The sequence below is a fragment of the Apodemus sylvaticus genome, chromosome 2 (assembly GCF_947179515.1).
Source record: "Apodemus sylvaticus chromosome 2, mApoSyl1.1, whole genome shotgun sequence".
Taxonomy (NCBI): Eukaryota; Metazoa; Chordata; class Mammalia; order Rodentia; family Muridae; genus Apodemus; species Apodemus sylvaticus.
The window spans coordinates 121,202,069-121,343,074 of record NC_067473.1 but is presented as its reverse complement, the minus strand read 5'-3'; the positions used below and the strand labels follow the sequence as shown (position 1 = coordinate 121,343,074).

Genomic DNA, 141,006 nt, shown 5'->3' with positions numbered 1-141,006 from the left:
ACTCTGCGTCAAGGAAACATAAAGCAAGACACTCTATCTAACTAGCTCTTTTACAATTACTCTGCTGGAAAGAGGTTAAACTGGTGTCTCCACAACCCACCTCTGCTGTGTATATAGCTGCCACAAGTCTATATACACAGCCCTCTCAAGAAATGACTAGGTGTTCTGTTAGATTTCCAGTAAACATCTTTTTTCCCCACCATTTGAGACATATCAGATGCTCATCAAAAATAAAATTAAAAGCCAAAACCAACCCAACCAAAAAATTCCAACTGAACAACAACAAAACCCTTCATCATCAACAATGTCATCATGTACCATCTGTATAGAAGAATATGGCTTGTTACCTCAAAATGATTTCTTGTTTTCTTTCAAAACCAAGAGGGTGGAATTCAGGGCCTCAGGCATGTTAGGCAGCCCCTCTTGTGCCTTGAGCCACATCCCCAGTCCTCAAGTGTCAACTTAATTAAAATTTTTAAAAGACTACTTTATGAGGCTTAAAGTGGGCAAAACCAAAACAAAACAAAACAAAAAACAAAACAAAACAAAAAACCAAACCAACCAACCAACCAACCAAACAAACAAACAAAGAAACAAAGTGCTCTAGGCCTGGTGCTGGCGCCTGTAATCTCCACAAATGGGAGGGGCAGCTGAGGCAGGAAGATTGCTGTGAGCTCAAGGCCAGCCAGGGCTACTATCAAGATCTTGTCTCAAAAGAGAGAAAGAGGGGGGGAGGGGAGAGGCAGGAAGAGGAAGATGTGTGACACAAAACTCTACACAGTTCTACCTAAAGGGAAAAAACTGTAGGAAAAAATGAGAGGTTCAGCAGTACATGTAGCAGAGACTTTAACCAATGTTTACACAAAGCACAGGGGGGAAGCATGGGTTATCTTTCTAGCACCTATAGTCACACATTCTAGAGTTTTCTATAATGGCCATGTATTAGTTTTATAATCAAATTAGTTTTACTGTTTTTTAAAAATATTTACTTATTTAATATATGTGAGTACACTGTAGCTGCTTTGAGACACACCAGAAGAGGGCATTAGATCCCATTACAGATGGTTGTGAGCACCATGTGGTTACTGGGACTTGAACTCAGGACCTCTGGAAGAGCAGTCAGTGCTCTTAACCTCTGAGCCATCTCTCTAGGCCAGTTTTACTGTTTTTTTTTTTGTTTGTTTGTTTGTTTGTTTTTGGTTTTTTCGAGACAGGATTTCTCTGTGTAGCCCTGGCTGTCCCGGAACTCACTCTGTAGACCAGGTTGGCCTCAAACTCAGAAATCTGCCTGCCTCTGCCTCCCAGAGAGTGCTGGGATTAATGGCGTGTGCCACCACTGCCTGGCTAGTATGTTATTTTAAAATAGCCCTTTTTATGCGTGTAAAATTAAATATTGCCTGGCCTGGTACCATACACCCGAAATCCTGTAGTCAGAGGCTGGCAAAAGAAGATCAGTGAGAGGGCAGCCTGTCCTTCGTGAAATAATGCCTTAAACACACACACACACACACACACACACACACACACACTTTAAAAATTGTTCAAAATGTCAGAAAACACAAATATACAAAGGAAAGGAAATTTGGATGGCCACCTCATTGTTAAGTTTTCCTATTACCGAAGAAAAGCGGCACATTTGGGGGTGGGGTGGGGTGGAAGAAAGCTTTGGAGTCTTTTTAAAAATTATAGTCAAGGGGCTGGAGAGAGTCAAGGGCATGGCTCAGTGGTTAAGAGTACTGACTGCTCTTCCAGAGGTCCTGAGTTCAATTCCCAGCAACTACAGGATTGCTCACAACCATCCGTAATGGGCTCTTATACCCTCTTCTGGTGTGTCTGAAGACAGCTACAGTGTACTCATATAAACAAAAATAAATAGTAATATTTAAAAAAATTATAGTTAAAAGCATAGGTCAGGGTTGGAGAGATGGCTCAGTGGTAAAGCACTGACTGCTTTTGCAGAGAACCTGGGTTCAGTGTCCAGCACCCACATGGAGTCTCACGACCATCTGTAAGTCTCAAGACCATCTTTCAGGGGATGGGCCACCTACTGCAGCCCCTGAGGACATTGTGTACCTGATACATAGAGATATACATGAAATACGCATATTTAAAATAAAAATAAACCTTTACAATAAATACTAGTTGCCTATAGAAGTAGATTAACTTATTGGTAAACCTATTTTTTTGAGCACATATTTTATTTGGCATGTGGTAATTATGCATCGAGGATAAGATGTCAGCAGGTGTACACACGTGAGTGACATATGGCCTCAGACACCTACTCTTCCTTTGGGCTGGGGCCAAATTTAAAATCCTCATCATTTGCTATTTGAATTGTGCAATGAGCTACTGGAGGTTATGATTCCTCCAATTTAGAAAATTCAATTTTACTATCACATATAAAATTCTAACAAAAAGCCAGGCCTGAGGGGCGGGCTCGCCATCCGAGCTACTGCAGAGGCTGGGGCCTGGGCTAGGTGGTGAGTTCAGGATCACCTTGGTAATTTAGTGAGACTCCATCTAAAAATGAAAAATGAAAAGGGGCTGAGGCTGGAACTCAGGGGAGGGTCCCCTGCCTTACGTGCGTGGGCGCATGCCCAGTGTCAAGTGTCAAGTGCACAGCGTCAATGTGTGAATGCTCTAGCTCGGTGCATATGTTTCTCTAAACTTATCTTACTTAGGGATGGGGGTTTACTGCAGGTGGAGTCCAAGGCTACCCCACTGTATGTGTATGTACTGAGCTCCACCCTAGCTCCTTCCTGACCCTCCGCCCTCTTTCCTGACTTCCAGAGTCTTTGTCCCCCCTATCCTCACCCCTTTGCTTTAAGACTGTCTTTTGTAGCTCAGACTGGTCTTGGACTCTCATGGTAAGGCTGAGGACGACCTTGTGAGACCTTTAATTCCCGCTCCTCCAGCCTCTAGCACCTCAGTGCTGGGATTACAGGCATGAACCGTCATGCCCAGGTTCTACTGTGCTGGGATGGAACCCAAGGCTTTCTGCGTGGTAAGCAAGCAAGTGCTTGAAGACACATGACCAGCCTCTCTCCTGTTTCTTAAAGGGGAGTTTGATGGACAGCATAGGGAACCAAACGGTGTTTTCTTGTCTTTTTCTTTTTTAAAGAACTGTTATTTGAGACTTTATTCTCTTTATCATTCATTTACATGTTAAATCCTTCTTACGATCCAATTCATTTTTTAAAAAAAAGATTTATTTTATGTATGAGTACACCATTGCTCTCTTCAGACACACCAGGAGAGGGCATCAGATCCCTCCCATTACAGATGGTTGTGAGTCACCATGTGGTTGCTGGGAATTGAACTCAGGACCTTTGGAAGAGCAGTCAGTGTTCTTAGCCACTGAGCCATCTCTCCAGCCCCAAATGGTGTTTTCATTGTGACATTTGGGACCCGATTGCTCCCTAGGATCTCCAGTTCTGTGGGTCCGGCCCACAGGTCCAGTCCCAGTGGGTTCCCAGGCCACCTTGGGTCCATCACTTGATGAAAAGTGACAGTTGGCTGTCAGTTCCTAGGGAAAACATGTTGCCATGTTGTTCTGGGATCCTGTAATTGCTGGATGCAGGTTTCCAGGTGCTTATCTACCCTTGACTGACTTTGTGAGTCCCTGGGGAGGGGCCAGACCTCCTCTTACCAAGTGCATGAATTGTTTGCTTGGGAAAGATACTTAAACCCAGTCTTATCTGTGTCCAACATGCTTTTGAAATGGCAGAATTTGTTTACATTTCTAAAGTTAAATACAGCCACGGACCCTGCCTTTGACATCTGCTTAGAAAAATCCCTCTGCATCAAGGTCCTGTATGTGCCTGGTGGTCCCATTGTCACCCCACGAAGTACTGGCTTTCCTCACCCCCAGAGACCATGTGTTGAAGCCTGAAATTCCTGGGCAGCTGGAATTTTATCTGGCCCCCATCAAGGTCAGGACCTCACCTGCGCAGACTGGACAGGCCTGGTTTACCTGTCCTTCCATCTGATCTTATGACGTGTCTCTATGCGGCATCCTGTGACCACACAGCCGGAGCCCGAGGCAGAGAGGACACAGCATTCCAGGCCATCCTGAGACAAGGGCTATGTAATTTGCTACAGGCTGGGCAGTGAGTACTAGCCTTCCCTCAGGCTCTCAGTTTGTACTGTCCTACAGGATAGGTGTGTCACTCCCTAGCTCTCAGACAAGGAAGGTACTGGGAATCTAAAGAGCACAGAGGAGCATGAACATGTGCAGGGACACAGTCCAGATTGCAGAGAGAGACAAGATCCTTCTACTTCCAGGACAGATTTGTCACCCAGAACAGTGGCACCCAGTTGTAGCTGTCAGATCTAAGGAACTGATCTGTATTGGGCCTTGCAAGGTGATGGCTTAGACCATTGATGTTGAGAACCAGCACCAGAACCTCAGAGGTGAGGACAAACCAAAGGGGAGGGGTACTGAGCATTGACTAATGCTCAGTCTCTGGCTGTGGAGATTAGAATGATGGAGGAGGAGAGCGGGTTCTATAGAGCCACGTGTAAAACCCTGCCTCAGCCCGGAGAGAGGACGGCCTAGCAGACCAGCACAGCTCTCTCAAGCTCTCAAATATGCTCAGCCTTGCCTGTTAGGACAGGCATGGCTGTGATGAAGACAGACAGACAGGACAGGACAGAACGTGACTGATGTTTCCTAGAATGGACTTTGTATAGAGACCTACAGGGTTCAAGCTCCTACCCAGGCAGAGAGGGTCCAGCAAGAGGAGTCCTGGCTGGGAGCCTAGGGTGTGCAAAGGTTCCTAGGCAAGGCTGGCTCAAAGGACAAAGCCTGTGCCAGCGTGGGCGGAGCCTGAGGAGGACACCAGGGAGCAGCAGTGGCTCACTGTGGGCTCTAAAGGACCCTGCCAGTGCTCTAGCTGCCAGGATGGTGACACATGAGCTGGCTTCCAGAGCAGGAATGGTTCTATGAGCCTCAGAGTCACTCAGCGCAGCATGAGAGAGTACACAAGAAAAGACCACCTCCTCTGCCTGGACTGCCAAGGCTAGCACGGGGGCCATTCCCTAGAGATGATGGCCTGAAAAGTGTGCCCGTTAAAAAAAAATGTACTGTTATTATCAAGGGAGGAGGGTGCACATGCACACCACAGTGCACGTGTGGAGGTCAGAGAATTCCGTGGACTCAGCTCTCCTTCCAACTTTACGTGGTGGATTCCAGAAATCAAAGGCAGATTTACAGACTTGCATAGACTCATTCACCCGGACCCCAAGTATGTCCGTTTTAAGACCCAGTGATTGTAGCATGTCTTGCTTGTCCCCATTAACCAGGCTGTCCAGCATGGATATAGTCAGGCAATTTCTGGGTGGCAGTCCTGAGGGAGGACCTCACTAGCGCCTCCTGCTGGCATTCTGTTTGCTGCAGCAAACAAGCAGTAAATCTGCCCTCTGAAGATCAGACATCAGGCTTTTGATACATCTGGCAGACTTGGGAAGAGGAGAGACCAGGAGGTAGCAACAGGATCTCTGACCAGCTACAGCCTGGTCTACAGTACGGAACTCTGTCTCAAAACAACCAACTAACAGACCATCATCAACAACAAATGATCCGTGAATCTTGCTATGAGGGTCCCTGAAGCAGAAATAGGTTGAATGGCCGCAGACTCTTCTTCTGCCTGAGTAGTGTCAGAACACACTGTGGCCCTGAGTCAGCTCCCATTCCTTTTACATTCCTGGTGATCACAGTGGCACAGGCCAGGGCTGTTACCCCATTCTTTGAGGGGTATCTGCAGTCACCTGGCATGGCCCTTCACCTATTGCCCTCCTGACTGGGGCTCTCCTCCATGCCTCTGGCTGATTTAAGGCATTGTGCATTTTGCCACTGTGGAGAGATCAGCAATGTTTGAAGTCTTTATAAAGAGCTCTAAGGAAAGTGAAGTCTGTGGCCCACAGCCTCTGTGCTGAGGCATGTGTCTGTGGGCAGGGAAGGGTGGGGGTGTAGACCCCACCTCACCCCTACTGCCTGTCAAATGTGGTCCTGTTTAGGTCCAGCCTCAGTGTGGGCAGTTAAGTAGTACTCACCCCTACCCTAGAGAGGCTCCTAGAAGTCAGGGCATCTGAATTGCTGGATGATAGCATATGAGACTCCTGATTCAGCCATGCTACAGGCTGGAGGGGTGTCTGTTCCATTAGAGAATGTGGAAGGCAACCTTGTCTACCATTAAGTGGTGAGAGGCTGGGGAGGAGCCAGCAGGCAGAGTAAAGGTCTTGGGCAGTGAGTCTGGTGTGATTAAGCAGCAGCCAAGAGGCTGGTGTGGCTGGGAGCAGCCCAAGGACAGTCAGAGCAGATGCTGGACTTTGCAGGTCCAAGGGAGGATGTGACTCAAGTTGGAGGCTCCTGGGTGATGATGTGGTTTAATGTAGATCTTCTGAAGATCTCTTGAGCTGACTCACCGGGAGCAGAACACGGAGGAGGTGGGTAGAGCCAGGAGGCCAGTGGTGGGTGTGTCTATCAAGTGCTAAGGACATTGGAGGGAGGGAAACCTCAGGCTGGATCCTTACCAGATTCTTAGCAGGCTCTGCTCTGAGTGCTTGAGGAGTATCAGCTCGCATAGCCCAGTGAAGGACTGTTCTCAACTAGTGCAGAGATAGCACAGAGTTAACTCACAGGTAGAAGAAACAGAGTCAGGATTTGAACCCGGGTTGTTGGAAACCAGAGCCCAGGTTCTTTTCTTTTTTCTTTTTTTCTTTTTGGTTTTTTTTTTTTTTTTTCCTGAGACAGGGTTTCTCTGTGTAGCCCTGGCTGTCCTGGAACTCACTCTGTAGACCAGGCTGGCCTTGAACTCAGAAATCCACCTGCCTCTGCCTCCCAAGTGCTGGAATTAAAGGCATGTGCCGCCACCACCTCCCAGCTCACCCAGGTTCTTAAAAAGGAAGATCACAATGCCTCCCATATAAGAAACTATTTGTAAAGAAAATAGAATCCTGGCAATCCAAAAGGTGAGCTGGCAGGAGGTAAGTAGAGGTGATGACTTGACTCTACTGGTAGGCTGCCTCACGGCTCCTCCAGGGAAAAGTGGGTCCAGGGGAGGCCCTTCCCATGTCTAACTCATCTTCTGGGAATGCGAAAGAGGGAGGGTAGCTGTCCACACAGAACTGTCAAGTGGGACACTGGCTTGGGGGACCTGGAGGAACAAGGAGGGTAGCTCTGGAGATGGACCAGTCACAGACAGGCGAGAACAGTAGAGAGGACCCTGGAGAATGGACACAGAGTTATGGGTTCCTAAGGCACTGGGCATTCGGGATGCATGGCAATTTTAGAACATGTTGCCAGACACACTGACTCTGTTCAGACATCGGTTACATATGGAGAGTTCATGTTTGGCTTCTCTAGGCCTGTTTCTTCCCTCGTAGAGTAGAATAGAAACCCCCTGACCCACTGAGAAGGTATTCTGATCAAACTCATGGGACTGAGGCATGACAAGCTCTTAGCTAAGGTGAAAACCTGCCGTGGTGGATGATGTGGTGACAGGTTCAGCACTTGGACTATTGCAGCTGCCTCTGCAAGCAGCTCCTGCTCCCACAAGAACCCTTGTGCAGTAAAGTGAACTCCTGTGCCCCTATCAGGAACCAGCATATCCAGGGATGCAAGAGTCCAACAGCCACAGACTAGGGGGAGCCACTGCACAGACCCACGGATCACTCTCCATCTTATGCCTAGGTCTGAGATGCCCCTGCTGATAGGAAGCCCCTGCTCCTGCAGGACCCGTCTCACAGGCTCCCTGACCATTCATTGGAAACAACCCCGACTACCCCTCCCCCTCTAGACAGCAGCTTCTCCGCGGGCCCTGGTCTCCCTGGCCTGGCCTGCTGCCCACTAGCCTGCTGCACTGTCCCCTGGGCCTCCATCCGTGAGAAAGTTCCTCTGGGAGGATTTGGTATTTTTTGTTCTCAGCTGCAGCACTTGCTGTCGTGAGCTGAGTGCTCAAGCAACCTTTCCTGGTGGGGATCAAGGCTAAGCCAGCCTGCTTAGTCAGGGAGCCATGAGGGTTGTGGAAGAGCAGGGCCTGGGAGGCGAGCAGGGCCTGGGAGGCGAGCGAGCTGCAGCTCTGCCCTTGGGGACTAGGATGTCCCTCGTCCCCTCTGGGGGCCCCTCACTTAGTTGACAGTGGCTGCACAGTGACAAGTGCTTTGCTGAGGTCACCAAGCAGCCTCTGTTCTAGAGGCTGTAGTCTCTTATTTGATTCTGAACCCTGTCCATGAGGCCCCAGGATTGTGACTCCTGGGTGAGTTCCCCAAACATTTGCGAAGTCCTTGCTTTGTTCCTTGTTCAGGAGAAAAGTGTTTCTTTGCTGACAACCTCTGAGGTGGACCAGTTCCACATGGGCCTGGATCAGTTGTGCCGTAGCACAAGGATACTTCAGGCCAGTACTGTCATGTCTCCATCACCTTCATGCCACTGGCCACATCCTCCTTGTTTAGTTAAGCTTCCCAGAGGTGCAGACCCATCATGGTGCCCACCTTTCAGACAGGGAAGCTAAGAGCTGGCTAAGTGTCCAGCCAAGTGTTCAGATGTCAGGACACTTGGAAATGTGGGAGCTATTCATTCTTTGCTATATCTTATCAACTGGATGCTGGTAGAGTAGGCAAGTACTCTACCACTGGGCTACACTCCAAGCCTGATTTACAGAAGTAGTGAAATTGCATAAATATGTGCTGATCTCTTTAGGTGCAGGGAAGACTTGGCCACAGTTGCTTCCCCCTGGGTCTTCTTAGACAGTAGCTGGTTGTGGGTATTCTGAGTCCCTTGGGATGATCAAAGAAAGCAGGTCACTCAAGGATGAATTAAGGCCTTACTGGTAGCAGGGAGATCCAGCCTCTGTGAACTCAATGTTTGATCAGTTGTTCAAAATGTATATATTGATTGTTATATATGTTGGTTTTTGGATAAAATAAGTTCCTTATACCAAAGCCCCTGATCTAATCTATATGTTTCCTGAAGGAAAAATCACAGCCCTGCAACTTTAGTCCTTACTGTGCACTGTCTGCAGCACTCAATAATGCAAGACATTCCAGTTGTGCCAGATTGTCTTATGACCCCAGTTATGAAAAGGTTGTAAAGCTCCTTCAGAAAAGCAATTCCATAGATAATAGAAAACAATCACTGTTTTCTACAATGATTTCTTCTAGTCAAAGTACTTTCAGAAAATAACTATTTTATTCTAATGTTTATTCTAAATAGAATAATTCTACTAGATTTCCTGTTACAACTGGCATGAATAAGGGGGCATCCTAGTCATGTTAGCTGTTTAATAAACACCTTGGAGCTTAGCACCTGTGACAGTGGCAACATCTACTGTGCTTTCAAATTTTCTCCTTTGTTAGGGTTTGTGTGAAGAGGAATACTCTCCTTCTGCCACAGGGCATCATCAGGGGTGATATGAAGTCTAGAGGTTGGAATTATCTGAGAAATTGCTCATTCACATTTCTGGGAGTAGATACTGATTTCCAGTGAGCTGAGATCTTAGAAGGGATACCAGCTAGGTCACCCACACATGGGTCCTCTATACAACCAGACCTCACCACTTCCTGGAGGCCATCTTCCAAGTATCCAAGGAGAGTACTTGGAAGAATACTGTGGCAGATTTTATATATGATCCAGCCTTGACAATCAGGCTGAGTCCTATTGATCCAGGTAGCCCAAGACCCACCCAGGACCAAGGGACCAGAATCTCTGTGTTCTGATGGAGAACAGCAAGATCCCAGAGAAGTACATGGAGCTGGATGTATTGCTTTGGCTATTTTATTTTTTCACACTTATATGTGCAGACTGCAGTACGTGCAGGTAGAGGCCAAAGGACAATTTGTGGAGTTGGTTCTTTCCTTCCACTAAGTGGGTTCCACGGACTGAAATCAGGGTATTCAGCCATCTAACTGGGCCCCTGCATTTTTTAAAAAGAAACTATCAGTTGTTCCAGCAAGGTATAAAATGCTGTCAGCATCTTTGTGGGAAATGATCCCAACCCACAATTCTGTACCCAGCTAAACTATCCACCAGCTGATCCTGTTGATATGCAAGCTCTTGCAAGTTTCCCTCCAGTGAGTCTTTCAGAAATCTCTTAAAGAATGCTTCACCAAGAAAGGAGGAGGAAACACAAGAAAATTCTCACATGGATCTAGTACAGAAAGAGGAAGGCAGTCCTGAGATGACAACTGTGGGGGAAGTCAATAAGCCAAGCAGGTAAGCCCTAGGGAGGCAGATCTAGGAAAGGAAACTGCAAGGTCATACATATGACATGTGGGACTGCTTAACAGGCCAGAAACATACAGCAAGCACATCAGCAACCAAGTCATCTCAGCCTTAGATGATAGACTTTTAAATAGACGATTGTGTGGCAATGGGTTTTCTAGATAGAGAAGACAAAATTAAATTCCCGCCTTGATAGATGCAAAACTCCTTTCCAAATATAAGGACACATATGCAAAGGTTCTGAGCAATGAAGGTACTGGACATAAAACAAACACCATATGACACAGACTGCAGATAGCCAGGGACAGACAGAGGAGGACACTCACAATGGACATCAGTGACATGTCACAGAAGAAAGCTGAAAGCTAAACAGTATTTGGGAAGATACTGGTCTTCACTGTCCATGCAAGCAAGCGAATTAAAGCCACCGTGAAGCCATGGTGCTGGGGGTGGTACACACCAGCATCAGAGGCACAAGGAAGGCAGAGGCAGGAGGAGCAGGTTCTCAAGGCTATCCCCAGCTATGAAATGAATTGCAGGCCAGCCTGGGCTCAGGAGACCCTGTCTCAAACAAAACAAAACCAACTCATACCAAAGTATGATTCTACTTAAATATCTTGGTGGACCAATGAGTTTATTGGGCTTATTTATAGGAGCGTGGGTGAGGATATCCCACCATTGCCTACATGGACTCCACCCATTAGTTAACCTTCTGCCTCCACAGAGTGCCCTGAGTCCCAGATGCCATGTGCATCGGATCAAGTGTCACAGCCTCTCCACCATTGCTTTTTGTGGGGTATGTCAGCAGGCCTCTTGCCAGAGGACACAGCTGCTGTGAAGATGGTAACTGCTGTCATACTTGGAGGACTGCGTTCCACAGCAGCAAGGAACTGCCTCAAAGGGGCTTTAGCTCACCTGCTGGGGAGCATAGATGGTGCAGTGGCTTGGGAAAGACAGCTTGACAAGATCTAGTGACACAAACTTAAGTACAGACCCTGAGTGGCAAGGCCCCAGGGAGCATGTGCAAGCAGCGTCTCTCCATGCATGGAGACGTGTGCTGTTCGTGAAAGGAAACATGGCACAGAATACGTGTCCTCAGCGGTAAATGGCTGACAACCCATGCTGGATTCCCAGAGTGGGTGTCTTCCAGCAGCACTGAAGCCACCTGCTCCCACTGTGGCTGTGGTTTGCAGTGCCCAGCAAACAAAGCAGCCCCAGCAGGGCAAAGGATCCAGGGGTTAAGTTCAACCTTGGGTGAAACTGAACAAGGTAGTGTCCAGGAATACTCAGTACTTGGGCTCAGGTTCCCCAACACTCCAGTGCAGTAAGCCTCGTCGGTTATAGCAACAAAATGAAGGAAGTCGGAAGTCAGAGCGCTTTTCAAATGCTTTGATAGAAACATTAGATAGTAGGTTAAAGCAAAGGCTTGCTCTAGGACTCGGGCCCTGTCTGATGATGTTCTTAGCTTTTTGTTTGCTAATATATCCAAAAAGGCTTAAGGTATTAGCCACAGGATGTTAGGTTAGACAGGAAGTGACCTAAACACAGTCCAAGATAACATTCGGGCTTCGACAACATTCCAACCCTCCACGTCTATGCAATTTTAATCATCCAATCGACCTTGTAGAATCTTTGAAGTATGATGCCCACCTCCCAGTAGAAATCTGGTGCAGATGTAAGCCCGAATGGGATCTATAGCAAATTGGAGTTTGATGATGGCCAGGTGCTGCTGGGCAGGGTTGGTGCTGACTTTTGAGTTTAGAATTCCCTCCCTGAAAGTTTTGAACCAGGCGGGGTAGGAGAGGGTGTTTCAGGTGGGAGAGGGAAAATGAGAGGTTAGGTAGGTGTAGCCCTGAGGCTCTCAATCTCTCACCACATCTCTGCAGATTTCCAAAGTTCTCCAAAGAAGGTACAGTCTGAACATTGTGGCCTGGGAACTTTGCTGTGGGCTCCATCTGTACTCCTTCCCCCAGGAACACCAGGGCGAGCAGAGCAAGGTCAGTGCACGCTGTTTGCACGGTTTCCCCTGACGTGGGTCTCCAGTTCCCATCTCTGCAACTTGTTTACAGGTCTGCGTCACTGGGAACCTTTCACCTGGTGGGTACAAAAGGTTCTTTTTTTTTTTTTTTGTAAATCCCTTTGGGGCAGAAGGCAAGCACTGGGGCCCAGGGCTCTACTAGCTAGCACGGGCGACACCTGGTGGTAGGTATGGAGATCGCTCCACCTGTGGGTCTATTCTGAAGTCTCTTCTGCACAGCAGTATGCATGCCACACCTACCCACACATGATAAAGCCACCCACAGAGCTACCTGCCCAGTAAGACACACACACACACACACACACACACACACACACACACACACACACACACACATCCAGACATGATGGCATGAGACTTCAAGAGGCAGGAGGATTACAAGATTAAGTTTCAGACCAGACTGAGCTACACAGTAAAACTCTATCAGAAGATAACTGAATAAGTGAACAGGAAGTAACCCACAGTAGCTTTGGCGATCTTGGCAGAGTCCTTTACCCAGCGCCGTCCATGTCCTGGATCCCACACTAAGGCACACTGGGATCAGTGTTGCCTGGTGGCTGCTGTACTCAGGAAGACCACCACAGAGGCACTAGAAGGTGACCACTGCTTGGGGACAGACACACTAGGAGATTATCAGCCTAGACTTTGGGGTCAGGGGTAGCCATGCTAAGCAATGGACACCTTAGGTTAGGGCGGAGAAGGGAGGAGATGTTGGTGGCCTGGACCAAGCCTCATGCTGGGTAGACTCAGAGCCCAGGGTGTGGAGGGTGTGGAGGGTGTGGAAGGGCTGAGGGTGCACAGACCAAACTCCTAAGACCTCCTTAGTCACTGCATAGGGCTGGGCATCACGGGCCAATGGGTCATTGAGGAATTATGGGTACTTGTTTATTTTATGCCAGAAGAAAGCATTTCTAGAGCTTGATTACAAGAAAAAAAATAAAAATAGGAGGAAATACTGACTACGCTCCTAACATGCAGAAATACTGTTGTGGTGTATGCACATGGGTGTGTGTGTGTGATTCCTTCCCCGCACTTGCCCAAGGCAGAGCCTGTGTTGTGTTGGGTGAGCCATGAACAAGACCCTTGCCTGCCTCAGATCAGAGGTCTACTATGGCCCTCCTCACAGATCCTACTGTGTAGCAGACATGGTGCAGCTGTTCAAATCTCCTACCTCCTTTTCACCATGAACTAGAATGCCCATGCCCTCACCAGTATCACCAAGGTCAGGTACCCCAGGGCTTAGCCTTGCCTTCCCATACCATTTCTTGTCTGGGAAAATTGGGCATGATGTTGTTGGTTTTTTTTTAAGCTTAGGTGACATGCTGGGAAGTGGTCTGGTGTGGTTCCTAGTTTGGAGACTTCTTATCAGAGTCATTGCTAGCAGAGACAATTCTTGAGTCGAAATGTTAATGCTCCCTTCATGATCTGTCTTGCTAAAATCATGACAGCCTGTGATGTAGAGGGCCAATCAGGCAGTGGCTCTGTCTTCCACAGGCATGGTACCTGCCACCAACCTCCTACCTTTCCTCCCCATTGGGTGCCCCAAGTCTTCTCCACACAGAGCAGGATGGTGCACCCATCTTGCCCATCCAGCATTCTCTTCCTTTTTGCTCACCAGCCTGAGGGCCTGAGTGAGTCTCATCTTTCCTCCTCAGTCCACAGGTTTTCTGAAAACTGTCTTGCCTCTCTCTGTTCAAGGCTAGCACCATGCAATGGTCTTAACTCTACCTTATTGTACCTCCAGCTTTGATGCTCTGCCTCTGAAGTAGGCACTGGTTTGGCTTAGAGAACCCAGTCTGGCCCAGAACTCAGGGAAGAAATTGTCCCAGGGCCACTTTGTCAGCAACACCCACAAGACAGCAAAATGGGGCCCTGGCCAAGATGGCTGAGGGAGCAGTTGCCATGCATTGCCTCCCTGGTACATCCCACCTCAGGACTCCCCAAGCCTACCCTCTGAGGACTCCCCAGTGTCTCTCGCTGATGCTTCAGCAACTGCAGACATGGCTTGCTTTTTCACATTCTAACACCTCATTGTCACTTGAGGTCCATTCCCTGTGTCACAGAGTATAAATCACCACCATCTAATTCCAGAATATTTTCATCATTCTATATAAAAGGTCCCATCTCCATTAGCAAATAGAATACAGTAAATACCATTCTCCCATCTTCGGGCATCATGGAGGGGTCTGCCTCAGGGTGAACCCAGGCTCCACCCTCACACGGCTGATCTCTAAAGCCAGTGAGCCCACTACACTTTCCTCTGCACACACTTCCATCAGTTCCCCTTATGGTGGTGAAGTCCAGCTCAGGGATCACGCCTTCCCAGCCCACCCCACCTGTCCTTCCAAGCAAGTACTAAGCACCCCTTCTCCTCCCCAGCTGCCTCACCTTCTAAGTCACTAGTGTTTCTTGCTTAACAGTGGCCGTTGCTTTCTGTCATCTTCCCCACCCTTGTCTTGCCCTCTCCTCTCCTCTATCCTCTTCCTGAAGCTGAAGGTGTCATTGCATCTGATAGTGGCCCTGTCAACCTATGCTCTATGGAGAGTAGGAAAAACCCACGTTCTGGTTGCTTCTGGACCACATCCACTGTGACTTTGCAGGCACCTGCCTCTCCATCACCGCTGGCCCCAACACCATGGTCCTTGTCTTAGGGTTCCATTGCTGTGAAGAGACACTATGACCAAGGCAACTCATAAAAGAAAACATTGGGGCTGGCTTACAGTTTCAGAGTTTAGCCCAACATCATCATGACAGGAAGTATTACGGCATCCAGGCAGACATGATGCTAGAGAAAGAGTCAAGAATTCTATATCTGAATCTACAGGCAGCAGGAAGAGAGGATCACATTGGGCCTAGAGTAAGCATCTGAAACCTCGAAGCCCACCCTCAGTGACACCCTCCCTCCAACAAGGCCACATCTACTCCAACAAGGACACACCTCCTAATAGTGCCACTCCCTATGAGCCTATGGGGGGGCATTTTCATTCAAACCACCACACTGCCCAACATCTCTGGGCATGTGAGCTCCCTAGACTTGGGCAATGCTATTCCCTGCTCCTCAGTCTCCTCAGCTACTCCACCTATCTGTTTAGAGCCCATTTATCTCTAAACTGGTCATAATGGTGCTACCCCAGGCTTCCCTCTCCTGGATGCTCAAAGCTAGCAGAATCTCACACTAGGTTCTGTGATCCAACAAGCACAGCTGCTCTGTTGCTTGGGATGTAGACGGCAAAACTCAGCCTGTTTGTTTCCCAGAGTCCAATGGAATGATCTGTCTGAACTGGCAAGAGAAACTCCATTACACCACTTGCCCGAGATGGAAAACAAGTTGTGTATGCACCACAGGGCCACCACAGCACTGGAGTTGGGGCATGTGCTGGAGGTGAGGTGGGGTGGGGTGGGGTGTCTTTAGGTCTTTCAGGCCCTGCACAGCTTTCCTCTGAAGTTCAGAGGTCTTCAGCAGAGAGTACCTGGCCCAGACAACAGCCATCCTTCCATGTGGAGTCCCCGCTTGCCACAAAGCACAGCCAGCCCTGCTCCAGAACATACAACCTCTGAGCAGAAAGAACTTCCACATGAGCATTCTGGGACTTGGCACCTTCGGAAGGTGGCGCTCCAATCCTGAAGTTGGGAAGTCTTGAGATTGTTCCATTCTGTTCCACATTAAGCTTCCAGACATCTAGGCTGAGAACAGCCTGGAGGTTCTAGAGTCCCCTGGGTCCCTGGGTTCAGGGCTTCAGGGCTGAGCCATAGAGGTAGGGCAGAGGAGAGAGGCTGACAATGAACAGGCTCATCTCCAACTGGAAGTCCTAAGGTTTTTCTTTCCCTAGCTATAGAACCTGCCTCTTTGAGGCTCAGGGAAGAGGCACAGGGCCCTGGCTAATAGTCTGGGCTGTGGTCTCACTCTACCCCTTAGCAGCTGTGTAGCCTTGGGCAAAAGATTTCATGTCTTCCTAGCTTCCCGATGAAATAACTACAGCTAAGCTGAGATGCCCTGCAGGTCAGTCTGTGAAACAAGCTTACACAGGGACCTCATTAGCAGATACAGCCCTCAGACTATGGCATTATGTATTGGCAGATAAACTTTACGTGAGTTCCTGTTAGCCGTCTCTTTGCTAACCACACACCCTTTATTATCGTCCCATTTTAGAGATGAGAAAATTGAGCCCAAACTTACCCCAGGTTGCAGAGCCCTGGTGAATGGAGACCATACTATCCTCCTCTGGTCTGAGTTATCTTGCTTCCATGCAATGGGCACTGGGATCCTGACCATGTTGATGATGCCCATTGGAGGTGTCTGCCATCTTGGTAGATCTGTGATACTTTTCCCAGATGGAAGTATCCTGTGTTCTCCTTCCCCAAGCCCAACTTCCCACCCTGGAAGCCAGAGATTTTGGAAGAAGGGAGAAGGTTCTGGCATTCAGATGACACCGCCAGAGGCACCTGCAGGTCAGCGGTGGCCCTGACAGTATCTGCTTGTGGCTAGCTTGGGGCTGTCTCCAGATTCCAGCATCCTATGCCTTGCTTCCTGGCCCTGCAGGGATGGTATGTGTGTGTATGTGTTTGTGTATGTGCGTTTGTGTGTTTGTGTGTATATATGTTTGTCTGTGTGAGTGTGTGCATGTGTTAGGATGTGGGAATCCCCACAGTACAGTTCCTCTTGTCTGCCCTGTTTTCAGACCCATACACCTTTCAAGGAAGAAAAGAGGAAAATCCCCCTTTAGGAATATTGATAGTGTTCCCCAAAACATTTTATTATGAAAAATTTTAAACATTAGATATACTCACTGGAAATGAGTTGGGAAGAACTTTGTAGGAGCGCCCAGGTCACCACACGGATGGCTTTTGCAGGGACAGCTACAGCGGCCTTATCACACACCTTAGACCATCTAATTTTTAAAATAAGCTTTTATCAGTAGATGATGTTCGACTAAGATTAAAGTCTTAGCAGTCAAGGGCACTTGTCACCAAGCCTGCTGACTTGAGTTTGACCCCAGAAAGCCACGTGGTGGAGAGAGCATTCACTCCTATAAGCTGTCCTCTGACCTGTACAGATGAGCCTCTCCCACCCAGTGAGTAAAAATTTGTTCAAATTTCCATACCATGCCACATCTTCTGGATGATCTTCTCTCTCTCCTGAGTATCCAGGAGCCACGGATCATCTTTACCAAGCACACCTTCATGCTTCTGGGATCGATCTCCAGGATGAGACACACATCATTTTGAATACTGCTTAAGCTCCACAAGGGAGTGAGGGTGTGTCTGGGTAACTGCCTTCACGGGTGTGGATACAAAACCAGCTTTGCTTCACAGGAAGTAACTGGCTAAACACTGAGCGGCTGTGGCTCAGGCACACGGACTCGGGCTCTCTGCTGTGGGACTCAGATGCCATTGGGGGACATTCTCGGCCTTTGTGTTGGTAGAAGTTAGAGGTCTGAACATTCCAAAAAGGATTATGTAACAGTCACAAGAATGTTCTGTCAATCACAGAGGCAATCAGTAAGTGGCTGTTTTGAAGGCTAGTATTTAGCCTTCGGATAATTTGTCTCTAGATCTGCAGCGTTCCATCTAAGTTTTCATGGATCGCTCTGGCTTGTGGAATGTTGGACACAGGCGTGCCTTTCTTCTAGGAACTTAGGCTGACATTGGTTCCTCATGCTGGGGGGCGGTGGCTCCTCACACTGAGGGGCGGTGCTTCAGAACCAAATCTAGCAATCAGGAGATCAGGACGGGGAGGAAGCACTGAATGGATTGTACTGAGCATATGGAACAGTAACCCGCTTACAGGACACCCTGGGAAGGTTCATGGGGGCACCCAGGACAAGTGTGCTAATGCCAGGAATGGTAGCAACCTCATTTGTTCTTTTGGTGGCTTATTTTTCTAAATTCCTAAAAGCCTCATGGTGTGAAAGACAAACCGTTCCTGAAATATTTGCTTGACTGGAAAAATAAATAAGCACCTCAAACCTGGTACAGGTTTTACTGTTTTTCTTTCTTTCTTTCTTTCTTTCTTTCTTTCTTTCTTTCTTTCTTTCTTTCTTTCTTTCTTTCTTTCTTTCTTTCTTTCTTTCTTCTTTCTGTTGTTTTTTTGTTTGTTTTGTAGTTTGCCCTGCTATTTTGACAGCATGTTAGGAAGCTGAGATATTGGGAATTTTAGACCACAGTGTAAGGGCTCTCCTCCAACAGCAGGCAGGGAGCCACTTGTTTGCAAAGAGTAGTTGACACTAGCTGCACTAAAACACAAACAGCCAAACAAACCAAACCACATATGCAGGGCCCACATGCTCTGCCTGGCTCCTCCATGCCCATTGCCGGACTGCCCTGAGGGATACTGTCCCCTTCCCTAACCTATCCATTTCCAGGATCCCTCTGCACTCCTACTCCTGGCCTTCTTGCCTTGGATCTTTCTCTCCACCCACGGGGCGGCGCCAGCGACCTTGAGTAGCGGCCCGGAGCTAAGAGAGACTGTCTTTGGCACATTCCTAGCCTGTAGACTGTTTTGGTGTCGTCCTTCCCTGCCCCAGGACTCCTAAATATTCTCTGAGGAGCCAGGCTGTTGGCTGTGCTCTAGTCGCAACAAAATCCTTACGGATAGGCAGGGATAAGAAAAGCTCGTTCGTGCTGAACGACCATACCCTGTCCCCCAGCTGCAACAACCGGGATAGCTCCGCTCCTCGTCGTTGTCCCTTCCCTGAGTCCATGTCTTCTGCTCTTTAACTGCCACAGTCCTGCACAGGACTCTGTGGCCGCCCGCCAGACTGCCCTGCGTGCCCGGGCCTGCCTCCGGGGCTTTATGACATCACAGCTCCTGTGAGAATAGTTGCCTTGGCGTCCCAAACGCAGTTCAGGACCAGAAGGCTCAAGAATTGGGAGAATTGCGGACTGAGGCTTCGGAGCGAGCTGAGTGCACGCGGCTGGTGGGTGCGCGGAGCTGGGCAGGGGTGTAGGGGTGTAGGCTCCAGCGGGGTGACCACGGGGCTCGGCCCGAGATCAAACACTCTATCTGGGCCCCTTCTTGCAAGGCTTTATGTCCTTCCTCGTTCTTTTCCACTTTATTTATGACAGGCCCAACTTAAGCACCCATCATGCCCTTGCTGCTGCATTCTTGCCCCGGGGCGTGGTGTATTAAGAGAAGCTGGGGTGTTAGGAGGCAGGATTCCCTGGTAGTGTCTTGCCTGCCGATAGGGATGGCTCAGACTGCAAGCAACCTTGGGCTCCACCCTCAGCCCTGCTTCATCGAGGTTTGGAAGACTGGTTGAGCGTCTGCAAATAGGAAAACTCACTTCATTTTGAAGGGAGCCTAGCCTAGCGTCAGGAGCTCTAATAGGTGGAATAGAGGGCTGTTTTCCTGCAGTTTGCATTCATAGGAGACATGTACAGTAGAAGTCTTTTAAGAGGGAACCACTCGACCTCATAAAGAAGAAAATGAAGGGTCATTACATGCATTGGTGAAAGAAGGTCTCTCAGAGTGACATCTGAGTTCACATTTAAAGGGAGAAGCCAGCCCTCTCCAACCTCACCTAGGTCAAAGGCTCCACAGAGGCCCCAGGTCGACCAAAGCTGGTGTGTTCCAACAACAGCAAGATCCAGCCAGCCTTGCCCAGGGAGGGAGTGGTGGATCCCACCAAGCCTGGATATGGAGTATATGCAGTGTTAATCCGTGGAGTAGAAATGCAGGCTACTGCCCGCCACGTGGGGTCAAAGAGGGCTGTGGGTGTGGGGGACCACCCTCTCAAGGACTGTGTCACTCCCCAGGCGAGAATCTCCTTCAGCTGAGGCCAAGCTTTGCACACCTGTTGATCCCCAGCCATGACGTTCAAGGCACAGTCCTCTAAGCTCTCCTTGAAAATGTTTGGAGACAGTAAGTACTGAGCTGGGTGGGGGCTCCTAGAGGCCAAAGGGGACCCTGGGACAGTTAGGTGTGACCTCACTCAAAGGTTGAAGCAGTTCTAAACCAACACCATGCATGCCTTTCTCGTGGCTATTGTGATGTAGAACCCGGCCTCGGGCTGCATGGCTTAGCCGGTAGAAGCCTGTTGCATAGCTTTGACTGCCCTGAGAGAACGGAGCGTGGGGCTGGTGCCTTCTGAGGGTTGTGGAGAGTCTGACCCAGGCGCCTCTGCCCTCTGGTGGGCACTTGGCATCCTGACTGCCCTTGGCTTTAAGGGCACCACCCACTTCTGCCTTAGCTCTTCCATGGAGTTCCTCCTGTGTGTGTCTGTGCCCCAGTGTCCTTGTTAGCACCGGGAAACTGGGTGTATGCTAGAATGTTCTCAGCACTACCGTATACATCTGCAACGGCCTTTATTTACAAAGAAGGCTGCATTCTGAGGTGCTGTGGGGATACCGACTTCAGTGCATGCACCTGAAAGAACACATTGTAGCCACTGGTAGGGAGAGATGCCACGTAAGAGCAAGCTTCTCTTTTCTGCTGTGGCTGCTAGGTCGAGCCTGGAGGAGGATGGATGGCGGGTCCCAGGCCAAGTGGCATGGATGCTTACCAGTGCTCACACTGGGCGGCACCTAGGGCGCTGTGAGCTGGGCACTGTTATTGTCCCTGCAGTGTCTGCTCCCTTCAGCTTTTAAATCAGAACCATCTCTTTTCTTTTTTCTTTTTTCTTCTGCCAAAAAAAAAATATATGTGTTTTTCGGGCAAGTCTTCCATAGTCCACACCTATTGGAAATCCTACCCCCAACATCTCCCTGGACACTACAGTGATGCTTAGAGCCATCTCCAAGCAAGCTCTGTTCACATTCAAGCAGAAACATGTGTCTACAACTTGTTTCCCCCCACCCCATACAATAAAAATGCCCTTCTGTACCCTACCTTTCCCATAAGTCCACACACTGAGTACTCCTGTGAATGGTGGTACACCCCTGTCACGCCAGCACTGGGCAATGCAGCAAGAGGATTGTGAGCTTGAGGCTAGCCTGAGCTACATAATGAGACCCTGTTGAGAATTGTGAGTTTGAGGCCAGCTTGGGCTACATAATGAAACCCTGTTGCAAAAAGCTATATTTTAAACAAAACTGGAGACATTTCATGCTTTTGAGCAGATCTGAAAATCCCACAGCAGGAATGGAATGCGCTTTTCCCCAGCTGCCAACAATGGAGACTTTGTGTGATTTCAGAACTGAACTATTACACAGATGTGCTCCCTCAAGGATACTGAGAGCTTCCACTCTCACTCATTCACTCTTTTCTCTCTCCTTTCAAAACAAGGCTGCAAATAGATGATGTCACCTCTCACCACAGAACAGTAGTACGTGGTTTGAAGCAACTTGGGGAGGAATAGTTTTGTTTTGGTCATGGTTCCACACAACAGTTTACGAAGGGAAGGATTTGGAGGCAGGAGCTGATGCAGAGGCCATGGAGAAGTTATTGGCTAACTCTCCATAGGCCCGCTTTCTTATAGAGGCAGTGCCACAGTAGGCTGGGCCTCCCCTCACTGACCAATAATTTAAAAAAAAAATGCCTTACAGCTGGATCTTAGGAGACATTTTCTTAGTTGAGGCCCCTTCTCTCTGATCACTCTAGCTTGGGGTAAGTTGATACAAAACTAGCCAGTACGCTAGCCCACAGTGTAAGTCCAGTTAGAGATCTGGTGGCCCCTGCCAAGATGTGTGCCGTGCTGGTGGTCACTGTGGTTCACAGGCATCAGAGCTGTGCTAGGAAAGTGAGTCCTCAGGGAGGAGGCTGGCAGGTCAGGTACAGCTCGGATCCTCCAAGTCCTGTGTGCAAAGTACGTGGCACCTTCAGGGAAGAAGTTTGACCCTCAGGGTCAAGGAAGGGACAATAGCAATGGCTCATGTTGTTTCACTCCTCTGACTCAAAGGGGATTTCTCGCGATGGTATTTGGTTTTTTTTCTGTTGTTGTTAGTCTATGGCTTTAAACATTGTCAGCCCATATGACATAACTTTAGTGTTTGTGTGTAATATACGTGAATATATGACTATCTGTATGTATATATATATATGAAATAAGTATGATTCTTTATACATTTTCACACATCCTTAGTATTATTTTACTTCCCCCCCACTTCTCATTCTGTACTGACTGATATAAATTGTGTGTGTATGCATGTGTGTGTGCTTGTGTGTGTGTGTGTGTGTATGTGTGTGTATGTGTGCATGTGTGCTTGTGTGTGTGTGTGTGTGTGTGAATGTGTGTGTGTGTTTGTGCACGTGTGAATGTCAGAGAACAACTTGAAGCATCCTCTCTCTCCTTCCACCGTGTGGGTTCTGAGGAGCAAACTCAGGTCATCAGGCTTCCTGCAAGCATCTGACCCAGCTATCTCTCTAGCCCTTGCCTCAGTTTCCCTGTGGGGCACCTCCCTCCTTTGAGCCCTTCAGGAGTCTGGTCACCCATTCACTTTTTTGAGCAATTCCTCTCTAAACATCCCATTTTAAGCTCTAGATTCTAGTCAGATGCATATGGCTTCCAGGATATCGCTTGGTGGAGAGGATGGTCAGTTCCAGGCAGCCCCTGGAGGCCAAGGTGACCTCATCTTGTAGAAACCCAGGGCAGGTTGATTTCAGATAGAACAGAGAGGGCCGCTGACCCTTGCTTTGTAACCCTCCCTGGGGCAGCTAGATATTGAGGTGACAGAAACCTTTGATAGGGTAAAGGACAAAGTGTAAAGAACCCTGTTCACTGGTGAGCAAGGGACCTAAATTACTTACCGACAGCCACTAAGTCTGTCACAAAAGAGAACTTAAAGTCAGAGCCCCAGGTAAGACGACACTTCACATGCATTAGGCCACTATCAAAAAAATAACAAACACAGAAGATGGTGTTGCCAAGACAGACAAGGACGGGAAGCAGAGACTCTTTACCCACCAGGAGCAGTGAAGAAATAGCCACGAAGGAAGCCGTCTGGAAGCTCTTCAAAAGAAATCAGAACAGAACTACCATCTCAAAGCATCTCCAGTCCTAGACTCATCCAAGGAGGATGAGTGAAAGAAAGGGTGTGGGGCGGAGACAAAGACAGGGAGGCGGGGCTCTGTGTTACCCCACCGCCAGCCATGCTGCTGCAATGTTGGGAAAGCTGTCTGCACAAATCCCTGCTGTGAGTCTGTAGCAGACATGTTCAAGTGACATACCAAACCTGGGCACCGAGGGCCACAGCGGAGCCAGGAGTTTCTGTTCTCTGGGTACTGCAGCGTACCTGATGACCCCACCCCACTCAACAGAAGAGGAACTGCATGTCAAGGATTTGGCCGTTATCTATCTAATAGTATCTCGTTACTAAAATTCCTCCCCAGGGAGAGACATAACCGATGTCTCCTCCCTCCACCCCCTCGAATCCGAAGGTCTCCAGCTGAGGTATGATTCCACCAAAGCTCACCTGAAACCGAAGAGTTAGTGGAGCTTCCTTATAGAGCAGTGGTTCTCAACCTGTCTGGACCCCTGTGAAAGGGTCATTTGACCCACACAGGAGTTGCCAAAGACCATTGGGAAATACAGGTATTTACATTATGATTCATAACAGCAAAGTTCCAGTTATGAAGTAGCAATAAAAATGATTTTATTTTATAGTTCCGTGAGGAACTATATTTAAGGGCTGCAGCATTTAGCAAGGTTGAGAACCACTGTTATAGAACATGGGTGAGGGGTTATACTTACAGAAATGTGGGCCAGAGTAGAAAATCTTTACCCAGCAGGGATGATGGCTCCCTTATAGATACATCGATGGAGACCCCTCTCCCATGACCTGAGACTACAAGTCATTTGGGTCAAATTGTATAAAGCTGTTTGGGGTGTGTGTGTGTGACTGGATACTCTGGTGACCCTTCCCCTCCCCTTTAAATATGATCCAACAGGTCCCTCCAGCTATGACAATTTTTTTTTGCAGGCAGGCCCAGCAGAACTCTCGAAACTGGTAGTTTGGCTCAGAGGATAGTCATGTACAACATGTCTAGAAAGAAGCCTCTAGAGCAGGCCCAAGTTGCACTGCACTGGTGGGCTGGGGGTGAGTCGCGTGAACCCAGAGCTAAGCCGCAGCATCTCCATGAGGATCCGGCCCCTCCCGGAGGCCATTCTGTGAACCTCTCCGTGTTCTCTGCATGGAAACCTGTCTCTGGTCCCATTAGTTTCTTGGCCATGCTGGGGAGAGAGCACCTCAGGAAACGCAGTTACACTTTCAGTAGTGACAGGCCAAGCAAGGTTCCCCCACGGATTGACTTAGGAGCCCCCTGCTCATTTGCTCGAGTTTCACTACAGGAGCAGAAGACACAGGCAGGCACGCAGCCTAGGCAGCATGACTGCATGCACTGCAGCTGCCACCCCCAGCCTTAACTGTTTGGCGGCTCCTAGGAGCTCTTCTTGTTGCCTAGCTGCGGTTTCTCTTGGTGTGTCCCAGCCTTTCCCTTGTCTTTTCGGGTCTCGGTCCACTCTGCCCAGCACCCTCACTCTGCCCAGCACCCTTCCCCGGCTCCCTCTCTCCGGCTCCCTCTCTCCGCTGCAGCCTTCTGTCACACAAGCAAGCCCAGAACAGGGCGCCTCTTTGTACCTGAATCCAGAAAGGGGGTAGGGAGAGGCGTTTCCACTGTCCTTTGGGTTGGTTTGGCCGTCCCTCATTTACATGAAGGACGGCGGTGGTTGAGCCAATCACAGCTTCCTTTTGGCCACCAGTGGGCGCTCCAGCGACCGACCGCTCAGGAGGCTGAGCAGACAGAACTACTGGCAGGGGAGCTGCAGTGATGGAGGAGGGCAAGGGACCTAGGCCAATAGTGCTGAGCCTGGTGATCCAGAGGACTCATTGCAAAGTTGAGAAATGGTGAAAGACTGAAAAAACCCTCAGCGTCCCACAAGGGGCTTTTTTTTTTTTTTTTTTTTTTTTTTTTTTTTTTTTTTTTTTTTTGGCTAGGTGTGTGAAAGAGCCATGTATTTCAGACTTTAAATTGCGGTAAAAGACACAAAATAAAGATTTTTAACCAGTTAAATGCAAGTGCAGCTGCACACGCGACCTTGACATCCTTTTGTCCAAAACGAAGCCTTTTCCCCAGTTCCAAGTACCAACATGAAATGCCCTTTTGTGGAAGATGACACGCTTACTGAGTCAGGTGGAAATAACTCTGGTCTTGGATCCCAGTGACCTGGAATGACCCATCTTGCTGGCTAGTTTTATGTCAACTTGACACAAGCTAGTGTCATATGAAAGGAGAGTCTCTCAACTGAGAACATGCTTCCATAAGATCCGGCTGTAGGGCATTTTCTTAATTAGTGATCGTTTGGGAAAGGGCTCAGCCCTTGTGGATGATGTCATCCCTGGGGTGGTGATTCTGGGTTCTATGAGGAAGCAGGCTGAGCAAACCATGGGGAGCAAGCCAGAAAGTGGCACCCCTTCATGGCCTCTGCACCAACTTCTGAATCTAGGGTCCTGCCTTGTTTGAGTTCCTGTCCTGACTTCCTTCAGTGATGGACTATGATGTGGAAGGCAAATAATCTCTTTCTCCCCCACCCCCAAGTAGCTTTTGGTCAAACCTAACCCTAAGACACTCCTCCTTCATGAAAGCAGTTACATGAGAATTTTCATTTACTCGAGGTAGGGTCTTAGGTGTCTTGTTACTCTCTTTGTAGACCTGTCTGACCCTGAACTCCATGAATTTGCCTGCCTCTCCCCTCTTCTCCTTCCAAAGTACTGGGGTCAAAGGCTATGCCACTACACCCATCTTACATGACCTTTCTATATAAAGTGGATCAGAAATCAGCACAAGGAAAACCACAAGGTTGTGCGTGTGGGGTGGGGGTGCAGTTGTGGGCGGATGAGGAAGTCCACTGTGGGTTTCAGCTGCCTTACAGGATCCTTCACCTATGCTGGTGGATGCTAGAATGCTGCTTAGAAACAGCTTCCATGCAGGGGCTATTCCTCTCAAGGACTGACAGACCCCTGAGCAGTGCTGACCCCTGCCTGACCTGATCTCATTCCATCCATCATGGAGGCTGGCTGCCTCGTGTGACATCAGGTGAAGAGTCAGCTATGTGTGTGGCAGCATGGAGTCAAAAGAATTTTAGTGGAAAAAGATGTGTGCATGCATAGAATTTTGTTTTAAAAAATACTTATTTCTACTACTTATGTTTGAATGTTTGTCACGTGTGCAGGTGTCTGGGGAGGCCGGAAGGAAAGGATTTTCCTTATGGGTGGTGAAGAACAGCACTTACTCTTAACTCTCAAGTTATCTCTATGGCCCTTACAAATATTTGTATTACATTTTTGAGGCTTTATGAGAATGTATTTTGATCATATCTACCCCCAACTTCTGCCCCTTAATTCCTCCTCCCCTCAAATTTATGTACTTTTCAAAAGTTTTAAAAAGATTTCTGTGTATGGGTGATTGGCCTGCATGTGTGTACCTGTGTGCCTGGTGCCCTCAGAGGCCAGACGAGGGTGTCAGATCCCTTGGTTGTTAGGCACCGTGTGGGTGCTGAGAAGGGACCCTGGCTTCTCTGCAAGCATGGCTGTGCTAACTGCTAAGTCAACTCACCAGAATGTACCACAACCAAGTTCTCAGCACAAAGGAGATGGATTTGTCCCTCTGGCAAAGAGTAAAGGGCAGGGACAGAGACAGGAGACAGAGGATGAGGGAGAAGGGAAAAGAAATGGGAGTGGAGGGTGGGGGTGGGGGTGGATATTTGCCTCAGAGGGACAAAGGACTGTCTCTGAAGACAAGGAAGACAAGCACAGACCAAGAGCAAATGGCAGTTTATACAGAGAAAGGGGAAGCCTCACATCTGGCTGAGGTGACCGATTTTGATTGGAAAGGTTTGGTCAGGATAGCATTTTGGTGGCTGGACTTTGGTGGTCAGACTTAGGAGGAAACGGCCAGTAAGGGACTAGGCCTTGGAAACTAGCTTCAGACCAGCAATCTAATGGCTTAGCAGGAGAGAGCATGGGGAGGGCATGGGGAGGGCATGGGGAGGGCATGGCCTGGAAGAGCCATGTTGGCCATGCTGGGGCTTATTAGAGCCCTCATCTGCCCCTCATGTCTTCTAAACTAGAGATGAAGGAGATGTAGTAGATAAACTAGAGATACCACACTCAGAGGCTGAGCCAAGAGGGTGATGAGCCTGAAGCCGGCCCACACAGAGACTCCCTCTCAAGGGGTGGAGAACCTCTGTTGGCTAGGGGAAAGGATGAGGATGCTTCTCACACCACAAAAGTTGAGAACTCTTACTACCTGTGTCTTTGACTATGTATACCTTTCTTTTTCAATTCAGAATCAAGGTTTGGAGTATAATTTTGACTTGATTTTGGTTCTGGTCTATTTGATGATGTGTTTAGTTTTTAATATCTTGAAATTTTTATAATGGGATAATTGAATGTTACTCCCAGGAAAGTTTTACACAGACTCTAGAAAACAGGATAATTTAGCAAGAGTGAGCTCTGGAGATGGAGAATGCCTGACTCCAGGACTGCCCCACCCTTTGCCTCCTGTGAGACTGTAGTTTCACTTGTCCTGCAGGTCACCAGGCTTCAGGCTGAGCCTTCTTGCTGGTCAGACAGTCCTGCTGGGCCTCCTCCAGGGATCTGCTCAGCTTCGCCCTTCTACTCAGGCCTGACTTTCCCTATCTGAGGGCACTGGGTACCCCATTCATCCCTGAGTTAGCCTAAGGCTCAGTTCTGCTCTTTCTGGTTCCCCTGCTGGGGTACAGAATGCCAGAGTCCTGGTGGGCTTGGGAGGGGCTGCAGGGCTCTTCCCTGTGGGTGTCAGGTGACAAGGTTAGCAAAGCAGCTGGACTGCAAGTGCCTCAAGTCACCTGAAGGAAGATATGAACCCACCCTAGGGACCAACCTCCTGGCCCTTCACTGTACAGTTCTTGGTTACAGGGCCAGAACCCCTTTTTAGACAGAAGGGGCTGGTGTTTCCCAAGGAATGAACTTCTGACATTTCCATTTGGCCATGGGAGAAGTTGGGGACACTTGACCTGCCTCTAAAATATCTCCATGTTCCTTACGTCAGCATCCTCACCTCACATGCAGACCTGAAGGCTCATCGAGGTGGCTAAACCGGCCGTGAGTCTGCACCCCGCACCAGCCTTGCTGTGTGCTCACAGCTCTCGGGCCAGACTCCCATTGCCGTGGCTTTCTCCTGTCTCTCACCAGGAGGCAGCCAGGAGTTCATAAACAACAGCTCCTCTTCCTTCATTGAAGACAAGAAGAAAGAGTCAAAGAAAAACAAAGGTAGTTTCCTGAGCAGGGTAGGTGGAGGTGAAGTTTGGCCCCTCTCTTAGGGTGCTTCAGGCTGGCCTCCAGGGTGCAGGGTGGAGGGGAGTGTTTCTCTTCCTGTTGGACAGAACTCAACAGCAATGCAAGGAGGGTTGGTAGTGGGGATAATGTGTAGTGGGAAATGAGTCAGGACTGACCTCCAAAACACTAAGGCATCTAGGTGACCAGATCCTCTGTCTTAAATACAAGATTGTCTTGTGACTGATATGTTCCATATGTTTGACTCAAGGCAGGAAGAAAGAAACCAAAAAGTTCCAAAAAAGTTAAAAAATGTCAGCCCTAGTTTTCTGTTGCTGTGATAAAATACCTCATAAAAATCCACTTAAGGGGAGAAAGGGCTTAGTTTAGCTCACAGCTCCAGGTCACAGTAAGGAGGCAGGAACTTAAGACAGACAGCCAAGAGCAGAGAGAAATACATGCATGCAGGCCTGGGCTTCAGCTTACCTCCACTCTTACACAGTCCAGGTCCCAAGCCTAAGGAGTGGGGCTGCCCATAGTGGGCTGATGTCTTCCCAAATCAACCAATAAAACCAAGACACCCCCCACCAACAGGCCCAAAGGCCAACATGATCTAGACAATCCAGATGTGTCCACCACACTGCCCACTCAGTACCTCAGCCTCACAAGGAAAGGGCCATCCCAGAAGCTTCATCCTCATCCAACAGTTCTGGCTCATGGTTAATTTACTGAAACTCCATGTGGCCCTAGGTGCAGACACAAGGCTTTTAAAGCAGACCCATGGCCACTCTTTCTCTCCTGGGCTCTCAAGCAGCCTTTACCACACCAGGACTCCCCTTGCTTCCCAGAGCTGTCCTGGAATTTCATGGTTGTTCCTAAGATTTCTGAGTTGCTGGATGGGGACCCTGGGGGACCCTCTGACTTCCTGGTCTCCCAGAGCTCACAAAGACCACCTCGAGTAAACACACTAGAATCTGGGTCAATGTAAAGGAGAACGGTATGACCTGGGGTTCACAGAGCAGACCAGCATGAACCCTGACTTGGGGCTCCCTGGATGGTTTTCTTCCCGCCCCTCTCCCCACTCCCCACCCTGGGTCTTCCAGGAGTTGGTCTGGCCTGTGTCCCACTTGTTCTACCCATAGAAAACCTGCTCAGTTCCATCATTTGTGGGCAGCAGGCTCTGGCTTTCCTTCTCTGTGAAACGAGCCTTGCTGGGATTTTCACACCAGGACAGATGCTGGGAAGGAGCCCAGCTCCCCTAGATTAGACCACAGAGGAACATTTATGGGGCTTCAGGACTCAAGAGAAGACTTCAGGTGTGGCTGGATGGGAACATATTTACCAGTGTTGTGTACTGTGTGCTGGGTAGAAAAGGCCCAGGAGCCCTTGAGACACAGGCTGTTTTCTCCATCTCCAGGGAATGTGACTATTTCCGACCGCTCAAGTAACCCCTTCCACATATCAGGGGATGTGGACTTCTTCTTGCTCAGAGAGCAGGAGCGGAATCAAGCTATTGCAGTAAGTATCTGGACCTGGGCAGTTCCTCCTCTCTGAGTAGTTTCCCTCCTCCCTGTTCCTATCTCAGGTAAATGTCCCCCTCCCTAACTTTCTCTCACTCCAGAACAATCATTGGCCCACTTCCCCCCTCAAATCTATCGCTTCACAAATCTATCGCTTCCACTCTCCCCTGTGAGAACCACCATTCCCTCTCAGCATTCTTCTTGTCCTTCAAGGCCTGACTCAGATCCCTCAAGTCCTCTCCTCTGGACCTCTCCCCTGCTTTGAATCCCACAGGACAGAGACACGGAATGCCCCTACCCCTGTCTCACCTGTACCCCAGCTTGCTGCTTCTTGTTTTATCCGCATGATTAGGAGTCATGGCATCCCTGGATTCCACGGCCCGAGCTCAGAACAGCAGAACAAGCCCAGACAATGCAGTCCCTCTTCTCCCGACTGACTCGGGCTCAGCATCTGCTGCTCTCAGGGTGGTGGGGTCCCATACTAGAATCACATGGAGTGAAAGGTGTCCTTCAGCCTCTGTGTTTGAAATTGGCACAGACCTGTGAACTATGCCCAGCTCCAGAAGGAGAGGCTGAGCTTGAGTTTGGAGCTCTGGAAGAAGGTTCTCAGATGTCGTGACACACCGAGAAGAATGGAAAACCCACAGGCAGGCCTCTCTCTGGCCTTCACCTTGGGCCTTCTTCTTTTTGGGGTGCAGACTTGGGTATTTCTTCTATTTCCAAGCCCAGGAGTACCTTGGGGGTAGTGCCTTCTACAAAATGTCCATGGGTAATTCATGCTGCCCTTTTACCCTTGAAGAATTTCCATTTTCCTCCTTACAGATGCCCAACCTACTTCCCCACCCAGAGAGTCCCCATGCATACCCTCCTCACCCAGTGGGTCTCCAGTCTAGACCCTTCTCACCTTGTACTCAGCAGACCCTCAGCTCCACTCTACCCCGTGTAGTGGGTCAATGTTCTCCACACCTAAGGGTGCCATTTTACCATCATGCAGAGGGGTCAGCTGGGGACTTCAGGCTGGATTCAGCATTTGCGGAGGTTCTTCAGGGCTATTAGGTTGTGGCAGCTGGTGGGTCCCAGCAGAGAACAGTCTGCTGCTGAGATCCTTTCTGAATAAGGAGATTCAGTGCAAAGCTCACAATGCTAGGCAGCATTTGGGCTTGAGTCCTGTTACAGTCAGAGAGTGTCCCCCTGCCCTGCCATCTTTGGATGAATCAAGATGATACCCAGTACAGAGGTTCAGGGCAGTGGAGACAAAAGCCACCAATGAGCTTCCAGCCAGGTGACTTTGGAAATAGGTTTAAGTTCCCCAAACCTTCTGTCAGTTTTAGCAAATCAAATGCTCAGTGTCAGTTACAGGGGACTCTGGGTGAGTGGATAGATTGTCTCTTAGGCACCCTGATACCTTTTGTTATCCGGAAGCACACTGAACTAGCATTTGTGTTTGGTATGGCTGCCCTTCCTGAGACCCATCCTCAGTGGGCATTGCTCCATTAACTCCAGAGGCTGTACATTAAGAGCTTACAGGCTCTCTAAGAACACCAGCAGAGTGTTCAGCAAGGTGTGTGTGTGTGTGTGTGTGTGTGTGTGTGTGTGTGCCCCTGTGTATGGGCCTTTCAGCCTCTGGCACTCTTCTAGTGTCACTGGAGATAAGCCTCCAATAGGAGTCCCGGTCCCACTGACTGCCCATCACCTCCGTAGGAGCGTGAACAAAAGAAGATTTTGAGGGTACACCAGAAGATGACCTATGCATCCAAGGTATCAGCCAAGCACACTAGCCTGCGCCGGGAGCTACAGCTAGAAGATGAAATGGAGCAGCAGCAGCTGAACGCTGAGGCCCAGGAGATGCACGGCTTCCGAGACAACAATGAGTGGAAGCTGGCCATGACCCGAGGTACAGCACCCCTACCTTGCGCAAGAGCAGGGTTGAGGGATGGTTAAGGAAAGCCCCCCCTTCCCTGTGTCTGACACTGCAAACCTTGAAGAGCTCTGTCCTGATGGGTCACAGTTCCAGGGCATGCTGATCACATGGGGACTCCATGGTGCAAAAGGGTAGAGACTGGTTCAACTCGCAGAGGCTTGGGTTCCATCCATGCACTCAACAATTGGCTGGTCACAGTCAATGGACAGCTCAACTCCAGAGGGGAGACTGTATCTGGAACTTGCCTTCCAGTTCTTGGTCACATTACAGCATTTGATAGGTCATGGGTAGCACTGGACTCCTCTAACTAACTGCACCAATCTTAGGAATTGTGCGGTCTATGTTAAGACGTTGAGCCAAGTATCTGTGAGCTGCTAGTTTGTTGCTCAACAGGAACTCCTGAGTTCCGAACTTGCATTCATGGTACATGGCGGGACCACAAAGGCACTGTGATCATAAAACAGAACCCCTAACCTCTACCTTGACATCAAGAGCAGAGTTTCATGGGGCTTGTGGGGGGCTATTGCTCTCCATTCCTCGGGCTGAGAGAGGCAAGCGGGGGTGGCAGAAAGGGAAGCAGGGACAAACAGAAGGCCGTCAAATCCCTCACTGTCCTGACCTTGACTTGAGGGGCAAAATCACCCTAGAGGCTGTGACAGGGTCTCTGGACTACAGAACAGAACTCTTGCTTCAAGCCACTAGGCCCCTCTCCCAGAAAGAGGAGCCCAGGGATTGGGCAGACACCAGTTTTGGATCCTCTAAAGTCAGGATCACGTACAGCTTCCTCATGCAATATGCAGAGGACACGGCCTTGCCCCAAGTGGTCTCTGTACGGTGGAGGCTGTCTCACTTGCCTGAAATAATAACCATGGAATTAGCTACTGCTCAACCTAAAGTACCCCACAGAGAGCACATAGCGCCCCATTTACTTCCTGTGCCTCAAGGGCCTGGCCAGTGTTACTAAGTCTAGCTGGGTGAGGGCTGCCGAGAGCCTTATTCCAAGTTGAGAAGATGATACAGTGAGAGAGAAACAAGTTCAACAGGCACCAGCCATGGAGAGCCTGGCAGTCACCTCTCGGCACTCCTGGGGACACCATCATGGAGCCACCTTGCTGTCAGAACCCACAGTGATGCTTCAAGTCGTGCTTATGCTCCCGTTTTCTAAGTCATCCATAGGTTTGTTTGTAATAGGTTCAGTATACACCTATGCAAACAGTTGTTTGTCGTGGCAGGGAATTCTGTCACTATACCTTTAGGGCAAATGTGATCCTTTTCCATATATGTCTGATCTGTTGATTGAAACCAAGGCTATAGCCCTGTAGATATGGAGTGTTGGCTATGTGCTGGGGGAGCCTTTTCTCCATTTTTTACAGTCCTTCTACCAACACTGTGACACCCTGGGTGGGCAGCAGTACACCAGCCTCCTCTGTGGACCATCTTGGGTGCCGAATTCCAGCTTGAGATCCAGCCTCTCTCCTCTCCTTCTGGGTCTTGTTGCAGAGAGGAAGAAAGAGCCTGAGACACTGAATGACTACATGGAGAAGAAGAGAAGCATGTTTCTCCTCCAGGTGGGACCGGCTACATCCAGGCGAGGGCCCATAGCTTGGTTCTGGCCCAGCCAGGTGCCCTCATGCCTGCTCTGCTGGCCCACAGTATGCCCTGGCAATGAAGCAAAACGAAATCCAGCGGCTGGAAATGCTGGCGACCCGGGAGGAGAACAGGCTGGAGAGGGCTGAGAAGTTCCTGGAGAAGGACGCGTCCTTGTTTGACGAGTTCCTCAGGGAGAATGACCGCAACTCAGTGCAGGCCATGAGACTGTGAGCCTACAGACCCTGAGGCCTTGCATATGCAAACCCATTGCCCAGGCCAGGTCCAGTCCAGTCTTAGCTGGACCTGAAACCCTGAACCCTAGCCAGGCCCTGATCTCAACCTATGGTTATGACCTCTGGATATCCCCCACCCCACTAGTTCCCCACTTGGCCTGTGCCCAAAGCTAAGGCTTTGGCTTCTTCCATTTCTGATTGGTTTTTAATGATCCATGAGTGGTCTCCTGGTTCCCCCTCCTTCAGGGCGGAGAAAGAGACCAAGATCAAGACGGAGAAGATTGTTGAGATCCGAGAACTCACAGCCCAGATCACGAGCATCAAAAGGTAGACTACAGGGGGTACCTTTCCCTGTTACTTCATTGGAACCAAGGGCCATTTAGGATCACAAAGGCCTCTCAGGGACTCAACCCTGTGGGAGGCTGTGGCCTGTCTTATGGGTGGTGCTGAGACTGACACTTAGTGACTGTCCTGAGGCCACACCTCAGGACACAGGAGCACTGTGGCTCAGGTTGAGAGCAGCAGGAGAGACCCCATGGATGAGGACCCTTCAGGCCACAGAAGGGTCAGAACTCTAGAAGTTCCGCTGTTTTAGTCCCTGTAGGGCAGACTCCCTTCCCAGCCCAGCTAGGACTTGGTGGTAGACACCACCTAACTTCCTGCATCCCTCCTTGGGCCTAGCGAGATCTCCAAATTTGAAGACACTTTGAAACATTACAAGGTCTACAAGGAGTTCCTGTACAAGTTGTCACCCAAGGAGTGGCTGGATGAGCAGCAGGAGAAGCGCTTGGCTCTCAGAAGGGCCAAGGAGTCTGCAGAGCTCAAGAGCAGCAGCATATCCACATTAGGGGACAAAGGTGGGACCAAGAGAAGGGTGTCCCCCTAAGGTTGGGCCCTGATACTGGTACAGAGCCTGTATGTCTGGGGCCCCATCCATCGTTTCACGGCTGGCTGCACACATGCAAGTGCCCACTTTGAACCCGGAGCTCAGCTCGAGACTTTCCATAGAGACACGGGCTTTCCAGTTAAACCAAGGGCTCTCCTCTCAAGCATTTCCTTCCCTATCTTCCTTCTGGGCTGAGAAGCCCGAGTTGCCAAAATAATCCAAAATCGCCCATGAAGGCTGTGACAGGGTTTCTGGACAACAGGACATAATTTCTGCTTTAAGCACACAGACTCTTCTCTCAGAAGGAGGATCCCAGGGACCAGCTGGAAAACCTGGGTCCTCTAAAATCAAGATCCAGCAGTAGTCATATGGGTTCTCTTTTGCTTCCAATAGGGTCTGGCATTAAGAGCAAGACAGCCTTCCTGTGGAAAGGTATGACTGCCCCAGCCCAGAGGGGACTCATACCTTACCCTAGGGGCATGCATAAACCGTCTGCTTCCCCTGTCAGAGGTTCATGGCTTGAAGAAGGTCACAAAGATTGGACGGGGTGGAAAGACTTCAACATCCAGCACTCAGAGCCTCCCGCAGGTCGGTCAGCTCACCCAGGCTAGCCTGCACAGCGAGCTGGAATCCAGACTGTGAGTGGCCTTGATGGATTGAGGGAAGCAAAGGCCATTGAAGGAGACAGCCAGGCTGGCAGGGACACAGGGGAGGATGAGGAGAGGGGAGCCAGCTGAGGTCACTCTGCAGAGCTGCCTCAGGTGCCTGGTTCTGGCCCTGGAGTGACTGGGGTGGTCAGTAGCCCCAGTGTGACAGCATAATAAAGGGGGATGGTTGGGACCAGAGGGGTTGTTCCCCCCTCACCCCCTTGCAAGGCATGTGCTGAAGGCAGTTTTCTGTCTGTAGGTTATTCTGGGAGGGCCCACAAGGCTCCAGATGTCAGAGGTTTAGAATATTGGGTAAAACTACAGAGTCACTATAGGCACAAGTGGTATCTGTGTGTTTTAGTGACATTTTCTTGATGACAAATCCCTGTCTCTTGGGCCTGGGTGGCCTGGTTAGTCAGCTCCCTACCAGTCTTCTGTTAGCTATTGCCACGCCCTGGTGGTGTCCTGACATCCCCCTTTTCATACTGCCTTTTAAGAGGAATTTTTTTTCAAGACCTGGGTTTCTCTGTATAGCCCTGGATGTCCTGGAACTCACTCTGTAGACCAGGCTGGCCTCAAACTCAGAAATCTGCCTGCCTCTGCCTCCCAGAGTGCTGGGGTTACAGGCATGCGCCACCACCACCTGGCTAAGAGGAATTTTAATAATGTCATGTTACCTATCTTTCCACATATGGCAGGTGCATCTCATACTCTTCCTAAGGAATCTCTGCCAGCCCTGAAGTAGTCTGCTTTTGTGCTGCGAGCTTTCAGTGTATTGGTGTGGATGAAGGCATCTGGGCATGAGAAATGGTCCTCCTTGTGCCAGTCCTAATGTCTGTTATTCCTTCCCATGTCCCATCCTCTGCCTCTCCCTGCTTTAAGGCCCCAGGAACCTCCTCCTTAGTTCTGCACACTGCACCCCCTTTCCTGATGCCTGTGCACAGTGCACCTTCAGCTGCTCAACTCCCCAGTTTATGCTTTTTGGGGGGCTATGGGAAACCTCAGTTTGTAAACTTGCTTGTAAAAACCCTTTCTTGAACATGGAGGTCTTGTCATGGAGACAGAGTAGCCACCATCAGTGACATGGATGTGTGTTGATTGGCTGGGGGTCTGGTATAGAGACTCCAAGAGGTTCGAGTACAATGCCAGCAACCTACCAGGGTTACTTTAGCTCTGAACTCTGTGTTGGGAGAGCTGAGGATATAGGTCCTGATCACATTGGCCTGGCTTTGAATCCTTGTCCCTCTCTCTATCATCAGGTATAGTGCTTCTACCTTTAACCTTTCAACTGATAAATTTATAGTACTCAGCATATATAGTCTGTAAACTAGGCACACAGACCAAACACCCATTAATCAGGAATTACAAGGGAATTTAAAGAACCTCTTTGGTCCACAAACACTGTTACCACTAAAAGAAAAGTCAAATTTGTGTATGAGATAGGTATGCTTGCTTATATTACATAAATAATTAAATCTTGGCTGGATAGTTGATATTGCTCGGGGCAGAGCATTTCATTGTTTTTAGTTGATTACTTTTTGACTTTAGAATCACCAATACGGAGAACACCATTGACATTAATATACAATATGCCAGAGGCATGCTAGGGACAACCTAAAGATGTGATCGGATGCATGCTGAGGAATGAGGCTGAGGTGCGGTATGGTGTAACAGCATGTGCTTTGCACATGCTGTGTGTGTTCAGAACTGAGTCTGCTGTGAATTCACGAACAGCTCAGATCCTTTCACTTGTAATTAAATTCTGGTCACTGAATGTTAGAAGAACTTCCACTGTTGCCCAGTTTTTCCTATTTTTCACATTTAGCTACATACATACAGTTTAGGAAGCTGGACTCTAGGGAGCCACAACTGAGAAGGCCATATCCCCTTAGAGGGCGGATTCAAGGCAGAGGGACTCAGCAGACTCCTGGAGTACCTTGAGCAGGTGGCTCCAAATTCCTCCTGTCACAAGGTCCTGGAAGGAGCAGTGGTGAGGCATAGGCAACTTTCTGGTCCCACAGTTCTCTGCACAAGTACATATCCATTTCTACCTCTTGGGCATCTGGCAGAGCCCAGCTGGAGTGGGTGGGTGGGAACCACTGGGAAGGGCTGGGAAGCATGTGGAGGTGGGCTGAGGCCACACAGCCTTTCTGTGACCCTATGAGCTGTCTCAGGACAGGCCCTGCCTTGTATGGTGCTGCTTGGAATACGCTGAGAAGAGACAGGTATGCTCAATGGCTGTAGATTGGGCAGGTCTCCAGGTCCAATCCAGATGGCTTCAGGGGGGTCACTCAGAAAATGAATGGTAAGTAGGAAGGTAGCTGGGAAGTGAGGGTAGGTACAAAAGTTCTGCACCTAGAGGGGAATGGATGACAGATCAGTGCAGAGTAACCTAGTGGATCAAGGGAAGCCAATCTCTTAACTGGAGACTGCTTACTGAATTTTGAATGTCCCTTGGCTGTGGGACCCTGATGGGGCCTGGTGCTACATCTGGGCAATATGGGATAAGGGAGGGGCGCAGGGGACATGCTCCATCCATGTCTTTGGTCCTTTGACCCCCTTACCACTTGTGGCCTAGACTGGTCCAGAAGCTCTGATCCCGTTATCTGTCCTTAGGTCAAGCGCCACGTTTCCATCACAAGACGACACTGACAGCGATGGGGAGGTCTGTGGCTGGGCTCTCTCCCCACTTGACCCCCGCCCCATCAAGCACCCTGCACTGCCCCACTAAGCCCTGTCCTGTACAGCACCCTCTGCCTACCCCTTATAGGAGCTGGCACTATACTTCACTGAGCCCCAGCAGCTCTTAGACGTCTTCACAAAGCTAGAGGAACAGAACCTGTCGCTGATTCAGAACACGCAGGAGATGGAGGAGACCTTGGATGAACTGAACGTCACTCTGAAAAACACACAGATCCGCATGTAGGTCCTGCTGCCCTCTTGCCACTCCTGCCCCATTACACTACCAGCTGTCTTCCTTGTTTAGGGTCTGGGTGGATGCAGGGCCTTGGAGCCATCTGCACTCAGAAGGCAGCAGCAAGGACCTCCTATCCAGCCCTTCTGCCACTATTCAGGCCCTGGGAGACCAGCTCTGCCATCTGGAAGGCCACTACATCCCAGGGCCCTGAGGCAGGCATGGCTTGGAAGGGCTAGAAGCCGGTCTTCAAGACACTTCAGCCATGGGGAAGTATTAGAGGTCCTCACATAACACCACTAGTTCCCAGGCTGTGAGAGAGGGAAGACCTGCCTTGCTGGGGACATGGAACATTTGGGTGGGTACCAAGCAGCTGAGGTGCAGGTGAGGAGGAGGGTACAAGGCCACCTGACAGGCTGGACCGACAGGAATGGGTGAGGTCTGGAGAGGATAGGTCTGTCCAAGTCCCTCTAGCACGGCAAGGGACCAGGGATCTGGAAAGATCCCGGGGAAGCCCAAGGCCCTAAGTGTGGCTAGCTAGGCAGCAGAGGATGGCTGGACATGGGCCCACTCCTAACTTGAACCCACTGGATACTCACAGACCCTTAATCCCTGCTGTAGGGTGGGCTATAAGACATACCGGTCTCTTTTGCTGGTCCATTCCAGAGTCCAAAGGAGCTGAATAGGAAAGGTTGAGCTGGGGTATTAGGGTTGGGGCTATTAAGGGCCCATCTACCAAGTCCCTAAACTCTGAGCAACTTTTCTCGGATGGCCCAAGGCTGGCCCATGAGAGCTTATGCTGAATGGCAGCAGACAGCAGACAGACCTACACACTGACTGACAGAAAATGTACATGCTAGGAGGAGGACAAGGTGAGTGATGTGAGGGACAGGTGACAGCTGTTGAGAGGAAGCAGCGTGTGGCCCAGCACTCTGTTGGGGAACAGGAAGGAGCCTGCCACCCAGAGCCCTGGGAAAGAAGCTCAGGCAACAGAAGCAGCCAGGACATAGGTCCTGACCCCGCTGAGACTTCAATGTCCAGCTCGGGAGTCACACTCTTCATAACTCATCATACTGGTCCAGCATGGCTGCCTCCAGAAGGAAGTGGAACTTCCAGTTGCTAGGCAGAACTGTGTTCTGGAAACCTGGCAAGGGCTGGAGCACCAGATGTTCTGTAGAAAGGCTAGGAGCCTCTCAGAGTCTCAGAGGATCTGGTCTCCCCCAACAGAGCCAGCCATGTTCCCAGCAGCACACAGGTGACAGGCAGAGCAATCTCTGGAACACTCATCACCTTTTTTCAAAAAAAAAAAAAAAAACACACAAAACAACAACAAAACAAAATAAAAAACCAGAAAACAGCTTGTGAGAAAGAGAAAGCAACAGATCATAATTTAGCGAAAGAGCCTTAGATCCAGCTGGGATATCAGATACATTCTACAGAAAATTTAAGGGTTTAAGAGGATGGTTCAGTGAGTAAAGTGCTTGCCTTGCATGGAGGAGACCCTGTGTTTGATTCCCAGCTGGGAACAGTGGTATGCGTTTCTAACTATGGTTTTAGAAAAGAAGCCATGGGGATCCCTGGGGCTTGCTGCCTTGCAAGTCTAACTCACTCATAAGCACCAGGCAGTGAGAGACCCTGTCTCAAAATACACGCAAGCAGCATACACTCACACATTTAAGGGAGAAATGACAACACTCCTCAGCCATCTCCAAAGGACAGAAGAGGAAGGGCCATTCCTTGCCTCACAGTGAGGCCAGCATGTGGCCCTAATGCCAAATCAGACAGAGACAGCCCAGGAGAGGAGTTTGGGACAGGGAGTCTCATCACTGTGGCATAAAGACCTCAAGTGGAATCCCAAGTGTGTAAAGACCACGGGTCACAAATTAGGAGTAGAAGGAAATTTTAATTTGGTAAACATCACAAGATCCTACAAGCTAATACTGTTAGTTAAGGGCAAGGACTAACTAGTGGCTTTTCTAGTGACATCTGGAGCAAACGGTAGGTAGCTCCTCTTTCTTGACTGCCCTGAAGTTCCATGCAGGTGGGCAGAGCCTCAACTTTTTTAGACCTGTGACCTTAGGACAGGACAGGGCTCTTCTCCTAATGGGTCATGCCTAGTAGGAACCCTGGGTGCTGAGGGGACTGTCCAATCCTGCAGGGACAAGGAGGTCAACCTCCTGAAGCAGTGGATTACCACCATGATGTTATCCATCTCCAAGGAGGAAGAGTCAGCCGCAGAACTGGAGCTCAAAGCCCGAGTCTTCCACTTTGGGGAGTATCAGGGTGACCAGCAGGTAAGGACAGGGTTGCCTTAGGACAGAGGCCAGGCCCACTTCCTAGGCTCTGGGTACTTGGTGTGGCATGTGCCCAGGGCTGTCTGTTTACCCATTCCCTCAGCTGCCTGCACTGCCTCCCAGACTCGCAGCAATAGGGACCAGGTTCTGGTCAGGGGCTTAGCAAACGTACACATAGAAATCTCATTTGCTCAGCCAGGCTTTGGTTCTTTCCAGTATTGCGCAGTGCCGTGTGTGACAGTCACCAGGCCAGGGGCCTGGCTTCTGCCTAGCCAAGAGCCATTGGGCACTGGCTGTGGCTAGACCTGACTTTCTGCCTGCTGCTGTTCATTAGTAGTTACACAACACCTACACAGTAGTTGTTACCTGCTTTATATATATATATATATATATATATATATATATATATATATATATATATATATATATATATATATATATATATTCTTTGTTTACATTTCGAATGCTTTCCCCTTTCCCAGTTTCCCCCTCCCCATCTGTCTCATAAGCCCTCTTCCCTCCCCCATTTCCTAATCACCCCCCCCTCCCATTTCTCTGTCCTGGTACTCCCCTACAATGCTGAGTTGATCCAGCATTGTTACCTGCTTTCTGAATGTCAGAACAGGCTCAGAGACGGATGAATTTATCTACCCAGAGCTTCACAGAATGTGGTCCTGTGGGGGGAGCTAGGGCCAGTGCATGGCTCCCTGGAACATAAGATTGTGCCTCAATGGGTTTGCTAAGGAAGCTGGGGGAGGGCCTGGGACATGAGAGAAGTCAGAAGCCTAACCATACCCGCCTAAGGAAAGCAGGCACCCATGCTCCACCCACTCTCTACTGCCGACCGTCCCCAGGACAAGATGTTGGAGAGCCTGAACCACAAGGTGCTGGATGTGTACCGGAAGTGTGTGGGCATGCAGCAGGAGGCTAACCTGGGCACAGTGCAGATGCTGACTGTGGTGGAGCACCAGCTGGATGAGCTGCTGGAGAATCTGGAGCGAGTGCCTCAGGTCAAGATCGAGCAGGCTGAGAAGGTCAAGGAGAGGGAGCGGCGCATGAGGTCAGCCACTGTACCCCACCTTCTGTGACTGCAGGCTTGGCTGTGTGCAGGGTGATCTAGTCAGAGTCCACCATTAGGACTCTCCTGTCCAGAGACTGGCTCAGGACTCTGATTGATGAGGCTGAGAGCATTATCTGTTGGTCCCACAGGGCAGAAGCCATGGGCTCTCTGCCTAGTCATCCACTTACATGTGGGGTCCTGGGTCACAACCATCTGCCAAGTCTGTCTCTCCTAAGGTTGAAGTGACCTCTTCTGGGGCCCCGGCACCTACTCTAAGGCTAATGTCCTAGTTGGGTGCGAGGGTGTAGGTCTGTGGGCATAATAATTAAAGACATAGATGTGGATCCAGGAACACATTCTTTCTTGGGCCTGTGGTCTGAACCTTAGAGCACCCCCATGGCCACATAGCATCTACAAGCCCTGCCTGCCTTCTTCCTAAGCCTTGGTCACTTGCCCAGGACTGACAGGAATGGCAGCGGGGACATTTTCACATGTGAGAGGGAATAGGCTAACTTGGAACCTGAGTGGGAAAAGCAGAGATCCCTCCCTCCCAGGCCCTGGTCCTCCTAAGCCCACCTCTTGTTCCCAGGCTCCGTGAAGAGAAGGCTAAGATGCAGAAGCAGTTGCAGGAAGAACGTCTGCAGCGGGCTCGAGCCAGGGCCCAGGCTAAAATAAAGAAGAAGGTGAGGGGCGGTGTCAGGGCCACTCTAGGGTATACCTCCTCAGCCCTCCGGCCTGAGCTCCAAGGCCTCTCTGCACGCAAATCACTCTGCTGTGACTTGCAGTGCCAAACTGGAGTGGAGAAGTCTCCAAAGCCAGGCACTTCTAGTGTCCCTGTCATCGGGGCTGTTCTCCTCACTAGGATCAACCTCCCAGATGTGCTGCATCCTTGCCAGGTGCAAATGCTCATCTCACAGAACTCACACCAACATCCAGTGTCTCTCGGTCCTGTTGCTCTCTCTGTCCACCCCCCAGATAGACCTGGGGCCAAGCAAACTGCTTGTAGCTAGGCCTGTGTCTTCTGGGCCTCAAGCCCTCACCCTCTGGGCCTCAAGGCTGTGGTAGCCTTGTGCCTTCTAGATGTGACAGTACAAAGTCTAGTCTGGAAGCAGACATGGAGTCAATCAAGTGCAGCCTCTTGAGAAGCAGGAGCTGGCTGGCATCTATGAAACACAGCTGCCCATGCCATTGCTTGGGAAAGATGATCACTGTTAATATTAAGATAGTACTATACACCCCAGTGCTTAGTTCATAAAGGAAGCTGAAACATTTCCCTTCAGAAGATGTAGCTCATTAGGAGAAAGACTTCCAGGCCATGATCAGGACTCAGATGACAGGATAAGCATTAGACAGAAATAGTACAATATATGGAGGTCTAAATGTAACAGGGCTCTTTTAGTAGAGGGGGAGGCTTTTTTTTCCTGGAGAGGAGCTTGAGAGAAGGGGTTGGGGGGTAGTGGGGATGAGGGAGAACACAAGCTGCCGAGAAGGATGGCAGGGCAGAGAAGCCTCTTCAGAGAGCAATTTTCAGAGAACATTCCCAAACAAATCCAAGAACAAAGGTAATAACCAACCAAGTTCTGGGGCAGGGTGTAAGGGACTGCCATTACATGATTTAGTCCAACACAGTGTATGTGCCAAAGGCATGGAAGAACTCGGACTGGTTAGGACCATCAGTCCAGCTGTATTGGACACAGCACAGACAGCTTAACTCTGTCCAAGAGAGAGCTGAAAGGTATGGGATTGGGCTTTTAAAGAGTGATCACTGACTTTTAGGCCGACCAGTCACACTGCAGGGTCTCCTGGGGAAGCCCTGAGCTAGGAATGCTTTAGCCCTTGCCCCTCAAAAGTTGTGCTCCCTGGAAGCTTGCACGGTAACTGCTGGGCCAGCCTACACTCTAGGTCCCTTTAGGCTGGTTTGCATGGATAGATGTGCTGGCCTCGTCCTGCGCCGTATGGCCAGGGCCAGGGACATTGGGAGCATGGCATGCACATGGCTAGTACAGGCATCCCATGCTTATTTCTCCTGCAGAGAGGCCGGAAATTGGTAAGCCGATCCCATCCACCAGTCATCAAAGTAAAGGAGGTGCGTGAACAGACGCTGATAGACAAGGGCGAGGAGGAGATGCTCTTCTTCTTCACTTAGCAGCAGAGCTGGCTGAGGCTCAGAAGAAGTCAGCAGTAAGTCAGACAGGGACTGTAAGCCTGAGGGGTCCCCAACTCCACCTCATACTTTCCTGTCAGTCTCCTTACTCACAGGAAATAAAACCATGTCTCTTGGGAGTCTGAATGGCCTGCTGAGGGGTGCCTCTTGGAACTCCTTTTGTCATTTCATCCAAAGCATGTGCTGGAGGGATAGAACATTATGCTGGTTCTCATCACAACCAGCTGCTTGGAGAGAAGTCTAAAACCTGTCCCTGAGGAGAGCAGGATGGTGCTGGCCCTTGGAGACAAATGAACCAGTAGCCAGCTGGGAAGAAGTGGGAAGAATCTCAACACCATGCATAGTACCTTGACTGAAACCAGAGCAAAAGCTGAGGCACATACATACAAACACTTTTATTCATTTGCACTAAGGACTGGGCCTATGGCAGCAGGACACTCCAGTGCTCAGAGCATGGCAGCCCATCCTGTCACTTGTAGACATGCGCTGGAGGCTGTGGGAGAAATAAACTTCTCTGTGGGGTGGGCTCTGGAGGCAGGTGACAGTGGTACCAGGCTGCCTATTGAGTGTGTATGGGGGCACTGATTACAGGTAGGCAAGTTCAACACCTAAACTTTGGCCTGTGATGCAGGAGAGCCATGTAGAAAAGAGTCTTCTCAAGGAGGATTTGTAATTCCTTTGTAGGGAGCAGCACCCAGGTAGACGGTACCACAAAGCCATCCAGAGAAGACTCATGTCCAATTTCAGGGCTTTCCCCAAATCCAAGAAACAAAGCAATTCAACTGTTTGGGACAGAACCAAAACAGTATCTGAATAAGCATACTCCAAAAGCCCAAGAAAAATGCATTTCTGAATGACCCTGTATCCAGTCCTGCCTAACAAATGTGTGCAAGGCAACCAACCATCTCCTCAGGGAAGACTGACTCACTCTGTAAAAACACACAAGGCCACATAATACACTTATCTCCAACCTCAACCATAAACAAGCCTATTGTTCCAGACTACACATAGCATACAACATTCAGAAGCTCACTGTAAAGACTGCTGACAAGTTACTATTTACCATGAATCCCAGAAACAGAATTTAGAAAGATGACTTTAAAAGCCTGAATTCTTCATTCCCAAACTATGAGCAGACTATCAGTCTAGGAAGAGGTTCTATTAGCAGGCCACTGGCAGGTGACAGGCCAGCCAATCACCTTTCAGACTAGCTGCCTTGTCAGAGCTCAGCCTAACTTTGGCTTCACCATGATATACAGTGTAGTGAAACCAACACACTTACCAAAACCATCCCCACAGGTGAGAAGCTGTCTGTCATACAAGCTCTCAGAAAAGAACCAAATTTCTAGCTGTGTCAACAAAATCCTAACACACTACAACTCAGTATAGAGATGTACCCAAGTAGGGAGCCATGCTCTACCCACTTACTGCAAGGATCTTTTAATGTAAATGGTGCCACCCACCTCAGGCTCAAGGGGACCTGGGAAGAGCTGGAATGCACACACACACACACAGACACACAGCATGGGCAGGGTGCCATTCTCACAGAGGGCAACCTGTGGAGGCAGTTTCAAAGAGTTTTAAACTGGCTCTTGCTGGAACAGAATCAAAATACTTTCAATATGTGTACCCAAAGTCTCAAAGAACCAGGCTAGAATGCTGAGGAAGTCAAATGGGCTTCTCAGCCCACCCCACAGCCAGCTGAGGTCTTGAAGCACAGCCTGGAATGCAGTCCTCATTTGCTCAGAGTGCTGTCACTGAAGGTCCCGCAGGTTGATAGTACTTCCTGGTACCTGTGCAGTCTCCAGCCCAGCCAAACCTCCAGGTGCTGGAAGTACCTCCTGTAAAACCAAGGGAAAAAGTAAGGGGTAGGGCAAGAAGAGATGAGGAAGGCACAGCAGAGATATGGCCACACCTTATGTTCCTTCAAAGAACAATGTAACAGATATGGTGACACAAGCTTTTGATCCCAGTACAAGCAAGGCGGAGACAGGCAGATCTCTGTGAATTCCAGGTCAGCCAGTGTAGGCTACAAAGTGGGACCCCCTTCTTAAAGAAAGGAAGGAAGGAATGAAGGAAGGAAGAGAAAGGAGGAAAGGAAAGAAAGAAGTAAAGAAATGAAAAGAACTAAAAACAATATTTTTCCAGATATTTTTCTCCATGCCTAATGATGGCTCCATACATATTGAAGCGCCCATATACTTTTCTGTAAAAACAGTTCATCCTTTCTTGTGCCAGCACGCAGTGGGCAGCTGCCCAGGGAGATGGCCACGGCTGCACACCCATCATTGTCCTGCTGGAATCCAGTGTTCCTGCTTTGGCATTGTAGATTCCATGCTGGCTGCCATGAGCAGGCCTCAGGTCATTAGTACTTTGTATCTTCCCTTCCCTCACTGCCTCTTGCTCTCTTCCCACCACCCTGTATCTTTTTCTCCCCTTTTCGTTCGTTTTCTTAGAGACAGGTCCTTGCTATGTGGCCAAAGTGGCCTCAAATTCACAGTTCTTCAGCTTTGGTCTGGGTTACTGGGTGCTACTATGCCTATGACATCTGGCTCAAATTCCCTTTAGAAAGTCTTCTGAGCGCTTAAAACAGTGGAACAGACAGTTTTGAGGTTGGTTGGCAGTCTGAAAGATGACTTTCATTCCCACCTAGATCTGCACTGGTGACTCCCTACTCTCAGTTTACCTACTCACCCTCATAACTACTGACCGTCTCTAGGTTGAGCTCATTTGTCGAGAATTTAGAACCAGAGAGTGCAGTAGTCTCAGGCACACTAGGTTTCATCTGTTCCACAAGTAGATATTGCAGTGTCAAGCAAACCTTATTTGAAGCTGTGACCCTGACTACCATTCTAAAAAATTGCAAAGTGGCTAGTGTGACCATCAACTTCTAGGCTTCTAGGGCAGGTCTGTGACAGCTGCTAACCCATGCCACAGCTTCCTGACATGGGAAACCTATTGAGTTCTACTGAGAAGAGCAAGACTGTATGCATCCAGACCTGGAGGACGTAGACAGGCAGATCCACGGTGAAGTAGGGGTGGAAGGCAGAGCGCTGTGGGCTGAGGGCCAGTGGTAAGCCTCCTTCACCTGAGGGGTCATCCTGGGAAGGCAACATAAAGAATTATTACACACTGGTAACCAGAAAGCAGGAGCAATGGCCCTTCCATCTCACTCACTTTGATCCTAGTCCAAGGTTCAGTTTAGTCTGGAATCTTCTGTTCCCTGGATCCCCTATATTATTTCAATATTCAACAATTAATTGTACCTAGCTCCTTTCCTCCTACAATGTCCTAAAATTCCACATGGATGCCTGAGTACCTTCTCAAGCTCATGGTTGGGGGAAGAGCTCTCTGTTCCTGGCTTACCCATGGGCCAAGCAGAGATCCGAAAGCAGACAGCATCTGAAGATGAGGCTACCAGGCCCCCAATAAGCCAGTCGGGAAAGACTGGTTTTGCCTTCACAAGTGTGTACTCAGTGACAGCTGCCTATTACCCCCAAACTGAGCAGCACCCTTTGCTCTGGCACCCCATCCTTCTACTGCCTTAAGGACCTTCTGAGTACTACTGTTTCCATCTCATACAACAGAATTGAAGCGGGGGTGGGGTGGGGGGGAATAAGGCCACTTGCCCAAGACAACACTAGTTGTCAAGGGACAGGTAAAAGTCATATCCACATGCATGCTCCTTCCAGTGGCTCTTTCTGCCTGTGATGGCATCTTTCCTATTGTCTCTTCACAGTATAGCCTTAGTCCTGGAGTAAGCTCTGCAAGCTGCCCTGCACACTCTGCTCTGCTCCTTTGGGACAGGCCCCCAACTCCTTTCACTGATTCTATCTCTAGGGAATCCTCTCTCTTCCACAGTTCCATGCTCTTCTACCACTGGGTCAAACTAGGAGGGAGGAACATGATTTTCAGCCTTTCTATACCCTCCAAACTCTCACCTGCATCTTTTTTTCCTCTAGAACCCGTTTATGGCCTGCTTCCCAGGTTTGCTACCTGTCCCCCAGCATCTGAGCCCTGCAAGCCCTTCCCCGCCTTCTACTCCCAGTCCCACCTTTTTCTTCATGGTTCTCTCCCAGACGGATCTTGCCTGTTTCTAAGCTCTCTGAAGAAACAGGAACAGCTCTACCCTTAGTCTCTGACATCTAGGTTTGCACTGGCCTGCTGAAGTTTCATCTATACCTTCAAGTGGTCTACAATATATAGGTGTGACCAGGTCAGAATATGCCCAGATTCCTCAGCTTCCAAACCTCTTCCTTTGCACATTCCACCTCCTGAGAGGGAACCCTGGGAGTGCAGGCATGTTTGGGGCTGTTAAGTGACTTGGCGGTGAGTGCCCACAGATGGGCTGTCAGATGCAGGTCTGCTGAGTCTCCAAAGAGGTGGCTAAGCCTTCTTCAGTGACCAGTGAGAAAGGAAGCAGAAAAATCAAAGAGGCCCCGCCATATCCACATGACAGCCTGCACTAGGTGGTGTGCAGAGTGCTGCCCAGAAGCACGCCGGCCTCAACAGTCTAAGGAGAGCTTATAGGAGGCTCTATGGAGAGGTGAGCAGTGTGAACACAGCAGTGAGGCTTCCACATGGCCATCTTGGGCATCTCAGAGGCCTCTGACCTGCACAAAGAAGGTCCCAGGCAAGCCTTAGCAGGACAGAGGCACATGCTACCATGTACACCTCCAAGGGAGGTGGGGAAGATGGACCAGGCTGAGGGGACTAGACACAGGGTAACAGTGCCACAAACCTGATACGTCAGTCCTAACAAAGGCAAGGGCTTGCACAGATGCAGTGAGACAGGCTGGGAAGAAGAGAGAGGCTGGGGTTATTAAGAAGGCTGGGGCAGGACACAGGACTTGGGGCAGAGACCACCCCTCCACCATCCTGACCCTGCAGACCTCAGCATCCACATGGTTGGTTCCTACCTGCAGAACAGGGATCTGGACACACTGCAGCCCAGCTGCAGGGGCTGGCATTGGTAGACCTCCACTGGGAACCATGGAACTTCCACAAAAACAACTGTGCCGGCCTGAGTGGCCATGAAGAGGGTTGACCATGCCACCTTTTATTTTTCTGTGAGCAGAGTCAGAGGCTCCTTAAACAAAGCAGATAAAAACAGCACATCTCACACAAGGTTCTCTGGGTTCAGCCCTGACTGGTGACTGGAGGAAGAACCTCCATGGTTCCCATCATCCCATATAGCTGTGCAGACTTGAAAATTGTTCCAAAGACATTTTCATGAGGCAAGAAAGAAGAAAAACAAACCAACCCAAGACTTTAGCGGAAAACTTACAAAACCCATTGTAAGTCCTTGTGCCTGATAGAACCTGACTGACTCAAGGTGCTCTTCTGAGGGTGAAGGCCTGTCTCCTCCCTAAACTCCCACAGCTCCTGGGAGGAGGGAGACCACAGTAGCTGGCTTTGCCACACAGACCAATCTTCTAGTTGCAGCAAGTTTGATGATCTGTCCTCTGCAAGGCCCATGGCTGCAATGGACCTGCTGACCTCACACCTGAAGGTCACCAGCACCTTGTGAGGGTGCTGGTAGACCTCCACTGGGAACCATGTGGAGGTGGCACCTTGTGAGGGTGGCATCCAAGTGTGCTGTGCTCATGTTTGACACCCTGGGGCCACAGGCACAGGGCTTCCCTCTGCTTCTCCCTACCAATAGTCGGCTTTCTCTCAGGGCAGGTGGGGACTGAGGAACTCTTTTATTTATTTATTTTTTAGTAGTTATTTACCTCTCCTCCCTCTTCTCCTCCTAGTCATTCCTTCTTACCTCATCCCCTCACCCCTTCTCAGAAAAGGGGAGGCCTCTCAAGGACATCAACCAGCCTAGGCATATCAAGTTTCAGCAAAACTAGGCTCATCTTCTATTGAGGCTAGACAAGGCAGCCCATATAGGGGAAAGGGATCCAAGGCAGGCAATGTGGTCAGAGACAGCCCCTGCTCTGGCTTTGGGAGTCCCACATGAAGACCTAGCTGCACAGCGGTTACCTATGTGCTCTCTGGTTGGCAGGAGGAACTCTTAAAGTGCAAATATTAACCAGGCTGATGGACAAGGCAAGGAGGGCCCATGTTAGGAACAGAGACTGAGCTCTTCTCATTGCAGGGAGAGGGATTTACTACAATTTCAGCTCACCTGCTGGGGTCTCTGTTCAAAGTCCTTCATGGTCTGTACACAATTTTCCTGCCTAATTTCTCTGTTCTCAGGAGAGCAGGGTTGGGGCTGTGCTACTGCAAGACTGTGCTCAGGGCCAGCATAGCAAGAAGCTACCTGCTGCTTTTTGAACACTATCCCACCAGCTCTAGGACTATACATGTGGGACCTCTTACGTCTTTAAGTTTCTTATTAACCAAGCACCTGCTGCTTTTTGAACACTATCCCACCAGCTCTAGGACTATACATGTGGGACCTCTTACGTCTTTAAGTTTCTTATTAACCAAGCATGCTTCCTTGACTTAAATATGCTTCCTATGCTTAAATATAAACATAGCTGAAATTTTGTGTTTTGAAGTTTTCAGTCTACAAGCTAAAATGAGTCACCATTGCAATAACTAGTCATGCAAACCAAATCACAAGATGGCAGATTTTTAGTCAGATGCAAGGGAGCTCCCCGAAGAATGGCAACTTCTTATATAGAGGGTCTTATTATTGGTCTTGAACTTGTGATTCTCTGCCTCAGCTTCCTGAGTACTGGAAGGATTACAGGAATGCCTGGCACAAGCAATGATAGTCCTATTAAAAAGTCAAGTTGTACAGAAAATACATTTCAAAAAGACTGGGAATGACTTTTTATTCCTTTTTTTTTTCTCCTGCCTGTAGTTAATGATCACTTATGGAGAGGATAAACACGGTCAGCAAAGATCTCTGTTAATTAAATTTTTAGAAATAAAATGCCCATGAGTCTTAAATATACTTTCATCACACCCTTAGTTGCTGATAGAACTCACTCAGTGTGGAGGAAATAATAGCAGGAAGGCCCAGCAGCAAGGGTAGGCACCAAGTCAGAACAGTTAGGGGTGCTTATTCTGATAAACGGCTGCCTTTAGCTTTTGTAATTATAACAAACACTAACACACATCAAAAATATAACTTTGCAGAATAAGAGGGTTAAGATAGCTTTTTAGTTTCAAGAGCAGACATGACTGAAATGGTGTCTAGTATATATTGTTAACTTTGGCTTTAATTTTCTAGCTACTGTGCAAGCTGCAAGATTAAGAGAGTAAGGAAGCTACATGTTTCTAGTGTAGCCAAGCCCAGTCATGCTGGCCACTGCCCTGTTAAGCAGGTGCTCAGGCCTATCCTTTGCCTACCTGAATGGCTTTGCTTTTTATCCCTCCCAGTGAAGTTAAAGCTCACAGCTGGATTTTTAACTTTTAAAAAAAGTTGTGGAATTTGAGATTTTTAAAGGAAATGAGCAAAATATGACAATATGTCTTGAGTATTTCCTGCCAAAAATCTGGCAGGTCTTACCCTACCTGGACTTGTCACTAGCAAGCTTGGGATGATGCACTTGTTACTATCATTATCATATTTTTTCCCCTACTATCTTCTTCCTGTTTAACAAAACAACAAAAAAACAAACTAATAAACAAACCAATCCAAGAGCTGCCTACTAACTCCTCATGGTGTCACTAGTTCTAACAGGCCTTGGTGGACTTTATGCTATGGGCTTTCCAAATGTGAGTACATCAAGGATAAGCAATCACCACGCCCTTTTCCACCAGCCTCTGCAAACCTCCCACCAGAGTCAAATGCATCCATGATACAGGGTCGATATCTAGATTTTGAGAGGACTGTTCTTGGCAGTTCTCCAAGAAAAATAGTGAAGGCCACTATTATTTAGGGATACCTCTTGGGTTCTCAGTTGATTGACACCTGTAAGACTGAATGTTACCAACTGCTCGTTTGTAGAGATACCATGGTTTTCCAGTCTTTGACATGGCCAATTATGCTGACAAAATGCCTAACTAACCAGGAGCCACTTGAAGCTCTAGGTGAGCCTTACCCATTCCCCACATTCCACTTCACCTGAGGGAGGACAGACATAGTACATGACCCATAGGCTCAGGGAATCCTGGGGTCTTGAGTTCCAGTCCTGGTGTTGACCCCTATTAGCTATTACTGCTCCAAGTTCTAAGGTCCTTATCCAGAAAAGGAGATCTATACGTTGGGAGTTTTAAGAGAGGACTAGGATTGGGTAATTTACACAGGGGCTCAGAACCACACCAAGTACATAAAAGCCCATACCTCTTTTGGGCTTTAATATGAAAAGAGTTTTATTTGTGCACCAAATATAGCTACTTGAAATGGCTAGTGATCTGTGTATATTATTCATTTAGCAAGTATTTCCTGCATCTTCACCATGTGATACAGTGATACTTCCCATAGAGCTCCCCATGGCTGGCTTGCAAACCTAGCATTAAAATGAAGGAAAGGCCATCTAGTGACTGGCCCAACTTGGGATCCATCCCATATGTAGGCACTAAACCCTGACATTAATACTGAGGTCATGCTGCACTTGCAGACAGGAGCCTAGCATGGCTGTCCTCTGAGAGGCTCTACCAGCAGCTAAAACAGATGCAGATACTTACACCCAACCTTTGGACTGAGATTGGGGACCCCTATGGAAGAGTTAGGGGAAGGATTTAAGGAGTTGAAGGGGATGGCAACCCCATAGGAAGAACAACAGTATTAACTAACTCAACTAACCTGGACCCCTTAGAGCTCCCAGAGACTAAGCCACCAACCAGAGAGCATACATGGGCTGGCCCATGAACCCCAGCACATATGTACCAGAGGACTGCCTTGTCTGGCCTCAGTGGGAGAGGATGTGCCTAATTCTGAAGAGACTTGATGCCTCATGGAAGGTGGATACTAGAAATGGGGGTGGGTGAGTTCCAGGACAGCCAGGGCTACACAGAGAAACCCTGTCTCAAAAAATACCAAAAATCAAAAACCAGAGAGAGAGAGAGAGAGAGAGGAGAGGAGAGAGAGAGAGAGATGGGGGGGAGGGGGAGGGAGGAGATAGTAGAAGGCAAGCCTGGGCTATATAATGGGATCTTTTGTCAATGCACACCCCACCCCTGCTGCCCCAGCAGTGGTGATGAGAAAACAAGGCAGGCAAAGACTTGAAGAGGTTGACTGCAGCTGAGGTTGGCATTGCAGGTAGCCACTTGAACAAATGGCACTAGTCACTGTGAAGCAAACACCCAGAGTGACCTCAGCAGTGAGGGACTATCCCTACCAAAGAGAAAGGACAAGTGAAAATGTTGTCACCAGGGTCTAGAAGAGGGACAGTACAGAGACAAACAGACAAGGGAGACAGCTCTGCCATACAGCAGCAGCCTGCTTAGTTCCCCACCGGAGCCTCAGGATCAGGTTCCAGGTGCTCCTGGGGGCCCTGGGTAGTAGTCTCTAAGGACATAAAGGCCAAAGGTCATGATTACAAAGCCAGGCATGAGCACAAGAGAGCACTCTGTCCTGGAGGTCACTGGCTGTTACACCACGCTCCCAGAGCCTTGTTTTGCTTCAGCAAAATGTAAAATGACTAGGAAACAGACATGAACAGAATATAAATTTACACCTCTTCCAGCACCTTTCAGTCTGTGCTCAATCGTTTTATAAGAAGTCCCTGGAGACACATAGGAGACCTGGTCTCCTCATACAGAAGGGGGCTAGGAGGTGAGATATCAGATGGTATATCCTAATCACATCTGCCTTTGGATCTAGGAAGAGTTGGCAAGGGTCACCCTTTTAGCCCTATTAATCATCTCCCTGATAATGTGGGTGGCAAAGTTAATGGTGTTTTTATGTTAAGGTTGGGAACCAGCAATCAAGGGCTGCTTCCATCCTCAATTACCAAGAGCAAGGAGAGGAGACAAGATCAAAGCAGTCTTAGAGGACAGTCAAGCTGGAGGCACAGACTGTCCCAGCAGGGAAGTAACCCTGTAAATGAGAAAGGCATGAACAAGAATAGAAATGAAAATGAGGAGACTGAAGGGGAGTCCTGAGGTTGGGAATATGGGCTCACCTCCAGGACTGTGGCAGAGTTCAGTGCTACTGTCTTTCCTACCTCACTATGCCACCTGCCAAAACCAGAGCTGTGCTCAGGAGACTGAAAAAGCTTACCCAAGTCCATCATAGTCTGGTGACAAGATGTGCTCCCCATACCTCTATTCCTTGGGCCTCTTGCCATTCCTCAACACATGTGTAATGTGGAGAACAGCCCTGCCTAGCCTGCCAAGGTAACTGTGGGGACCAAATGAGTCCTTGTGTTACAGCAGGTAGTACAGTAAGTGCTGGCTGTTGTTACAGCTTTTGAAACCCCTAAACCACTTGTGATCAACAAAGGGCAGCATTCAGTTGTAAGAAGTACACAGGTCACCTGTCACATGCAAGGATGGCCTAGGCCCTAGCTGTATGTCCTATGCTCTGGTTTGTGATTCTGTCCATGATACACCAGCACTCTTTCCCTGCTGGGCTTTTGTGGTAGACATGACAGGCCGGAGCATCTACAGTGTAGTCTCTAGGCATTTCCTTTGCTTTCTTGAGCATTTTCACCTAGTGTTTCTTTCTGTCCTTAAGCCTTCTTAAACTTTCAAGTTTTTGAAATAGTGTCCCCACTCTGTGGGCAGTGTTGAGCCTGTAATGCTATTTCCTCATACCCAGTTCTGGGGACTTCTTTTTCAAGACAGGCCCCAAATCCCTCCCACTGTTTCACCACTACTGACCCCAGCCATTCTGACTCAGCAGGATGGGCAGAGATCCCAGCCATTCTTGCTTCCTCCATGCATGCCACCTGCCAGTTATCTTCAAAAGAGTAGGTAGAATGGCCTTTCAAGATATCACGCCCCTGTTTTCCCCTCAGCGAAGACCAGAGGTTTGACCATGGCTTATAAGGCCTGAATAGCTGGGTCACCTTGGTGCTTCAGCCTTCCCTCTGCCTCATTACACTCCCTTTGGACAAACCAACAACACTGCAGTCTCAGGATCTCCCTAGATTGTCTGCCACTTGTTTTCACCCCAGTGGCATCTTTTCATCTCCAAGTCTTATCTTTCCTGATGTTTTCTGCACAGGGCACATGGAGTATAAGCTGATTGTGAATATGGCTGTATATGAACCAGGGTTGTGGCTCAAAGACAAGTACAGCTGTGTGCACAGGCAGCCTCCTCTTAAGAAAAGAAAGATCTCTTCCAGGTTCTATCTTTATTAATTTTATTACTTGGTTTTCCCAGTCTTTGCTTATCGGACACTTCCATTCCACTCAAAAGACTGGGTATCTGCTGTTCACCTTTCCTTGGCATACGGGAGGGAAGAGGCTATACCACCAGGGAGCAACCCAACTCTGCCTCTCAGCGAAGTTCTATTGTCTTCACCATGTAGAAGTTGTCTTCTCCTGCCTGCTTGTGAAATTCCCTCCTGTGGGTTACTGTAACTGCAACCACCGTTCCTCATGGTCCACTGCTGCCCTGTAGAGAACCTCAGATAGCAGACATCTCTTTTCAAATTGGATACTCAATCTCCTAAGGTTCACTAAATTTTTAGCGGAATCTCTTGGGTTTTCCAACCAACAGTGAAGTCATCTATAAATTATCACATCTCCTCCAAAGAATCTACCTTAGTTCTAGTTTTGGTTATTTCCAAGGCAAGACCCTCCAGAAGGACATGAACACCTATGGCAAGAACAGGAATATGAGAGACTGGAAATGTCCTGGACACATCTGTAGAGTGCCCTTGGAGCACAGCAGTAAGTGGGAATTCACCAGGTGGCTGAGGACAACTTTGAAGCCCTGATCCCACTTCTTGAGTAGTGCAAATGATAGGTACATGATACCACACTCAACAGAAATCATGAAATTTCTATTTCACCAGTGATGCCTATTGATTTTTAAAGAAATCCAACTTAAGATCTATTGAGGGTTGGAGAGAAGGCTCAGTGGCTAAGAGTGCTCGTTATAAAGCACTCGGTTATGAATTTGTCATCTCCAAAGCCAAAATCAACAAGCTGGGCATAGCTGAGCATGCCTGTAACCCTAGAAATGGCAGGAGGGAAAGGCACAGAAGCAGAATTGCTGGTGCTACCTAGAAGACAGAGGGCTAGCTCCAGGGTCAGTGATAGGCCTTGTCTCAAGTGAATAAGGGAGTGTTAATGGGACAGCTGATGTTCCTTCCTCTGGCCTTTGCACACAAACCCTGTTGAGAAAACAACTGTGCTCTTCACTGGCCTCTGATTATGACTGATTCACTAACAGATCTCTATCATTAGGTAGTTTTCAAGCCCCACTTGGTCTGAATATAGTAAATACAAGATGCTGAGGATGCTGCTTAGAACACTATCTAATATGTTTTAGGAAGTTTCAATGGCTACTCTTTGTGGTGATAGCACTTACTGTCCATATCCCAGGTAGAGTAGGGCATACAGCCATTGTATAGTAGATACTTATACTTTTTCCACATTACAGTGTTTACATTTGTCTTTCAGGATGATGTACTGTTGCAAGTATTCTAATATATCACAGTGTGTGTGTGTGATATATGCTTATTTCTGTTCTCCTGCCTGTGCAACTTTCTTTTGCTGTTTTTCCTTGGTTCAAGTGCCTTGGCAGAAATGGAAACCAATGGCCTGGAGAGCTGTGTGCATTAAAAATATGCTTTGTTCTGGAAAGACTCAGTGAAGCAGTATAGGGCAAAACCAGAACAGGGAAGTGGGAAGGGTTGGGTGGGAAAACAGGGAGGGAAAGGGGCTGATGGGACTTTTGGGGAGTGGGGGGTCTAGAAAAAGGGAAATCATTTGAAATGTAAATAAAAAATATATCGAATAAAAAAAAAGGAAAAAAAATAAATTAGGAAAAAAAATATGTTTTGTTCTGCACAAGCCAAAAGTTCCAACCTGAGCAGGTAGTTTCTCAGGATTGGTTGTTATGTGCTTATTTTCCACATTGTTCTTCCTTTTCTTAAGAGGAGGCTGCCTGTGCACACAGCCGTACCTGTCTTTGAGCCACAACTCTGGTTCATACACAGCAGTAGTCACAATCAGCTTATACTCCAAGTGCCCTGTGGTCATTGTCTCATTTAATCCCCACAGGAGACCCAGGCAAATGCTGCTTCTGTTCCCAAGCTCCAACTAGAACCTCTTCGGCTATCATTCTCTGTTGTAATTAGGCTTCCTCCCCCTCCTTTCCTTCTGCTACCCAATTGCTCAATGAGCTTCATTTTGGTTTTCAAGAGAATTTTACTTCATAATTTATACAAATGGTTTGAAAATAAAAGCCTGCCAAAACTTTTTCCCTATGAAGATGTTCGCTGTAATTTTTCTCATTCCTCATTTCTTGTATAATTTCTACACACACTGGATATGGACTAGAATTAAGTAAATTAATTTCACTAAATCCATGAATAAACATTCTTCACAGCTTCATTGTTTCTGTTGTCTGCAAACAAGCTAAGTGAGTTGCTTTCAATACTGCTAGGCGTTTATTCATCCTTTCCCCTAGGTTTCTATTAGTTTTCACTTTGTGCTGGTTGGGATGCCAAGTTTTCAGAATAAATGTTCTTCAGCTCTTCTGTGGGCCACACATGGACTCCAACCTAAGAGGGACTAGCTTTGCTGTCTCCCCTCTTCTCCTTGCATTTTGCCCTCTCCACACAAACATCACTCCTGCTTTGGGGGACTGTTTCTGAGTCACTCTTCACCTTCCCAGGTCTTCCCGTACATTTCCCTCAGGGTGCGCTCTGCTTAGATCTATTTAGTCTTTGTCTCCTGGCAATGCATTTAAGAACTGTTTATACTTTTACAGTGACACAGATGGCCTCAGGTTTTGGTCACATGCATCTTGCTATTGTTCCTTCTAATGTTGGCTTTCATTTTCCTGTCCTTAAAGCCACTGCTTACTGGTAAAGAACCTACTTGGTATGTGTAAGGACCGGAGTTCAATCTCTAGCAATGACCTTCCTTCTCCAGTGATAGTCTCACATTAAGAAAAAGTTCTAGGGCTGGAGAGATGGCTCAGTGGTTAAGAGCACTGACTGCTCTTCTGAAGGTCCTGAGTTCAAATCCCAGCAACCACATGGTGGCTCACAACCATCTGTAATGAGAACTGACACCCTCTTCTGAAGTTTCTGACGACAGCTACAGTGTACTTACATGTAATAAATAAATATTTTTAAAAAAAGAAAGATTCTAATATTCGCGATTCTGTTAGGAGCAGCTCACTGCTGGAACTGAAGATGCCAGCAGAACTTTTGTGTATCTACTCTCACCAGGAGCACACTGGGGGCAGCCTTGGATTTCAGACCACACATCTAAGAATGTACACACAGTGCCCACATTTATAGTGCTGTCTTTCTGTTTGATAAAGCTTAGATTTTGCAAAGGTGTAGTTACACTGGGACCCCTGTGCTCAGACTTACTGTTTCACCGGTAAGAATCAATATAAAAATATGGAGTGTAAATACTGTGTACATACCTTCCAAAAGACATAACATTTTGTATAGAAAATACAGTTCAGATTGATTAAAATGATATTTACAAATATTTCCCAGCACTGGCCAATGAGAACCTAGTACACACATCTCGCCAGCATAGCCTTGGACCCACATCCTGGTTGTAAATGCCAGTCTCCAGTAAAGGAGCCAGGTTCTCTGTAGAAGCAGCTGACTGAAGGCCAGAACAAGTACAGGACAAGCTGAGCCTAGTCAGGCCAGAAAATAAAGAAAAGACTTAAAAGACAGTGCAGGATAGGGCATGTTTTAAGGGCACAAAAAACAACTTGTAGGAACTCCAATGGCTGTGGTGAGAACAGACTCAGAGCAACACTCAATGCTAGTCAAACTATGACCCAGTACTGAGAACATCTAAGGCCAGGCCTCTGAGTATGCTGAGAGTAATGGAGTACACCTGAGGGAAGAGCATGTACTGTGTGTAGAACCCTAACTTAAAAACACCTGCAGAACACCAGTCAACTATCAGAGTCAAAACTCACTGTCTAGGGTTAAATCTGTGGAAAACATAATGAGCGACAGGGTATCTGTGGTAAACAATTAGCCTCACTGAACTCCTTAGATAACCTAGGGACCCTAAAATGTCCTGCTTGTCAGCATGTTCTTGCTTTGTGGATGACTGGATAGCTCTGTAGTTAAAAGCACTAGCTGCTCCTGCAGAGAACCGAAGTTTGAGTCCCAGTACCCACAAAGTAGCTCATAATCACCTGCAACTCCAGTTCTAGGGGGTCTGATGCCTTCTTTTAGCCTGAGGATAGCAGGTACAGGCATGGCACATGAGGATACATACGAGCCAAGAACCAATATATAAAAACATAATGAAAAACAAGCAAACAAACAAACACACAAACAAGACTGTTCTTGTTTCTCTGGGTACCTTAAACTTCTTCAGAGAGCCAATGCTAACAACGTGCTGTACAGTGTAGTCCTGGGTCACACACTGTCAGCCCTATCTCTGGAGGTGCTGGGTCTCACATAATTGAGTCCCAATAATTACTGCAGATAATGTTTCAGTTGAGCTCTCTTGGTCACCAATGCTGGAAAAAGTCTACACTGTCCTCACCACGCAGGTCCCTCTTGGAGCCCACTCTTGGTCTGACCTCATCCTTTAACTGCACAGCACTGACCGAGTACAAGAGCTTTCAATGGGCTGTGAGAATGACTGAAGCTATACTTGAGGGCACACAATTGTAAAATATCTACAACATCAAGTTAAATATAACTACAAAGAAAAATAGAATGTTTATAGAAGGTAGAAAGCTGGCCAATAGCACCTTTGCTAACAACCCATGTCAATAACACCTATACTCCGCACAATGCACAAGGAGGGCACGTTACCTCCAGCTCGAACAGACCCGAGCCTCATTCTAACCAAAAGGAAGCTTCAAGAAATACACATGGAGAGAGTCTGCAGAGAGGAACTGTATTCTTCAAAAGCATCATGATAGGCAAGGGAAGGCTGAGGCCCTGATTTGGTTGGATGAACTGATAACAGAGCCCAGACAGGAGCTTGGTTGAGTCCAGGTAGGGTCCTGGCGAACACCTGCTAAAAATAAACTTCCCATTACTGTGTCAGCAGCTGTTAGTAACAGGCTCACCGAGGCTATGAGTAGGCTATTCCAAGGAATGGCTAGGACACATGTCACAGCTGTGGACACAGGGGCAGCAATATTCATAGCACACAGCTGCCCAAGGTAGAGAGTCTGTAAGTCTAAAGGTGCAGTACATGTTAGGAGAAACCCGGTTGGTTCCAAGGGCTATTTAAAGGCAGGGACTCTACATGGAACCTCTCCTGGCTGGTCATAGGGTTTCAAGAGTGCTTTTCAAGAAAGACAGGTGAGTGCAGAAGGTAATCCTTCACCCTAGCAGGGACATTTTCTTTCTTACCCATGAAATCTATATACCTTGCAGAAGTCATGATTATATTTCCCTTCAAAGTCTCTAAAACATTTAAGCACCCTGACTTTCTCCTATTGATTGTACCTCAGGGTGAAGGACTGAGAAGCCATTCTTTAGAGAGGTGTCCTGGTTAATAGGAGAAAGGTAGAACTATTATCACCTTCTTTGAAGACTGTAGGCATCTAATGGCTCTGTGCTAGTCATCAATGGCTGCTAGGGATACCAGCCCCCCCACCCCACCCCATCAAGAACCCAGCACTACCTCAAAGAGTTTGACTAACTCTCCTCTCCCCAAAAGAATCAATCAGATCAAGCCTTAAGATGTAATAGCTAATTCAGGGGAGCACATAACAATGAAGGAAGTGCTCAACTTCCTTCAGGAGGCAAACTGTAAAAGATACCTGAGCACATGGGACAGGCTAAACCAACCTGTTTTACCAAACATGGGAAAGAGTGGGGGGGGGGGGGAGGGAGAGATAGGGGGGAAGGGAGAGATAGAGAGAGGGAGGGACAGAGAAAGGAGGAAGAGGAGGAGGAGGGTGGGAAGGGAGAGATGGGGGGAAGGGAGAGGAAGAGAGAGGGAGGGACAGAGAAAGTAGGAGGAAGAGGAGGAGGAGGGTGGGAAGGGAGCGCATGTTATGGCTCTAAACCAGAAGGGCAGCTGCCAAGAGCAGCCTCTGACTCCCCTGTGGACTCTGATAGCAGCCAACAGGAGTCAGCAGCATATATGGGGTTCTAGACAACTGAAAACCTTAACATTTACCAACACCAATGTGAAGGAAAAACTGTCAGTTTTAAAAAAGTTGAAATATGTGCCTACCTTTTAAAATGTTTTTAATTTTTAAAATGTCATACTGCAAATAATACTGCGTAAGTACCTCTGTAAGTACAGGGTGGTGAGTACAATAAACACTGTACCCAACGTCTGAAGCATTCCTTTTCCTCTGACACCACAATTGTAACTGGGCTCAATAGAGACAGCTAGCCAGCTTTCTTCATGAATTTGGCTTGCATGTAGTACAATTTTTCTACAGACATCTACATCTCCTTTTATTGTCCTTGCAAGTTTTACACTTGGATACTTAAACCACAGAACTCTCCTAAGTTACAAGTGACACTGACAGGCATACATGGAAACTTCTGCTTGAAGAAAACTGTTATTTTAAATATGGAGCAATGACATTAAGAACGGAAAGATATAAAACTGCACCAAAGTAAGTTTAAGTAAATATAAAGATGAATGACTCCTGAGAACAGCGAAGAGCTTTGATGACATTAGACAGGACTCACCAGTCTCCTCTCAGCACCCGCACCTTCAATCTCATGTGCAGAAGGAGCAGCAGGTGAGGCCATAGGCTTAATTGGCCCATGTGGTACTGTCTTGATTTGTTTTTTCATTCAAGTGACCTGCTGCTTGTATAGGTTCAGGCTGATTCAACCAAAGACTGCTGTACATAGGCTGCCCTCACACAGCTCTCCTAGATATGTATTAGCTAACATAATGGCCATACCAGGCCAGGGCTTCCCCACAAGGACAGGCCTAACTAGGCATCCAGCCACCCTTCTGCTTTCCTGACACCTGGCCCTCTCGGCTCATTTACTCAGTAGCCTTCCAGAACTGACCCTGTTTGAACCCTTGATTTTCCGAGGGCCTCTCAGACCTGTTGAGCATGTTCAGACATGCTGGTGATCTGGCTGCTACCTGTTTTCTAAGTTCATGTTAAGCTAAGGAATTGATAAAAGGGCATTTTGAACACAGAAGACAAAGAACACAGAAACAACTGTTCCGTGTGCTTCCTCTGCCTGTGACTGTGACACAGAGACCTGCGCCCCTTGCCCACCAGCACTGCAGCACTCGCCTCACCTTCATGGCTCCCAGTTCCTTTCTGCTTTTTTTTCTTGACTAGTTGAATGGCTCGGTAATCAGTTCTTGCTGAGCCCCCACTTTCCTGGGACCAAAGAAAAGTGTGTCAGTTGCTTGATCTAAACAGCAGAGGAAGGGTAGCAAGGGGACTAATAAGCCTGGCTGGGAACGTATCAGAGCTCCAAGATTCAGTCACCAGCAAAGGCGTGTGGGAAACCACATGCTCAATTGTTAGCCAAGGAAAACACGCACAACTTCACCATCTGGACAAGTGAAGTTCATTCCTCCAAGGTCTACACGCTCTAAGATATTTTAGAGACAGACTGCTAAGAGCTGTACACCACCCTGTTCCCTAAAACACCATGTCTTCTTGATGCCAGGGTTATGTCTCAGCGGCCCTGGGTAGTGTTGGCAGCAAGTGCCACACTGTCATCTGCCAATACAGAAAGCACTACTGAATTCAGTAGTACTTATGGAGGTGCCAGAGAAGCAGTATTCAAACAGGAAATTTAAAAAAAATGTGTGAACACTTAGTAAGAAAAGCTTCATTCTTAAAACTACATGGAGTAAAGGAACACAGTCCTCTACAGCTCACAGCATATTGAAACCCATTCACAACACCATTCCCACTCAGAGAAGCAGGGGAGCCCAATGCCACATAGCTATCAAGAGAACAAACAAGGGGCAAGCCTCAGTTCTGCTGGCTCTTCCACGTCCACCCAGGTTCTGCTGGTTCTTCCACTCCATCTTTCCTGAGACACAGGGAGGCACAGAGTGCCAGGGACAGGCTTCCCACATGCTGACCTGTGGTTACCTCCAGTGCCTATCTAGTCACCTGTTGCTCTTAGCAACTGCTGTGGCAGCCTAAGCAAATGCTGGCAAGTGTAGCTCTGCCACCTCCAGCCAGACACCAGCAATGAGAGACTGACTGTGTAGCTCTCACACTGAGATAAATACAAGTTGGCCCCAGTAGGTTGGTTGCTAGGTACCCTCACACTTGATCCCAATTCACAACAGTATTTTAGGCTATAGTAAGGTAAGATGTATGAATCTTAATGTGAAAAATGTCAAAATAAATTTCAACCAGCATTCTAAAGAAACCTATATGATCATTTCCATCGTAGACTGAGGAAAGTCAGACTCTCTCTAAGAATTTTTAAATTACTTTAGATTATATTAAAGGTAAAATTGATATAAATATAGAATACAATAACTGTCCAGCCTCAAAATTAGAGTATTGTCATAATCCTTCAAGAACGAAGGCTCAGAAATCACTGTTATTCTAATAAAAATATCCTGATGCAGCTTTCAAGTTCCCACTGAACTGTTAAGATGATTGATGTCAACATTGCTCTTCTAGGACTCATCACTATGTGAAAAGCACAAAGATAAATACTTCAATATTAAGAAATGCCTCAAGTTTTCTCACGAAAACTGTATAAAATCACAGAACTCAAAAGAATCTTAGAATGCATATAGCCAAAACCCCTTATTTTAGAAATAAGTGAGGATCTAGGGCTCAGATAGTTTAAGTGATTTGCTTAAAGCTGTAAGAATGTCAATTCCAGACTCAAGGTCAAAGTCAGGCTCCATCTGTCCTTCTGCACACCAGAAAGAACCGTCTGCATAGACTGGATTCATCCCAAACATGATCCAAAGTGCATTAGGGAAGTGAGCTAGTGGTGGTGATGGAATAGAGTGCTTCATACCAAGTAGAGACTGCCTGTGCCAGCACTGAGCTCTGAGTCCTTCTGAGCCCCTGGCCTCTCTGCAGAGCTGGACAGCACAGACTGGGATGGCCCATGGCTTTCTGTCTGCCCCTGGACCACATCTGGGACAGGAGACAAGTCTTGTTCCACCTTTATTGGAACCAGCAGATCTGGAACACTGCCAGTTTCTTGGATGCTGTCTGAAGAAGTTGGTGTGGTCCCAGGTGCTGTCAAGTTACTGCTGGGGGTCAAAGCTGGAGAGTCTTGACTCAAGTTCCTCACAGGCAGAGCCACCAGGCAGCCTACTGCTCCTGTGCTCATGGCCTGTGAATCATCTGCACTGAAGCTGCCTGGTTGGAGAACTGTGGCAGATGTCCCAAGAACAAGAGGACTGTCCAAACTTGGAGGCATATCACTGTGGGCCACTAGAACGAGGGGGTCCATTGGCCCTAAGGAGTTATTATTAGTAGGGAGATTTCCTCCCAGAGAAGAGCTCACAGAAGTGACATCAATGGTGAGGATCCCAGAGTTCAGTGCTTCATCCGACCCAGCTGTTGAACTGCTGCTATTAGCAGGTGTGTCAGAGAAAAGTGCTGCTAAATCTATGTTGGTGAGCTCACTTTGGCCTGGGCTACTCAGTTCACTGCTGGGTGTGAGAGAGCTTGGAGCTTCCAGCTGAGGTACAAGATCTGTAAAAGCAATGGATATTTCAGTTACTACGTTGCCAGACAGAAAGAAATCTTTCTCCTTGAAATGGTAGCAGCTGCCCCTAGAAGCAACACTGACTACTCTTTCACTAGGCCTTGTCATCAGGGTAAAAACAGACCTATTGCTGGCACACAGTGAACAGCAGACACCAAAGGAAGAGCTGACTCAACAATAGGAACGGCAGCTATTATTTCATGTCCTCAGGCTGTCTCTGTGGTCCAAAGCCTGCCCTTCCTCCCATGCTGCAGTAGCCAACCAAGAACCAAGATTTCAATCTATCCATAGCACAAAGCTTCCAGAAGTCAGCTCTAAGACTAACTCTGACTCTGGGGTATTTTTATAATGATCTTCAGTCATCTCAGGTCTTGTTAAACTCTGTGCCCAGCTCCACATCTACTGCCATCCACAAACTGGATTAATTTGAGTCATCTGTAGTCAGTAAAAGGAGTAAAACTGGCTATTTGGACTGGGTTGAAAGCTCCAGGTTTATGCAGATGCACGAAGCTCAGATATCAGGTCCTCCTACATTCCTTACTGAAGCAGAGGGAAGGAGCACTCTGTTCTGTTTCTCCCACACCAACTACATGCTACCCACAAATGCATACTTTATAAGCGTGAAGGCCAGATCAGTCTGAATAAGGTTTTTTTGTTGTTTTGTTTTGTTGATCTGAGACAGGGTTTCTCTGTGTAGCCCTGGCTGTCCTAGAACTCACTCTGTAGACTACGCTGGCCTCACAGAGATCTGCCTGCCTCTGCCTCCCAAGGGCTGGGATTAAAGGTATATGCTACCACCACTAGGCTGCATACTGCATTTCTAACTCAAGCTTAGAAAAGACATCTAGTCTAGACATAAGAACAAAAACCAAAAACAGACTTTAGTAGTCACATTCACAAAGTATCTTCAACAGTATCCCAGCATTAATACAACATTCTGAGATGGGAGTGATTCTTTCTAGAATCCTGCTTCACAGGAAACCTGTCACTTTCTTAAAATTAAAAATAAGCAAATAAACACACATCTTGATTCTGTTCTTTGTGGAGAGTGGTTTTGGTGGAACAAAGATATCAACTTACTAAAAATTCTTCCCCCTAATATTTTATTAATTCCACAACTGCCAACTAGAGAATTGGTATGAATGGATACACAAGAGAAAAATCACTGACTGAACAAAAGCATGTAGTGCGAATGGTTAGGATTGTGGCTTTGGGAGGTAAACAGAACCCAATAAAGGCTCTGGCTTGAGTGCTTCCTTTTAGTCTCGACCGTGGCAAGTTTTCCTGTAGCATGGTGAGGTGAACTGAAACACTGGCCAGCAGTCATCAGGCAGCCCTGAGTGCCTGGTCCTTTACTGACCAAGATGGGCAGAATGAATGATACATGGATCAGCCAATTATGCCATAAACATAGCCTGCTAAAAGGGACTCTCATCCATCCAGAGTTTAAAGCAAACTCCTGCGAAGTAACCTGAATTAGCCAGCTTAGGGAAAGAGAGATGCAGCTTGAGAGGGAATGACAGCTCAGAGCTGGAGAGGGAGAGAGTGGTTGAGTGCCATCCCCCAACACGAATTTTAGGAGACCCACTCTGTTGTCCTTAAGGAATCTATAGACTAGCAGGAGGGCAACTGCTTTTACAATGCAGAGTGGCAACTGCTGCGGCATGAGGTTACAGTGCCTGAGAACCAAAGGACAGATTAGCAACCACCTCTCCCAAGAGAAGAAATCAGATGAAGAACACAAACCTTCTAGCTGCTCAGAGCCCTGCATCAGACACTTTAACCAAGACTGACTCATAATATCACTTTCCTTATTTTCAAAGCTCAAAGAAATAAGACTCGATAATCTGTCCCTGCTCAGGATCCCAATTGGGAAAAAGCTAAGTGGTATTCCCTACTTCACAGGCAGTGAGGGGGAACTGGCTAGAAACAAGCATGGCCATCACCAAGTTACCTTACCAGGAGCACAGGTAACCAGAGAGACAGCCACCATTGCCACTCCTATAGTCTTGATGTCCTGCCCATATCTGTAGATAAGATGTAGAAGGGCAGGCTTCTAAGTGCTCTACCACAGATGCTGAAAGTCAGGTCAGCATCCTCCCTTCCACACATCCTTGACCACTATCATGGTGCTTCTCTCATACCCAGCCCACTCCTGAGACACAGTTCTACCCCGAGCTTGGAAAGTTTCCTGTCCATCTGTAGGACACAGTCCTCTGTGTAGGATCCATTGTCTCCTAAGACCAGGAGGAAAAGACAAGCTTCAGTGCTCAGGAAGGATGGACATAGCAAATGGCAAGACAGACTCAGAGGATGAGCAAACAGGGCCAAGGGCCCAGCTATAGACAGACTTAGAGCACATGTGAAGGGGAAGCCTGTAACATGACAACATGATGGCACATTTGAAGGGAAGAACTTCACAGGCAAGGGAAAAACAGTATCAAAGAGGCTGTGGTAAGATGAGAGCAGCAGGAGAGGAGAGGAGAGCACAAAGGTCTCACGGCTGTGTGGAAACACAGGGATCCAACTTCATGGTTTGCATGTTGACTGAGAGGTGAGAGGGAGGGACAATCCCACTTCTCTCATGCTCAGGCACATACTTCTTTGCAACCCCCAGGGCCACAATCACAGACCTTGGCGCCGGCTGTGCTGCCGCACCATGTGCGCCTTCATGCTATGCTTGGAGGTGAAGAGTCGGTTGCAGCTGGACACTGGGCAGCGGCTTTTCGGGGTACCCACGTCCTGCAGATGTTTCTTAGAATGAATGTACAGACTGCTGCGAGCTGAGAACCTGGCACAGCACCCTGGAACACAGAGGGGATCCAGAGTTATACCTGAGAATGATCAAGGATACTTCCTAACTACATCAACATGACACTGGACTGGTAAGACAATTCAGAAGGAAGGTATTTGTCACCCAAGTCTGGTGACCTGAGCTTGATTTCCGAAACTCACATAATGGTGGAAGAAATGGACCAACTCCAAAGTTGTCTGCTGGCTTTCACATATGCGCTGTGACCCACTGTGCCACATGCAACTCCCTCCACAACAGTAATTAAGAATCATGTACTGACTAGTTCTATGTTACTTTTATACAAGCTAGAGTAATCTGAGAGGGAGAACCTCATAAGAAAATACCTCCATAAGATCAGGCAAGCCTTTAGTGCATTTTCTTAATTAATGATTTTTGTGGGAAGGCCCAGCCCATTGTAGGTGGTGTCACTTTTGGTGGTGGTCCTGGGGGGTATAAGAAAGCAGGTTGAGCAAGCTGTGAGAAAGAAGCCAGTAAGCAGCAGCACCCTTCCATGGACTCTTTCTTATCACCTCCTTTCTCCAGGTTCCCTCCTGATTTGAGTTCCTGCCTTGATTTCCTTCTATAGACCTTTTATTCTAAATCCTTTTATTCTCAAGGTGCTTTGGTTATGATTTTTCAACATAGCAATAGTAACCCTAAGACAGAAATTAAGTCAATGTGAAGCTATAACCCAATCCACTCAGGATGACAAAGGGCTCAGAACCTTCAAGAATGAAGGTATGGGTCACTTCTTAAGGAAAAAAAAAGACATAAAAACAAAAACCCAAGACCTGCTGAGGTGCTTACTGAGGGTGAGGAAATACAGAGTGGGTAGTAAAGGAAGTTAGTCATAAACACCAAGGCCATGTGACCAGTTGCAAAACTGAGGATGATACTGGCATGTTCTTCTGTCACATTTTTTGTTAAGAATGTGCTTGTACATCGTTTTCTTTCCGAGGTTTATCATGTTATGTAACAACAATTGAGATATCAGTGGTTAGAATATGTAAGTTATGAGATACTAAAAGGCTGTCTCTCATGGAACACTGCCATATATTCTAAGATATATAATGCATTTGCAGTTATAGGAGGATAGTTATATCATGTTAGGAGTAACTATGAGCTGGTTATTGTTTTTATTTGGAAATAAAACATGACATGAGATATGATTGTGTGTCAAGTTGACAAGATTAGCCAGGCTAGCTAATCTTGGTTGTCAATTGCACTACATCTGGAATTAACTAACACCTGTAAGAGACTTTTCTTGATTGGATCATTTGAGGCCAGAAGATCCACCCTAAATTTGGGCCACACTTTCTGGTAGCAGCCTATATAAAAGGACATGAAAGATTAAAGCTTTTGGGTTTTGCCTGCTTGCCCTCATTCTCACTGGTAAGTTTATCTATCCTGCTGCCAAGATATTCCTTCACTAGATTTAGAGCCTACTTCTTCAAAATTCCAATGTACGCTGAGACCTCCAGCCTTTTGGATTCTTTTATTTTTCCTTTGAGAGACAGCCACTGTTGGACTATCTGGACCACAGCCTGTAAGCCACTTTAATAAAACCCCCTTTTAATATATATAGATTCATTTTAACTGTTCTGTTCCTCTAGAGAACCGTAATACAGATCATGACACTATGTTCCCAAGCACTGGTACTAACAAGTGACATATACCAAATACTCTGGCACAAGGGATAAAGGAAAAATTATAAAGGACTACGTAGACTATGAATTAGTCTGAGACACGTGACATAATCAAGCTCACTGTTCCCCACTGCTCAGAGTTAAGTGGAAACAACTTAAACAACCCACTGCTCAGAGTTAAGTGGAAACAACTTAAAAACCCCGAGTCAAAGTTTAGTTAAAAAATGTGTATGAATCACCTCTATTAAGCTATTAAAAAAAAATAAAACAAAGGAATCCTACAGTTCTAGGGTTGGAGCCATCTTAATACAGGACCAAATACTGTGTGCATCGCAGGCACTAAGCAACTGGCTTTAGGTCACGGGTACAAGAGGAGTCAGAGCCAGCATTCCCCAGCTTATATATTCAATTCATTCACACATCAGATCTGGATTCAAGTGCTGGAGGCAACCCATGTTTACAATTGCCTTCCCTTCATCCATGACAGCCTGTCATGTTGGTGCTCTATCCTCTAGAGACCCAGGCAGGGGAGGTAGAATTCTTGAGTTCAGAGGCTTGTGAGCTGGATGAGCACATAGGTAGTAAGTTAGAAAAAGAACAATGCTGAAACGATGAATGCTGTATAAACAGCTTCTGAGAAGACTGAGTGACAGATGCCAGAGCAAGGTGCAGTGGGTGACATGCCCAGGTGAGTGGTGGGGCCAGGCCTTGAAGCAGATGGGTGTTAGGGCTCAGGGAACTGCCCAGCTAAGGCTGTCTGCATTGTAACCCTTGTTTGTCCCATGACCACAGATAAGCTTCTGACACTGCAGAACAGCTTTTCCTTGTCTGTAAAATGAGATGCATGGGGGCAAGATAAGGAACAGCCTTAGAGCTTGTCTAGGAACACATCAAGATCCATGTGAGAATGAAATGAAGTCCCACACTGCACAGAGACAGCCAGGGCCCTTCCTCACATGGACCCACATTCCCTACGGCTCCCAGCACTGGCACTGCCTACCACCCTGAGATGTCCCTGACACCACTCTCAACACAGAGCCTAGTTTCATTTAGTCCAATATGTAGGAGTTCTGGAGTCTCTGCGTCAGGCTCCACTGCATCAAGCAGAGGCCTTGACCAAGTCCTATCACACTCTCTCTGCTGAGGCTCAAAGCTCCTTGAGAATTTCAACACTCCATCATTAACAGTGAATTGCCCTTTCTCCTTTCCCCAATCACTCCCAGAAGAACTATCAAAAAGAGCAGCACCTGCCTCCTGCTTACTAGCTCTGCCTGAGTTGCCCTACCAAAACTTGCCCACCAACAGCAAATGATACTAGTGGGCCTCAGCTTTCATAGTTGGCCCTCCATAGACATCCTGCTGGCTCAGGATCCTGCCTTACCAAGGCAGCCTTTCCCCTGTTATACCACCATCTGTGGCTCTCCACCATGGCTCACTAAGGCTTAAAAGCAGAAAAAAAAACTCCACCTGACAGTAATCACTACAACTATTATAACTGATAAATACTAATGCTTTTATAAGCTTTAAAAGTTTCAATTAGCTGAATCCCTGCAAGAACCCTATAGGTTTAGTTTACTTTATGGATGAAGAAAAGAGGCACAGTTTTGTTTATCCCAGGACTCCTGAGCCATGCAAGAGGCAGACTCAGGACATGAATCCAGAATTCACATTTTGAATTGCTTGAGAATTCCATCCCCTTGCAGGGCTTAAATGAGGACCTGCATGCTACTTGATTTTACCTATAGTCCAGCTTGCTCTTTAAGCTAGCAGCAGTCACACATCTGCTTTCTGAGTACCTTTGTTCAAACTGAACATTTTATCATTTTTAAAAAAGATTTATTTTATTTATATGAATACACTGTAGCTGTTTCCAGACACTAGAAGAGGGCATCAGATCTTGCCCAACCATGTGGTTGCTGGGAATTGAACTCAGGACCTTTGGAAGGGCAGACAGTGCTCTTAATGGCTGAGCCATCTCTCCAGCCCCACATTTTATCATTCTATGTACCATATGACCAAACTCTTCTCTTCTCCAACCCCAACATCAGCTAAGACACTGATCTCAACTACTACCCCTCACTCCCTATCCAGGTCCAAATAATCCCAGCAAGCTTCGATTCTATTTTTGCTGTTGATGTTTCTTTCTGCTGTCAGCCCCTAGCCCAGGAGCAACTGTCTTATCAGGGTGATTGCAGTGAGTCTCCAAAGACCAGGCTGGGCCTTGGCTCCAGCATGAGCTACTATTACCCTGTGGATTCTCCCTCTGGTCTTTCTGCTTCCAGCAGCCCTCCTTTAATGTCTGGCTAGCTTTTCCTCCTTAAACTGATCAGGACATTCACACTCCACCTCCCAAGAGCAGTATGGACGAACCCCAACAGGTCGAGCAGCCAGAATGTTCTTATTTACCTGTCATATTCACTCACAACTGGCATGGTGACAGGAGGGAAAGCTTGATCACACTATCTGCATTATGTTCAGTCCGTTGTAAAAACTGCTGTTGGTCTTTATCATCCTTCTCCAGCTAAGATAACTAAAGTCTACAGATTTAGGGTTCAACAGACTCATGCTGGACTGTTCCTTCCTTTAACTAAAGCAGGGGTGGTATAGATGGACCATACAAATACATTAAAATTTAACATTTCCAAGAAAAAAGCCTGTGCTGGCTACTTTTATGTCAACTTGACACAAGCTAAATTTGTTTTTTTGAAAGAGAGAACTTCAACTGAGAAAAATGTCTACAAACATTGGTTTATGGGCATGTCTATGAGGCATTTTCTTGATGATTGATGTGGCAGGGCCACATTCACTGTGGGTAGTACCACATGCAGGCCTGTGGTCCCGGGTGCTCTAAGAAAGAGGGCTGAGTAAGCCATGGAAGCAAGCCAGTGAGCAACACTCACCTATGGCCTCTGCATGAGCTCCTGCCTCTAGGTCCCTTCCTTGAGTTCCTGCCCTGACTTTCTTTGATGATGGTCTGTAACATAGAAGTGTAAGCTGAGATGCTCTCCAAGTTGCTTCTGGTCAAGGTGTTTTCTCAGCAATAGAAACCCTAACTAAGACAAAGTCTCATGCATATACCCTTATGAAAAAAATCAGACAGGCTTTATTTCTGCCCAGGTGCAACAAGACTAGCTATTTGTCAGTGAGGCCAAGCTACACACCAGACCACACAGTCCAGTACACTCTTCTCATAATCACCCATTTAAACAGGTAGTGGACCACAGCCTCAGACTGAGTACTTCTTCTAGCACACTCCCCTAAGGCAGTGTGCACCTACTCTCAACCAACAGAATAAATACAGTGCTTCTGCAACTCAAACTTACAGCTTAACAGCAGGGTTGGTGTGGCACTTTGTCTACAGCTAAAGCAACGTTTTAAATGCTACCTTCCACAGGGCATTCGAATGGCTTTGTTCCCAGGTGGGTGATACTGTGGCCCTTCAGATGCTCTGCTCTAGTGAATGACTTGCCACAGCCTTCAACAGGGCAAGTGAACCTCCGGTCATCATCATGTTTCCTGAAACAAAAAAACAAGACAAAACAAAACAAAAATTAAGGGAGCAATTATTACTCACAGACTCATGGGCATGAGACTTTAGACCTGAAACAGTATGCTCCCTCCATTCAGAATGACTAATGCATTTCAGAATGTTCACACAGGGTTTGTTTAGCTGCCCCATAATCAGAAATTCTTTGATAGGTAGGTAGTCTCAGAACCAGAAATGGAATAATTAGTGCTACAACAATCTAGGAAGAGCTGAGCCCTAAATGAAGTAATGTGAACTATTTAGAAATCTCTATGGCCAATGTTCTTTCCGAGCCACAGATGATCAGAAGATATACACACAGCTTGGCAGCAGTGGGAAAGATTCCTCTTAAGTAAACTTGCAAACACTGTCTTTTTCTAAGTAATGCTTTCACTCTCAGCACCTCAGACCCCAGTCATGAAAACATACACAGGCCACCCACCCTCTCTGAATCTGTATAATACCAATGTCGGAGCTGTGACCAAGATGGAATGAGAAAACATATTGAAATGTCAAGTGTACACAGACCCCTAGTTGTCAGTATTACTGCTGAAAGTTTGCAAGATCATGAAGAAGAGTATTAATTGTATTGACAGGATGTTAAGTAAACCAAATCAAATGCACACAGGAAACAGCTGTTGTTCAGTGAAGAGACTCAGTGTTTTTCTTACAGTTGTCTGATTTTCTAAAACACTGACACTGACCTTCATTTTAAACTGCCTGAGATCTGTAAGTAATTCACTAAAAGTGGTCTGAGACACGTCGTTCATGTGCTTTCAGAACCTAAATGCCAAAATGTATGGTTGGTTTACCTTTTGTGTCTTAGAAGTTTGGACATACTGGTGAAGGTCCAGCCACAACTGTCTGAGTCACAAACAAATGGTCTTTCACCTTGTAAAAGAAAAACATGACACAACATAGCCATGAGCATGAGAGCCACCACAAAGCGTATGTCTACATGGAGGTGCACTGCAGCTCATACCTGTGTGACTTCGCAGGTGAATTTTCAGTCGGCAGGCTTTGTCATATTGTTTATTGCATCCAGGAAAGGAGCAGGAAAACAGCTCTTGTTCCCTGAAGTGGGCTCGATTATGGGAAAACAGGGCACTCACTGTGATGAACGTCTTCTCACAGCCTGGGTGAAGAAAGCACAAGCTCAACTCTCAGGACAAAAGTCACATAGTGCAGCTCACACTACTGTCGTCCTGTGGCACTTCACCATGAACAGACAAGGAAAGGCATGACTTAAAACCACATCTGCAAAGCTCTGTCCACCAATGCTTAGCTTTCTAGAAGGTACAGAAGGTCCTGTTGCACATGTGATGCAACACACAGGCCACCTGTGGCAGTGTAATGTAGAGATTAAGAGGTTGTCTTTCAACATAGCATTTGCTGGCCAGAACATAGCAGTTCTGCAGACAACTCTGCAAAAACTAGGTTTGTCTTTTACAAACTCAGTTGGCAGTGCTGTCTGGAACCCAAGAAATGAGCAGGACAAACTAAACACTAACCATCAAGATTTAGTGGGGCACAGCTCTGTAGGGCTGCAACCATCCTGCTAACTCAGATTTTCTGTCCCACTAGAGTGATACTGTTTTTTCCACACTTTGCAATCCCCTCCGGCCTCTGCAACTGACACCCCACATCTTACCATCTGGGTTCTCTTTCTCTTTTACCCATTTATTCAGGTTGCCAGCTTCATCTGTTCTCACAGTCCCACCCTACCTCACCCTTCAGCCCAAGCAACCTACACCTCAGCAATTCCTACATCAACACTTCTTTGACAAACTATTTCGTGCTCAAATATGGTTGAAAGTAAGAAGCTGAGAGATGTTTAGGAGCTGTATCTTTGTTACAGCTCTTTCTCAGATTCTCTAAAATGAAGTCACTAGGACTGTGAAGTGCTATACAGCCTGCAGAAAAGTAACAGCCCAGGGAATTTCTGCCTCATCCAAAGGTCCTCTTCCTTAGCCTCAAGCTGTCTGATTTGCTACTTAGGGTATATGTGATTAGGTTAATCTGAACATTAGCACTCTCTGCCTTATCAACAGTCTTCATCACCACCTATCAATAAGCAAGCTCTTTCACCCTGACTCTCTGATCTTTTCCTGAAGCCCTATACCATTCCCACTGCCACTTCCTAGCTCATGCTGCCAAAAGAACCTCTCTTTGTCTGGACACTTAATGGTGTTCCCCTGCTCCCTTGTCCAGCTCCTATGGAAGCCCAAGTGATCTGCCAGCACAAGACCCTCAGGAGCACCTCATGCTTTTAAGTGAGTAGATCCCTGTCCTTCCCAGTATGACAGAGAATGGTGTTATGTTTACCAGGGTGAGACCAGCAATCATCATTCTCATATTAGGAAATGACTGCATGTTTTCAATCAGCAGCCTGATGATTTCTACATAAGACTCTATCAGATATTTTATGTGCATGTTAGAATAGAATACTAGAATCTGTTGCTTGTAGAAGTTAAATCTGGTTCTTCCTCCCAGCCCCATACAACACATAAGATATTCTTTCTACAGTTGCTAAACTCTACATATAATAATAATCTTTATATGAGAATAATCTACAATGCACATTACTAGAGCAGAGTGTATATACATGTTAATGTGCAATCTAGGTGGTAGCTAACAGTAAAAAGAACGGACATGATTCCAGAAACTGATAAGTCTGTCAAAAATAAACATAAATGACACAAAAACATCTGTGTCACACACCTGCAGAGGTTCACCCAGGTGAAGGAGCATCATTCTATTCATAATATTGGGAAGAATAGGGGTCTGATTCATTGTATGAGACGGCCTTAGGAGCTCTGTGTCTGCTAATCAATGGGGTTTCCAGAGAGGCTGGAGAGGGACCAGAGAAGCACCAATGTGTGGTCATTCCCTCAGTATTTTAAGGTGGCATATTTCGATTTCTGTGTCTTGGATCTCTGACTCCTCTGGTATTGTTGAACGAGTAGAATGAGAAAAATATAGTCCTGACCCAACTTTGAGAAGCGGTCACTTTGAATGGAAGCATATTAACAAAGGTTTGTAGCCTCCCCATGGACAGCTGTGACTACACATGCCACTTCGCTGTAGGAACCCAGAGCTTCATATCTAACTACCTGAAAGGAACCTCAACACAAACACTGGAGTGTTTTTTTTTTTTTTTTTTTTTTTTTTTTTTTTTTTTTTTTTTTTTTTTGCCTGCTTCTCATTTAGATCAGGGCATAACGCTCCCGCCCCGCCCAGCCCAGCCCCGCCAACCCTGCCCAAACAGCTGGGCCTGACACCGTCGGGTTCCGCCCGTCCCCGCAGGTCCACAGCTCCAGCTTACCGGGGAAATCACACTTGTAGGGCCGCTCGGGCTCGAAGTGGCTGCGCTGGTGGGAGTTGAGCTTGGCGTGCGTGGGGAAGCGCTCGGCGCACACCTCGCACTTGAACAAGCTCTCCTGCTCGTGGCCCTTCATGTGCGCCTTGAGGTTGTAGACTGTGGTGAACTTCTTGCCGCAGCCGCCCACCGGGCAGCTAAAGGGACGCAGCTTGTCATGCGACTGCAGGTGCCGTTTGAGCTTGTAGGAGGTGGTGAAGGCCCAGCCGCAGCCATCCAGCGGGCACTTGAAGGGCCGCCGGCCCTGGAGGCTGCCGTGCGTCAGCAGGTGCACCTTCAACTGGTGCTTCTTGGCGAAGCTCAGCGCGCACTGCGGCTCCGGACAGCGGTAGGCCGGAGAGCCAGCGCTGGCGGCCACCGGCCCGCGGCGGGACGCAGCAGCGCTCGAGGGTTCCAGGCCCGGGGTGGTCGCGGGATGCAGGCCCGGGGCGGCTGGCGCGGGCGCGGCGGCCAGCGTGAAGACGCCGCGGTCGAAGCGCACCAGGAGGTCCTGGTTGTGGATGGTGACGGTGCCTGCCAGAGCTGCGCCGGGGGAGGCGGCCGGGACCTGTTCCGTGGGGCTCGCGCCCGAGTCGGGCTCGGCCTCCTCCTGTCCATGGGTGTCGGCCGCGCGCGGCACTTCCAGCAGTACCACGAAGGAGTCGCCGCCGTCCTCCGGGGGCGGCGGGCTGGGCCCCGGGGCCTCCTCTTGACGCGGTCCGGGCCCGCCATCTTCCGGGCCCCTCAGCAGCAGCAGGCGGCGGCGTCCGGGACCAGCACCGAGGGACGTCCCCGCACCGCGGCGAAGTCGGCTTGGGCCACCGCCATGTTGATCTCCGCGCGTGGCCGGGGCGGCGAGCACCGCCGGGAGGTCCATCTTAGGCCCAGCTGAGGCGTCCGAACCGCAGCCACGGGAGAAGAGCGGCCCAGCCCTGCCAGGCATGCGCGCGACACCTAGGGCCCGCCCCCCGGGAGTCTCTGTCAAAGCAAAGCGTAGAGTACAGCCCCGAGTAGCATCTCGAGCTGCGCGTGCGCAAGCGCTGTGGGCGTGGGCGTGGCGCGCGAGGGCTGTCGGGACTGTAGTCACGAGGGAGCCGGGGGTGGGGCAGGGGCGGAGCCTCCAACTTGTCTGTGCTTTGGTTTGAGTCCCAACTTGGAAAAAGAGGGTCTTCAGGTTTTGGCTCCTACTTTTGCATCTGGATGCACAAAGGAATGAAAGCTGATTGCATTTCCTAAAAGTTCATGTGCCCCCTGTGTTTTGAAAAAAAGAGCTAATTCAATCTGTGATTGCCAGGTGTAAGGAAACAAGTCAAGTTTACCCGTGGCCACATGATCCAGAACTGGCACTCAGGCTTTGAACCTCTCCACTTTGCTTGTCATCTTCTTTCTGACCTCGCCAAAGAGCGCGTCTATCTGCTGCTACGGGACCACAGATCTGATTTGCCCCATAGCAGGTCCTGTTGGGATTCCTACCTAAACCACTAAAGGCATTCCAAGTATCCTTGATACAAGTCAGCCTTAGTTACTAGTTCCCTGAACCCCAGAACCCCATTTGTCTCATGCGAATTTATCTGTAATCACACAACTCCTGTCATTACAATCAAATTCAAACATTTCACTCATAGATTCTCAAATAACCAAGGGACCTGTCTTCAGCCTCCCTCTACCCAACTGTTGCCCCGCCCCTATCCCATTCCCGTCCTCCCCCCCCCCCCCCAGCCTGTTCTCTGTAGGGCAAGCTTTAGTCTTCTGAAACTGCAAATACTATTAAAACCTCCTACACTGGTTTACTCCCAATTCCCACCAATTTGTCCCTTAAAATGTAAGGGTATCTCTCTCTCCCTGCATCTACCCTAAGGGTGATGGAAATATGTCTACACAAAAACTACATGCATGCTTATAGTAATCTGTTACAACAACTCCCCAGGGGAAACAATGCAAGTTTCAGATGAATATATGTTCATATACTGGAATGTTTTTGAGCCATAACAGAGTTTTGCAAGATATGTCATAAACAAACCTATGAAAAATATTTGAGCCACAAAATAGAATGTGTTACAATGCCATGTATATGAAATGTCCAGAAGAGCTAAGTTATACAGACAGTAGATTAGTGGGAGATGGGGAATTAGTTCTAGCCTCTAATAGGGGTGGGTTATCTGAGAAGCAAAAGTTTTTGGCATTAAAATTGTTGATTGAATAGCATATCTGATATACAAAACCACTGACAACAAACGACAGCAATGACTCCACTGTATGCTTGTATTAGAAATACATTTAAAAGTTAATACAGAAATAGGAAGAGCACATTTGTTTGTGAAAGAAACTTACCTGTCTATGTATGTGCTTGCGCACTCTGTGATGGTTTGGAAATGCTCAGCCCAGGGAGTGACACTATTAGAAAGTGTGGACCCATTGGAGTAGGTGTGGCCCTGTTGGAGTAGGTGTGCCACTGTGGGTGTGGGCTATAAGACCCTCACCATAGCTGCCTGGAAGTCAGTCTTCCACTAGCAGCCTTCAGATGAAGATTTAGAACTCTCAGCTCCTCCTGCACCATGCCTGCCTGGATGCTGCCATGTTCCTGCCTGGATGATAACGGACTGAACCTCCGACCCTGTGAGCCAGCCCCAATCAAATGTTGTCCTTATAAGAGTTGCCTTGGTCATGGTGTCTGTTTACAGCAGTAAAACCCTAACCAAGACAGAAGTTTGTCAGGGACTGGGGTATTGCTGTGATAGGCCTGACCATGCTTTTGTTGGAAAGAATGTGGAATTTGGGACTTAGTATTTGTAAAGCCATGGAATGTTTTAAGTGGCGCTTAATGAACTATCCTAGCAGGAATATGGAAGCCTTTGTTGCTGTGAGTGATTTCAACTGTGCAGACCTGGCCCAAGAGGTTTCAAGGGAGAACCACCTTGGTATGTGGACTGTTTTTGTAGTATTTTGGTGAAGAATGTGTTTGCTTTTTGCCCTTGTATAAAGAGTCTGCCTAAGGCTAAGGTGAAGAGACACAAATTAATTGCATCAACAAGGTCTCAGAAATGCCCATTATAGACTTTGTTCTCTGGTTAAGTCTCATGAAGAGTGTTTTGAATAAGCATAGCGAGCTTAGAAAGGAAAAATATAAAAAATATGGTTTGAGTTAAAGGGGTACCAGGAAGTGAAATGAAAGTGAAATTTTTTTTTCTAGAAGGATCCTTGATGCCGCCTCCATGGTGAGGTGGAGAAAGGGGCTTTGAGTACACCGTAGGTTCCTGTTGGCACTATTGAGTTTGCAGTTAGGTGTGTGTGTGCGCGCACACACGCTTGCACAAACACGAGCTCACACAAGCGTGCATGGGCTCCTTCCACCTTGTAGGTTGGGGGTTTAACTCAGGTTATTGGGCATGGTAGCAGGTGCCTTTAATCACTGATTCATCTAAATGACTCTAGTGAGTGTTTTAGACCACAAACAAGTATTTTAGAAAGTAAATTCTAGATTTAGAAACTATTTTCCTACTATAGAAAATGTTTTGATAGTTCCTTAAAAACTTAAAAATAGAATTATGTGATCCCTATAGTTAGTGTTCTAGATGCAAACCATGACCTGGAAGCATGACTCTCCTTGGGGAGACACATGCACATCTGGCTCACAGCAGGATTCACAGGAACCTGCAAGCCCTTCAGTGGCCAAAGGGCTAAGCAAACGTGGTCCATCATGTGGAACTCGTGGAAGAGCATCCTGCTATGTGCTGCCACGTGGAAGAACTCAAGGACATGACAGTGAGTGAGTAAGCCAGTCACGGAAGGATAAGCACTGTGTGACTCTACATCTGTGAGGTCTCTGGAGCACACAATGCAATAGGGTGAGAGTAGGCTGATGAATACCAGAGGCTGAGGAGGGGGCAGTGTCAGCTTGGGGGGATGAAAAGCTGGCTCCTAGACCTGGGTGGTGGGAACTGCTGCATAGCACCATGGGGTGCTTCAGGTCACTGAGCTGCATCCTGGAACTTAGTGTGAAGTGGAAATTTAAGGGTTCTTTGGAAAGTCAGTTGTGTTGGATGGTGTTTTGCTGGGAAAAGCTTATGAAGGAGTGTTTTCCTGAAGTGGACATAGACGAAAAGACTAAGGCAGACTCGAATAGGAACATTTGACTAACACAGACACAGGTGAAAATAGGCTCTGCTAAAATAAGCATGTGAAAGGACACATGATAAAGGATTCTTTGCTAATGACACACATGTATTGGTCCACCTTACAATGAATGAATGAGCGGCATTTGTCAGGACTCCATAGAGAGAAACGCACCAAAAAACTTCTGGTGGTGTGCTGCAGTTTCTTGCAGCTTCTGTAGACTGAGTGACTGGCAGAGTAATATCAGCTGAGACAGACCCACGTGCTAAGACAAGACCCATGGACGACACATGATGTTTAGAGGGTATAAATAGGACTTGATGGACAGCGACTGAGGCTCAGCTAGGCTTGTCTACAGAGCTAGCTGTACAATACCTGTTGGAGTCTTCACTGATATTCGATTCTCTGAGAGAGGCACAGCCGAGAACTTTTCCTGGCGCCCCTCTGGGTTCCTCCTACTGACTTGTGCAGAGGCTGAGGCCTGGCTGACTCTGCTAGGTCATGCCAGGGCTGCAGATTCACGTTTGCTACCCTGACTCTACTGAACTGGACTGCTGGTGTATCCCAGTGGATTGAGCTGCCGCTGCTGACCTGGGAACTGAACTGCCAATATCCAGACAACACAGATTCGAGTTGCTCCAAAGAACTTTTTAAACAGGTGCACTTCCCCCACATCCTTTCTTTCCCCTACCTCTGGTGGGTGGTGGGCTAAAGGGGAGGTGAAAGCATTTAAGAGCCATCATTAAAAACATCCATTTAAAAAAATTAAAGTTACAGTTGTGTGTTTTACTCCAATGTAAGAAAAAGGGGAAACGTGTTCAAAAGCAGTGGATAGCATGTAGACATTATTCTCTTCTGTGTTCTCTGCCTTTGCAAGCGTGTTTTAGTAATTTTTAGGACACCTGTCCTTGGGTGGATTCAAGCTCTCGGGTTTCCCGGGAGTCATCTTGCCTGCTGTGCACTGCACACTCTCCTCTGGTTTGCAGAGGCCTCCTCACCAAGGTACCCGCTGCCTTCTGTTGGACCCCACTCTCTTTTAGGAGCACTTTTTCTTCTATTCCTTCCAAGTTGGGATGCTCAGGTCCTGGCTCCAGCAAGCATCAGGAAAGCCACCATGGTTTTCAGGCAGAGATATGACACCCTGCTGTGGCACTTTGCAAGGATCTCCACAGGAGTAAATTAGGCCAAGAATGGAGGCAGGGAACCTACATAGAGGCCAATGAGAAACCTGAGCAAGATTGACCTCATGGGCAATAGAGGAAGCCAATCAGATCGGGGCCCATTCAACATCACCCAGGGTAGACTGAGCCCTGCCTATCCACACTGCTGTGTTGGGGGTCATTTCAGTATCACCCCACAAGAGGGTAGCTTGTTTTCAAATGCTACTACGTGTACTTATCTGTTCAACTAAATTTTATTTCTCTCTCTCTTTCTCCCTCTTCCTCTCCCCCCCCCTCTCTGTGTATACTCAATATGTGTTCTACCACTGAGCCTCCACCAGCCTCTATAACAATTGCATTTTTATAAATCAACATGCTCCTGGCTTTTAGGGGGAAAATGGAATAGGTCTAGCCTAAACCTATATGTAATTTTAATCTCATTATATTTCAGTTACACTTACATGAAATAGAACTAAATTTACTTTAAATGAATTAAAATGTCAAAATTTACAATTCAATTTCTTGGTCACACAAGCCACATCTGAATACTGGACATGGCATGTGAGATATTCATCCTATTGGAGGACAAGAGATCCAGGTACTGTGGCTCTGCTGTGCAGTATTTGGAAACTGAGGCTCAGAAGCCCTGGTCCCTCACTGAAGGCTGTCTGATTCCTTTTTGATTTAGGAAAATCTTTATTTTATTCAAGAAACACAGACCAAAATACCAGAAAGCCGGTTTGATCTCTGCTATGGTTCCTGAAGGGCTAAAGGTTTATTCTAAACATGCGCTGGGAGGTGATGGACCCTTTAGAGGCAGAGCTAGGGGAAAGCCTTTAGGTTATTAGAACATGCCCTTGAGGGATTGTAGGACTTGGGTCTAAGTCTCTCTTCTTTCTTCCTGACCACAGAATAAGTAGTGTTCTCTGCCATGTGCTCCCTGCCATTGCTGTTTGGCCCCAAAGCAAAATGACTTCCTTCCTGGGTGGGGACATCCAGAACTGTCAGCCAAAAGGAAAAAAATATCCTTTTTCTCTTTGTAAGTTAACTGCCTTGTAGCCCTGCCTCAGCTTAGGGGGCAACACAGCAGGAGAGCTGGCCTGGTGACTGAAAAGAGGGCACAGGGCACAGTAGTGGGAGGGGGTCTAAAAGCTGGGTATTGGGGGTGGAGGCGCTATAAAGTAGTGGCAACTTCCAGCAGCAGGTTGAGGAAGCACAGCTACCCAACTTTCTCACCAGGGCTCCTGCTTCAGAGGCAAGGCTGGTGTAGGTCTGGCGGATTGCAGGCTGTGGGAAAGGTCTAAGAAGCCAGCTTCTGGCTAAGGCAACTCCTGCAGCATTCCAGATCCACCCAGGGACTTCTGGAAGTGGTTGGCTCTGTTTCTCATGTTCACACTGCTGGCCTGGAAAGCGTCTTTTCTCCACATTTCAGCAGCACCTGGCCACTCCTGCCAGACCAGTGTGCGCCATGCGCTTGCCTCTACTTGAGTGTTTATTTCTTGTCTATCTTTCCCATACTCCTCAGCACCAAGGACTTGCTGTGAGCACTTGGTGTACCCATGCCCAGTTCTCTGAGGAACCGGAAGTGATGGCATAGACAATGGATGGGTGGGTAACAGTGCGGGGACAGTAGTAGACAGGAGACTGAACAGCACATTTAGAAGGTCACAGAGGATCTTATGAGGCTAGTGCCAGCTTGGCCAGCATTCAAGGTTCCTTCCTATCCAAGCTGGAGTCTACTCTACTGCAGGCTTATGGGCCTGTTCATGAACAAGATGTACCCTGCCTTCAAGCCAGTGGCCAAACACAAGTGCCTCCACCTTGATAGGCCTCTGTGGTTCATTGCGTGGGGTACTAAGAGTGCCATGTAGGGGTGCAGTGTGTGGGGGAGGCGATGAGCTTCTGGGGAGGGCAGTGGGAAGGAGGGATGAAGCAGACCCTCGCTCTTCTCAGGGTCGCAGGGCTTGCTGCAGCACTTGCTCGTCAGCCACCTCATGGGGAAGGGTCACCACCAGGCCACTGTTCTCCTGCATTGTCTGGCAGATGATCTCATAGGCCTTGGGGTTTCCAGACCAGCAGCGCCGTGCCACCTGCAGAAGCAAGCACATAGCCTTGGTATCAAAATCACTGGGATCTATCTGCACGTGGTATCCTGCCTCCCAAACGCTGTCCTTTTCTACTTGGGGATTTCAGAGCCTCCTTTGTATCTGCCCAGCTCAGAACCCCTGCTCTCTTACCTGGGACACATAACTGACTTACCCTCCTTTCAATCTGAAACCAGCCCTACCTCCCATCCCTAAGAACGACCTGACATTTATAGAGGGCACTGCCTGGTCAGAACGAGCGCATCCCTAGCTCTCATTCATCTTTTCTCCTTCCAGAATCCTCACCACCAGCTGCAAGATCCTTCCTTGGCCTGCTTCTTTCCTTGTGCCTGGTCTGTCCTAAGTGATGGCCCTGTCACCTTCCCATCAAGCTGCCACCAACCATCTCCACGCTACCCCCTGACCTATATCCATACCAATGACAGAGGGGTTCCTAGAAGGAAACCCTATAATGTCTCACTGTAACTCCTAGTGCCAGGATGCAGATCCCTGATCCCTGCTGAAGTGCTGTAGTTTAGTGGCTCCTCCCCGCCTGCACCAGCCTCTGGGTACAACCTCTGTCACCCAGAGCTTGAGTTTGCACTCTGGTCCTTTGCTATGGAACCCCCCTCAGCTTGCTCAAACCCTAATCACCTTTCTTCATTGTCACCTGATCTCCATGCTCTGGTTGGGCAGTCTGGGTTGCCTGAGATGTGGTTTGGGAGAGGAATCTGTCCCATTCCCCCTTCAGGATGCTGTGCTACAATGGTAGGACTGCAGGTTTATCTAGCTTCTAAAATGCGGTCTTTGGCTGCCTTCAAAAGTGGCGGTGACTGTTGGTGTAACTGTCAGACACACCCAGCACAGCAAAAAAGGAACAGCAACACAAAGCAGTGAGAGATGAGCCTTCAAAGGGAAATCCTGAGGTCAGGGCACAGCGCAATGATGGAGTGAGCATGCCTGAGGCCCGGGTTCCATCACAGCCCCCAAAGCGTGAGACATCAACACCATTGCAGGGGGTGCTTCAGGAGGAAGCTGAGCCCACCAGGGTCCATCTGCATGCACAGAAGCTGTACTGCAGGGGGGGACCAGAGACAAGGATAGCCAAAGGGAAGTGTGGAAAAATAGTTGGGAAGGGATGGTGAAAGAAGAGCCCTGGGGTCTAGGGAGATGACTGGCTAGTCAGGAGCTCTGGCTGTTCTTCCAGAGGACCTAGGCTCAGTTCCCAGTACCCACATGGTGGCTCACAACAGTATCTCCAGTTCCAAGGGATCTGATGGCCTGTTCTGACCCTTGAGGGTACAAGGCACATACATGGCACATACATGGCACACACACACACACACACACACACACACACAAATAAAAATAAACCCTTTAAAAAAGAGGGAGCCCTGGAAGAGCTTGAAATGGAGCCCTTACTGGGGAAGGGCCAGAACCGCAGTCTAGACTTCCAACCTGGATAGGTAGGGCCATGGAGGAGAGAGGGTAGTGAGGAGCTGAAGAGTTCAGGGGACTTACACCATTGGAGACATCCCAGCTGAGCATCATCCTGGCTTTCTGCTCAGCCTCTGGGGTTCCATCTAGAACAAGGCCAAATCCCCCATTGATCACTTCACCCCTGCAAGAGACAGAACAGTTTCCAGCTAACTCTCTGCATCATCTTGCCTGGAGCAGAAATGCTTGAAAGACTTGAGGCATTAGCTTGAGAAGATTACCATCACAGGGGGAAGTCTTGTCACATGGACCTCTGCATCATAAAAAGTCATGTGGCCAGCTGAACAGAGCGGCTTCTCAGATAATTGTGCTTCTGAGCCTGTCTTGTCCACTTCATGGATCCCTCCAAGAACCACCCTCCCACACACATCATCATCTGGTTGATGCATGCTTGTCCATCAGAATGGGAAACAACCTTTCTCACTGTATCCAGGTTGTGTACACTATGGCCAAGTGCTCTAGCGCTGAGCCACACCCTGGTCTCCAGTAGTGCTCCGAGAAGGGAGGGAGGTTGTTTCACAGAGTCCCCAAAAACAATGATAAAGAACAAATGGGCATACAGGAAGGCTGGCTGAAAGCTGCCATGCCCCACGTGGTTGCCCAGATGACTGACTGCCCAGAGGCTGCCTCAGCTTACCTGGCCTGTGAAATGATATGAAGTCTACCCACTTGCCATCCTTTCCTATAGAAATAGCCCAGAAAAGACTTTTCTAAGGTTCAGTTGCTCCCACTCAGTGACCTGACCGAATGACCATGTCCTGTAGGCATGGTCTGGAGCACACGAAACTGCAGTGATGGTGCCAAGTGGACACACAGCACAAAAACAGACACTCCAAATGAGGGACTGTGATGAGGCCAAGGCCAGGGAGCGAGCTAAAGTTGACACACAGCTGTGGGTGGTGACCTTGCACAGGGAAGAGCCTCTCAGCGGCAGCACACTAGGAGACAGTCCAGGAAGTGGAGAAGCAAGTCAAGAAGCCTGAGGGCAAACAGCTTAGATTCTTAGATTCCTGACAAACAAGGAAGAAACTAAAGCCACAGAGCTGGGTGTGGTTTGTCCCTGGAGACACTACCCAGTGAGCCAGGTCCCTCAGCCCCTTTGGCGGTGGTGGGTCCTATATCCTCCCTGCTGAGTTCCCAGACCATCTGCTGTTTGTCTTGTGAGGCTTGGGGCAAGCTTCAGTCTAACTGTCACACTCATCCCCTCCTCTGAGCTCCATAACCAGGGAGCTCTTTTCCGGGCGGTTTTTCTCCAGCTAAGACACGCACTATGGTCACATTTTCCATTAATTAAAGCCACCTGACTGGATTGCAGCTAAGAGTTTTAGTCGTGGTGGGCATGAGACCAGGCCAGCCATCTGAATGCACCGGGAAGCTGGTTAATGGAAGGACTTGGCTCTTCAGGACAGAGAGGCTTGCCTGGAACCAGTCCATACTCCCTCTCCCCCACCATCCCCCTCCCTCCCTCCCCCCCTCTGTGTGTATGTGTATGTGTGTGTCTTTCTCACAGGCCATAGCGCTCCTGACTGCTCAGAGCAGCTCTAAGACGTCAACAGATATAAGACGATCAAACTAATTCCATGCCTCCTATCAGATCACTATGGGATAAGGCTCGTCTTCAATAGCAACAAAAACAACAGAAAGCCCACATACACATGGAAGCTGAACAATTCTCTACTCAGTGATACCTTGGACAAGGAAGAAATAAGGAAAGAAATCAGAGCAGCTCCAGCTTTGAATTGCTCTGAGAATCCCAGACAAGACACTTTCCTAGCAGAGGCAAACCCTCTGAGCCTCAGTTTCTTCATCTGTAAAGCCTATGTTTTTTTTTTCTTTGATTCTGTGAGTGGGAATACTGAAAGAGATTGGTGAATGCTGCTGCATAGATCTAGTCTGAGGAATCTGAGTTAATATTTTCAGCAGCAGAGGAATGGCCAATGCCAATTAGAAAGAGATCCCTAGGGTTTGAATGTTAAATGTTCCCTTGAGGGAGGTGGTGGAACTTTTACAGGGTGGGGCCTTGTGGGAGGTCTTCAAGTCCTTGAGAAGTGCCTTTGCAGGCAGGACTGTAGGAGATCTTGGTTTCTTCTTTTCCCTGTCATGAATGAATGGTTCTGTGTGCATTCCTCAAGGATCCTGCCATACTGTGCTGCCTTAATGCAGTGTGGTCAACTGACCACGGACTGCAACCTGGGAAGCTGTGAGCTAGATAAGACTTTCCTCTTGACAAGCTGGGGATCTCTACTGTCACAGGACCAGAAAGATGAATAACTCAGAGATCGTCATAGAGGCCCCAATGACCCTGCCCTGGTTCTGACTGGAAAGTGAGCTGTGTGAGCTGGGGAGAGTGGGGAGCCTAGAACCTTCTGTCCTAGCAATGATGCACTCCCACTCTTTCAAGGGAGATAGTTATGTGGGGAATGGGAAGATAGAAATGAATGTGGCTGTTATTTTTGCTGGCCTTTATGTCCTATGTGATAGGTACAGGCCAAACTGCTGGAGTTGCTTTATAGAAGTCTCCATCTCTGTCCCTCCATCCTTTGCACCCCAACATGCTGACCCCTGGTTCCCAGATCACATGAGGAATGTATTCACACAAAGCCCTCAATAGAACAAGTGGCCAGGGACCTAAGTCCAAGAACTATGGGCTCCTGGATCTGCCCCTGCCCCAAGAGGACCCCATGGTCTCCACATCAGCCCACAGCCTGCTTTCTGATGTCTTCTTACCAGCCTACACCCCCTCCGTTGTGAAGTGCAACCCAGGTGGCACCACGACAGGCATCTCCCACGAAGTTCTGCACGGCCATGTCTACAGAGAAAGAGAAGCATGCACCATCATTCCTTGTACTAGGTGGTCCTGAGGGCCGGACAGACTTATTCTAATGCTTGGGACTGAAGAACAGTGTGTCAGGGAAGTGAGGGAACAGAGACAGGGGAGTGTAGAAACAGAGGGAGCAGGGGAAGTGGACCAAGTCCAGGTGTACCTATCATCCTTCCCTACAACTACACTCGCTGGCACTGAATTCTCGTTCATGCTTAAGGCAGGGATTGAAAAGGAATGACACTTTTTGACTCCATCAGAGAAGTGAGGTCTCTACCTTGGCAGCAGAACTTGAGAGGTGACCACCCCAGCAAATGAATGTGCTAGCTCTTTAAATGCGGATAGCTCCTCCAAGTAGTTTTGCTTCAGATAAAGCTCTCCAGAGAAACCCACAAGTCATTCTGGATCAAGCTTTTAGATGACTTAGACAAATTTGTTTATTTTCTCTACCCAGGAGGCATTCCTGTCCAACATTTTTTTTTGACTGAGCAATATCTGAAGATGCATGAGCTCCAACTGAGCATGCTCAGTTGAGAAGTCATCCTACATGAACAAGCACATGCCTCTGGCTTCCTTTACTAGAGACAGTGCTTTGTCAGTGTGCTGGCTACAAGTGACTAGACACTCACTATTTCAGTCCTATTTTTTGTTTTCCTCAGCCATTTTGCTGCAGCAGAAGCAAGCCTATTGTTATAGGACAGCCACAGAGCCAGCAAACCACGGAGCCAGGCCCCATGGTGAAACAGAACCCCTTCCAGCTGCCTTCTAAGCATCTGACGTGTTGAAGGGCAGATGTCAGTAGGTCTGTGAAAGTTGCCATTTGCCATCCGGGAGACACAGGCATAAAACTGCAGCTTCCTCCTGTAACTCCTTAATCTACCCTCTCACCCTAAATTCTCACAGAGATCAGGGAACCTAGGCTCTCCCATTCTTAGTGCTGGGTGGGGAAGAAGAGGAGGAGGGAGAAGAAGAAAAAGAGAAGGAAGGGAAGAGGAGGAAAAGAAAGAGGATAAAGAGGAAGAAGAGGAGGAGAAGGAAGAGGAGGAGGAGGAGTGGGAGGAGGAGGAGGAGGAGGAGGAGGAGGAGGAGGAGGAGGAGGAGGAGGAGGAGGAAAGCCTGCAGCCCAGAACCTGGAAGATGGTAAATCGACTTCCTCCCTCTGAGATGAGGCCTTCCTATGTTACCTAGGATGCTACTAATTCTTAAGCTTAAACCACACTGCCCCATCGCAGTCAGCTGCCAGAATTGCTGGCACTATGCTGTGCACCTCCTCAGCTGGCTAACGTTGAGGGACAAAAATCCGTTGGTCTTCCTCACCTGCGCAGAAGGCAGAACCGTCATAAATATTCGAAGTCTCTCTAAAGGGGCTGTCAGTGCCACTCACATCATGGTGGTCACGGCTCAGGACCACTGGTGCCTGCAGGGGGCAGGGAAGGGTATATCAGTCAGTAGTGTCTACCAGGCCTGCGGGCCTGAGGCAGAGGATGAAAGGGGGACCACTCCAGATATTGTTTGGATGTCTCCACCTTGAAAATAGGCCCACTCTAGCAAAAGCAAATACCTGAAGCTTTTGCTAGGTTCCTGTGTACCAGCTGGCATCAGTGCGATATGCCAGCATGAGATCACACACCTGCACAAGAACCCTATCCTGACAGCAGGACTGCTAACATGCTCACTTTGTAGGCGACATGACAGAGGCACAAAAAAGCCGAGGAACTTGGCTTACACCAAAGAGCTTGACAGCTGGTAAGCTGGGATGTAAACCTGTACATGCTATATCAAGCCTGGGCTCCACCCTTGGGAAGTTTGGTCCCTGAGCCTTTGCAGAGAGGAACGGGGCTAGAAAACAGCCTTAGGTACATGAGTGAAGGTGTGGACAGGCACAGCTAGGAGGCGTCCCCTTGTGACCTGGGAAGCAGGGGTGTGGACAAAATTCCCTGTATGATGTCAAGGGTGTTAGCTCCCCTCCCTGGGCCTTGATTATCTGGGCTAGGTAATTGCTGGGACCCGTTTTGTGCTGCTGGTGTCTGTGAGGACAAACCCACTTGGTGAAATTAGTCACATGTGCAAACAATGTTCCCTCTATTCTAAAGATTTCAGGACCCCTGGGGACCCAGTAGGTACAGTGGGCAGCTTTCCTACCTGTATCCGTATGGTAGAGGGCAGCTAACCCCAGAAGTGCAACAGGTATGGCCGAGGACAGATGGACTCAAGTTATTTGTGCTGTGCATAGCCTACTTTCATCATGAGAGTAAGCTTTTCCTAGAGCCACATGAGGTCAGAGGGAAAGTGGTGGGCAAAGGGGACCCAGAGCTAGCAAGATGGCAACCGGGGAGACAGGGGCAACTGCATGGTCAGGTATCATCCTGACTACGGTTAAAGGGAACAGTTACTAGTGTCCATGAGGACTGCCACTTGTGTCCAACGAAGAAATGCTGTTTCTAGGCCTGGCCCAGGCAACTTCGTCAAAGTTCACATTGAAGAAGATACAGCTAGCCCTCTCTTCCCGGTGGTTCTTGGGAGTTCAGAGGCTCTGCAAACTTGATGCAGCCTCCTGGGAGGATTGAGTTCTCCCTGGAACTCAGAAGACCCCAGATTCCCTTGCCTTCCTTGAACAGGCCATTCTGTGCCTATGACTTCATCTTTGTGCTAAAGCTGCTCTGGCCCCTCTGGTCACTCAGGGTTCAGTTGAATATCAGCAGTCCAGGAAAGCCTGTCCTGTCCAACCACGGGTCCCCATCTCACCACCAGGGCTCACGGTACCTATAAACACCTCCTAACTTTCATCTGCATATTGTATGTCACCAGCTCCCTGCCCTCTGCTATGTCCCGAGGCTCCGGCACAGTAGGACTCTATCCAATGTTGTCCAGTGAACCAAAGACAGAGGGAGAGTGTGCTAGCGTGGATGTCTGCAGGCTCTTCTTAGCAGCCCTCACACACAGTAGGCTTCAGGGAAGTGTCCCAAGGAGCTCAGGCTGCCATTCTTGCTGCAGGTGTCACCCTGGGCTCTGAGGCTGGGCTATCTGCAGGGATGACTTTCCACAGATCACACCTTTCATTAGCTCTCCCTCACCTCTGAGTAGCATTCCCAGTACTGCAGACAGAACAATGCCGCCAAGAATAGGACACAAGCTCCCAGAACAAGAAGGAAAGGAGAAACCAGCTACTTCAAGCACATGGGTGCAGGGTTCTGGGTCCCCAGAGGTGTGAGAAGGGTGAGCAAGCTTGGGTTTGAACTAGGTAACTCAGAAAGGACATGTGGCATTATTTTTGTGGACTGTGACTCACTTGAACCTCACACCCACGGTGGGGCTTTTGGCATGCTAGTCTTTACACTGAATAGAGAAACACAGGTCAGAGTGACCTGACTCGCCCAGGCTACAGCAAAAGAGGCACCACTGGGACTCGTGTTTGAATAAGCCTGCTCACTCCTCCTCTCTAGTTCTCCCTCCACAGTGACGTATGCTCAGAGTTGGGATTCTGGGAGGATGCTAAGGCCTCCTGCTCTCCTTCCCTCTCCCTTGCCTCCCTCTCAAGTGGGGCCAGGTTCCCAGAGCAGTTCTTCACTAGGGCCCTCTGTCCATCTGCTCCACAGAGTCCAAAGACTTCAGAGAACCTAGAATCCCTACAAGGGCACTCAGCCAGGGATGGTGAAAGGTCCTTGTTAGCAGGGCAGGGAGGGGTGGCAACATCTGTCTCAGAGGATTGGAGAGGTGGGAAGGTCAGACTGGGGTGTGAGGGAAGTCCTAGCTGGGAGGAGGCCCTAAGCAGGGCCTTTGTGATAAGACGTCTATGAAGCCTTCTTATAGCACAGGCTCTGTCAGTCACCTTGATCTTCCCACTGGCGATGGCCTGGTTAATGGCCACAGCGATGGCCACTCGGCCTTTCTGGTCTGAGTACAGGATCCTTGCCTGGGATCCCACCACCTGCAGAGGAGAGAATGAGAAAGCGGCTCAGCCAAAATGCATCCAAGAGCTTGGAATGGGAGAGACATGAGTGATAGCAGAGCCTGCTGGCCCATCTAGGGAGACCTCTGAGGACCAGAGATGCACAGCAGCTCTGAAGTACGGGGCCTTGGGGCACAGCTCCCATCAAGCCCACTAGAAACTACAGTGGTGGGTCAATGCATGTCCACAAATGGCCTTTTCATGAGGCCTGGGATACCTCATTCCCTTCTATGTCACTTTCCTTAGGGTCAATCCTTAAAAAAACCCTACAACTGACCCTATGTGTACCATGGAGTATTCCTATTGTGGAGTCTGACTCCTTGAGCCCTTTCTACATCATAACAGAACCATAATGTGAGACTTGGTCAAGCCTGACTTGTTGCAAGAACTCTCCCCACAGTCTACAGCTGAGTCCTCAGGAAAACACTGCATTACTGTCACAAGCTTGATCACACAGATGAGGAGACTGAGGCCCAAAGAGATGGGTAACCTCCCTATAGGTCAGGACTCAGACCTCAGGCTCTTGTGCTGCACCCCTGGAAGGAAATGCCAGGGAGTGTTCAGGAATGAAAGAGGGTCGTTTCTTAGCTCCACAGTTCTCAGCCAGGATGCCATTTGGTGATGGCTGCAGTAATTTGGGCTGGTGTGTGGACCCTACAGAGATTAATCCAGACTCCCTGGGTGTAGGTGTCTAAGATGTGAATGTGGCAGCATTGTTCTCAAGACTGAGAGGTGAAAACACAGGTGTTCAGCAGCTGAAGCATGGACAGGTAAAATGTGGTCTATCCACATGATAGAACAGAGCCTGTGTCTCCAGCTTCTGCCCCTGCACATTCAACAAGCCACGATCAAGAGTGTACAGGAAAGCTGGGTGTAGTGGTTTATACATTTAATGCCAGCACTCTGGAGGCAGAGGCAAGCCTCTGAGTTTGAGGCTATATAGTGAGTTCCAGGATAGCCAGGGCTACATAAGATCATATCTTAAAAAAATCAGGAAAATTTTAGAGGAGATACTTGAGTGCATCAAATGTTTTTCATGCAAGTATGAGGACCAGAGTTCAGACCCTCAGCACCACATAAAAGCCAAGCATGCAAGGCAGCCCACCTGCCTTGAACCGACATGGGATCTTTGAAGCAGCCTAGGAAGCTGAACAGTGAGTGCTGGGTCGAACTAGAGACCCTGCCTCAGGAAGTCAAACAGGGAAGACAAAGCAAGGGAGAAACTCAAGATCGACTTCTGGCCTCAAACACAGAAACACATGTACATCAATCAGCACACACATGTAAACATGTACACACACACACACACACACACACACAGGTATACATTCAGAAAAGAAAAACCCATCTGTATTGAATGTGGATGGGCTTTTTTTCCTTGTGAATATTTCCTAAGTGACTCAATACTTAATTTTGCATGGCCTCTACCTTGTTTTAGGTCTAACAAGTCATCCAAAAGCAATGTAAGGTACATGAAGGACCTGTGTAAGTTCTGTGCTAACACAAAGTCATATGTATTAAGGATCTAAGCAGGCTGTGTTATCTACTGGGATCTTGAAACCAAGCCCCAACCTGGGTTATAGATGGAAAACTATAACCTTCCAGCTGTGGAAGGGCAGAGATTCTGACTCATGCTGCACAGAAAGACTTGAGACTGGCAGAGGGAGCCAGCTAGTCAGGACTAAACAAATACTGCACAAACTCTGCCTTACCCGACTCTTAGGGGATCCCTAGAGCACCCTGGGCTGGGAATGGGGGGTGGATAGTGTTGAGAAAGTTCTGGAAATGGATGGCCAGGGCAGCAAGACAGCACTGAATGTGCTTCACACCCTAAAACGATACCCTGAAATGCTTAAATTAGGGTCATAAGATTTGCACCTCTATCTGTCTGTCTGTCCATCTGTCTGTCTATCTGTCTGTCCGCCTGTCCATCTGTCCATCTATGTATGTATGTATGTATGTATGTATGTATGTATGCATGCATGTATCTATCTATCTATCTATCTATCTATCTATCTATCTATCTATCTATCTATCTATCTATCTATCTATCTATCTATCTACCACAATTTAAAAGATATCTCCTTCTCAGATGCTGGCAGCTCCTGGGCTGATGAACTATAGTTTTTCTAAAGGATGTGCTGCATGTCTGACCCTCCTACTTGGGAAGCTGGACAAAATTGTGCAAAAGAGGGCAGGGACAAGTAATGGGGACACTCGCGTCTTACTGAGCACAGAGCTGACATGGACAGTGGACCCAGTGTCCTCAATGGATCTGGCAAAGGGACTTATTTTCTCCAGGCACCTCTGGTCCTTTTTTTCTCTTCTTTTTTTCTTTTTTCTTTTTAATCTGTTAAGTCTGAATCGGAGCCATGAGGTGTTCAAATTTCTTGGGGGAAGAATGAGGAAGAACTGATGTAACATGACTGTGGTAGTCAGTCTTCATGGTCAGCCTGGCTGGATTTAGAAGGCTCATGAAAACACACGTGTGGTACACTAGGAAGATTTTTAGGAGAGGTTAACTGAGGAGAACCCACCCCCTGTGGCAGCCCCAGATAGTTGCACCCTGTCACCAGCTCCTCCAGCCTCTCTGAATGCCTTGTGTATTCTGCCTGAAGCCCTCCTTCTACCCCAGCCCCAGGCTCCATGGCTTGAACTTGAGTCATAGAGACTGTGGCTGGCACATTGTTTTATGGGGGCACACATGCAAACTATGACCCTAGGATAGGATGGCCCATGATGGGGACAGTTCCCTCCTGGCTCTGAAACCTGGGGCTGCTACAGGGGGTGGGTTGCTAGCTACCATAGTCATGTGTGGACCAAATGTTTCTTCTTTATTTAATTTCCTCTCTAACCAGGGCCTGGCAATGGTTCTCTATTATCAGACACCTTTTCTGGCCAACCATCTGTCCCCTGCTGGTGCTGTCCTTGACCATGTGCTCAGCTCTGGGCCTGGGCAGAGCTGTGCCCAGCAAGGGTCACAGAGGCACACTGCAAGATCCAGCACCATTGCCTCCGTGTCATAGATGGAGGCTCAGTGGGACTGTCACAGCCAGTTCAGGCGCCTGAGCCACAGGTACTCCAGAGACGGTGGAGTAACTGGATGAAGGAAGACCTTGTTTGCTGCTCCAGAGCCCCACGATACCCCCTTTATCCTCCTCATTAAAATAAAAAAAATCAGTAAAATACACTGTCATGACTAGTTTTATGTTAATTCGACGCAAGCTAGAGTTATCTGAAAGGAGAGAATCTCGACTGAGAAAATGCTTCCATAAGATCCAGATGTAGGATGTTTTCTTAGTGATTGGTGAGGTAGGGCCCAACCCATTGTGGGTGGTGCCACCCCTGGGCTGGTGGTCCTGGGTTCTATAAGAAAGCAGGTTGATCAAGTCATGAGGAGCAAGATAGTGAACAGCACCCCTCCATGGCCTCTGAGTAAGCTCCTGCCTCCAGGTTCTTCTGCCTTTTGTGAGTCTCTGTCCTGAATTCCTTCAGTGATGAACTACAAGAACAACTATTGATTTGTATCTACTGTGTACCAGACACCGAGCCAGGCTCAGACACAAGTACTGTTGGCTATGATGATCTGGTTACTAGGGTAGTGCATTGGGGAATAAAGGCCTCCCAAGAAAGGGACGGTCAGAGTCCAGATAAACCTTTTCTTCCCCATCTTGCTTTTCATCATGGTGTTTCATCACAGCAATAGAAACCCTAGCTGACATAACATACATTTGACAAACATTAATAACATTCCAGTATGCTGCCTGGTGACATGAGCCTGTCAGTGCTGTGCAGCTGGACCACCATCTAGTTCCAGAATCTTTTCATCTTTCCAAACCAAAATGCCATCCCCACGAAACACTGACTCTTCATGCCCTCCCAGCCCTGGCATTCACCCCGCTAACTCCATGTCTATGACTTGCCTACTCTAGGGGCTGCATTCGAGTGGCATCTTGCATGAGTTTGTTGTTCTGTGACTGGTTTATTTCACTTAACATCGTGTTCTTCAGTTTTGCCCAGGTGGCAGTGACTACAGAATGCCCTTACTTGTTGTATGATAAAGAGAGACATTTTGTTGATCCATTTATCTCCCAAGAACTCCTTAGACTGCTTTGGCATTTTAGCTATAGCACCCATAGGATCCTGAAATCTGTTTCTATCCTGTTAGGTCTACAGACAGCACGGGATGGTCAGATTATGCTGCTTTAGACTCCCACCAACATCGTCTAAGGCCTCCAGTTTCTCCATGTTGCTACTCAGACACCCTTTTACAATGCACTTTCCTGGATAAGGTGGCCACTTTAGTGCTGCTGTCAACGGTCACATGACACAGGGTTTACATCCCTTAGGGCATGGCAAGATGGGTCCCAGGACTGTGCTGAGACCCCTATGACTGCACCTTGGTTCTGGGTAGTTTCTTGGCAGTTCAGCCTCCTCCAGGACTCTGCAGTACCCATTTGTCCCCAGGCTAAACTCTCACCAGCTGATGCTTGGCAGCCTCCCGGATCCAGCGTATATTATCCATATACTGTAGCTTCACAGATGCCTTCACTGTAGAGAAAAAAGGGAAGGGTATCTTAGATCTTGGAAGCTGCTTGCCAGGGGCCCTAACATTTTTTTTCTGCTGTACATATGTATGCAGCTGGAGTTCATGTGTGATCCCTTATATGCGTGATCCTGGAGTACATGCATGAATTTGAGAATGAGTCCAATGATTAAATAATTATTAATGAGTACAGTGATAATGAATTAATGTCTGGGCCTATGCAGCACACTGCTGATGAATTCATTTCCTCAAAGAACAACTATTGAGTATGTACTGTATACCAGACATGGAGCCAGGCACAGCAACAAGAACTACAGTTAGCTATGCACAAGAGTGTGATGAGCTGGTTACCAGGGTAATGCATTAGGGGGATAAAGGCTCCCCAAGAAAGGCAAGGTCACAGTCCTCAATGCTGAGCAGCTCTGTGGGAACAGAATTCCAGAGAGAGGGAAGACAGGCCCTAAAGTGGAAATGAATGGCCAGGATGATGCACAGCAGGTCTGATTAGCTCATGGGGGCGGACTGGTAACGTAAGAGCCGAGACTCAGAGGTCAACACCGAGCACATCGACGCATGACTTAAATAATCTCACACTTTAAAATTGTATCTGGGATGAAGGCAGCACTTGAGCTCATCACTGCTTACTACTCTAGAGCTCCGCAATGTAGTCTGTCCTGGAGGTCCTCAGCACCTGTCTGCTCTGCCCGGCGGAAGCTCCCCGGGCTGGAGGGTTCCTGCTGGGGAAGGGCAGGCCACATTGTAGCTGGAGGCTGACTGTGCTGGAGATTCTTATGCCACCACATCTCTAGGTGTGAGAGCTCTGGAGAGTAGGCACCCAGCCGACACCGAGATGTGCTTGCTTAGGGCCAGCCAGCTGTTCTGAGCTAGAGAAGCCGAGAAATCAGTAGCCAGTTTTCCTAGTGTAAGTCTCCAGCCACTCCCTTCCACTTGGCCTGGACTCTTCTTTGCACTTGACTGACGATGGCAAGGACATTAGAAAGGACAATGTGTGTTAGCAAAGCAGCAGGGGCATACAGACACAGGAAGAGCAGACACTCAGCTCAGTGGCAGAACCAGATCTCTACACTGATGACCAGGATGAGCTCAGGGGTCCAGTGTTAGAGAACTTGAGCATTAGGTGGGTGTGGACAGGGCCTGGTATGGGGTGGCATGCGCACAAAAGTAAATAAGTCCTCCTGATGGGCATAGAAAAAAGGCCAATGATCAGATGACTCCCTCCCCTGACTCCCAGGGTCTGCAGGAGAGGGGTTGTGTCAGAGAGGGCCAGCAGCTCCTCATCAATGCCCAGCAAATCCTGGGGATTGTGGGGCGGATTGCCAGCCTGTGGTACTATTGTAGGATGATGGAAACATTAAGAAGTGTGGGGAAGTGACATCATTGGAGGTGTAGCCTTGAAGGAGATGTTGGGACTCCAGTCACTCTTCCCTATTCTGTTCCCAGAGAGTTCCACTCCAAAATAATGGAGCCAACTGACCATTGCTGAAACCTCTGAAAGAGGGGCCTGAAGAAAACCTCCACAACTTAGGAGGAAGGCTCACTCACTTAGGTGTTTGTCATGGTAACAGAGAGCTGACTGACTTAGTCTCCAGTGACTTTGCAACCAGCAGTTACAGAGGTGGAGCTGAGCACAGGGCTGGAGGGCAGAGTGGGATGTGTGCACAGGCTTCACACTCTGAACAGCTTTCAGAGAGTAAGCTCTGAAAGTGCTCGAAGTCTCCTTGTGCAGCAACCTGTGGTCCTTTGATTCATGCAAAATCTGGCACAAGCCACCAGGAGATTTGGGAGAGCAACCACTCCTGAGCACCACCCATCCAGAAGTATCACCTCCATCAGCAATGGCTTTCTCCAGTACAGATGTGGCCAGATGATCAGTGACAGCCAGGTCCTGGGGGTCCCCTGATGTGCATACCCAGCGGAAGGGCCCAAAGCCCTGGGAGAATATATCCCTGCAAGGACACGTGTCTCCTTAGCCCTGACCTCCTGGGCTGCCTGCACCATTTTGCTGAGCTGGGGAGTGGCGTGCAGGCATGCCTAAGGGAGAGGACAGCACCCAGTGAGAGCTGTTGGCTTCTAAACAATAAGTCTTAGAGGCCCTCCTAGCTCCTCTGCCTTCTCCTTGGCTTCGGCTCCCATCTCTAAGTTTGTACCACTTCTCCTCTAGCAGCAGGAACCGGGAACTGGGACAAAGACAAACATTTTCTCAAATTACTCATATAAAGATTACATGGAAACCAGCCATCTGAAGTAAATAGCTGAGAAAACTAGGTGACATAGACTCAGCTCCACCTTCCCTGGCGACTCAGCTTCTGTGGCAGTTGAAGTGGGACAGAGGGATGCTATGGCCTTGGGCCATCTTAGCTCCACAGTTGCTGAGCTAGGCTGGGTGTATCCCTGCTGTCTCCTTCCTGCTTCTCTTCCCTGGGGGAAACACAGGCACTCTGTACCCCAGTGTCCCAGCCCACCCCTGGCTCTGCTCCACCCATAGCAGCAAAGCTCAGAAAGTAATGTCTACCTCTCTGGACTCCGGCCCTGTCTGTCTTCCATCCTTCTCTGGCCACCTCTCTGAACACTGAGACCTGTGAGTCTGAAAGTCCAGACTCGCCCATTGGTCTGTCTTGGCTCTGGTTCCTGCTGGATCCCCCTACAACTCCGTTTCTCTTGACTACTCGCCCTCCTCAGGCCTGCCCTGCACAGCCAGATGGCACAAGGGCTTCAAGTCATAGCAGGTCTTGGTCTTCAGGATTGAGTTAGCATCCACAGGACAGTTTGATGGCCACATCATTTAGGAAAATGAAGGGGCATGCAGCAGGGTTGTATGCACAGGCTCCTTGGTCCTCTTACTGAGGCTCCGTAGAAGCCCCCTCTGCATATGTGTGCCATGTGGAAATGCTGTGACCACTGCCTGTCTACTCCCCAGCTGGGCGAAGTCTCAGCACACAGCCCTGTGGTGATCAGTGCTAGAGGCTCTTCTAGCTAGAAGGCCAAGTCCTAGGTCCTCCCAAAAAGAAATGGTACTAGAAAACCCCAAATGGGGTTTCCATCACTCACCCCATAATGTGCTGGACATAGGAGGGGTAGCGGAACTCCATCTTGCTGGCTCCTTTCTTCTCTACATCTGCTCCTGTGCCCAGAGTCACCTATCTGTGTGAGCGCCCATGACCACACAGACAGTGATTTAAACAGGGGCCCCGGGAAAGTCTGGGAATAGAATCTCAAGATTTTTCCTTAGGAGAAATAAGAGGAGAAACCGCCCAGTGCAGCTCTAGATGGGATATTGCCATCTGTGTGGTCTAGGCGTAGGGAATAGACATAGCCCATAGACTCACTGTCAGCCTCAGAGGTACCACTCTGAGGACCCCACCCCACTAGGTCTGCAAGTGCCCTGCAAAAGGTCATGAAGGAAGGCATGGAAGGAGACAATCTCTTGTGGATGCTGAGCCTTTTTATATTTTTTAATTCAAGGAGAAGGTAAGGCCCAGAGAGGCCTGCCTGTCTGGCAGAACCAGCTTCCAGAAGGAAGAACTTGGTAAAGGCACAATAAGATCTCCCAGGTACTCACTGGGTGAGCTCTGGATATGGAGTGGGGAGGGAAGAGTTTCCCAGGTGTGCTCGCACAGACCCCAGGCACCACTTGCCTGCTTCCCCCTCTGCCTACCTGCTCGCTGAGCCTCCAAGAGGAAGGCATTACCATAGTCCCAAAAGAAGAACTTCTCCTGGGCCAACCTGTTGATGGCTGAGACATGCCTCCTCAGGCTGCAACAAACAGATGGTCAGCCCCTGACCCAGCTCCACAGTCCCACCCCGTGAAGCATCCCCAAGCCAGAAAGTCTCCTGTGCAATCAGCCTCCTCTAGCTCCCAGTGACTGCTCCCACTGCCACTGATACCCACGTCTATTTAAAACCTGGACCTCTAAACTCTGGGGTTTATTGTACCAGACAGGGTAGTGTGGGTATTCCAGTGTGAACCCAGTATGGACATGTGAGCTGCCCTAGGAATTTCACAAACACCAATTTAGTTTTTCCCATCATTCCCATGAATACCGTGATCCCCTCTGAAGGAAGGAAGCTGAGGCTCAGAGAGGTCAGGACTGTGCAGGCTCTGCTGCTCTTTTCTGTTGCCCACCTTTCCTGCACCAGGTGCTTGAAGACAGCGGGGTTGGAGGACATGAGGCTCTGGGCCTCTGAGAAGCTGAGCTGCACAGGGTAGTAGCCGCCATTGAACGGGTTGTGGCAGGATGTCTGGTCCGACCCGAGATCCACCAAGAGTTCCCCTGTTGTGTCCAGTTCATGGACAAGGCGTTCCCTGGGGGAAGTGGCAGGGTGGTCAGAGAAGGCCTGGGCTGGACGAGGGCCAGCTGGCAGCCAGTTCAGCCCTCACTCCACCTTCACACTCTGTAGGCAGTGTCTGCTTTCTCCTTTGCAAAGTGCCTGGGCAGAAAGGCTGCACGGGTCTGGGTGAGGTTGGCGGGCTTTCCAGGAAGGACAGAGTTGAGGGTCAGAGCTGGTGACTTAGAAGCATCTGCTTAGCTGCTTGGGTACCCCTGAGGTACCCAAGTCATCAGTTTCCACTTACCAAAGATCCACCACGTTGCCATGGTAGCCGAGGCTGAGTACCTCCTTCTTTTTCCTTGCTTCCCTAGAAGGCAAAAGAACTGAACCGATGCCCTGCACCTGTCTTCAGCTGCCCTGGGTGTAGCTGCTCTGCTTACACACAGAGAGCTCAATACTGGTCAAATGTGGCAGGCATAGGAGGCCACCTAGGGCTTTTTTTTGTGAGTGTGTGCTTGTGTGAGAGTGTGGGCCAGTGTGAGAGTGAGCTTATGTCGGTGTGTGGGCCCGTGTGTGACTATATGCCTGTGTATGCATGCGAGCCTGTCTGACTATGGGCCTGTGTGTGACTGTGGGCCTATGGGTGAATATGAGTCTGTGTGTTGACCTGCATGGCCTTGTGTGAATTTGAGCCTCTGACTATGGGCCTGGAAGGATGAAGGCCTGAGTGTGACTGTGGGCCTCTGTGTTATTGTGGGACTGCTCAGACCTATGTGAGTTTGGACCCGTGTGAGTGTAGACCTGGAGATGGGTGCTAAGGTGAGGAATGTTCCCTCAGATCCCATGACACAAGAAAGAGAAAAACAAAACAAAACAAAAACAAAAAACGTAGGCTGGAATGCCCCGACTGGTTGAGCTGACCTGCAGTGGTTCCTGGGAAATGTGTGTCTCAACTCAGGCTCTTTATAAAACACACCCATGCAAGTGGTAGGATTCCAAAGTTATTTGAAGAAATAGAAACAGATAAGAGGACGAATACAATTAAGCCAGGCATGGTGATACACACCTAAAATTTCAGTACTTGGGAGAACAAGGCAAGAGGATCTCAAGTTTAGAGTCCCATAGCTGCCCACAAGCCAGCAGCAATGATCCATGGGAAATGGGATATCTAGAGACCCTCCCACGACACCCCCATTGTGGAGCCTCTGGATAATGTATGTGGCCAAACACCAGGCACTGAATGACCCAAGTCATGCTCTCTCCCCTGCTTCCAATGCTCAGGGTCAAGTGTTCTGAGTCCCACACAGCCAACTGTACCTGAGTCTGGCGATGCAGTGGTCCAAGCTGTCAGTCACCTCCATCAGCCAGCCTTGCTGGTGGCGTTTTACAAGTGCAGCTTTATCCACCTGAGGCCACGGGACACAGGGCATCTGTTACATACCATCCCTGAGCTACCCCTCGAGAGGTGCCACCCCACGTACCCCACTTCCATGACAGCCTCAGGGCATTCAGTACAACCAATGAGAAAACAGAAGGGGTTGCTGAGACACACTCTCCCTGCTGGCACGTCTCTTCCCACTTCTTTCTGCGTTGAGTGTGAATGGCATGGCTGGATGATGTAGCAATCTTATCTCCATGAGAGAAGCCCCAGGAGAGTCTAGAGGAGCTAACGATGACATCACTGAGCTGCTGAACAAATGCCAGCATTCTCAGTTACATGAGAAAAATAAAACTCTTCTTTATGTAAGCTGTTTTCCTCTGCTACCTGCAGCCCAGCACAGTCCCAGCAAAGCTCAGACAGGCAAGAGGCAGGTAGGGCCAACTAAATCAAATTACACTGGTCTGTCACCAAGACTTATCTCAAAGCTCCTCCCTTCCGCTGCCCACTGCTTCCTTCCTTGACTGTGGCATCTTCTAAACAGATATGTGAGCCACTGGAGCAAGACCCTTGTGCACACTTCTGTCAAGGAGCAGCTTGGGTACCTCCTCTGTCGGATGTCAGCCACTAAAGCTGGGGAAGGGGTGCTCTCTACTAATTAAATCACAGACGTTCATTCTCTCTCGTCTAGGTTCTGTATCTGAAGGGACACAGGAAGCAATGGCTGCACATACAATGTTACAACTTCACTGCTGGAATAGAACATGGTGGGTGGTGGGCACTGTGCAAGCAGGGCCCATGTGTAGCCATAGGGATCCATCCAGTGAGGCAGGGCAAGATTTGTGGAGGAGGTGAGGGGGTTGGTGAAAGAAAACAAGGAAGGGAGGTGTGAGAAGGGACGTGGGAAGAGTGGAAAGGTGTGGGGGTGGGGAAGGAGAGGATAAAGAGAAGGGGAGAAGAAAGCAACCAAGCAAGCAGAGGAAGGGAGGAAGGAATCAGGGAGATTTGGAGGGCCAGGCAGACGTTCCCCAGCTTACCTCTGCAATCACGCCAATGCATCCAACGATGGCTGCTGCCTTGGCTTGAGCCCCACTCATCCCTCCAAGTCCAGAGGTGACAAAGACCTTCCCTGCCAAGTCCTCGATGCCCAGGTACCGCCGACCAGCATTCAGCACAGTGAGCTGTAGGCAGGAGAGGCAGGGCAGTAACTGTCCATCCCCAGCATATCCACCTGCAGGGACCCACCACTCATCGCGTGTGCCTGTCTCTCACCACTGTGCCATGGACGATTCCCTGGGGACCAATGTAGCAGTAGCTGCCCGCTGTCATTTGGCCATACCTGAGCAGGGAAGAAAAGGTCAGAGCTAAGGAGCTTTAGAGTAAACCGTGGACCGCTCTCAAGGTGAGCATACATTCTCCTTTGCTATAATAAGTGGGCAGAAATGGAGGTCATCATGTTAACCAGAATAACCAAGAGTTGGAGTCAGGAAAACAAATGTCACATATTTTGACTTCTTTGTGAAATATAGACATATGTGTGTGTGTGTGTGTGCACGCACACACGTGGAAAGTAGAAAGGGGACTATGAGAAGGGAGGAGGAGATCTATAGTGGAGAAACAAGAATATATGTCCCATGAAAGCACAAATGTACTACTTAGGGAAAAGGGGGACTAGCAAGGAGAGAGAGGTATCTGGGAACAGTGGGAAGGATGAATAACCGCTAACTCCAATGGGGCTGGAGAGACAGCTCAGTGGTTAGAAGCATTGGCTGTCCTTGCAGAGACCCCAGGTTCCATTCCTAGCACCCACATAGCAGTTCCCAGTTGTCCATAGTTATAGTTCCAGGGGACTGAACACTCTCTTCTTGCCTCCGTGGGCCCTGCCTACATGTGGTGCACAGACATACATACAGGTAAAACACTCCTGAACATAAAATAAAAACAGAACTTTAAAAATGACTAAAATGACATACATGCATAAAAACATCATGGCGAAACCCATTTCTTTGTACTCTAACCAACATATTTTTAAAAATTAAAAATGTAAGAGCATCCTAAGATCTGTCATACAATTAATTTCTAAAAGTCAGCGTGGGTGTAGGTGTTTGGTGTAGGCAGAGTAAGACTGAACATGGCCCAGCATGCCCACGCTACATGCTGGTGTCTCCTCAGCCACTCACAATGGTGTTCACAAAAACTTTATCAGCAGTGACCAATATCTGAAGCCATTGAAAGGCCCAAACATGGATGGAAGAGAGAAATGAACTGTGATGTAAGTGCAAGGCGTGACACAAAGGAGATGATGTGTCCCAGCCACGTATGACCCAGTGAAGGTGTGGGGCGTGAGGGAACATGTTCTGCAGGATTCCATTCAGGTGACATCCGGTAGGCTCAACTGTGAGGTATCTTCATACTGAAGCTGAGCCCTGGGGGGGCAAGGTGGTAGAGTCAAAAACATGTCTGTGAGAATCCTCACGTGGCACACGGCAGATCCACAGCCGGCATGCTGAAAGATCTCTGCAGGTTTTATACTTGAGTGTGGGGCTTCATTCTGAAGGTGTTGCTTCTATAGCTTGTCTCCCGCACGTTACCCTTGGGTCCTTTCCATATCAGTACAGGCATTATTGGTTATGACTTCTCAGCAGATGACCTTTAAGGCCATGGTATTCTGCAACCCTCCAGGAAGCCTGTAGGCTCTGATTTTTCATGTGAATGAATAAATAGTTGCAGCGGTGTGACCTCCTGTTGCCTCCGTCCACCTGTGGGCTGTGTACTCAGGGCAGAAAGTTGGCAGGAAGGCTGTGAGGTTACCAGACACAGATATTTCTAGTTTATCTACCTGTATACCTGTCTATCTGTCTATCTATCTAGCATCTCTCTCTCTCTCTCTCTCTCTCTCTCTCTCTCTCTCTCTCTCTCTCTCTCTCTCTTTCTCTCTTTCTTTCTCTCTCTCTTATATATGTGGGAACACTTTCATTTTCTTCAGATACACCAGAAGAGGGCACCAGATCCCATTACAGACAGGCCCAGGAATGGGCACAGACTCTGGTCCACATAATGCTTCCAAGGTAATTTACAGCATAAAGTTGCAGGACCAAAAGCTTTCTGCAACTGCCCTTTAGGGGCACCCCTACCCTCCAGCCCAATATGATGACGACCTCAGCTAACAGACTGAGCCTTTTCACCCATCTTCCCACACAGGATGTTCCCTGCATGACCAGCTTTGACACCCTCAAGGCAGGAAGGTTTTGGTCTTCAGATCTTTCCAGTTTCTTTGCACAGCAGATCCTGTCTCATCTCTGACACAGTTCCCACCTTTCCTCTGTACTGAGGATTAAACCCAGAGCCGCATGCATGCTAGGCAAAAGCTCTACCACTGAGCTACAGTACGACGCTTTGTTTGCTTATTTTGTTTTGTTTTGTTTTGACCTTGCTAAGTTGCCCAGGCTAGTTTTGAACTCACACTGTATCCCAGTCAGGCCATAGGATCCTCCTGCCTCAGCCTTCCAAGACTGGTGATGATAAGTTCCAAGCCTAACTTTTACCCTTCTGCAGTCAGTGTCCCCACATCTCCCAGTGGCAAACCTTCAGTGCTGCAGCCAGACCAGGTCTGACATCTGTAGCTCTGCCACTTTTGACCTTTAGTCCCTATCTATGAATCAGAAATGAGACAAGCCTGAGGTCATGGTGAGGGAGTGGGGGTGCAGGACGTACACCCTCAGCCCTCTAACCTCAGGCTTCTTCCGCCGGAGCAGGAGTTCACACGTCCACTAACACGTCCACTATAGGCAAGACTCACAGAGGCTGGTTACAGCCAGTTATAAAGCGAGTGGGTTTCTCTGAGACTCCATTTTTCCTCTACTGTAGGGGTCTGTTTCAGATGACTGATAACATCAGGGCACCCAGTGGTGGTGGTGGCTGTACTGTGGTTCCACCATGGACTGTCACTTGGAGGCTAAGGTTCCGGGTCTTTATCCTGCAGATTCCATTTTATGTGGTTTTTTTTCCTGGGTGATGGTCCCAGAAGTCCGTAAAGATTAAGCAGAACACCCTCTGAGCCATGCTAAAGACCGGAAGCCTTGCATGAGGGATCATCATGGTGCTGCTGAACACCACAGGAGAGAGTGACTTGTCAGGCTGGTGCTCTGCAAACAGATTCCCAGGCTGTATTGTCAGGAGGAAAGGTAAAGAGGCTGCCATGATGGTCTCGACCCCTGGCCCAGAGTCCATGGGCATGAAGAGTGTTGGAAGGACACAGGAGACACGCCCCCTGAGGTCTCATGAATAAGGCTTCCCATATTCTATGTAGCTTCTTCAATGACATTTGATGAAACCTTTAAGATGCAGAGCTTGGTTTAGCTTTACAGCACATGGAAAGCTTTCACACCCTGGGCAGGGCCCACATAGCTCTTCGGGTTGGTTACAGGGTCTGCATCTGATGGGACAAGTCGCATAGCTGCACAGTTTGTCAGAGCACACGGACAACGAGTGTGTCTCGCTAAGGAATCCTCTAGAGGGCCAGGTTCCAAGACCCTGTTCAGCAGACACCCAGATCCTCTGACACTCAAATTCTGCATAGCCGATATCTGCACATAACCTTGTGTAATTCAAGTCATATAAGTACTATCTGTGTAGGTGGTTATAGCAACCACACTGTGCTGTTCAGGGAACAACAGAAAGAAATTGCCTTGTCAATTCTGGTCAGTGTGGAATTTGATTTCAAACATTTAATCAGCAATTGGTTGAGAGTGAATGCAGATATCACTTTAAAAGGGAAAACAAACAAACAAATGAACGAACAAACAAGGATCAAATCCCAGCCAGCAATTTTTGTAATGGACTTTGAGGTTCATCCAAAGATAGACTGAATGGAGGGATGGATCAACAGGCAGATAGACAGACATGCTAAAGTAAGTTGTACTCTTTGTTTGTTTGTTTGTTTTGACACAGTGTCTCTCTACTATGTAGCTCTGGCTATCCTGGAGCTATTGCTGATCAGGCTGACTCTGAAGACAGAGATCTACTCTCCTCTGCCTCCCAAGTGCTGGGATGGACTGCATGTGCTACCATGCCTGGCTTCAGCACTTGTGCTTTCCCCATAGGATTTTGGTGGTATTCCTTGAAATTTATCTTTGATTTTTATTTTTCTTTAATAAAAACCACCTTATTCTAACCATAGAGAAACTCTCTGAGATGCATGGAGTCTAGGACTGCGCAAGCGCTTATATGTCTCCCTTAAACTAGCTGTGTGACATTTGTTGTGAGCCAATTTTCTGTATGTCTGGGGTTACTCATAATAAAATCTTTTGAAACAATGGAATCCAAAATTGTATGTTTCTTTGGCTATAAAAAACAGTAAGCATTCACACAAAACTACTAGGGTACAGCTGTGTGAGAATGAAAAGATTCTGCTGTACTACGGTGTAGTTGCAAGTCTTCTCTGAAATCAGGCTTAACACAGCCCTATTTTCCTAACACAAAATGTAACTAAGGGCAGACTCCATAGCAGAGTGTTGACACAGAGACTTACATGGTCACCCCCAAGGCAAAGAGCTTCTCATACTCTGTCCTGGATGAGTAGTTGGGAATGACCTGGAAAAGAGGAAGGGATGGAAAGTGAGTGGTGTGCTGTTGCCTGATCGCCTCCTCACCAACAGCACCCCTTTCCTAAGCCTGGCCCTGGATAGCTGTCAAGCCAGCTGTCTCAAACTCACCATCCCGTTAGTGATGATCAGCCGTGGGGCACGAGGGCTGCTGGGGAAGAGGCCCAGAGGGTGTCCACTGTACATGACCAGAGTCTGTTCTTCGGTCATTTTCGACAAATAGGACATGGTCAGCCGGAACTGGATGGACAGTGCACATGCAGGGATCTGTAAGTGTGAACTGGCACCCACACGGGCCCTGCACCCCACACCTAGATCCAGGGATTGCTGCAGGCTGTGTCGGCCTATCCTAATAGCATTGTTCCCCTAGATCCTCTTTAATCCCCAGGGTCTCCTAATACCTCCCATAATGCACCTCTACTCCTTCTCATTAGTGAAGCATCTCCAGGTAATTGCCTGTGCTGAAGCACTGGGCACAAGGCAGAACCATAGACACTGAGTGCCTGCCTGGCCACCATACCTGGGCCCAGTTGCTGAACACTTGCCCATTGCCTCCATAGGTCACCAGCTCCTGTGGGAACTGAAGAAGATGTGGCATTATCCAAGATGGCCTGTGGACAGGGAGAGGTGGGGCCCCTACTTGCAGCTATACCTAAAGGAACAATGAAATGGCAGCAAGCCTGAAGGGACACACAGCAGCCACCAGTCATGTGGGCTACAGAGCATGGCTGTATATGTGAAATGTATCCTCCATGTCAAGATTCCATGTGAAGGAACGGAAAGAAGGGATCTCATTAACCATAAAATACAGTATGATAAAATATTATTAAATCTTTTCATTCTCTGGTTGCTATTAGAAAGCTATAATTATAGGTACATTTATATAACTGTATTGTTATATATTCTTCTTATTTTACATTTGTCTCCTGCTTTTGATTTCACCCGAGTTACAGAGAACTCTGTGTTCTAATGCCAGCTTCGTAGGTGCGTCAAAGGCCTAACGGGATTTCAGGTCATGTTTCTTGGGACTGTGCTGGCATCAGTTTCCCTGGCAGTACCTGGGCCACAGCAGGGTCCAGGTTGTTCATGATCATGTGCATGATGGCTGCCGCTGCCCGTGTCCGGCATGGGTACTTCTCAATCGGGTAGGCCCTGCAAGAAAACGTCCCACAGTGGGCATAACAAGGGAATCCTCAGGCCTCCCGTCCCACTATGATGTTGAGTCTGCCCTGGCCCAGATGACAAGGCACCTGAAAGAAGTCCTTAGAATCATGAGTGTGGGGGTGGGGGTAGGGGTGGGAGTGGGCATGGAGGCATGGGGTGGGGACAGGAGGTGGGGATGGGTGTGGAGCACCAGACCCACCAGCTGCTAGGCAGCCTGACTTCCCACACACCCAGAGCAGGAAGCCTGGCCCACTCCAGTCACTGTCTGTACTTCAATCCTGGGAGGAAGCTGACTACAAAGAGAACTGAGGGCTGCTTTCCAGAGCCCTCAACTTTTGGGCAGATTAATTATTTGCTCTTTTATTCACTCTTCAAATACCCCGGGGCAGCAATCCCATGGAAGGTGGCAGCAAATACAGAGGGGACATGAGGACCCCATCTTCTGGCTAAGCAGGTCAGTGTCAGACACTCCCCTTCCCCTCCCCGAACACCCCTTAGGGAGACATCTCACTACCTATTTTCTCTGCACAAGGGTGTCACCTCACTGTGTCACCTCCATAGTTCCTCCATCTCAGCAGATCGCCTCCCCTCTTTAGCCACAGATTCCTCAAGGCTCTGGACTTTTGCACAGCCCTGTTTGAAGCCAAACACATGAGGGCTTACCTCATCTCCATGCTGGGGCAGAACCGGTACATATAGATGTGTCCAAACTGTCGTAGCTCCTGGGCAAACTCCAGGGCCAGCAGCTTCTGGACATCAGGTGGGAAATAGCGCAAGGCGTTCCTCAGAGCCAGCTGGAAAGAGAAGGGTGAGAGGTGGCTGGGTTAAGGGCCCTGGGGGCCTCCACGTACTCCATCTTACTTCTCCACCTGGATTGCCTCTGCTCCACTCAGAAACTTGTTGAGCCACTCTGAGAACATCTGATTTGTTTCCAAAAATGCCTTCCCTGATAGCCACTGGCCTCTTATGAGGGCAAGACCTCAAGTTCTCTCTTCTTGGCCCTATCTGGTATAGGGGCTACAGACTTAGGGAAGGAAATCAGAAGCCATGGTATGCCCAGAGAGGCACCTAGCTTGGCCAGTGGTACGGAGGCTGCGTTCTTGGATGGGCAGACTTGGGCAGTGTGCATAGCTGATATGGTAGCCACTGTCATGTCCCACCAGGCCCACCTTCTCATCCACCAGCCTGCATGCTGCCTTACAAGGTGAAAGTCACTTTTCACAAATAACTCAAGTTAAGATCTTGAGACAATTCTGGAAACTCCAAGTGAAAAGTCACAGAATCATGAAAGCCCTGTAAGAGGCAACGGATGATGCGAGAACCAGGCTGGTGGAGAGATGTGGATTTGAGGATGCAGTGTGGCTAAAGACATAGCTGTATGCACAGAGGATTTTCCCAGCAGCACCTGTGTGCCCCACTTCCCCCTTTACCGTCTCTGTCTGGAAAGTGGGGGTGATCATAGAGCCTAACTCCTAGGTACTAATGAACTGACACGGTTAGTATGGTGTTGGACTGACCTATGGACCTGTGAGTGCCAGATTACAGAGCTGTCCCTTCCCACACTCATGGATCTCTGCGATGTTCTGTGCTGCCTGGGATCTCTACAAACCTGCTCCTACAATCCCGGAAAGGGAAGAGTCACCTAAGCCATGTGCCTACTCAAAAGTAGATCCCCACTGCCTATCTTGTGACACTCACAGTGTCCTCAGCATACTGGATCTTCTCCAGTCATGCTGCATGTGGTACTCCAAGTTCTGTTCCAAGCTCTACTTGCATGTGGTCTCCTCTACCTCGGAAGGCCAAACTCTGCCTTTCCCTGTACTTCTTCTCTTGTCTCCAAACAGACCTTCTTTCCCTCATAGAAACCTTGTCCAAGCTGCCACAACCACTTCTGTCCCAAAGTTCTCCTACGTGCCTTGTAGGATGTAGGATTGGCTTCTTAGCAAATGTTCTTGTCCACGCATTCAATGAGCACATGCTGGTGTTGCTGGACCCCAGAGACCACCACAAGCAAGTCCTCAGCCAACAAGCTCAAGGCAGAATGTAGGCAGTCAGACATGCAGACCCACCATGTTAAAGGCCTCTCAGAATAGTGTGTTGATAGAGACAGGCATTCAGGCCCACCATAGTGAAGGGCTCAGCTGAGGCATTTCACGCCCAGCAGAGTGCAGTGGAGGAGGCAGGACTTGGAAGAAAGGGTCACTGAGAGAAACTGCACACAGGGGAGAGTGCTTCTAATAGCAGAACCTCTGCCCTTCCGAGGCACAGTGTGAAGGTTGATCAGGCCTGTGCTGAGTGTTTACTGACTAAAGTATAATAGGTGGCACTCCTCACATGGAGAGAGAGAGAGAGAGAGAGCGCTGCCAAAGAGAAGCAAGGAATGAAGCCTGAGTCCTTCTGAACAATGAAAGAATGAGTAGTGTGAAGGAGTGGAAACAAGGGAAGAACTGCAAGCACAACACAAACACACACAGGAAACACACACAGCCATACATGTAAACATGTGTGCACATGTAAGCACAAAGATACACAGAGACACAGATACAGAGACATACACAGACACACAGACACAGACACAGACACAGAGGAACACACACAGACACACATGTGCACATGTAAGCACACACATACAGACACACACAGACAAACACACACACACATACACACACACACACCAAATGGAAAGCAAGTCAGTGAAAGAGAAGCATTCACTGGAATTTGGGGCTCCATCATAGAGGGAAGACTTAACCTTTCCCAAGTCTAACTCCCCAGATCTGCAAATGACCTCTCCTTTAAGGATACCGTACTCTTCAAACACAGGGTGACATATAGGAATGAAACTGAAGGGGCCGATCTCTCAGGTCCTGCCCGCCCTTCTGCCACCAAAAAGCACTGTGGAGTCTGATCAGCATTGCCCAGCCACAGGGGTGTCAGCAGGGGCTGGAGGAACGACCGAGCCTTCCCTGCTTCTGTGGCTGAGTATCAAGGCGCTGGTGCCTAGCGGGGAGGTGGCTGAGGAGGAAGACCCTTAACCACAGCAGAGACATGAGCTCAGCAGAATCGGCCGGGCCAGGTGAAAGGTTGAGGTGGCCCCCAACCTCCCTACCTATGCTCCCTCTCTACAGTGCCAGCCCTGCTTTGCCTGGTGCTACCCCATTTTCTAGGACCCTCAGCTCCTTTCTGTGCTACTCTCATTCCCGGCTGCTGCCCACCGGTGTCCTACCCCAGCAGCTCCTAAGTATGCTCCCTGACTGTGGGCAGCTCTGGAAAAGCTCGGAGTGGCATTCCCCAGAACAGCAGTCTGTGGGTGAGGGTGGGAGTGGGGTGTTTCATTTAGCCTTTGTACTTTAGTGTCCTTCAGAAAAGCAGTCTCCCATGGCTCAGGGACTCGCTTCAGTCTGGCAGTGTGGAAAGTTCTTTGGCCTAAATCCCTTGTGCAAAGGGAGCCACCAGGTGAGGGCTACCTGACCTGTCACCCCTCCCAGCACTGCTGTGTCCTTAATGGAGGCTTGTACAGCTGAAGTCTGCGGGTGGTTTGGGGGAGGGGCAAAGAAAACGGGTTGCAGAGGACACAAGAGTCACTCAGTGTTTGGAGCTGGGCAAGGTTCGCGTGAAGCTGCCGGTCTAGAACCACTTCACACCCTGCCTCTTCCTGTTCCTCACGAGAGGTGGCCACAGCACCACCACAGGCTGTTTGGGTGACCTTGAGGCCCAATGTCCTCACCTGCAAGTGGAAACCCCGATTCAGAGTTTAAGGAAACTCCAGGATGGCTTCACCTGAAGACTATCAGGTGATAGATGCTGACACACCCTCTCATCCTTCTCTGAGAGCTGGTAGGGACGGGGACAGCTAATATGTGGGAAGAAAGAGGGATACAAGCAACCTTGGCCACCTAAAAGACACCAAAGGGCCCCAGAACCCCAGAGGACTGGGTAGCAGTTGTTACCTTCTCTTCTTCAGGGCTGAGGTTGGGAGTCCTAACCGGAGCATGTGGCACCCCAGCCCAGCGACCCCGGTTCTCAGGAAGGGGTCGTAGGGGCAGACCAGAGCACAGTTCCTGGAGGCTAGACATGTCTGTAGAAACTGAGGTCCAGGCAAGAATGAAGTGACTGACTGGGTAATCAGGGGCAAGCAGGGTGGGGACAGCCCCAGGGCCACCTCCTCCAGCCCCTCATTGGGCACAGAGAGGGCATAAGGGGCAGGTCATTTGGATCACTGCCTGGTAGGTAGGTTGCCTGAGTGTTACTTGCCAGAGAAGAAACTCCTTGGGGGCATACTCAAGTTAGATGGATAAGAGTTTGGGGTGCTAGTGGGTTCCAAAAGTGAGTTTTTTTTAATCTTAGAGGGGGTCTGAAAGGTGGCAATGTTGGAATATTGATGCTGAACACTCATGTGACATTGAACCTGGCTCAGGTGCTACAGAAGCAAGTCCCTTGTATTCTATTTCCCTGACACTTGAGCAGGAAGGGATGGTAGGTGTGGTTACAGCTTTCCACACCCCAGCAGCCTCTAATCATTAACAGCTCTGAAAAAAAAGCCTTTCTCCACAAAAAAAGCCTTGGATCAAAGGCCAATGCTGGGTGTCACTTCCCCCACCTCTAGCCAGGAAAGGCTCACCCCTGAGTCCCAGTGATCCTGGTAAATGTTCTGATAAATGTCTACTCCTGGCCAACTTCATGCCCTTTGCTTTGTCCCTGTGTACACAGGTGGGTGGTGGACAACTCCTCCCTCTGCAGAAAAAGGTCATGTCACCCGGCCTTTGGTAGAGTGGGAATGTGAACCACTGGTCAGTTAGAGCAACACACAAGGGGGCTGGCACTTGCATTGGTCCTCAGAATTCAAGTCCCATGTCACTGAAAAGGAAATTGAGGTCAGGGAGGCAAGGAGACTTCCTGAAGTTCTGGAGCTAGGCACGAGTGAAGTTCAGGTTGGAGACCTGGGACTCCACATTTGGATGGAGACACCATTGAAATGGCTCCTGCTCTTAAGAGTTCAGTGTGTGTGCAGTAGGGTATATCAATAAGATGTGGTATAGCTTAATTAGAAAAGCAGATCAGTCTCTGTCTGAAGTCCTCATGGCTGGGGACACCAGGTGGCATTCTGCGTGGCCTTGTGACAAGAGTATTTTTGCATCCTAGAATCTTGTGACTCCTGGATAGCCCTGGAGGTCACTTGTTTTCCAGGGAAACTTTCTATTTTTGAACTCCAGGGAGGGGAGAGGTGGAGGTAGGGTTGATCACCATTGACAGATGCCACCAGTCATGATGGTCTAAAGAATCCCATGAAGTCCCTAAGGAAGGATTTACAGGACTCCTACCAAGATAGCAGAGACCCCCGGGGCACTGAGAAGCCCAGAAGGGTACCCAACCCTCACAATTCACCCTGAATGCCTTCTACTCGGCTGACATTGAATCCTTTACGGTACACAGGGGAATGAAGTAACCTGAGTCTGGCCGGTTCTAACTAGTTTCCTTTTTTTTTTTTTTGGTGCTGGGGATATTCTAGTCAGACCATCTACCCTTGAGCTCCAGTCCTTGGCTATTTTAAACAAATTAATACAACCTGAGGAGTGGATTGGACTGTAGGATCCCCCTCCCAATTTCTAACCAGTCAGTCAAGTAAGACCACTTCCTTGCTTGTGACTAACCCTAATGTGGAGCAGCTGTGGGGGCAGAGGCCTGAGTTGTGGGGTAGGGTATGTGCTCCAGGTTGGTGTTTGCTTGGGAACTGAATGCTGAAGGAGAAAACCTCTCATTCATTCCTATATGTATGGGTTACGCAGAGCCTGAGACTGAGAAAATCTTTTTCATGCTGGGGTCTCTAGGTCCCGAAGGCCTCCTGCTGGATTCCTCAGTCATCTGCCCCCACCCCCAAGCTGGAGCTCTCCTAGCAGTCATCTAGCCCCCTGACCTTCCTTATAAGCTGAGGTGGCTAAGCACTGCCTTGTACCAGGTATTGTTGCAGGCTGGGACCAGACTGAATGACTAGGATTCCCTTGGCAGCCCCAGCCTCTGTCTCCCTTCTGTGAGCCTGAGTACTATTGGCCCAACTCCAGAGATTGCACATGCTTCTCTCTGCTCACTGAGGCTGGTGCCTAGAGCCCATCTGGCTCCCCACATCCTGCAGAGGGCTGCAGAGCTGGATAAACCCCAATTCCCTTGGCCCTTGGGGTGAGGGATGGGGCAGAAATACCCCATGCACAGCAATCCATTGTCTCTCAGTGGTAGATTCCTGCCCTAGGTGGTATTGCATTGTGCCTGGCTGGACTCTGCTCCTTGTTCTGACTCCCCTCCCTGTAACAAAGACCTCTAATAATATGTGTGCATAGAGCGCTGTTCTCAAGAGAAAGCCAACAATCCCAACTGTTTTGTCTAATCTGACTTTTAAATATTTGTTGCCAAATGAAGCTGTTTTTATATTGGGGTGGATAACTTCAAGTTCGGTATCCTGACTGGAATGTTCAAGAATGTCACCACTGGACAGCAGAGCCCAGTGCAGATTCTGTGCCACAGTGTTCCATACCCAAATACCACTGGGAGAGAGCTGGTCTCCCAGGAGTGCAGACATGCCTGTGAGCACAGGTAAGACAACCACTTCTGCACAGAGGGACCTGTCTGGAGACCTCAGGACACAGGAACTGAGGAGCAGCCTGAGACAGGATCCTTCTCTGTTTTCATCTGCATCCCAGAGCTTATCCTATGCCACAGCACTCCATACCCAAATTCCACAGGGAGTGAACAGGTCTTCCAGGGGGGCACTGACAAGTCTGCAAGCACAGGTAAGACTGCCTTTTCTGCTCAAATTCCCGGCTGAAGAGGGATCCTTACAGAGCCATGAGGACACAGGAATCAAGGAACAGCCAGGGACAGGATCCTTCCAGTTTCCATCTGCACCACAGAGCTGACCCAGTGTCATAGCTCTCATACACAAATTCCTCCCGGAGAGACTGGGTCTTCCAGGAGTGCTGACACACAGGCTTGCAGGAGGGACAAGGCACAGTCAAAGACAGCAAGACCAGCTAACATCAAAGATAACCAGATGGTGAGAGGCCAGGGCAAGATTATAAACAACAGAAACCAATGTTACTTGGCATCACCAGAAACCAGTTCTTCCTCCACAGTAAGCCGTAGATACCCCAACACACCAGAAAAGCAAAGCTCTGATTTAAATCACATCTCATGATGATGATGAGGGCTTTAAGAAGGACATAAATAACTCCCTTAAAGCGATACAGGAGAACACAGGTAAACAGGTAGAAGCCCTTAAAGAGGAAACACAAAAATCCCTTAAAGAATTACAGGAAAACACAACCAAACAGGTGAAGGAATTGAACAAAACTTTCTAGGATATAAAAATGGAAATAGAATCAATAAGAAATCACAAAGGGAGACAATCCTGGGGATAGAAAAACCTAGGAAAGAAATCAGGAGTCAAAGATGCAAGCATCAGCAACAGAATACAAAAGATAGAAGAGAGAATCTCAGGTGCGGAAGATACCATAGAAAACATTGACACAACAGTCAAAGAAAATGAAAAATGAAAGCAGCTCTTAACCCAAAACATCCAGGAAATCTAGGACACAATGCGAAGACCAAACCTAAGGATAATAGGTATAGAAGAGAGTATAATAGGTATATATAGAGAAGATTCACAACTTAAAGGGCCAGTAAATATCTTCACCAAAATTATAGAAAAAAACTTCTCTAACCTAAAGAAAGAGATGCCCATAAACATAAAAGAAGCCTATAGAACTCCAAATAGATTGGACCAGAAAAGAAATCCCTCCTATCACATAACAGTCAAAACACCAAGTGCACAAAACAAAGAAAGAATATTAAAAGCAGTAAGAGAAAAAGGTTAAGTAACATATAAAGGCAGATCTATCAGAGTTACACCAGACTTCTCAACAGAGATTATGAAAGCTAGAAGATCCTGGGCAGAAATTATAAAGACCCTAAGAGAACACAAATGCCAACTCAGGCTACTATACTCAACAAAACTCTCAATTACCATAGATGGAGAAACCAAGATATTCCATGACAAAAACAAATTTACACAATATCTTTCCACACATCCCGCACTACAAAGGATAATAGATGGAAAATACCAACACAAGGAGGGAAACTACACCCTAGAAAAAGCAAGAAGCTAATCTTCTTTCAAAAAACCCCAAAGAAGATATCCACACAAACAAAAATAACATTAAAAATAACAGGAAACAACAATCACGATTCCTTAATATCTCTTAACATCAATGGACTCAGTTCCCCAATAAAAAGACATAGGCTTATAGACTGGATACACAAACAGGACCCAGCATTTTGCCGCATACAGGAAACATACCTCAGTGCCAAAGATAAACACAACCTCAGAGAAAAGGGCTGGAAAACAATTTTCCAAGCAAATGGTCCCAAGAAACCAGCTGGAGTAGCCATTCTAATATCAAATAAAGTCAACTTTCAACCAAAAGTTATCAAAAAGGATAATGAAGGACACTTCATACTCATCAAAGGAAAAATCTACCAAGAAGAACTCTCAATTCTGAACATCTATGCTCCAAATACAAGGGTACCCACATTCATAAAAGAAACCTTACTAAAGCTCAAAGTACACATTGTACCTCACACAATAATAGTGGAAGACTTCAACACCCCATTCTCATCAATGGACAGGTCATGGAAACAGAAACTAAACAGGGACACATTGAAACTAACAGAAATTATGGACCAAATGGATTTAACAGATATCTGTAGAACATTTCATCCTAAAACAAACAAACAAACAAAAGATACCTTCTTCTCAGCACCTTATGGTATTTTCTCCAAAATTGACCATATAATAGGTAACAAAACAGGCCTCAAGAGATACAAGAAGAATGAAATAAGCCCATGCCTCCTATCAGATCACCAAGGACTAATGCTGGTCTTCAATAACAACAAAAACAACAGAAAGCCCACATACACATGGAAGCTGAACAACACCCCACTCAATGATAACTTGGTCAAGGAAGAAATAAAGAAATTAAAGACTTTTTAGAATTTAATGAAAATGAAGGCACAACATACCCAAGCTTATGGGATACAATGAAAGCAGTGCTAAGAGTAAAACTCAGCTCTGAGTGCTTTTAAAAACAAAACAAAACAAAACAAAACAATTGGATAGAGCATACACTAGCAGCTTAACAGCACACCTGAAAGCTCTAGAACAAAGAGAAGCAAATACACCCAAGAGGAGTAGAAGTCAGGGAATCATCAAACTCAGGGCTAAAATCAACCAAGTAGATACAAAAAGAACTATACAAAGAATCAACCAAACCAGGAGCTCCTTTGAGAAAATCAACAAGATAGACCCTTAGCCAGACTAACCCAGAGGGCACAGAGACAGTATCCAAATTAACAAGATCAGAAATGTAAAGTGAGATATAACAACAGAAACTGAAGAAATTCCAAAATCATCATATCCTACTACAAAAGCCTATATTCAATAAAACTGGAAAATCTGGATAAAATGGACAATTTTCTAGACAGATAACGGGTACCAAAATTAAATCAGGATCAGATAAATCATCTAAATAATCCCATAACCCTGAATTAAATAGAAGCAGTCATTAAAAGCCTCTTAACCACCACCACCACCACCACCACCACCACCACCACCACCACCACCACCACCACCACCACCAAACAAACAAACAAAACAAAAAACCCAAAACAAAACCCAGGACCAGATGAGTTTAGTGTAGACTTCCATCAGACCTTTAAAGTAGACCTAATACCAATACTCTTCAAACTATTCCACAAAATAGAAACAAAAGGTACACTACCCAGTTCATTCTATGAAGCCACAGTTACACTGTGCATTCTCCCTTGGAGATAGAACTGTTTTTGTCTAATCAGGAACCTGTCACAATTTCCTTTCATAAAGGACTTCATAAAGAATTATTTTCCTATTTCTATCATGTTTAATGTTCCAAATAGATTTTAAAAACTGATTGAATGCATACTACTTTTAGCTTCAGAAAAGATCAAATGTATTTAAGAGGCAGTTAACTATTATAAATCATTTTGATGATTTAAAAAATGTCAATACTGAGTTGTATATTTTAAAAATAAGTTTTATTAGTTTAACAAAACAAAACAAAACAAAACATATAATTTAAATAAAAGCAATGAATATGGGAGGGGGGATTCACAGTACTAATTCTTACATACTTTTCTGGAGATAAAAATAAATAAAACCTTTTAAAAGGTTTGTCCATAAAAAAAGATGCCACTACTGGGGATACATATGGGCACATGGGGTACTTATGCCACCTCATAACTGCATGTGAAGAATAAGTTATTTAGTCAGAAAAAAAGCTGTAAATATTTTAAGGAGAGTCACAAAAGCTGACCACAGTAGTGTGTTAGGATTGGACTACAACTATCCCGCTCACTAGCTGTGTGTCAGTGGGTAAGTTTCCTGGCCTCTCTAGATCTCTATAAGGAAAGGGTGGATGGCCTTCAGGATCGCCATCTGAAGACAATTCTTAAAAAACTTAACTGTAAGAACCTTCACCTATATTTATCCTGACTATGGCCTCTCCAGAGACACAGTGTGAAGTCTATCTCCTAAACAATGGCAGCCAGGGATGACAGGAGGTAAGGGGAGGACTTCACAGGTTACACACTGCTTTATAACATGTAATGGAGGTGACCCTGGGGACTGGCTTCTGCAGTTCCAGTGGCATGAACACCAAGGAATGGATGACCTTAACAACACTAATACCTCACAGATATAGCAGGGCATGGAATGAGGTCCGTACCTGCAGGATGCCGCGCACACACTCAGCACCACATGAGATAGATGTTGGCATTTTTCTCATTCATACCTGCACTAAAGACTCCATCTCCAGAGACAGCGTTGGCCTCTTGCTAGCCCCCTCTCCCTGACCAACACAGAGGAGGAGAGGCACAGCCAGCATCCAGATACCTCAGCCATCAGATTTTTGGTGTGTTTAGAAATGCTCTTTGCAGGCTCTTGGAGATACTCCGTCTCTCACTTTACCCATCATCCTCTGGCACTCACCACAGAGCCTCCTTTGTAAGTGCCTGCATTTACTTACCAGGTCAAGGTCATCTGATACACCATGAGGAATTAAAGCAAGTTGGTTGGTGGGGGGTGGTCCACAGCAAAACTTAAGCTGTGGCAATTTTATGGAGAGCAATCAATAAAAATTTAAAACCTTTATTAAAAACAGAACATAATGACAATTGCCAGGATCAATATGGTTAAAGTTGCTAGGATACAATGACATTTGCAAGCTATACAGGGTACACAATATTACTACCTAACACCAATTGTCCTGCCAGGTGTCCATGCTTCCTTGACTTCTGAGGGAACATACAGAGAAACACAGAGGCCTCAACACTTCACTGCTTGAGGGAGTGCATCTGTTTCTCAGGAACTGGAAGGCGCATTGTGCCCCAGGAGCCATGGCTTCTAACCTGAAAATCCTATGATGCACGCCTCTCAAGGCAGCTAGGCCAGGCCACCTTTTCATTCCTTGCCCTGCTTACTGCTCCTTTAACATGAAGAGACAGACATAAATCAGATCCACAAGGTGTCAGGCACGTCTTTCTGTGAGGCTAGGATTCACCCGGCACTGGAACCTGGACAGCCTCAGTGGCTCCAGGGAACTAAGAGAAATGTGATCAGGTCAGAGACAGGCTGCACAGTCATGTTCGGTGGGAATAGCCCCAAGATTCCAGGCTCCTGAGAAAGAACAGTGACATATATCCCATAGGATCATGACCCATATGATCATGACCCATTTTCTGTGCTGCCTGGCAGGCCTCCTTGTAAGATGATGGCCATCTTGTTACCACGACTGCAGCAGCATGGGATCTCTGGGGAAAACATGCCATCAGGAGCCTTCCCCAGATCTTGATCCATAGCATTGAAGTGGTTTTTGGATGTTTCCAAAGTTCAAGGCATTTTGCTACTTAGCTATAACTGACACGCACCTCAGGGCCTTTGCAGCAGGCAGAAAAAAGCTTTTCCAGGGAACTACCAGGGACCTGTGCTTGGAGGTAGGCTTCTGCACTTGGGTTCCAATCCATCTATCTGGTGGCCTCCAGGGATGCCCATGTCTAAGGACAATAGTGGGCTGAGCTATTCTCAGTTTTGGTCACCAGGTGGCAGCCTAGAAGGCCAAAACATCCTGAAGATTGGAAGACTAGACTAAGTTCTGGTTTAAGAGTTTGGGTGAGATTTGGGGCAGATGGGTATTTTGTGTGATCCAGCATCCGTGGGTTCTGGGCTGGGCTGAAAGGAAGCAGACGCTCCTGGAGGATGAAGCATCCTGAGAAGGAGGAGGTTTTAGTGTGAACTGGGTTCACCCCAAAAGGAGGTAGAACCATTGTTGCTATTTGAAGCTAAATGTATAAGTGTTATTTGTTTCATAGTCTTCATTAATTGATAAATAGATCATCGCTATAAGAGGAACCAATTAGGATTATTGAATACTAATATCAAGTCCTTACACAGCACTTGCCGCACCTGAGGCTGTTCAAATATCTCTGCTTCTCGTTTAGCCTCCACAACACAGTGAGGTTTAATGTTACGACTGCTGTACAGGGGAATGGAGCACAGATGGCAGGTAAGACGCTAGTGTTGGGAGCAGCACCTCATCCCACACACTCAACGCTAAATGCTGGATCAGTCACGCCCTTCCTGTGCACACAGGGCCAACTGCTTGTTTGGGTTCCCTACGAGGCTAGCGTCAGGGCAGTGAGACCCTGAGTCAGATGAAGTCTGCAGTCTTCAGTGCTTGCTGGATGTCTTTCTCTTCTTTTTATTTTTAATTTTATTTACTCACTGAGGGGGAGTCTTTTCCCTGGTACCCTGTGCTATGACTGATGCAAAACCAGTCCTTAATTTTCAGGAGGGGCGGTGCCCTGATTGGTACCCACACTTCCCTTCAGAACCAGCTTGCAATCACTCCTGTGGTCCATGTGGAGAGTTTTTCCAAAGTGGTCTTTCCCAGAGAGGGAACTGAGGGGCTGCTGTGGGGAACAGAAGCTTCATAGGCAAGGCCAGGGGAAATACAGACGAGACAAGAATTTGCCAAGGGTTAAGGCTGGGGAAGCAGGCTGAGAGGAGAAGCTACTGAGCCTTACTAGCAGAGGGTCCCAGCATCTTGGGACCTCAAAGCTGTGACATTTGCTAGTACTGAGGGTCAAGAGTCCTAAAGCTTGGGGACCAGCGCTGTCATGCCTAGTCTTACGGTAGCTGCCCTGTGCTAGGCGTTAAAGCTTAGGGCATGAGTGTCCAGAACCTGGAGTCCGAGTTTCTGACCAACAAAGCTTTGGCTCCAGGACCTCAGCTGCAGCCTCTAGCTCTGCCAGTAGAGAACTTGGGCGGGGGCGCCTGCGCCTGAGTATTTCTCTGCAACCAATTGCCCTCTGCATAGAGTAGAGAATCCCGGCTTAATGACTAGTAACAGGGATAGACGCTGCTTTTCACTAGCCTGGGGTTACAGCTTTAGCCATTAATTCAGTCTGGGGCGTCTCTCTCTAGTCGGCAGCACTGGACGTTGCTTCTGGGCGGGCTCTAAACTAAGGGCAGAACTGGGCGTGTCCTGGACCTCTGCCGCGCAGTAGGAGACCGCACCGGATGACTGTCGCCTGCCACGCGCCCGGCACAGCATGGGAAGGCGCTCCTGTTGCCGGCGGCCCTTGCCGGTGGTGGCGAGTCTGGGTGCTGCGCTCCTGCTCCTGTGTGCCGCGCCGCGTGCCCTGCGTTCCGGTGAGTGCGCGGGCTGGGGGGCTCTGTGTTGCTTCCTCAGCTAGAGGGCCTTCTGTGACCACCTGGCACCTGCTTGTTGTTTTGGGTTGGGACATCTTCAGTGGAAGACAGGCGCCTTTCATTCCCGCAGGGAACTTGTTCCTTGTCTCTGGGAGATGGCCATTGTCTGACTCCGGTTGTGCTGCTGGTTGGGAACTTTTGGTCAGTCTAGGGATGCTGTCCATGTTACTTTTGCTCCACTCTCTGCGCCTTGAGAAGTCAGTTTGTGCTCTGGCCGGGATGCCTGTCTTAATCGGAGATCCTGTTGAGTCCGTACGTCCACAGAAGAACTGCACAGCTCTGTACTAGGGGTACAGGGCCCACGACCTGCTAGTACCAGTTTCCACCGGGCATATGGTCAGTTTCACTCTGAATGAGCCTAGGCCTCCTCTGATCCTCTGGCAGATAACTCACTTCACAGACAAAGCTGAGGGCAGAGGTCAGGTGCAGAGTGGCTTGGAGGTACCTGGGCAATGGCTACATTTGTGATGATTTGTCCATCCTTAGTCTGTGTTGGAGGGCATCTGCTCACTTCCAGACAGGTTCTTACCCAAGGGTGGACAGGGGCATTAGCTGGGAGTGTCTCAGGACAAGGGAAAACTGTTTTTAGAATAGCACCTATCCGTGGAGGACCTCAGCGGCCAGGCTTGTAGATCGGAGGTCACTCATCAAGCTTTACCTACTATCTGTCCCCTCCCAGGGCCTTAACATCTATGGAAGAGGGGCTGACTCCATGCTTACAGGGCTTTTAGGAGAGTGAGCTTCAATGTTACAGCAGACAGTGTTTGGCTTCCAGCTCTTTCACCACATTGGTTTCATCCTTAGGGACCCCTGGGATGGAAGCTAGTGAACAGAACTCAGGAGTAGTCGCCCAGCCTGTGTCTACTCACCCTGCCAATTAACGAGGTCTCCGTGATCAGATGGAAGTGGCCGTGCCAGGGCGCCCCTGGAAGCCCCTGGGAGGGAGCCTTCTTCCCCGTAGGTGAATGGCTACTCCTGTATAGGTGCTTTCTCATGTCTGACGTGTCCCTTGGCACGGTCTGGGTGTGATCTCAGTGCCTGCTGATGCCACAGTCTCTGTCCACCCTGTCATTCATTGTAGACAAATGTTTACCTAGTCTTGGGTGACAGTGGTTTAGGTCCCTCAGGGCCCAGACACTGTTGTGGGGTATGAGGGGATAATCTGGGCTCTGGGGTGTGTCTGGGTGGCTGTGAGGATGTCTTCATGCCTTTTGGGACACATCTCTCCTGCCACCTCCTCCAGACAGGTTTGAGAAGAAAAGCAACCACAGTTCCTTGGTCCCCTCCTCACCTAGGGAACCTAGAGGGGAGTGGGGTGTGAATGTGGGGGGCGGAGTGGGGTGCATGCTTACCAGCTTTGCTCAGGTAGGGCTGACATTCGCAGCTGTCACGTGCAGGCTAGCCTTGTGCTGTCTGCCCTGGGACGTCCCCACTGGGCCTAGCCTCATCCCTACCCCCCCAACCCCCCACTTCCACCCCCGGTCTGAGACGGGTCTCTTGAGCTGCCTCAGCTTCCGCCCCTTACCTCCCAGTCTCCATAGCCAAAGCTCTCAACTCGAGAGTGACCCATTTGGGAACCGAATGACCCCTTTCACAGGGGTCGCCCAAGACCATCAGAAAACACAGACATTCACATTATGAATCATAACAGCAGCCAAATTGCCGTTATGAAGTAGCAGTGACAATATGTTTATGGCTGGGGTCTCCACAGCTTGAGGAACTGTATTAAGGGGTCTCAGCATTAGGAAGGGGGCTCACACTCCTCTGTAGTAGGTTTCCAGCTTTTCACACAGTCTAGGGCCAGCAAGAGCCCAAGTTCATCTAGAGCTAGCTCTCCACTCACCTTGGGGGAGAAAGGTGTGTCTATGGTACACACTGGCTGGGAGACAGGGGAAAGGTTTGGTCCTGCTGCAGGGGCATGATCCCACTGTGCCAGGCTTCAAGGGAACATGCTCCTGTTTTTGGAGTCAATTTTCAGTCAGAAGGGGATCATGGGAAAGATCTATGAGTCAAGGAGAACTCAAGGCCCAGGAGAATCCCAATGTCATATCTCAGCTGAAAGATGAAGACAGGCCCTGTCCCTTCCTGCTTCAGGCAATGAGGTGTCACTGTCACCATCTGCTGGGCAAATGGAACACTGAGGGGTTACAGGTTATGTCTGGGTTCCAGCTGCCCCAGGGATCTCATTGGTCTTTTTATAGTGGGGAACCCATCCTAGTCCCCCTGCTCAGGATCTGCTAGCAGCACTGGCTCAGCCCAGTGTCAGATGGTAGAGTGGGACAGCTACCCTAGACACCTCTGTCACCACCATGTGACCCTTGCCCCTGGGGCTCCCTGGATCCCTTGGCCTGGGCTTCCCTGCTGCACAGAACTGCATAGCTCTGTTTGCTGAGCCTGCTGCCACACAGTCTCTGTATGGGAGCTGGAGAACTTACATATGTCCTACTTCACAGAGTTACATCTTGACACTAAAACCACAGGTCTCCATGCCATCTGCTCTTAGACACGCCCTGAAGGATGGGGGTGGGGTGATTTGATCTGTCAAGTGGAAGAGCAGAGGAGTCTCAGAAGCCCTTGGCCTAAATGCCAGAATGGTTAGCCAAAGGAGGGGGTGTGGCCACTGCGATAGATGTCTTGAGAGACCCATCAGGTCCAGCTGGAGTCCAGAGCTCAGGACACCCGGAGTTCTTGAAGAAATGGACTCTGGCAGGTCAGTCAGCTCAAGTAGGAACAGGGAGGCACATGTCATATGGGGAAAAGAAACCACTTTCTTAAGCTAAGAATATTTAGGTCAGGATTTGAGTCCTAGAGCTCAGAGTCAAGGGAGGGGGCACACTGGGGGGATGGGACAGCTGCCCTGCACACCAGCCTCCCCACAGGGTCTCTGTGGCAGCTCCACTGCTGCCTCTAGGGTCTGTTTGTACTCCTCTGATCCGTTGTCATCCTTGCCTGGAATGAAGTTTTTTTTTTTCTACTTTACAAAGCAAAGCTATTTGGGGCAGACTTTGAAAGCAGCACAGAAGTTGATTAGATGGGAGACCAAGTGGACTGGTTACTTGTTATCAACTTGACACAAGCTAGAGGTCATCTGGGAAGCGAACACCTCAGTTGAGAACGTGTCTCCATCAGATTGGCCTGTTGGCAAGTCTGGAAGGACATTTTCATGATTAATGACTGCTCTTGGAGAGCCTGGGACACTGTGGGCAGTGCCTCTCGTGGGCAGGTGGCCTGGTTGCATAAAAAAGGACGCTGGGCAAACCGCAGGGAGCAAGCTGTTAAGCAGTGCCCCTCAGTGGCCTCTGCTTTAGTTCCTTACTTCAGGAGCCTGCCTTGAGTGACTTCCCCCGTAGAGGGAGTGTGTCCCTTGATGGAATAAACACTTTCCTCCCCACTCTGCCTTTGGTCATGGTACTTTATCACAGCAACTTTAAGCAAATCAGGACAGAGAGCAGTACTGAGAGGGGCCCGAACCCACGTGGACAGATGTGCATGGGCGGAGTAGGAGGCCTGTGGGTGATGCGCAGTGCTGGGCTGGTGTAGTGTGGATCTGGTGATGGCTGGTCAGATAGGGATTCTCTCATGGTAGCTGACTTGTCAAAGTCAGTGAACAGTTTAAAGATAACTGGAAAGAGGTAGATTGGCCTTTCTTTCTGTGAAAGCTTGCCCAATAAGTCCTACTCTCCCTTCAGGGTAACCACAGGAAAGAATGTCCAGGACACTGAATGGCAAAGCTCCCCAAAAACCCTTTTGGGGGTTCTGAGTGGGGCCAGCAGACCTGAGTCTCTGACCTAGACCCTGCTGGTGTTTCTGTCGGTTTGTCTCGCAATGGGGCAGTGAGAACTTATTAACCAGGATGTGGCTGTTGCAATGTGCCCTGGGCTGGACTCACCCACCCACACCCCATCCCCCAAAGCAACCTGTCCTCCCCTGCCTGGGGCATGGGGCTTCCTGCTGGAAGTGCAGGCTTGGGACTGAGGATTGAGGACTGAGGTCAGCTTCCTTGGAGTTTTCTGGGGGTGTTTCAGATCAGAGGTTCCTGCAGGCATATGGTCTGCTGTAATTCACCCTCTGTGACCTTGTGTGTCCTGCCCTTCCCCACCACAGCAAGCACTTCCTCCTTAGTAAGGGCTTGGGGACCTTGTAGATGTGCAGGAGGAGCAGGGCCTGAAAGCAGAAGCCTGCTTTCATAGTGCAGACACTGGAACCTGAGATGTACCCTTTCTTTGGAACCAGTCAGCCTTGAGTGGTTTGACTTCTTGACTGTCAGTTGCCCCATCTAGCAACTGGGGAGGTGAGTGTCCACCCAACAGAACACAGGTCAGTGTCACACAGCACAGTTCCAGTGTCCAGTGTCACTGCCCCAGACACCAGCAGTCCCACTGTGTGCTGCTACAGGAACCTGGGCAAAGCCCTCTGCTGTGGCCCATGGAACCTTCTCCAGGATTTTCTTTCATCTGCATGGGCACTGAGTCTACTTAGCGGCTGGGTACCAAAAGTTCTGGTGCTCCTCACATTGATGTCTTGAGCCGAGGGAAGCAGCCTTCCTGCACAGTCAGCATATTCCTGCTTGTCTCGGGCCTGCTTCCCACCCCACAGGCCTGCTCTGGTCTCCTTCCAAAGTACAGCTGCTTCCAGGCTCTCTGCCTCCACACTATGCTCTCTCAGGTGCACGCACTCCAAGGCTGTCCCCATCTGTCTCCTTTTATTGGCACTTCAGTCCTTCCTCTGTTCCTTCCCCTTCTCTCTCCCCTCTCTAAGGTGGGGTAGTTTTTAGCTTCTCTGCTGCTGCTCAGCTGCTTGGGGTTAGGCCATAACCAGTGGTTCTCACCCTTCCTAGTGCTGTGACCCTTTAATATAGTTCCTTATGTTGTGGTGATCTCCAACCATAATAGTATATTCATTACTACATAACTGTAATTTTGTAACTGTTATCAATTATAATGTAAATATCTGATACACAGATGGTCTTAGGCAACCCCTGTGAAATGGCCGTTTGACCCCTACAGGTTGAGAACCACTGGGTTAGGGGAAGTCTTAGTTTTGCCCAGGCTCCTCCCTGGCTATACAAACCTGCTGTCTCTTCACCATTCTGTTCTGTGCGTTTTGGCAGCTGGGAGCTGCTCAAGCAAGGCTGGGGTGAGGTGCTGGGGACTTATTTGGAGCTAGTGTCAGTGGTCCGTAGTGGGCTGAACCCAAGGACTATAAGGACAATCCTTTCTGATCAATGTACAAAACACACACACACACACACACACACACACACACACACACACACACACACACACACACACACACAAACACCATCCCTTCTATAGCCTGCCTGAACATGCCAGACATGGTGTCTTTATTCTTCATTGGTAGGTTGGAGGTAGCTTAACCCTGTAATCTGTGACCACAGCTATTCTGGGACCCCTGGTGCCTGTCCTCCACCCACTGGCCCTTGGCATCTGTTATAGAACCCACTCTTAGGCAGCTGTGGTCTGGCCAGGAAACGGAAGGCCTTGGGCAAGGAGTGGCTTCTGGAAGGACAGGAGCCTCTGCATAGGGCTAGGGGTAAGATTGCTGTGATGTGATCCTTCTAGACTGCTTTCCCTAACCCCACCTACAGACCTAGAGGGAACCACAGGCCCTCAGTTCTTGCTGAAGCTCTAAGAAGACCCCTTCTAGGCTGGCCCTGAGTGGCACCTCTAACCTGAAGAATGGCAAGGACACATTCTCCCCTGCTGTTGGAGACATCATCAGTCTGGCATGTTGCAGCCCTGATGCCAGTTGCTGTGTTAACACTGCCCCCTCTCCTGGCAGCTCATTCTCTGATGATGGTGCTGTTCTGCCAAAAAGGCAGCAGGATCAGAGCCCCCTTCTTTAGGTAGGGTCTGGAGAAGTTCAAGGACTGTGTCCATGAACATCCTCAAGACAAGCTTCCTGCATGAGCCCTGGTCCAAGCAACCCCACTTATCCTAGGTGCACACACATGGCCCGGGTGTGCAGACAGTCCTGTAGGCTTAGGGACACTAAAGAATGCAAGCTAAAACACAGAGAGTCTCTGTCCAGTTTCAGGAATAGATAAGGCTACATTTATCAGGAGTACCATCCACACGTCATGGCCTGCACAGGCTTCTACAGGACTCACAGGCTGCCAGGTCCTTTCACAGTGCCTCATACAGCCTGGTGAACTCACTGATAGCCTGTAGCCTGGCTGAGGCATTATCCAGCCCTTTCTGTGCTCACAACCCAGACCTAGGGCCTGGGTAGCCATCAGACTGGTGAGCTCTTTAGAGTTCTGTGTGGGGAAGCAGGGCCTGAGACAGGGAATAGAAACAGATGGGGCTGGGTGCTCTTCCCACAGGACAGGTAGTGTCACGTCCATCTTCGCCAGCAAAGATTACGCGACACAAGGAGTTTCTTCCTTAAAATGGTTTTATTCAGGGAAACCTTGACTTGAACTTAATTCTTCTATTGGCGGCCCCAGGCTCTCTCCCAGCCTCCCGTTATAAGCCCTAGCTAGCCTCATTTGCCCAGGGAGATAACCAGCTGTATTTTCATAGGTGAACTCAGTGAGTTCTTCATTAGCATGTAAGTGAGATAAGGAATGCAGCACACTGCGCATGTGTTCCAGTGATTTACTACCAGGGAGCAGCATGTGGCCAGCGCCATCTTGTAACAGAGAAGAACAAAGGGTGGCTCACTACAAGGTAGCTCCTTTCCTCTTGTCCTCTGTACTTGCCACACTTCAGTGGTAGAGTGTAGCACATGAGGTGAGAATGACCTCAAGAACACTGCCCCAACCAGTGACAACCACCTATGAAATCCCCAGGAGGGAAAGAAGACACTGGAGAGAAACTGAGTCACATTAAGTGGGTTAAATACGTCCCAGGTGTGTCAAACTACACCTTGTCCAGAGCCAGTGGTGATCTCTCTCTCCTTATGTTTTTCAGCATTTGAACACAAAGCTCTGGGCTCCGGCTGGTTCGGAGGAGTGAGGAAGAGTCCCCTACAGCTGTTGCGTGATCTGGACCAGGTAAGTGGCTGGAATGCCTCTTACATCCTGGATAGGAAGCCACAGTCTCCTGAATACTTGCTTTTTCCAGTATGGTCGTCAGGGATTCCTGTCTAGCCTGGAAGTCCAGTTTTCCCACTTATCATCTCTTCCACCACAGCTGAGGCCTGTGATTGTCCTGTATGCTATGATACAGGGAAGAAACACATCATCATGCCTGTCCCAGGGGGCCAGTGAACAGATGGTCATTAAGCCATGCTTGTCCCAGGGCACCAACAAGCAAATGGTCATTAACCTATGCCTGTTCCGGGAGTTTTAAGTTGAAGGTCATTAAGTTCCCAAATTTTAGTATGTGGCTGTTCAGAGGAAGCCCCGCCCCATCTCCAAGTAGATGGAGCAAATGGCCCTCCTGGGACGTCACATAGACATGCCGTCACACACACAGAGTACAAGCACGCTTTGGCTCAGGATGGATGGGGTTGGCTCCCAAAGAACCCGGCATGCTTCAATAAGTCAAAACACTCCTAATCTCTGGGAGCCTTGATGCTCAGCCACTTGGCTGCACAGCACGCCACAGAGGTACCAGCTCCCCTAGTGGTGGTGTGCATCAGCTGGATTTACTCACTATCATCTCCTCGCACAGAAAGGGATCTACACACAATGTCACCCCAGCCCAGGAAAATGTCTGTATTCAAAACTGGCAGCAACTTCTTCTGAATGCCACCAGAAAGAAAGAAAGAAAGAAAGGAAGGAAAAGAAAAGAAAGAAGCCTAATGACATATAAGTAGGACCCACTGACTACCACTAGGTGATCACACCCTGGCCCACAGCCAAAGGAACATACACTTTGCATTTATTGAGCACTTACTGTATGTAAGCCATCCATCTGTGCTAGATTTAATGGCAAATAGCTGGACTGGGGTTCTACCTTCACAGAGCAGCACAGCCTGGTAGGGAATAGCCTGACCAGTACTTACACTTATATGAAACTAAGTTGTGCTCTGAGGGAGCAGTGGGGATTACAAGGAAGTCTCCAAGGGGATTCTGGTAGAAATGGGGAGAGGCTGCGCCCTGAGAAAGGGGCTTGTAGTGTGATTTGAAGAGAAGAAGGAAACACCACAGGGTACAGACAGGTCAATAGCCTGGTAGCAAAGAAGGCAGAGAGGTTGTCTGTGGTGAGCCTGGAAAGTAGGCAGCATGCCACGGGGCCCAGATTGTGGCAAGTGCAGTGGGGAGCCATGGAGAATTTTAAGTAGGAGCAGCAGGGTCAGAAGATTCCCTTGGACTGCTGTGTGGGGAATGGTGGGGCTGAATAGGGGTGTTTGCTGAACCTAGTCACACCCAGGGTTGCAGATAAGGAAGTCTGGTTCCAAAGAGGCTGTCTGGCTTACTCCTGGCTGCACACTGATCAGGGCAGAGAGGACAGACTCTCAGGGGGTCCCAGATTCCATTAGCTCCGATTACAGTCCAATCCTTAGCGGTCACATACATTGCCATTGAAGAAGTGGCAGCAATAGAAGTGTCAAGGGGCAGGGCTGATCCTATGTCGTGCACTCACCTACTCATGCGGACCATGAGATTAGGCTACTGTGATCACAGATGGGAAGCTGAATCAAGGGGCTGAGGACCCTGCAGAAATCATGGAGCTCATAAAACCCCGAGTCAGCTGGGAAGCTGGGAAGTTCAGTGGGAGGAACAAGGGCTGTAGTGCAGGATGTGGCGCCAGCCGTGGAGTCCCAGGGGCTCTAAGTTTAAGAGCCAACCTCGCCACAAAATGCCAGGACCTCAGGCAACTCACTTCTCCCCAGCCTGTGCTTTGTTATCTGCTGAGACTGTTGCCTGTCTTAGAACAGCACTGGTGTTGATAAAAGGCCAGCAGCTCTTGGGACAGCAGTGGCATACTGCCCCCTGTTATCCTCTGAGTGTTACTTCTGCTACAGATATGCAGCCTCACTACTGCAAGACGACTTCCATCCTAACTGAAGAGGATCCCAGGGCAGGTGGGTGGATGAAGGTTCAGGTCTCCCCTTTCCCCTCCCCCACACCATGCCTTCTTGCTTTGTATCCTAAGTAGTAGCCTTTCCTAGTAGCCGTCTTCTCCGTATCTCTGCTCAGAGACAGGCCTCACCCTACATTCACGCATTTTGTGACAGTATGAGGATGCATGGCTGGTTCTTCTGAGGCTAGGCATGGCTCCCAACACTGCGGGTCAGTGATGAAGAGGGAGGTGAGGTAAGGAGTGGCTAGCATTCCTCCACCAGGGTGCGCTGGGCTCTCAGGAGGTTGAGGCCAGCCTGGCCACCCCTCAGCCCACAGACGCTATGGCCAGGGCTGCAAGTTCATTGAAGCACAAGTCTCATCCAGGTCCTGGTCCTTGTGTGGGCTTCCAGGCAAGTTCTAGGCATGGACATTTGAACTCTTCGAAGATGTCACTTTTTGGAATTCAGGTTGTGTGTCTCTGCTTGTTCATCTCTCTGCTTAACCCTCCTTTGAATTAGCTCATACAGGGTGGCTGACATAGGACCCCTCATGACGTCACCACCTCCCTCCAGCTCTAAAGCCTGTCCCAGCCTGTGGGCTCTGGGCTCTGTCACCTCTCAAGGGAAAAGGTGCCCCTCCACCCATTCTTTCTGAGATGCTGTTTTCTTCCCTCCCACATAAAACGCAAAGGCCAAGCTACTTAATGAATCCTCGACTTCTGCAGAATACTTTTAAAGGCTTCAGAAACACATGTGCACATGTGGACACACATTCACATGCTCCCATTCCACTAGTGTCCGTGATTTCTTGCTGTGGCTGGGGCTCCACCATTTCTGCCTCTGCTGTGGCCTCTGAGCTGAAAATATTCTGAAATAACTCAACAATGAGTGTGGCCTCACCGCTGGCTAATTCAAGTTCACTTGCATTATCCCAAGACAGACTATGCCTGTATTAGTGGTCATTCCTCTTCCTTCTCTTCTAGCCCTTGACTAATCCACTTCCTGTTTGTACATTATCTGTTCTGACCATTCCATACAAAAGGAGTCATACGATCATGCCATTAGGCCCAGCACTTGGGAGGCAGAGGTAGGAGGATCTCTGTAAGTTCAAGACCAGCTTGGTCTACATTGCAAGTTCCAGGACAGTCAGGGTTACTCTGTGCCAGGAAAAAAGGGGGAAGGGAATTATACAATGGTTGGTCTTTTAGGCCTGGCTTCCTTCCCTCAGCATAATGCTTTCAAGGTCTATCTGTGTTGTAGTATTTACCACACTTTCATTCCATGTAATGGCTGAATAATATTGTTATGGATATACCATATACTATTTATCGATTTGTCAGGTGATGGACTTTTAGGCTATTTCCATATTTTTCTAATAGGAATAATGAACATTCATGTACAAGTTTCTATGTGCATATGTTTTTAGTTGTTTGGCAGCTGTGAGCTATAGGCAGGAAGGAGCAGCAGTAAGGCCTATCCCACAGTTATAGCCCCTACTCAGGTTATACACTGAGTATATAGACTATAGGCTATATTGAGTATACAGCTATATACTATAGTATATATACTACATACCGAATCATGGGGCTTTCAGTGCTACTGCTGCTCCTATGTTGGTGCAGAGTCGGGATTCCTTAACCTTTCACATGAGCTAACATCACAATGAGACAATGGGCCCTAAAGACCTGGCAGCCTTCTAGAACTTTCCGTCAAGGAGGACACACACTTGCCCCGTCTCTGGCGCTCTAAACCTTCTTTCTCTTCTTCTCCAACCCCAGCTCTTCACCCTCTCTCTGGTCTTTCTTTGACCTCTTCCTGCCTTACTGTTCTCCCATGTTTAGCTGCCAGGCTGCTGGTGACCTTGTCCTTGCTTCAGCTCAGGGGCAGCAGTTGCCCTCCCCCTCCCCGAGCTACCACTCCTGCCTTCTGCCTGCTGCCACCTCAGCCCACAGCAAGGAGGCCAGAGAAGGCCCTCCAGAGAAGGACTCCACGGCCCAATGCTGCAACAGCAGGAACAATGCAGAGGGCCTTACAGAGAGGCAGCCAGCCTTCTGCTCACACAAACCAGGAAGGGGCATTCGTACCAAACAGCCATTTGTTTCTTTAGCATGCCACAGGCATAGAAGCTTGGATTTGGAACAATTAAGGACTGGGACACAGGGACAGATGAGAATAGACACTTGCTTTCCCTGAGACCCAGGGAGAAATGGCTGCTGGGTTTTCTAGATCTTGTTTAGCCCAGAATAACAAAAGGCTGAAAAAAAAAAAAACCCAGTTCCCCTACCTCTGGTTGAAGCTGTGCACTCCCGGAGCCAGGGGAAACAGCTGGGATCTTTGTACTGTTTTCTCAAGGTGTCTGTAGACTGTCCAAGATGGCCTGTGCTGGCAGAAGGGGAGTCTGGCTGTTCGGCTGCTATCTTTTCACTCAGCAGAGACAAGGAAAGTCTGGCAGCTGCTAATTAGGGACCCAAATGACTCACTCCCCAATGTCTTTGGTTATCTTCAGAAAAATGAACAGCAGAATGGTGGTACAATTATCATTAATACTTTGAGTAACTAGTAGACTTTACCAGTGCCCTGCACCCTAGGTGGTCACTCCTCCTCTGGCTCATATCCATGCAGGTGGAATGGCGGCAGGGGCTAATCTTAGAGATGAGGAACCTATTTGAAGAAGAATAAATTTGAGCCGGGTGGTGGTGGCGGCGCACACCTGTTATCCCAGCACTTTGGGAGGCAGAGGCAGGCAGATTTCTGAGTTCGAGGCCAGCCTGGTCTACAGAGTGAGTTCCAGGACAGCCAGGGCTACACAGAGAAACCCTGTCTCGAAAAAGCCAAAAAAAAAAAAAAAAAAAAAAAAAAAAATTGAATGGATGGTTTGTAAGCACAGCCTGGTTCTTAACATGGCCCAGGCAGGCTAAGTGGATCATGTCTATGGTCCTCTTAATAAGACTTAATTCATAGAGCTATACTGTGTTTGGCATGCAGTGGCATGCAGGAAGTGCTAGATAAATGCGGGTGGCTGTTTTTATTTTATTTAATTAATTAATTTATTTATTTATGTATTTATGTATTTATTTTCTCACAGAGGAAAGATGGGCTAGGTAAAAGCAAGCTTCCTGACCAAGCACTAAGATTACAATGGCCTGGTGGAGGGCTGCAGAGATGGCTTGGCATTAAGAGCACTTGTAGAGAACCCAGGTTCAAGTCCCAGCACCCATACCGTGGCTCATTCCCATTTGCAATTCCAGTTCCAGAGGATCCAGCGCCCTCTCCTGGCGTCTTTGGGTACTGAATGACACACAAATACCCATGTAGACAAAACAGCCATACACATAAAATAAGAAACTTTGCTGGGGGCAAATAAAGAAAATTCCAAAGAAACCTGCCTATTTATTAATACAGAATCAATACATTTATTTAACCACCACACACATAAAAGCCCAGTATCATACAAGTAGCTGAACAGCTGTTGCCAAGGGATGGCTATGCCCCAATGACAGCCAAGGCACAGCCTTTTTGTTGTCCTTGTTAGAGTGGGTGAGGCAGGGAAGACACAGTGAGGCAGCATAAATTAAACTCATGGTGGAGGACATGGTCTATGTGTGCCTGCGGTTATGTGCCGTGTGTCCCTTCTCTATCCAGCTCACCCTGTCCTGTAACAACTCATTGTCTGCAATCCCACTGTCCAGAGTACCCAGCATATCTGGTTCCTCACATCATCCCTGCAGTTAGACTTCATTTTTCCTAATTCTGGGGCAGATTCTGACTCCAGACTCCGCAGAGACTGTTGCCACCTCTGGGTTTCCAGTTTCCAGTCAGGGGTAACCCCCTGCCTGAGTCCCTGGGTGCATATCATCTGTGCTGCCTCACGGCCTGGAACCCGCTGTACTCTAAACACCATCATCCCTTGTCTCCTGCAGGGTCCGCGCTCTGCGATGGCCGAGGTGCACCAGCAGCGGCGCGAGCTGCTCCGCCGGGCCTGCAGCCGCCACACTCGACGCCAACGCCTGCTGCAGCCCGAGGACCTGCGGCACGTGCTGGTGGACGATGCGCACCGGCTGCTGTACTGCTACGTGCCAAAGGTGGCCTGCACCAACTGGAAGCGCGTGCTGCTGGCGCTGCGAGGCGGCCGTGGGGACCCGGGCGCCATCCCTGCGCACGAGGCGCATGCGCCTGGCCTGCTGCCCTCGCTGGCCGACTTTGCGCCGGCTGAGGTCAACCGGCGGCTGCGCGACTATCTGACGTTTCTCTTCGTGAGGGAGCCCTTCGAGCGCCTGGCCTCAGCCTACCGCAACAAGTTGGCGCGGCCACACAGCGCGGCCTTCCAGCGGCGCTACGGCACACGCATCGTGCGTCGCCTACGACCACACGCGCAGCCCGACGCGCTGGCCCGCGGCCACGACGTGCGCTTCGCCGAGTTCCTGGCCTACCTGCTCGACCCGCGCACGCGCCGTCACGAGCCCTTCAATGAACACTGGGAGCGCGCGTACGCGCTGTGCCATCCGTGCCTAGTGCGCTATGACGTGGTGGGCAAGTTCGAGACGCTGGCGGATGATGCCGCCTTTGTCCTGGACCTAGTGGGCGAGCCTGGCCTACGCTTCCCTGCCCCGCCGCTGAGACCAAAGAAGGACCTCACACGTGACCAAGCCCGGCGCCTTTTCCAGGACATCAGCCCCTTCTACCAGCGTCGCCTTTTTGACCTCTATAAGATGGACTTTTTGCTCTTCAACTACTCTGCCCCCTCCTACCTGCGGCTACAATAAGGGTGTTGGGTACAATAGAGCCTGTGGCTGCTGTGACCAGAAGGCCACCAAGAGGTCTGGAACTAATCTGGTAGTGTGGATTGGAGAACCACTGTCATACCTTATCCGGTGGGCCTGACCAAAATCCTGGCCACTGGCCACACTCGCCCCAACTGGGTAGGGCACAGCTTGCTTTAGGTGACCATACACTTGTCTGGCCATTTCTGCTGTTAGTTTGATGCGTGTTTCTTCTTAGGACTCCAGGTTTGTGGTTTTCTGGTTTGGTTGTGAGAGGCCATTTTTTGGTCTGCACTGTGCAGAACCTGTCCATGGCCTGGTGCTATAAGACAGAATGCCATAGTTTGTGTGGCCCGAGGTCCAGCTCTGTGTCTTCTCTTAGGCTGGCAAGGGCAGACATGGCCAGAGAGAAGCTGTGCCCTGGCCAGCTTCAGGGCAAGAGGTATGGCCACCCTTGTCAGCAGTTACTGCTTAGGAGTTAACATGAGCTGCCTGCCACCCCAGTAGCCACAGGCTGGTGAGCAGTACCACTCCATGTCTACCTGGCTGATCTACCTTTGATCTCAGCCTTGCAAGAGGCTGGATCTTCCCCAGTGTCAGCAGAGGCCGGGATGCAATATGGTGGCCGCTTTTTCAGTTTGCTGTCTTTTAAAAAATAAACTATGTTTTGTTACATTTTCACTTTGGGGAGTTTCACTGCCTCATTGAGCCATTTACCTGCCAGATCTTGGGCATCTCACTGTGTCTCTGAACCTGTTTCCTCTGCTGCTAAGTGGCACAAGAATGCAAGGTGGCAGATCAGAGCAAAGTGACCATGGAACCTAGGTCACCTCTACAGCAGCGCATGGGTGGTGGTGATGGTGGCAGCAAGAGGGCAGCTCGAGTTCTGGAGAGCAGCTAAGAACTTCAGGGAGCAAAAGTGGGGAGGAGACAAGGGATGGGGGAGAGAGAGAGAGAGGAGAGAGAGAGAGAGAGAGAGAGAGAGAGAGAGAGAGAGAGAGAGATCTCCCTTCTAGGAACCTACCTGAGGCCCTCAGGGTACCTGTCTGTGAGCAGCCATGGGACTGTGTACAGGACCCTTGCTTCTGCTGACTGGGAAAGAGCTACCACTGCTGCTCTTGGCTGGCAGAATCCTCTGCCCCAGCTTACCCCTCGCTCCACTGGAGGGACATGGAGAACCCAGGGCTTGGGGTTTTGCCCAGCAACCCGAGACCATAGCTCTGCCCAAACTGGAGTAAGGGGCCTGTGGTCACATCAGTGATCACCCACCCTCTCCGCTGGGCATATTCTGGCCCTCCCTCTGGCCTTCCACACAGCCCCCCGTAGAGCCCATCTGATGAAATGGACACCCAGCTACAATGCCACACTCTCAGACCTGTTACATCCAAGTATCTCCAGGTGCTGTGCTGCCACCCCTCAGTGTATGCATTTGGATAAAGCTCTAGAAACTTCATTTGCTCTTTTAAATCTTTAAGGCTTCATGATTAAACATTATACTCATTTTAAAGTTGAGAAATTAGGAGCATATTGACCAATGCAAGCAGAAATGGGATTTGAACCTGCAAAGTTTATTGGTGCTGTATGGTCTTTGCATTTGGACCACTCCTGGTTTTTGGTGGTCTCCAAGGCTGCTCCCTTTACAAAGGTCTCTGAGGCAGCTGTCTGGAGCAGAGAGAATGAGGCTAAGAAAGGAGCCTTGGAAAGCAGCTGTTCTAGGGAAAGCTCTCAGATGGCTCTGAAGTCGCACTGGTCGGGGGCTGGTCAGCAGCAGCAGCAGCCTGCAGAGGAGGCGGCTTGGGAAGGTCTTGTGTGGGGAAACGGAGCTGCAGTAATTTCAGTTCCCAGAGGTGACACAGTGGAGGATGATGTGGGGATGGTGAGTAGAGGCTGAGTGGCCACGTGACTTCCGGAGCGCCGAGCCTAGAGAAGACACGTAGAACCACACCTGACCCAGGGAACCCTGCAGGTTGCAACCAGCCAAGCAGACAGGGTCATACTGTGAAGGCTCATGACAGATCTGTCTCCAGCCAGGCCTGTCCCAGTCCTGTATGCCAATGGCTGCCATGGAGGCCCAGGAAGTGGCTTCACACACTTTGCTTGCCACCTGCTCTTCCAGCCCTAGAAATCCAAGCTGGGCACAGCAGATCCCTATTCTTGGGCCTCCATGGGTGGAGCTTAAGGTATATCCTAGTTCTGCTCATCCACTAGGTGAGTTATGTGGTTGACTGGGGCAGATAAGTCATGCTAATTTTTCTTCTGTGGTTACCACCTACTTGAGGCTACTCCCTAGTTTTCCACCAGAAATTATCCTCAATCTGAGACTGGCCTCTCGCACCTGAGACTGCCTCCTCTTACCGGAGACTCCCTTCACACACTGACTCGGTGGGTCCTGCCTCTCTTCCCCCTATGACACCTGCAAGTGAAGTCCCTTATATTTGGGCTTCTCCTTCAAGGTCCCTGTTCCCCTTTTCCCTTGCTCCTTCTCCTTTCTCTGTGCCCTGGACTCCACAGTTGACCTTCTTGGTTGGACTTCCAGCAAAAAGCAGGCAAAGATTGAGAGCTAGAGGACCTCACGGGGCTGGGGCTTCTCCCATTGGCCACCTGTTCATCTGTTCTATTATGGCAGGCTGTCCAGACCCCATATTCCTTTCCTAGCTCCTGAGTCCTGGCTGTTACTCCAGCTTGGGGAAGAACCAATTTCCCACATGTTGGGCCTCACTGCTGCCTAGGGGGTGGTTCTCTTAGATTGGTCTCACTGTGAACTATAGCATCAGGTGCTCCCTAAAACATTTGTCACTTGTGGACTTCTTAGGTTTCTGTACTTTCTGCCCATAGTAGATCACAGTATCTTTACCCTTTGGCCTGGGATCTTGGCCACAGCCTACTAGGTCTTGGCCCAGACATGGTTGAGAGAATGGGGGCGGGGGACGGAGGTTAGCTCCAATACCCTCTCTCACTCTAACATGGCTAGACTGGACTTCTACATCCTATCCTGGATCTGAGCTTCTTCCATTTTGCAGCATTTGTCCAAATGGAGACAGAGGTCCAGAGATTTAGCAGCTCTCTGATCATAGCCTCAGCAACAAATCCCACATGGGTTCAGTTAGGAGGTTTGGTTTAGATGTAAGATAATTCTTACTCTGAATTCCCAGATAAGGGAATTGGCCAGAGACCAGGGGCTAGGGTGTGTGTGTGTGTGTGTGTGTGTGTGTGTGCTTTCATTCATGTTGTCTCTTTGGGTGTGTGTGGGGTGGAGTAAATATGCATACTGGTGACTGGCCAGAGCTGATGCACAGGGACTGAACAATAACTGTGGGTTCTGAGAGATGGGCTGAGGCATTGAGGTGGGGCTGGAGTGCCAGGGCACCCTTTGTCACCTGGCCCTGAAAGTCCCTCAGGTTGGAGCAGCTTGTCCACCATGCCTGTGCGGCAGGTATACTGTAGCCGGGTGGAATCTCTCTTTCCCTGTGCCTCTGTTTAGGATGGAACACTGTAGTCACATATCTGATGACTATGAGAAGACCTGTCTGAAGGTGTCTGAGGTTCCCCTCAGGGTGGGTGATGTCGACAAGACACATTGGTCTGTGTATGGCCACAAAGGCAGCCAAGTACAGAGACTTACCCTGGGATGGGGATGGACCGTGTTGGCACCAGATTCTTCTGCAAGGGCAGCTTGTCCTTCAGTGAGTTGCTCTTGGCCTTCCAAGATTGTGGGGATACTGGGCTAGGCTCCGTCAAACGAGGTAACCTAGAAGGGGCCTTGAGTGGTTAAGTGCCTACAACTGCCAGTCGCCTACAGGGGTTCACACCTAAGTCTCTCTGGCCCTATACTCAGTGCATTACAAGAAATGTAGCTTTTCACATGGACGGGGACAGTAGGTGAAGATTGTTGGCGACAGCACAGGGTTCCTCAGGTGCCCCATGGACTAGAGTCACTCCTCCTAGCCCCAGCTCTTAAGAACACTCGGTGTTCTTGGGACCTTGGAGCAATATGAGGCTTGCAACAGGGCTCAGCCCTAAGTGTCTAGGCACCGGTACCTGTAAGGGAACTTCTTGATCAATCTCTCCTGGGTCTTGATTTTGTTTTTCTTATGTCGGTGGCGGCGGCAGGGCTTCTTGTGTTCTTTCGAGTCCATCACAGAGAGAGTTAGGCTGTGTCCCTCGCAGCTGTGCCTAGAAAAGAGGAGGCTGCGAGCAGAGGCAAGAGCAGGAAGTGGCATCTGCTGAGCTTGTTTAACTCTCTCTGCTGATGGAGGACATTGTTATCAGCCCATTTTTCATGGGAAGAGAAAAAAGAGCTCCAGAAGTTAAACTGCTTTGTTCGCATCCACCTGACAAAATGGTTAGGGATACTGGGCTTCCAGAACAGCACAGTCTGGAGTGACAAGGATGTGGCAGAGCCCTTCTGGCTGTCTGCCTTCTGTTTTCGTGATGGCCCTGTCAGCTGGCTGATTGCAACTGTCCAGGGAATCTTGTGACTCAGGACACCCATTCCAGTCATCTCTGCTGCCATCTTGCAGCAGTAACTAACTTCACTAACTGGCCTGGGGCTCTTCCTTCTGGGCCACGCAGGTTGCTGGAGCCTACCAGGTGACCTAGACTAAATCTCCATTGTGACAATGATGAGGACTTGGTTTACAAAGCCCCAGAATTGCTCCTGCCCAGGAAGTGGGAAAGCTGCTGTAACCCCATGGTTGGATCCTGCTGTCACACTCAGAAGCCTCAGTCAGAGGGAGACCCAGGCCCAAGGTGCTCCTGGAGTAAGCAACCAGCAGAGCTACATAGGGTACACACTCTTAAGTGACTCCACTAGGGTTGATCCTGGCCATGACCAGGCACCAAGGGAACTATAATCCCATGGTTCTGGGCCAGCAGAGCCCATAGGCCCATTCCAAGGTCAGAAGCTTCTGAGATCACAATCAGTGACAGGGTAATTGCTAATATGTCTTACAGCGCTGAAGGCAGGTCTACCAGCACAGCCCAGGAGATCTGCAGAGGGTGCCTTACCTTGATAAGGAGAGAGAATAGAAACAGAGGAGGAACCAGACAATGAGATGAGTTGAGAGGTCTGGGGAGGTGGCCAGTACTGTCAGGAGATGCCAAAGAATTGGCAAGTGGGTTGTTTCAGGTGACCCAAACA

General features: G+C 48.7%; 5 protein-coding genes across 7 annotated transcripts; 2 read left to right on the top strand and 3 right to left on the bottom strand.

Annotated features, from left to right (window-relative positions):
- Positions 1–20,069: 20,069 nt before the first annotated feature.
- Cfap100 (cilia and flagella associated protein 100) lies at positions 20,070–43,659 on the top strand. Its single transcript, XM_052174308.1, has 17 exons — positions 20,070–20,121; positions 20,283–20,285; positions 28,368–28,445; positions 29,866–29,966; positions 31,670–31,862; positions 33,390–33,457; positions 33,543–33,706; positions 33,959–34,039; positions 34,394–34,569; positions 34,992–35,030; positions 35,107–35,236; positions 37,862–37,910; positions 38,016–38,167; positions 40,318–40,453; positions 41,308–41,513; positions 42,103–42,196; positions 43,546–43,659. Exons 1-17 carry the CDS (start codon positions 20,070–20,072, stop codon positions 43,657–43,659), a joined length of 1,836 nt encoding a protein of 611 aa, XP_052030268.1.
- A 389-nt stretch (positions 43,660–44,048) lies between these two features.
- On the bottom strand, positions 44,049–76,711 carry Zxdc (ZXD family zinc finger C). Of its 2 annotated transcripts, XM_052174306.1 has the most exons (11): positions 75,644–76,711; positions 73,301–73,453; positions 73,131–73,209; positions 72,178–72,308; positions 66,986–67,156; positions 63,651–64,339; positions 61,942–62,026; positions 48,597–48,766; positions 48,419–48,472; positions 46,677–46,778; positions 44,049–45,518 (listed from the first exon to the last, which is right to left on the bottom strand). In XM_052174306.1, the coding sequence occupies exons 1-11, from the start codon at positions 76,617–76,619 to the stop codon at positions 45,432–45,434; spliced, it is 2,697 nt and encodes an 898-aa protein (XP_052030266.1). In that variant the 5' UTR covers positions 76,620–76,711; the 3' UTR covers positions 44,049–45,431. The 2 variants fall into 2 exon arrangements, with proteins under 2 accessions (XP_052030266.1, XP_052030267.1); XM_052174307.1 differs by lacking the exon at positions 48,419–48,472 and having other exon boundaries at positions 75,644–76,710.
- A 4,979-nt stretch (positions 76,712–81,690) lies between these two features.
- Uroc1 (urocanate hydratase 1) lies at positions 81,691–112,354 on the bottom strand. The gene is made up of 20 exons (XM_052172616.1): positions 112,229–112,354; positions 108,945–109,075; positions 108,176–108,269; positions 107,638–107,697; positions 107,229–107,357; positions 107,045–107,106; positions 102,787–102,853; positions 102,552–102,695; positions 101,454–101,542; positions 100,441–100,503; positions 99,991–100,170; positions 99,523–99,620; positions 98,916–98,988; positions 97,692–97,813; positions 95,781–95,851; positions 91,181–91,279; positions 88,669–88,768; positions 87,258–87,339; positions 84,555–84,654; positions 81,691–83,039 (listed from the first exon to the last, which is right to left on the bottom strand). Exons 1-20 carry the CDS (start codon positions 112,352–112,354, stop codon positions 82,899–82,901), a joined length of 2,031 nt encoding a protein of 676 aa, XP_052028576.1. The 3' UTR covers positions 81,691–82,898.
- Positions 112,355–121,859: 9,505 nt separating this feature from the next.
- Positions 121,860–136,547, top strand: Chst13 (carbohydrate sulfotransferase 13). 2 transcript variants are annotated; one of them, XM_052172614.1, is made up of 3 exons: positions 121,860–122,070; positions 129,066–129,148; positions 135,027–136,547. In XM_052172614.1, the coding sequence occupies exons 1-3, from the start codon at positions 121,971–121,973 to the stop codon at positions 135,867–135,869; spliced, it is 1,026 nt and encodes a 341-aa protein (XP_052028574.1). In that variant the 5' UTR covers positions 121,860–121,970; the 3' UTR covers positions 135,870–136,547. The 2 variants fall into 2 exon arrangements, with proteins under 2 accessions (XP_052028574.1, XP_052028575.1); XM_052172615.1 differs by lacking the exon at positions 121,860–122,070 and adding an exon at positions 131,068–131,127 and having other exon boundaries at positions 129,069–129,148.
- A 1,031-nt stretch (positions 136,548–137,578) lies between these two features.
- C2H3orf22 (chromosome 2 C3orf22 homolog) lies at positions 137,579–140,002 on the bottom strand. The gene is made up of 3 exons (XM_052172883.1): positions 139,905–140,002; positions 139,489–139,614; positions 137,579–137,786 (listed from the first exon to the last, which is right to left on the bottom strand). The coding sequence occupies exons 1-3, from the start codon at positions 140,000–140,002 to the stop codon at positions 137,579–137,581; spliced, it is 432 nt and encodes a 143-aa protein (XP_052028843.1).
- Between the last annotated feature and the right edge of the window lie 1,004 nt (positions 140,003–141,006).

Excerpts from the sequence above, each read along its gene's own strand:
- Cfap100 (XM_052174308.1), top strand. The coding sequence starts at position 20,070 with ATGACGTTCAAGGCACAGTCCTCTAAGCTCTCCTTGAAAATGTTTGGA. Across the intron at positions 33,458-33,542 it reads GAAGCATGTTTCTCCTCCAG|TATGCCCTGGCAATGAAGCA; the intron begins GTGGGACCGGCT and ends GCTGGCCCACAG. Across the intron at positions 33,707-33,958 it reads TCAGTGCAGGCCATGAGACT|GGCGGAGAAAGAGACCAAGA; the intron begins GTGAGCCTACAG and ends CCCCTCCTTCAG.
- Zxdc (XM_052174306.1), bottom strand. The coding sequence starts at position 76,619 with ATGCCTGGCAGGGCTGGGCCGCTCTTCTCCCGTGGCTGCGGTTCGGAC. Across the intron at positions 73,454-75,643 it reads CTACAAGTGTGATTTCCCCG|GCTGTGAGAAGACGTTCATC; the intron begins GTAAGCTGGAGC and ends TTCTTCACCCAG. Across the intron at positions 67,157-72,177 it reads ATTCGAATGCCCTGTGGAAG|GGTGCTGTGCCAGGTTCTCA; the intron begins GTAGCATTTAAA and ends TCTGTGTTCCAG.
- Uroc1 (XM_052172616.1), bottom strand. The coding sequence starts at position 112,354 with ATGTCTAGCCTCCAGGAACTGTGCTCTGGTCTGCCCCTACGACCCCTT. Across the intron at positions 108,270-108,944 it reads TGCCCCAGCATGGAGATGAG|GGCCTACCCGATTGAGAAGT; the intron begins GTAAGCCCTCAT and ends GTTTTCTTGCAG. Across the intron at positions 107,698-108,175 it reads TGGACCCTGCTGTGGCCCAG|TTCCCACAGGAGCTGGTGAC; the intron begins GTACTGCCAGGG and ends CATCTTCTTCAG.
- Chst13 (XM_052172614.1), top strand. The coding sequence starts at position 121,971 with ATGGGAAGGCGCTCCTGTTGCCGGCGGCCCTTGCCGGTGGTGGCGAGT. Across the intron at positions 122,071-129,065 it reads GCCGCGTGCCCTGCGTTCCG|CATTTGAACACAAAGCTCTG; the intron begins GTGAGTGCGCGG and ends TATGTTTTTCAG. Across the intron at positions 129,149-135,026 it reads TGTTGCGTGATCTGGACCAG|GGTCCGCGCTCTGCGATGGC; the intron begins GTAAGTGGCTGG and ends TGTCTCCTGCAG.
- C2H3orf22 (XM_052172883.1), bottom strand. The coding sequence starts at position 140,002 with ATGGACTCGAAAGAACACAAGAAGCCCTGCCGCCGCCACCGACATAAG. Across the intron at positions 139,615-139,904 it reads ATCAAGAAGTTCCCTTACAG|GTTACCTCGTTTGACGGAGC; the intron begins GTACCGGTGCCT and ends GGCCCCTTCTAG. Across the intron at positions 137,787-139,488 it reads CGGTCCATCCCCATCCCAGG|GCTCGGCGCTCCGGAAGTCA; the intron begins GTAAGTCTCTGT and ends TGTCTTCTCTAG.